This window comes from Vitis vinifera, chromosome 18 (genome assembly GCF_030704535.1).
Source record: "Vitis vinifera cultivar Pinot Noir 40024 chromosome 18, ASM3070453v1".
NCBI classification, from domain to species: Eukaryota; Viridiplantae; Streptophyta; class Magnoliopsida; order Vitales; family Vitaceae; genus Vitis; species Vitis vinifera.
Genome location: NC_081822.1, coordinates 14,016,590 through 14,120,999, shown reverse-complemented (window position 1 = coordinate 14,120,999; position 104,410 = coordinate 14,016,590). Strand labels below are relative to the sequence as shown.

Below are 104,410 nucleotides of genomic sequence, written 5' to 3'. Positions count from 1 at the left end.
TCTTCAAAGTCTTCCTTTTTAGGACTATTGTAGTAAAAACCTACCCTGTTGATATAATCATGAGGGATAGGGAATTCTGAGCTTGTAGGTTGTCTTAGGTTCTTAATATCCTTTTTATACTGCCCTATTTCTTCTTGAAGATCTTTAATAGTCAGGGTATTAAGGATAATATCTTGTTTATCACTATGATCCTTAAAAGGGTTTTGGATAGAAAGTTCTCTGGTTAACCTAATTAGTCCATTATCCTTTGCTTTTAGACTAATATCCCTTTTAACCAAAAGGATTCTCCTATGGGAAGGTAGAGGTGTTTCATGGATAACAAAAGTTTGAGGTGTTTCAGGGATAACAAGATTATCTTTAACCTTTTGGCTTATTCTATCAATGAAAGCTTGATCAATTTGAGGATTTTCCTAGAATTTCTTAGATAATTCAAAAGGCTTAAACAAAGGCTTATTATCATTCTTAATAAAAGGCTTCTTAAGGTGATCCTGAGTTTCGATAATCTCCTCAACTCTGTTGACTTGATTTCCAAGGGTTATGAGAAACATATTAGTATAATTGATTTGTTCCATAATCCTTCTAATATCGGTTGCACTAGCAGTTCTGGAAGTTACCCAAGGTGTCTAATCAAGAAATTTATAAGAAAGGAACCTTTAAGTTCTTCACAAATTATACCATCAAGACCTCTGAAATGTTAGTCAGCTTAGAACAAGACGACCAAGTTATAAGACTTCTGGATAACAGATCCATTGATAAGCATAAGAAAGATGGCTATAATTTCATACACTTTGGTATGATTCAAGTAGCTGCTAAGCCTTTGACAAGATTAGGTTTAAACACCTCTATTTGTCATGTGTTTAAGGGATAATAGGCATCTCGAATATCAAAATTCTATTATAGGCGCAGTCCAAGCTGGACTAAATGATGGCCTAGTTTATTTCCAGTGCTATCCTAACTTCATAGTTAGAATAAGAGATGCAGACATCTTAGATTCCGTTGTCCTGCATATTAAGACCCATGGCTTTAAGATCAAACTAGGAAACAATCCTATTTCAATCATAACCAGGTTTGCCTATAAGAGCATGAACACAAGCGTTGGATCTGGGGCTCTTTGCACCAGTCTTAAAGGTGAGACCACTTACTTTCACTCAGATATGCTAGATAAGTCAGATTTCATCATCCCCAAGAAAATCTTGTGGAAAGATGTTGAGTTTCCTGAAAATTGGCATTTTGCTAATGTTGTTCCAGTCATTGCACAACGTTCTGAAAGTATTGAACAAATTGTTCAATATCCTGATGGAGGAGGAGAACTGGTTTTCTCCAACTCTTTCAGACATTCTATCAACCCTAGAGTTTCTGTTTATGAACCCTCTAGATCTTCAAGCTCTTCCATCCCAGTTAGAACCACTAGGGAAGAAGAAGGATCCAGCTCAGGAAATCCTAAGAACATTAAGCTAATAGGCGTTAGAAGTCACACCAACGTGGCTAGACCATTTTACTCTGAGGAAAATGAGTCTACTCAGGAATCCCAACAGGATGAGTCCCCTGTTATGTCTCCTACCTATTCTCAGATGATTAACACAATAAGCCTAAGTGATGAGGACTTTGAGATCAACAAGGATCTCTTAAGAAAGGACTTCTATTATGAAGTCAATAAACAAAGAAATGATTAGTTCTTTAGTATTATCCCTAAGGTCATTAGAACCATTTACCAAGAAGAATGTTATGCCTACTTAAGACAAGAAAAGAAAAATATTAAGTTTTGGATTTGGTTTGAACTCTTCAAACAAGAGGAATATCCAGATTATCCTTGTAAGCGTATTAACAACACCTCTACAAAAGCTAAGATATGGAAAACCAGTGACAACATTGTTATATAATCCATTCATCCTCCTGAAACTAAGATAGAAAAGAATATTAATGGAACCATAATCACAACTTCACCTTTTGAAGAATGAATCCTTGCTTCTTCTTCTTCAACTTGTTGGCTCCATAGCATTTTATGGGGAGAAGGAGCTTGACTGGGTTGGGTTTTCTGGCTAGGAGCTTGGGCATTCTTTTTAGGGGCCATGGTCTCGTGAACCCTGCAAATTCCATGAGTTGAGTGATTAGGAATGAAACTTTCTCCTTTAATAATCTTGATTTGAAAATTAGGGTTTAAAATAATCCAATTAGTTAAATTATACTTAAAAGCTATATACTTAATTGTTTTCTCAGATGTGAAAACAACTTTTAAAATTCCTTGGTTCAAAATATATTTTCCTTTCATAAATGCTTTTTATTAACAAATATGATATATATTGTAAATTCAAATCTTAAAAAATAAACTTAAACTTTTAAAAAATTTGGGAGTTTAAGGCAATTAAAAAAAGGAAACTTGTGTTTTGATGGGGCCATTTGAAAAATATATGGTTTTCGAAACCCAACTTTATGAAATTTGAAAACCAGCTTTTATGTGGAAAGTTATATATTTTTCATGCACTCTAAGCTGACTGCATATTTTGTGTCGAGATTGTCCCCGAGTCTAGTGATTTTCCAAAATTATCCTTTTTGTTTTTTTTCCTCCTTTACCCACTATCCGCCTCTCCCTCTCTCCCTCCCCAATGAAACCGACCGACACTTTGACAACGTTATCACCGACCACCATTCACACCTCTCTCTAGTTGGCAATCTCCCCCTCTCTTCCTTTCCCTTCCTTTTTTCTCTCTCTTTTCTTCCATTTCGACATCACTAAGAGAGAGAAAGAGGGAAGGGAAAGGGAGACAGGGGGAGGTTGCCGGTCGGAAAAAGTTGTGAGCGATAATCGGTGATGAAGCCGACGAAGTGCCACCCGGTTTTGCCGTCGATGAAAGGCAGCAAGAGCAGTAGGTCGTTGGTAGTTGTGACGGCGACGATAGTGGAGAATTAGGGCACCTGCTGATCGCACACATTGCTGTTGTCGCAACCATTGTAGGAGCAACTCTTGCGATCATTGACGGCAGCGGCGGAGGCATTAGCGTAGGGAGAGACGTCGAGGAGGGACGAGAGGGAGGCCGACGAGGGCAAGCTCACTTCTGGGTAGAGGTTAATGGTGGAACTCAGTCGCGCCTTCTACCCTCCAACCCTGGTTATCCACCATCGCCACTGCCTGTTGTCGCCTCTGATCAACACTTTATCGGCTTCATCATTGGCTATCGCTCATAGCTTTCTCCACCTGGCAACCTCCCCCTTTCTCCATTTTCCTTCCCTCTTTCTTTCCTTTGGTGATTTCGAAAGGATGAGAAAGAGGGAACGGAAAGGGAGGGAGAAAGAGATTACCAACCGGAAAGAGGTGTGAGTGGTGGCCAATGAGAACATCGGCAAAGTGCTGACCGGTTTCATTGGGAAGGGAGGGAGATACGGATGGTGGGTACGGGAAAAAAAACAAAAATGATAATTTTGGAAAATCATTAGACCCGGGGGCAATCTCGACACAAAATATGCAGCTGGCTCATAGTGCGAAAAATATATAACTTTCCACATTAAAAGCTGATTTTCACATTTCATAAAGTTGGGTTCGAAAACCATATATTTCCCAAATGGCCCCATCAAAACACAAGTTTCCCATTAAAAAACCCTTCCTTTTTATCTCTTCATTTTTCAAAGTAATTTTGCGAAAAATTATATTATATATTGTTAAATTGAAGTCATTAAATCAATTCTAGAAACGAAAACATACCATAAATATTTTTACAAGTAGGAAATTATATTACATATTGATAAATCGACGTTATTAAACCAGATTTGGAAACAAAAACATACCATAAATATTTTTACCATGAAAAAGAGACTGGGGTCTTTTAACTTCCACGCGCCGGGCAGTAGGTTTCCACGTGCCGTTTAAAATGGGGGCAGAGTGGCGGGTGTTCCCAACTTCACTTTAGAATACTCAGGAAGCCAACGCCCTCGTTCACACGCGCCTTAGCTGATGCTTGTATGGGTGTGACCCGACCCTCGGCTGACGCAAATAATTTTGTATATTTTGATTGGGTATCTACGATTTAACGGAAGCCTGCGCTCCTTGTTTTCCAGCGGTTTTCTCGAGAAAGTGACAGATGAACTAGGGCTTTTTCATATTACTTTCTTTGCCTTTGCTCATTCCTTTTTACATTCCTTGTAAGGGGTTGTAATTAATGGTTATTTGATGTGTGCTGGTTTTTGAAGGGTTTTTCTCAAAACCCTAATAACTTCACTTTCTTGCTCCTTTTATTTCGGGAAAGGTTCAGCATTCGGTGAATTTCTTGTTGGTGGTCCATGAATCTTCATTAATTATGGTACGGATTCTTGTGGGAATATTTCGTTTTTTATTTTTTTTATTTTTATTTTATTTATTATTTTTATGGTCGGTTTGAATGCTTATTCGGTAGATTACTGTTAATTATTACATTTGTTATTCAGTAATTAGTGGAAATGTACGGACTGGGGATCGTGTGTGGTTGTGGTTTTTTGATGTCATGTTCTGTTTGGTTGATGAGAGAATGCAGAAACACATTGAGGATTTAAGTCGTCATTTGATGTATTTTTTAAGTTTAGGAAACCGGAATGCAAAAAAATAGTAGTTTGTAAAGAAGAATATAAACTGTATTTTTCATTTTTACTCGGTTTTCTTACTGGCCAAACAGGGGAGACGGTTGATGGACTAAAATATTTGTGCTTGCTTAAGCTTCTGGATTGGTGATTTTTTTGTCCAATAGGGTTTCGTTTGATGGAATAAAGTGGCTTTTTGCAACGTAACCACTCTATATTAATTAGATGTTCGAGTTTAACATCCTAACTACACACCTTACACAAGGGAATGTTCGCCTGTGTTGGCTCAAGGGGAGGAAAAAAGAGTTCAGTGAAGCATTTTGGAGCATTTTAGTTAGTGGTGGAGGCAACTCAAAATACCAATTGCCAATTGTGATTTTGTCATAGAGTCCTGCAAAGCATGTGCTGGCATAGGGATGCATAAGTAAGGTTGATGAGCAGGCAATAGTTTATATTCTGAAGACATTGTAGGCATGTGGTAAGTATTAGGATAGTGTCTTTTGTGCTTCCATTGATTGGCCTCTATGCAGAAATCATCACAATGATGGTTGATTTTCTTTTTTTTATTCTCGAGTGTCACATTATCAGCATGGCATAATTTCATGATGCAACATTTGCACATTCTTGGATTTGGCAATTTAACTGATCCAATGATGGCATATACAAGAATATTGTACAATTGAAAGTTCTTATATGTTTTGGATCAAATCACAGTTGGGTTTGGAAAAGGATCAATGGCGATACGAGCTTACAAGTATTATTCTTCTTATCAATTTTATGTAGGTATAGAAGTAGGCCATACCCCATTGTTTTCTTTTTGATCAGATGCCATACCCCATTGTTGTGATAGAGTCTTATACACAGGTAAAGAAAATGAAATGTAGGAGTCTTGTATTAGGATCATGTTCCAATAAAAAAAAAGGATCATGTTCATCCCTTCAACTATGTTATGAGGGTGGGTGTGTAGCCGTGGATTCTCAAACTAATCATAAGTCATAACAACCTTGTTCTGAAATCATTACTTCCTGATCCCTCTCTCAGTGATTGTATATTGCAGGTATATTGTTGCAAGAATGTTGAGTTCTTCAAACTGACACTTCTACTATGTTACCATGAGATTGTGATATGCTTCACAATGGACCAGATCATAATCTGGATCTGGTCTGACTACATTCTTGATTGATAGATTTTAACCAGATGTAAGGATGCAGATCTATGTGTCTTGATAGTTAACAGATTGAATTCAAAAATCATGACTTGTTCCTGTGATACTGCAAAATGAGCATTTTGTATGAAAAATTTATATCTATCCATCTATCTATCTATCTATCTATATATATACATATATGCATGTATGTATGCATATGTACTTATGCATGTACAAATAACAAAATCCTTTTTTCTTACTCTTAACTTGTTGTGTCTGGCTTCTTAAATCCTGGGATGGTGTATTTGTAGTCGGTATCTGATCCTGGTTACTATTTGTCGTATCTATAGCTTTGCTTGATATTAAATTATATGCCAGTATTTCTTTTCTTACTACTGCATTCCACATCTTTTCTGTTCATTACCTTGTTCTAGCAGCTCCTTCAATTTGAATTGTCATTCCTTGTCTGTAGTGCAGTATTGGTTTTGTTGCACATGGTTAAACCATCTTAATAAATTTTCTTTCACTTTCAATATGATCATCTCCATTTTTTTCCTTTCTTGTATCACCCCTTATCCATCCCAACATTCCATTGCTGTCACACTCATTATATTTTTTCCTATATTTAACTGGACAGCATAGGATTCTATAGAACAAATACAGTTAGTCTCATAGTTGTTTTGTAAAACTTTTCCTAAGGCATATGATGCTTATGTGTTAAATGGGTTCAAGTAAGGGTGTCAAGTTCAGGTACGTGTGTCAGGTGCAGGTGTGTTTTTAGGTGTTTGACCCTTCATATCCAAAATTTTATGATACAAGGACTTGTTGAAAAATGATCTTGAATGGCACCTCAATATGACTTGATAAAGAAAAAAAAAAAAAATTAAAAGCAAAAAATAATATATCATTGGAAAAAAAATCTCTCTTTTATCTTTTATCCTTATTTTTAATAAAGAAAAAAAAAGTAAACATCTAAAGCAAAATAGGAGTATATAAAACAAGTACACACGAAGTATATAATAAAAGCCCAAAAAAAGCTAGGTAGTAAGGGGACAAAAAAAAAAAAAAAAGTCATCCTCTTACCTAACAAACAACCAATCTACAAAATCAATCAAAGATAACGTGTGATCCTATTTATACTCCTTAGCCCAATTCACAAAAGTATATATGAAAATAGATTTAATTGCTTGGTTGAATCGCTTGACGTCATTGAAAGCTCTTCTAATCCTTTCATTCCAAATAGTCCACAATAAGCATAAAGGGGCAGTCCTCCGCGCTTTCTCCCATTTTTTACCCACGAAAGAGCTATGCCAACCTAACAGATTTCTTCTAATTGAGGAATGCATGACCCACTCCACACCAAAAAGGGAGTAAATCAAGTTCCACAACATTCTAGCCTTGTCACAGAATAGGAGTAAGTGATCTATAGTTTCCTCCTCTGTTTTGCATAAGTAACACCTATTCGGGATATTCCAACCCCTCCTTTTCAGTTGATCAAGAGTTAAAAGTCTGCTCCAAGACGCTTCCCAGGCAAAAAAACTGACCCTCACTGGAGCCCATGACCTCCAAATAATACTAAACGGAAAAGGATCTCTAGAAGCCCTAGTGTAGGAGTAATAAAGATATCTAACTGAAAATTTGCTGTTCTTGCTTTCTTTCTAGCTCAAAATGTCCTCCACTTCCTTTCTAACAACCAACAGTTGTAGCTTGTGAAACAAATTTTCCACTTTTCCCATCTCCCAATTGTTAAGATGTCTTGAAAAGTGAGGGCTCTGGCTACTTGAATCCCCACCTTACTCCCAAGCCTCTAATATCCAATTGTATTTGTTTATTGGCAACAAAAATAAGTTATGGAAAGCTTCTTTCAAAGTTTGGTCTTCGCATCACAAGTCTTTTCAGAACTTAACCTTTCTCACGTTCCCAACTATAAAGTGAGATCTGCTTCTTATACCCTCCCATTCATTTTTGATGACTTTCCACACCCCTACACCATAACCTCCTCTCACTCCTCTCGAACACCACCCTCCTTCCTCTTCTCCAAACTTCCTAATAATGATTTACTTCCATAGGGGCTCCCCTCTCATCAACAAATCTCCAACTCCACTTTTTGAGTAAGGCTTTGTTTAAGGCAAAAAGCCTACAAATTCCAAGGCCTCCCTCTTTCTTATTTACACGAACTAAATTCCCATTCACCAAATGAGGCTTTTTCTCTAAGGTTCTACTGCCCCATAAAAAATCCTTTTGGATATTTTCGAGTCTTGAACTCACCTTTCTAGGAATAATAAATAGAGACATGAAACGAATCGGGAGGCTTGAGAAGGTTCTCTTTACCAAAGTAAGCCTCTCACGCTTGGAAAGGTATTGCCTCTTTCACATTGTTAATGTTTTTCTAAATCTCTCTTTCACTACATCCCACACCCTGGAAGATTTAAAAGAGGCACCTAAAGGAAGACCCAAGTAGGAGGTGGAAAGCTTCCCAACTCTACACACTAACATTGAATCAACATCCTCCACTATCGTAACCCTCCTTACAGGAATGGCCTCATTTTTCTCCATATTCGCTTTTAACATAGAGATCAACTCAAACCACATTAACACCCCAACTTAGATATCTCAATTGATCACCATCAGCCTTGCAGAAGATTAGGGTGTTGTTGGTGAACAAAAGATAGGACATGTCCATCCCCTTTCCACTGCTTTAACCCACCTTAAACCAAGAGATGTGGCTACCACTTATGGCTTTGAACAACAATTGGTTAATAGCCTGCATGGCCAAAATGAATAGATAAGGGGATAACGGGTCACCTTGCCTCAAGCCCTTAGAGCTATGAGAAAATCTTGAAGGGATTCCGTTGATGGAGACAAAAAGGCTTGTTGTGGAAATGCACCATTTTATTTGACTTATCCACCTTTGCCCAAACCCCATTTTAGTCATGACTGTTAGTAGGAAATCCCAATTGACATGATCACAAACCTTCTCAATATCCATCTTTAAAAGGAGACTGGGAATGTCGCCCTTTAACCTAGAATCAATGGCCTCACTAGCAATGAACATTGCATTCAAAATTTGTTTACCTTGAATACAAGCATGTTGAGTATCTGAAACCACCTCTCCTAGTATTGTCTTAAGCCTGTTTGCCAAGACTTTGGAAAGCAACTTGTACAAGCCCCTTACCAAATTTATTGGTCTAAACTCTTTCAAATCTTTAGCTCCCCATTTTTCTTGGGATCAATACCAGGAAAGTGTAATTTAGGCTTCTTTGAAAGGTGCCATGAAGGAAGAACTCCCTAAAGAAAGCTATAATCTTTGACTTGACAAAATCCAAACAAAAATGCCAAAAAGTCATGGTAAAACCATTTGGGCCTAGAGCTTTATCTCCACAAAGACTACTCAAGGCTTCAAAAACTTCCTCCTTTAAAAATGACACCTCTAGGCTTTGAGACCTATCTTCCCCCAACACTTCGAAACATAAACCTCTTATGCTCGGTCTCCAATCCTTCATCTTCGAGAGAAGAGAATGATGAGTTCTATAGACCCCATTCTTAATTTCTTCATTAGCCGTCAAAGTAACCCCATTGACTTTGACTCTAGTTAACAAGTTTCTTCTAGCACAAGCATTGGCCATCTTGTGAAAAAACTTGGAGTTATCACCCTCACTTAACTAGATTTCCCTAGATTTTTGTTTCCATGAAGTTTCTTCCAATAAAGCCCACTTCTTGTAATCCTCCAAGGCCCCCTTTCTAGCATCTACCTCCTCAAGAGAAAGAGGAGCAACTCTCTCTCTTTAGTGTCCCAAAAGTATGAGCGGGAAAAGGCTTCTGATTTGTTTAAAGAGACATTTCCAGAAACTTCTTTGTTCCATACTTTAAGGTCCTTCTTGAGAGCCTTAACTTCTCAGCAAGGCAATGACGACTAGTACCATTAACAATATACCTAATCCACCAATTTCTCACGAGGTCTTTGAATCCTTTAGTCTTTAGCCACATGTTCTCAAATCTAAAAGGGCTTTTCCCTTTTTTGATCCCTCTACTCTCAAGAATAATGGGACAATGGCTAGAAGTGAGCGTAGGAAGAACAAATTGAAAGAGATCGGAAAAATGGTCCTCCCACTCATTAGAGACTAAAAAGAAGTCTAGTCTTGAAGTTGCTTAAGAGTTCAAACCTTCACACCACATAAACAGACCTCCAAAGAGAGAAAGGTCCTTTAATCTTAGTTCCTCTATAACATTTGAGAACCTCGTCATATATGCCGTGAATCTAGATTCATTCCTTCTTTCCCCTGGAAATCTAACAGAATTGAAATCCCCTTCTAGGCACCACGGATCATCCTACAAACCTTTGTCTTCAATTTCTTGAGAAAAACATGTTGGTGGTTTGTCCCGGAGGTAAGTGCTGGTTTGGTGTTGATTCAAAAACTTTTAAGGTTTCGATCAAGGAGACCAAAGGAAGGTGATTGGGAAGATTTGCGAAAGAGGTCCAAACTTCATGTCCTGGATTAGATTCGGTGGGAAAGGATTGGCTTTGCTAGTGGAAAGGGTTGAAACCTGTAGTGTGCTCAAGGATGGGGAACTTTTTAGAAAGGTTTGGGTGGGAGGTGATAGATGATACTTGTTGGAGTTGCATAGTAATAGAGCAGGGTGATTTATGTTTTTCATTGTTAGGGATGTGGAAGAAAAGAGGTTCTCCTTGGTATTTCCTAAAGAAAGAGGATTTGTAAGGGGATGGAAGATCCTGTCTAGCAAGTTAAGAAGCCTTGGTGTTTCTTTGATCCAAAGAAGAGTGGAAGAGTCTAAAGCTACCTCTAAGAAGGTGTTGGTCCCTAGTGGGACTGGCAACAAGAAAGAGGGCTCGATAGTAGAGGCGATGCCCTTTGGCTCTTTTGAACAATGTAATGCTATGTGGATTGAAATTGAAAAGGAGGTGATAAACAAAAATGAGGAAGCTTTTAATAGGAGTCTTGTGGGAAGATGGAGGGATTTTATGATCAACCCCCAAACTTCATCTGTTTGAGAAATTGGGTTCAGTTCAATTGGTAGTTGAACAAAAAGCTTCATTTGGCTTTGTTGGGAGGGTCCCTCATTCTTTTCTAGTTTGTGGATGTAGGTGAAGCTGAGAGGGTGCTTTGCCCGGAGGTGAAATGGTTCAATGGAAAAAACTTCTTTTTGGATTGGTTGAATCCCTCTATCGAGTGCCTTGAGGAGGAGAGGGGCGTTTGGGAAGCGTGGGTAAGGATTTTGGGTCTTTCCTTGCATCTTTGGGGAAAAGGTTTATTTAAAAGATTAGGGGAAACTTGTGGTAGGTTTGTGGCTGTGGATGACGAAATGGTGGAGCGTCAGAAACTACAGTCAGCCAGAGTTCTCATTGAGATCAAAGGGTGGAAGTTTCTTGGTTTTTTGCTAGTGGTGATGGGATTCTCTTGCTTTGCAATTCAATTGTGGTGGGAGATTCCACCATGGAGTAGCGAGGTGCAGTCATCTCTATTTTAAAGTGAAAGGAAGGTAGGAGAAGATAGTATGGTTAGGTCATGCACTAGAGAGAGTGAAAGGAGAGTTTTCTAATAAGGTGGTAGTCCATGTGTCATTTGAAGACTTGTGTTCTCTACAAAAGGGAGAGGTGGTATTGTTTTTGCTGAGATAAGGGCTAACGGCTCTGTAGAATCCCATCCCTCGCCTTTTGTCACTACAGGTAAGTCTTGTGGAAAGGATGATGAGGATTTGGGCCTATCTAATGGGCCTTGGGCCAAGTTGGGTCCTATGGAGGATTGAGGGAATAGGATGCCCCATTTTGGATAAAGCCTAAGGCCCTGTTTGGTAATTGTTTTTTGATGTTTTGTAGAACAAAAGTTTGTTTGAAAACCTGAAATGTTTTCAACTTGTTTTTAATATTTTTAAAAATAATTTTTATATCTAGTGTTTTATTTTTTATCATTCTACATGTTTGTATAATTATTTTTTAAAACAGTCCTCAAAAAACAAGTGAAAACAACTGAAAAATGTTCTTTGAAAACACCCTGCTTTCTATTTTTAATAACAAAAAACAAAAAATAGTTTTCTAGTTGCCAAACGTGTTTTCCTGTTTTTATGTTTTAAAGAACAAAAAATTGTTCTTGAAAACAGTTGCCAAATAAGCCCTAAGGTTCTTTAGAGGTGGGTCGATTGCACTTTAAGAGGGGAGTGGAGAAGAGTTTTGAGGCAAGTGCCTCCTTTAGATCTTTCCAGAAAAGTAAGAAGTCATCGGAGCCCTAGAAGATTGTTGATCGTACTAGAGAGCATAGAAGCTTTAAATCCTTGTGCGTCAAAGTTATCCTCCTTGGAGATGATGTCGATGTTTGTAGCTGATGAAGCTCTTAGGTTCCAAGGTACACTTTTTTGGGCTTCGCTTTCTTCAGGGGAAGGGCCTTCTTCCTCTTCTTCTACTCCTTTCTGGGTGGTGTAAAATTCTGATAAGGAAAGGGACAATAGAGAAACCTTAGGTATTGAGCGGGGAGGGGAAGGATTTCTTGAGCTTGGTGGGGGAGTGTCGGAAAGAGTGCTTGATGCTGTGAAGGGGCCTCTTATCAATGGTTCTTCACGATGAATCAACAATTGTCTTCCCAGAGAATTTCTTTCCCACCCAAGAGAGTGGTGTTTTGTTAGAGGGTAATGGTGGTTGACATCAGATCAGGTGGGGGCTCTGATTGTTTGGATAGAGAGGATCTGCTATTAGACAAGGATTTCACCAAGCTTGCAAATTTTAGTAGATTTTTAGGAATGCCAATTGAGGGTTTTGAAGCGGAAATCTGGACTTTGGTGAAGAAATTAAGGACAAAATCTAGATGTGGGACCCCAACTAGAGGGTGGAAGAAGAAACCTTAGTCCTCTTCTCATTTCGAAAGGGAGTTAAGGAGATTGGAATGTTAGGTCAGTTATGAAGGTTCTTCTCTTTCATTTAGAAGGAGTGACAAGGACAATTGGGAATTGGTTCTAGTTGATTGATGAAGATTAAAATCCTTTCTTGGAATGTGAGGGGGCTCAATGATGGTGAGAAAAGGAAGTTGATTTAGTTTGTGGTTAGGCCTTAGAAGGTCAATCTGGTTTGCCTTCTTGAGGCTAAGGTGTAAGAGATGTCATTACAAGTGGTAAGAAGCTTGGGTGTAGGAAGATTTTTGAACTGGGGTGCAGTTGATGCCAAAAGAGTGTTAGGAGGCATTTTCATTTTTTGGGACAATAGAGTTTTGGATTTGTTGGAGTTGGAGTGTGGAGGATTTTCCATTTCCTGTTGCTTTAGAAATTGTAGCTTGTCAATATATAGCCATTATTTGCCTTTATCACAAAAAAAAGCAAATAAAAAATGAGAATTTTGCACTTACACCCTTATTATGTTGGCATGGGTATGTTGGGTGCATTTGAAGAGTTTGGTATCAATGTTTGACATGATTGTTCAACACACCTTGAACACTCTTGTGCTTCAGCTAGCCTACCTCTTCTATCTTGATCTCTCTATATATAATTGATTCTAACTCAACTTTGTCCAACCATGTTCTGAAGATCGCATATACTGTTGGCAATACCATGAGATCTCTTCCTATATGTATCTAGTTAATTTATCCATCGCAGAACCAAAAAAGAGGGTTGTGATGCTTGCAATTGATCAAAGCTTACTATGATTGGAAATTTATATTTCTCCCCTTGGTTACTATTTTGGCCGTCATGGTTTCGTCATATTTTGCCTATCAAAAAATAAAGAAATAAATAATATCTCATATCAAAATAGGTATTTCAAACTCCTATATCTCTAAGGCCTACCATATTTTGTCTCAAGGGACCCTATCATATGTTTATGGAGGCTTTCTTCTTTACTCCAAACCTTGATATTTGCTTTCCTTCAGTCCAAACCTTTCTATTAGTCAATGAGGCAAGGATTCAACATTCCCTAGTAAATATCCATAGCATGAATCCAAATGGATTTTTCCAACACTCATGTTTTGTGGGCATGTGCTCCTTTGGGTTTGTTTTTATCTTGGAAAGTAATAGGGGAAGGTAAAAATAAAATGGAATCACAAATTCTTTTGTTTATCATGGAAAATATAGAGGTAAATGAACATGAAAGATATAGAGTTAAATGAACTGTAATAAAGATCCTTAAAACCTTATAGGCTTATATATTTTCAATTTCTTTATTTTTGATAGAGAAGGGGAATAAAATTTAAGAAGAATGAGAGGAAAATTTGTTGAATTCATTTTTTTTTTTTCATTTCTTCTTTCTTTTTCTGTTTTTTTTTTTTTTTTTCCTTTCTTTCATTCTTCCTCTCATAGGTTCTGTGAGCCTTATTCATGAAAAGGAAGTTGACTTAACTAAAGATGACCTTTATTATTTTCTAAAGTAAATAAAAGGTTCTCTAGATGGCTTATGTGGGGATAAGGCACCTACGCTAGATGGACGCACTTTGGCTTCTAGGCAATTGTTGGGATTTCATCAAAAGAAAAGTTTCAGGTATGTTGAGTGAATTCTTTAAGCTTGGGAACTTTGAGACAAGCCTTAATGCTAACTTCTTAGTGTTGAGTCATAAGAAAGGAGGAACCAAAGTTTCGAAGGATTTTAGGTCCATTATTTTGCCTAGGGGCTTATACAAAATTTCACATAGGCTTTGGCTAGTAGAATGAAGAAAGTAGTGAGGAAAATTTTGCCAAAGGCTTCAAATGCATCTGTCAAAAACCATAAAATTTTGGATCCTACATTGATAGCTAGTGAAGTCATTGATTTTAGATTGAAGAAATTGAGAAGTGGGGGTAGTTTGTAAGTTGGATATCGGAAAGACCTTTGATTGTTACCAAGTAAAAGTTTTGTTTTTGTTTTTGTTTTTTTTATGAGCAATAAAATTTATAGATACGGAAAAAAAAGCAATACATAGGTTTTATAGACAATTAAATTTATGATTATGTAAATTTGAATTTCTCTTTTTTCCTATCAATATGATGGGGTTTGGCCAAAAGTGAATTGACTGGATAAGATTTTTGGATATCATTTGTAAGGGTCTCTATTTTGGTGAATGACACTCCTTTTGATTTTTGGGTTGAGACAATAGGATCCTATATCTTATTTGTTGTTCTAGTACTGGAGGCTCTGAGCTATTTTGTTACTGGAATAGGGGAGGGAGGCTTCATTTTTTATTTTAAAATGGGGGTTAAAGGAAAGAGAATGAGGAGGTTATCATTTGCTTTTTGCTAATGATACACTGCTTTTTGGTGATGTTTCATCTAATTAAAGGTTCTATTTGAGATGAGCTCTTTCTTTGGTTTGCAGCTGTTTTAGGTTGAGTATAAACTTGAAGAAAAGTGAATTCTTTGCTAGGTTGCAAGGTGGGTAAGTTACAATCCACCTATCTTGGTCTTTTATGGGGTGCTTCCTTTCAAATGTTCTACCTTTTGGGATGTTGTGGAGGAGAATCTTTTCAAAAGGTTAATGTCATGGAAATGCCAGTTTTTGTCTATGGTGGCAGATTAATCCTTTCAAAGAGTACTTTATCGAGATTGCGCATCTACCATCTTTACATGTTCATTATTCCAAGGGAGGTTGGTACACATGAGATTGGAAAAGGTTTAACAGGACTTCACATGGGAAGACAGTTCTTTGGACAAGAAACCTTAGTTAATTGATCAACTGTGTGTTTAGATAAGAAAAAAAGTGGCTTAGCGATTAAAAATCATCTTTTACTCAACAAGGCATGTTTGTGTATATCGAGTTGGAGATTTGATATGTGTGGGGATAACTTTTGGAGACAGGTTATTTTGGGCAAATTCAGTGAGGAGGAGATATGGTGGTGTTCAGTGAGGGGGAGGAAGTATATGGATTTGGGCTATGTAAAGCAATTAGGAAAAGATGGGTAGTGTTTCAAGTAAGAACTAACTTTGAAGTAGGTGATGGTAGAAGTGTGAGGTTTTGGCATGGTTTGTGGTCCAGTGGAGTTGTTTTAAGGGAATCTTTCCCCATATTATTTTCCATTGCAAGTTTGAAAGATGCTGAGTGCACAATGATTGGGAGGATATGGGAGATGGTGGGCATTGGATTCCTTGTTTTTCAAGAATTTCCATGATAGGGAGTTTTATATCTTGGACTCTTTTCTTTTAGCAAATTCAAAAAGTGGTGGTGACTAGAGGATGTGAGGACAGATTGGTGTGAAAAGGTCCTGAGGATGAAAATTTCTGTCAAATAATTTTTTAGTTATTTTGAAGCAGTTTCTGTAGTTTCTTTCCTAGAAAAAGAAGAATGGTCTTTGAGGGATCCCTACAAATAATGTGACCTGTTATTGGTGCATCGAAGATGGCCTGGGATATTGACAGTAGAGAAGAAGATGGAGCCTCTTGCTAAGTGTTATTGCTTGTATAGAAGTGACGAGCAACCAATCAGCCATATCCTTCATCATAGTACAGCTGGAAATTTATGGCAATTGGTCTTTGAGTTTTTGTTTTTTTTGGAGACTTTCAGGTGTTTGGCAAGATCAATTAGAGAGCTTTTATTGGGGTAGCATGAGAGTTTTGTGAGGAAGAAAAGAAGTTACAAGAATGATCTCTCTATGTTTTGTTTTGGACTATTTAGCAAGAGTGGAGCGGTAGGACCATTGATGAGATGCAAGACACATTTGAGTCTTGTAAAGATTTTTTTAATTTGTTTCTTTTTTCTGTCTGGAGGTTGTTTTGGTGTAGATGGTCCCTCTTTGTTTCATTTTTTTTTCTGTATAGGTTACTGTTATTTATTTATTTATTTTTTCTAGCCTTTTGGCATCCTATGTATGCTTCATGTGAACTATGGGTGCAACCCCCTTTATTTTTGGATTAGCGCTTGTCAAATATATTCTCTCTATTTGCCTATTAAAACAAAGCCAAGGATATTATGATGATTTTGCAGACTAGTTTTTTACAAAGTTATTTGAGTCCTAATTTAGAAATTAGAAGTTAGAAAGTATTTTTCACTGGAAATCCCTTGGTATAAAACCCCTTGGTATAAAACTTCCTTTTGCTTAAGTTTCTATTTTCTTTTAATTTGGACAATTAGAATTTCAATCTTTGTTTTGCTTCCACTTTTTGGAAAGTTTAAGAGCTCCAGGGCAAGAAACAGAGGCCTAATAGACTACTATATCAGTTGGGTTTCTACCTTCTCTCCACCATCCTTCACCGTAGCAGAAGCAGCAGTGGTTGGAGACCTAAGAAATGGGCTAAGCTTTCGAAGGTGTGTGTCCCACTATTTTTTATTCCACTAGTGATTTTGGTCAGTAAGGAACTTTGGATAAACTAATGCGAATAGGTGTAAACCTTGCTGCTTGAAAGCACCCTTTGCTTCCACTTTTTGGAAAGTTTAGGAGCTCTAGGGCAAGAACCAGAGGCCTTATAGACAGTATTGGTTGGGTTTCATCCATTGATGGTTTTGTGAGTTTTAGAGTTCTAAAGCCTATAAGTAAGGCTTATTGCTCTAAGAGAAAAATTCATAAAGCGATACTAACTTTCATTTCTGATATTCCTGATGACGACTAAAGTGGAATTATGAAACCTTCTTATCTTCTTACACAGATTATAATGCTGACTAAAAAATTCCTCCCTCCCTCCCTATCTTCCTGACTGTCTCTCGTTTTCCTTCTCTTTGTCTCTCTCTCTCACTTACCATGCTGGAATGTACAAGTCCCTTTGTGCTCTTTGAAAAAAATTGGAATTTCATTTAGTTATAGTTTGTGACCCCAGTGCCAAGGTCTTTTTTGGCAGTGGTGGATCTATTTAGGGCCTTTGGTTTTTTTGGGGGGTAGGGGGGAGGTGGTTGTGGCCCCCTTCCCCCTTCTCCCTTCCCCCCTCCCTCTACAATAAAACTGTTGTTTTTTGACCTTGGCAGAAAATGTCTGTGGCTCCTCCACTGTTTTTGTTCGTGAAAGTCAACTTTGACATTTACAAATAAAACAAAATATGGGCCTGTGAAGTTGATATTTCATGTTAATAATGAAAATTTTTATGCACATCCTAATTGTTGGCCAACTGGGAAGATGCTTGGTATTTTGCCCTTAGTCATGTGGGAGTTACTGAATGCAAAAATATACTTTGATGTTTCTATGAATTGCAACTTTGTCTTGAACTAAATTTGGCAGGCTATCAGAGTTCTCCTTTGAGGATGCCACTTGTTGATAGTGCGATTCTGTGACAGATGGACTTAGTTGTTGGAGCAGATTCAGTTGATAAAAGTGTCTTGTGTATGGAACCCAACTATAATGAAGCACTGGGGGGTTTCGTTATAGGACTGTCAAAAACTATGCATTCTTCAGTTGTGGGCTGTTGATTCTTAAAGTAATATTCCTATGCTTAATCATGGACTAATATAGAACATCTTGTTGGTATAGGCGACTGTTTGTCAGAAGTGTGGTGACAGAGGCTACTATGAGGCTCTGACTTACTGTACCAAATGTCATACATCTGCTGAGCACCGGCAAGTTCCATCTCTGACCATCCTATTTTTTATGCTGGCAGAAAGTAATGTTGATTATGGTTATTGCCTTGTATGTATGGAAATAACCATATTCCATGGCACTAAAAGCTGATTTGTACTTATTGTTTCCCTTTCTGTACATGTATTATTTAAAAAGAGAAAAATTGGTACAATAACAATCATTTTTGGAATTCTATAATTAATCCCTTTCCTGCACTCAAATAAAATCATATAAAATGTTGTGAGAAATTATTAGCCTCAATTTTATGTAAAACAAAAATGTAATGACTTCATTTTATGATGTTGGCTAGGTCCTTTTTTGATGTATTATTGTAAATGGGTTATTGATAATCTTTGGTTCACTCCACTCTTTCAGCTACTGCTTAGATAAACTGCCAGAAAAGCTCGATGAAGTGGTGACGGATTGGATGTGTGAAGGCTGTGCACCTAGGATTTCAAAAGAATCTCCTCTCAGTACACCTAGTTCTGTTCCGGCCAGGACAGGTGACCGTTTGAGGTTAAAAAAAATTGTGCAAGTATCTCATTGTAGAACAAGATTGAGCTATAAAAATGAGATACCTGGCTCTGTGACTAAGACCGTGGTGCAGAGACGTGAACATTTAAGAAGTGCTCAAGCAACAGAATGTAGAAGTAGATTGAAGGAAAAAAAGAGCAAACCTAGCTTAGTGACTAAAGCAGAAGTGCAGAGTTCAGAACATAGCCTCTCACATCAACCTTGCGATGCACCTTGCAGTAAGATTCATGAAAAAGATCAGACACTTGGAAAGCATGGCCAGTCAGTATCAGATGATGCAGGCAACTTCATTGAAGAGGCTGAATTTGTTAAAACCAATGCCTCTGAAATAACTACAGGTGAACCATCAAATATGCTGGAAATTATTTGTTTTGAAAGTGAACAACCTATGGTTGATACCAATCTCAGGTAAGAATTTACCTCTCTCTCTCTTTCTCCCTCTCCCCCTCTCCTCCTCCTCTCTCTCTATTGGTGGGGAATTTTGTTTTCTTTTCCCTTACATTTTGAATCACATTGCAGTGAGACTTATGAGAAATATCAGGAGCTTGGAAAACAGAGGAAATTGGTACATGAAGATCAGGGAAACACCAGGGAGGAGGCTGAACCTGCTAAAGACACGGTTTCTGAATTAGCTATTATTGGTCCATCAAATACCCCAGAACTTGATCCATCTAACGTCCCAGAATTCAGTTGTTTTGTCCATGCACAACCAGTCGTTGATCCAATATGGAGGTAAGCACTTCATTCATCTCTGCCTCTGTATGTGTTTGTCTGAGCCTCTGGGGTGGGGATGTTCAAATTCTTTCAATTGCACATCTAATTCAAGGTATTAATCTGTCTTTTTGGTTGTATTGACAGAGGAAGTTTTAGCATCTGCAATGAAAACTTTGATTCTGTTAATGGACTTGCAGCTCATTTGTCTAGCAAAGCATGCTTAAAAGTGTGCCAGCAGGCAAGTTTGTTACCAGCATTGCTTTGCCCAACAATGCTTCCTAAGTTTGATGTGTGGCCTAAAAGTTTCCAGATCTCACAGCCAAGTGATGACAATATTGCGCTTTATTTTTTTCCAGAAAATGAGAGGTGTCAGTTTCAACAATTTACTCCATTTTCTGATCTTGTTTCCCCATTTGGTTCTTTTTGATATGTGTTATGTTTGTACAGAGATGAAAAAGTTTTTGATCGCCTGGTGCTTGACATGGTAAGCCACGAGCTAGCCATGCAAACTGTGGTTGAAAATGCAGAACTCTTGGTTTTTGCTTCTACTGAACTGCCACTTCGACACTGGAGTGAGTCTAAAACTCTCATTTGTTAAATAAGCTTCTTTGTTTGTATTTAATGATTTGTTAAGGTTGCGTAATTCTATGTTGCACAAAATCAGACCATTTCTTGAACAAATTGATTTTTGCAGGATTTCATGGGAAGTTGTATCTATGGGGTGTGTTTAGGGGAAAGCAAGTTTCCTCGACCTCCTGTCAAGTGGATGACCGGCACTTGATACCAAATAGCAGCAAGGAGAGTGTTACATCTTCAAACTTAGCAAATGATGCAGGGATCAGAAAGGAGAAAGACACTTCAATGGTCACCACCTGGGATTCTCGGAGTCCTCTAAGTCCCTTAAGCAACAGTGGTAGTCATGGGTCTGGCTCACTGTGATCTTGTCACTCAACATTTTTTATTTTCGTATCCCTTTTGAATTTTGGTCAGAATTTGTATCTTCTTGCCCATTCTTTAGATGTAGCCTGACAAGACTGAGAAATCAGGTGAACAAGAAGCTGACACAGAAAGGCTGACAATTGAGGGGGAAAAAAATGGAACTGCAGAAGCTTCCCCTGGGATCTTTCATCTTGAAGAATCATCAAACAGATCGATCCATGCCCACAATGTACATTGTTTTGATACACCAAAGCAGCCACTCTGAAGCCAAAGATACTTTGTGTTGCAACAAATGTGGAAGAAATGGTAGCCCTGGCCAGAGAACTAGTGACTGCCATCCTGAATGGCATGTCCTTGTCCTTGTCCTCCCTTCTCTGCAGGGGGATGAAAGTGGGAAACCTTGTCTGCAGAGGGATGAAAGTGGGAAAAAAAGAGCGGTTGTTGTATCGTTCGTTAATCCTACAGTTTTCACAGGAGGCACAGCCGTGTAGAATTTTACTTTTATATTCAATTCCATTTTTTTTAAAACATTTTGTCTCGTTTACTTTTCCTTGATATGGTCGGTGGTTACAGGGATAAAAGGAGAGAGATGGGGGGCATTCCGAGAATTGAACTCGGGACCTCTCGCACCCTAAGCGAGAATCATACCACTAGACCAAATGCCCGCTACTGCTCTTCTTTTCTTATCTAGATGATTTATACTTTTCAGCTAAGGCAGATTGTTGAGGGTTGGTCAGCCTAAAATCTCATCCACCTCGATGTTTGGTTTGATTACTTCAACCGTCACCGTGAATAGACTAAACCCAGTAAGCGGTTTTGAAAAGTTAAATGTGCAGCTTCATATTATCTTTATTAATAGATGATAACTTGCACGTCTCAATCTATTGGGTAAATCCAGGGCTGTGATGATATTTTTGAAATTCATGCCTCCCATATCAAGCTTTTGCTTTCGATAATTGCGTCAACAAATTAATATATTTGAGATTTGGTCTTTCATTGGCTAAGCTTTTTCTCACTCAACGTGCTCGTATGCAACCACTCCCATATAACTTCTGAATGAAATGATTGAGAAATGAGTCCCGACAAGCCAAACAAGTAAATATTATTCTATTCAATTTTAAGGACTTTTGTCACATGCCCATTGGCTTTTCTAGAAGGGTAAATCTCGCAGTCGGTGAAATTAGTAGACTTTTCATCTCAACACTTCAGCGGTTTTCTGTCTTTGGCTTTACTTGGAAGTAGTCCAAATCACAATTTCTAAAAGCAATGTTATTATAACAATTTTAGAATTTTAGTAAGTAGGAAAGAATTTCAAATTTTTTGAACAAAATTATCAAATAGGCATAAAAGATATTGAAATTTTTTTTAGAAAACCAATGGATTTTGTGGCTTTTAGTGGCATTCAGTCTTAAGTCTCATTCAAGAACTAGAGTTTACGCGAGTTGACTGCATTCAGCTCTACCATTTTCATTGTGTTGCATTGTTGAAACGAAGCAACTCCATTCTATTGGATTTTTACCACTTAGTAAAATTAAAATCCACTTTAATTATATTTGGTTAATCAAATAAGATATAACATGGATAAAATATGCATGTAATGGGATATTATTTTTAATAAGTTATAATATTTTTTTGATATTATATCAATAAAGGTATATTATGTCATATTTATATTTGATTTATTAAAAAATAAAAATAAAAGTAATAAAAAATATATTGCATTATATTGCATCCTAATATTTGTTATTAAGAAAATACAAAATTTTTCTCCTATTTACTATTATTTTGAAATCATTTCTACAATTTATGATATAGAAAGTAATTTTTATTTCCTTTATTAATAATATTCATTTTTAAAATATTTAAAATTTAAAAATTTAAAAATATTATATTATTTTTTAGAGTTTTTTTTAAAGCTGCAAATTTATCTTTTAATCATTTATTTATTTATTTATTATTTTTTATGAAATGAGTGATATAGAAATTGAAAAGAAAAAAAATGAAAAAATAGATGAAAAAAAAATTTATGGTTCATCCTATATCTCAACTTAGTTACGTGTATTGCACCATTTAACTTATCATATCTTTGCCAATTAAATATAGAATAAGATGTCTTTTATTGTATTTGATGTTATATTTAACGAACCAAATATGGTTTTAACATATATATTAAAAAAAAAATGGTCTCATTGGCTGAGGTCATGAACTTTTAAAATTTGTAAAGCATATAAAGTATGTGGAGCACGAGAGTTTGACTTGGTTTAAAATGCTATTAATGAAGTTCTTAGCAAGCTTTTTGACAAACTGCTAATTAATAATCATGATGGCTTGTTTCATTGTCATTCTATTAAAAATTGTAAGCTTTGTCTCAATATCCTCTTTCTAGGAAGTATCTCTTTCGTTCCTTCTTTCTTTTTTTTATTTGTCCGCTTTATTTTATTTTATTTCAATTGAAAACTACAATGGAAAATCATATATTTTCAAAATTTTCACTCTTTATATAAGAAAAAAAAGAGAAATAAAATTTAAAAAATGTAAAAATAACTTAATAAATTTAAATCTATCTTTCACCTTCTTCTACTTTTTTTTTTTCTCTTTTCTCTAATATTTTCTTCCCTTTTTATTTTTCTCAAACTTTCTAAAATTTGCATAGGACTTTCATCATATTTGATTCCTCAAAAGTTTTAAGAAAAAAAAAAGAGAAAAATGTGAAAAAAAATGATATTTTTTTTTAATGCTTAGATAATAAAGAAAAAAGGTAAGGTAAAAAAAAATGTTTAAGGAAAAGAGAGGTAAAAATTATGATGAAAAGTTTTTACCCTATTTTTTTTTTAGAAAATACCTAGGAAAGTTTGAGAAAGATGCATTCTCTATGTATGCATTCAAATAAGTCCTTTCCTTTTTTTAATTTGTCATTTTATTTTTCCTCTTATTATTATTATTATTATTATTATTTTTGCTTTTGAAATTTGTAAGTACTAAAAATAATGGGTGTTTGGTAAACCAACTTAATAACTTAAAGTGACTAAATAACTTGATTTAAGTCATTAAGTAAATTAAGCATGTTTGATAAAATAACTTAAATGATATGATTTAAAGTTAAAAACAACTTTAAGTAATTAGTAAAAACAATTAAATTATTTTTAATTTCACATATTCATTGTACCTTTTTATCTTCATTTGTCCTAATTACCTCTCCTTTGAAACTCCCAACCTTCACTGTTACTTGATCTTCTTTACTCTAGTTATAATTTATGATAATAAATATGTTAATTTGATTATTTACAATAAGTTTTAAGTTAATATTATCAAATAATCTTAATACTTAAAATAAAATTAATAAGTTTTAAGTTAACAATTTAAGTATACTTTAACTTAAAGTCAATTTAAGTCATTAAATAATAAATAATAAGTATTAAGTTTTACTAAATAATCTTAAAATTTTATTTTAAGAAATCTTATTTTATGAGATTTATTAGAAAAATTGTAAGCACGTCATCTTTAAATCAATAGACAATTGTAGGTTTGAAATGAATTTGGATATATGATTTTGATTGCACCTAATTTTATTAAAGCCGAATTACATATGATTGTCATTTGTAATATTAATTGATAAGTCTAAACTTTTGATGAACTCACATCTTACATGTAAGTTAGCTTTGTGTCACAAGATGTTTCAAATGACCTCCCCATGGGAGTTATATAGAGGGTAGGAAGCTTCTAGAGACTCCTACACTTAGCCATTGGTGGAAAGAGTGTAGAAGGTATAAGAGATGCCTAGAGATGTCAACATATCTCTACACTATGGTGGAAGTCATGAAAGGAGTTCAAGGCTTTCTAGAGAATTCTAGAGATCTCTTGTATATAGGCTTGTACATAGAATTGTATAGGGTGTTCTAGAATATTCTTGATTTGTAAGGAACTCTCCACGGTCTCAGAGAGTTCCAATGGTGCCTATAAATAGGTGAGGGCCTTATTTGGACAAAACACTAAGCAAGTGAGTTCCAAAGCACTTGTAAAGCTTCCATTCTTTAAGCATTGCCTACTACACCCTCTAAAACTTCTAAGTCGGGTGCATCTTAGGCTAACAAGCTAAGTATTGGGAGTAAGGTTGACTTAGCAAGATTAAGGGTCTTGACTTGTCTAAGTGTCGCACAAGTTTAGGAAAAGACTAAGTCTGTGACAGTTGGTATCAGAACACAACTATGAAGCGAACATAGTAAAGGGAGCATGTTGGGCTTCAACGTAGATAATATTAGTAAGCAAACCTGTAGGAGGGAGACCGAGCTTGTTGCATAGGGTAGGGGTAGAAAGGATAAATCTCATGATGCCGTTACCAACATGGAGGCAAGGTTAGCCAAGGTGGAGCTAGCCATGGCGGACACTCAGGAGGGGTTGGACTTGATCGAGCAAGGCATGGAGAAGGGTATGAAAGATCTTAGGCAACAAATCCAAGACCTTCTTCGTGAGAGGATGCTAGTCTCACAAGTTCAGCCAGTGTCGCACAAGGAGTTTGTGTCCTTCCAAGAAAAGGTCTTGAGCATGTTTGCTAGCATGGATTCAAGGATGAAGGCCTTGGTCACTTGAATGGAGTCCCGAGACCAGGAGGTTAGGCAGGAGTTGGCCATTTATAAGGCTGCTGTGTTGGCAAGGGTCATGGCCACACAGGAGGCATCTAGGGTGGGGGTGTCAAAGCCACAAGGGTTTAGTGGCAAACGGGATGCCAAGGAGTTGGACAACTTATGACATATGGAGCGATACTTCAAGGTTATCGCATTGACTGATGAGGCGACTAAGGTAAGGACCGCAACCTTTTACCTTACTAACACAACTACTTTATGATGGCATTAGAGGTTCGCCAATATGGAGAAAGACATTTGCACCATAGAGACGTGGGAAGACTTCAAGAGGGAGATCAAGAAGCAGTTCTACCCCAAGGACGTGGCTTACCTGGCTAGGAAAAATATGAGGCGTCTCAAGCACACATGCTTGATGTGCGACTATGTCAAGGAATTCTCTTCACTCATGCTTGAGATTCCTAACATGACTGGGGAGGAGTTGTTATTCAACTTCATAGATAACTTGCAAGGGTGGGCCGAGTAGGAATTAAGGTGCCAAGGCGTTCAAGACCTAACCATTGCTATGGCAATAGTAGAGTCTTTAATGGATTACAAGAGGAGAGACTCCTCCAAGGTTGAGTCTTTGGAGGATAGCCATGCCACAGGTAGGGGAGACAAGGTTTCAAGGGACCACAGTGCTCCTAGAATGGGATCAGGCAAGACGCCTAACGTCCAGGAAGGAAAGGGTAAGGCGAAAAGGAAGGAGTTTACATCTAAAATCAAATGCTTCCTGTGTGATGGTCCACATTGGGCACGAGATTATCCAAAGAGGAAGACACTTAGTGCCATGATCGAGGAGAAGGAACAAGAAGGCAAAGCACATATGAGCTCAATGCAGCTATTGAGTGCTTTCCAAGTCAACCTAAAGCCTAGTACGCCTAAGACCTCTTTACTATCAGGGGTGCAAATAAAGGAGGTAAAAGGGCAGCAAGCTAAGGTAGCCCACACACACATGGACAAGGTCACTAAGGAAAAGGTGAACTCGAAGGGCAAGAGGAAGCAACGCTCCAAGCATTGAAAGTGCAGGTGTCTGCATCCATATGAGACCTCACTAGGAGACAAGGGGTCCTTCCTGTGATAGAGTATCTAGTCCGATGGAAAGGACAACCTAAGAGGCAAGTAAGTTGGGAACATGTGGATGCCTTGAGAAGGTTTTGGAAACACATCGAGAGGTTTCAAAAAGAGGCAACGACAGGGACGTCGACGACATAGGTGGGGGAGAGTGTCAGATGATGCTTTAAATGACCCTCCCCATGGGGGTTATATAGAGGGCAAGAAGCTTCTAGAGACTCCTACACTTAGCCATTGGTGGGAAAAGTGTGGAAGGTTCTAGAGATGCCTAGAGATGCCTAGAGATGTTCACACATCTCTACACTATGATGGAAGACATGAGAGGAGTCCAAGGCTTTCTAGATAATTCTAGAGATCTCTTGTATATAGACTTGTACATAAAATTGTGTAGGGTGTTTTAAAATATTCCTGATTTGTAAGGAACCCTCCAAGGTTCCGGTGAGTTTCAATGGTGTCTATAAATAGGTGAGAGCCTCATTTGGCCAAGGCACCAAAGAAGTGAGTTTCAAAGCACTTGTAAAGCTTCCTTTGAGTAATAAAACTTCCATTATTTAAGTATTGCCTACTACGCTCTCTAAAGCTTCTAAGTCGGGTACATCTTAACCTAGCAAGTTAAGCATTGGGAGTAAGGCTAACTTAGCAAGATCAAGAGTCTTGGCTTGTCTAAGTGAGCTTAGGAAAAGACTAAGTTCGTGACATTTGGAACTCATTTGAAACACTTTGGACTTTGGTTGTTTTCTATTAAACTTGAATTAATCCATATAATTAATGTAATATGAATATACTTAGCAAAGGCAAAGTATATCAGAAAATACAGCAGTTAGATCACATCCTAATACATCAAATATTGCACTATTCTGAAGGGTCCTCTCTCCCTTCATATTGAAAGGGTTGCCATCAAAACACCTCTCTATTTGGACAGTGGTAGTGCTTTGTCTGCAACATTCCAAATTAAACTACACCAACCTTACCATTTCCTACATTTTACGTCAATTGATTAATGTGCCATTTGCCTTTAGTAGTGACAGCAAAACCTGTTTTATATATGCAAGCAGACAAAACTTTACAACTAATTCTCCACTTGTTCTTCTCATCATCCAGCCTGAAATAGAAATCAACATTAACAAACTGTCCAGCAAAATGGACATGTATTCAAACGGAGAATCCAAAGACTAAAACTTCAAACACAACCTACAATGTTTGGTGGTGGATCCGGTATATAAATAAAGGGGGTTCAAAAGGCATACAAGGGAACCCAGGGAACATGGAAGAATTAATGAATAAGAAAGGTCAAATATGTTGCAAATTACATATTCCAAAAGTGTTTGACAAAAAAAAAAATGGTATCGGAAACGATATTGAGATACACTTGAGCCGAGCTGCCCCCATCGCTGTATGGCCCCAGCAAGTTATTAAAACCCTTTAACTAGTCCCCTCCAACCCCCAACAACTTGCTTGCCCACTGCTCTCTAAATCAAAACTCAAATTTCCAATCTGGTCCCTTCTTTGTATCATCCACGCCATTTAAGATCATACACAGAAGCAGATAATCCAGATAACTCAGGCTTGTCCGTTGGATGGGTCAGAAATCTAGGAAATTATTGAAGAGGTCTAGAGATGCAGTTGGAGAAGGATTGTGAGGTGTTGAAAGAAAGGTTGAAGGGCTGGGCATGAAGCTACCTTCTATCAAGCTCTTGTTACCAAAAATTGAGGGACTAGGCATGAAGCTACCTTCTATGAAGCTCTTGTTACCAAAAATTGAGGGACTAGGCATGAAGCTACCTTCTATGTAATTCTTGTTGCCATGTACAGCAGGGCTGAAATCATGAAAAATGTTCAGAGAATATGGATCGAACCCAGGAGAGAAGAAATTCGGTGAGATTGCCGGTAAAGAAGACGGTCCAGGAGAGAGAATCCCTGGAAACCATCCGCTTCTCTCAACCCCACCACCTATCTCTATCCCTTCCACAACATCCACATCCCCACTGCTTTGCATCTTCTTCTTCTTCTCCTCCTCCGCCGACACCTTGGTCTTCTCTATGCTAGCAAACCTGGCAGCCGGGGACACTGCACCACTATCAAGAGGCGCTGAGGACGACGACGAAGAAGACAAGCCCGTGAGGCGCTGCACCAGTGTCATGAACTCACTGGGCTGTGTGTGAATTATCTTTGGAGAAACAGTGTATATTATGACTGGGGGAGGATGTTGAGCCTGCGGTTGTGGCACCACCGGGGGTTTCCTGATCTTGTGTGAGTCTTTACGGACTTTGAGTGGTGTCGGCCGGGGGCCTAGGAGCTCTCTCCTGGGCGACTTGCCGCCGGAGAAGTCCGCCGAGTCCATGGTAATTGAGATTGAAAATATGGTTCCAAAGGGAAGGAGAGGAGAGGAGAGGATCAGGCGAGAGAGATACTAAGAAAATGAAGATAATAATGAACTATAATTTTCTATTGTTAGCCAAACAAGATGAATATTTAAAGTTGGTGCAAGTCAATGAAACCCAGAGGTACTCTTGATTAAGGTACAAGAGAAAAAAAAAATGTAGTGACATGTTTGGATACATGTCTTTGACATTTTATAGGGTTAAGGGCCGGTATGATATTGTGGTTTGAACATGTCCAACTTTGATACTAGTGGTGGAGGGGGGGAATGAGTCATGCGCCCTGTCAGATTGAAGGTGATGACGTAGGCCCTGCCACATGGGATAGATAGAATTGACCATGACTGGACTCTGTCTTATTTGCATATTCTATCCTTATTTATGAGTCAGTTGGGGTTTCTTAGATTGACCCAAGAGTCTTTTTGTTGGGCCTAGGGTTTGGGCCAGTTGGTGATTAGTTTTGTGGGGAAAAAGTCTGCTGGACCCCTGGGCCTTCTTCCATCTTTTATTGGAAAAGGACCTCTCATAAATTTTGGGCAAAATTGTTTCTTTCCACCTCTCCAAATTTCAAATTTTAATTCTTTCGGAGATTGGAAACACATTCCATTCTTGAAATTTTAAGTAGGTTAAGATGGGATAATTCCATTCCCATGAACGAGGTTTAAATTATGGAATACTTTACTACCCCATGAATTTTTTTTGGGTGAATCATTTTTATAAGGTTAATACTATCTAATTTATCTTATTTGTTAAATGATAATTCTTAAATTAAATTAAATCCATATCGGGATGTTGAATGTCAAAGCTCCATGTAAGAGAATGAAATGATTTCATCTTTCGTTTAAGTAGACAAGTTAAAGCCTTAATCAAAATGACTATACTAGTTGAATTAAATTGAATTTTTTGTCCTTACGCAATCTTTCTATGAAAGTTTTATAGAAAGTTGAACTTGTATTATAATGATTTTATTTGAAGGAAGAGCAAAACTAAACCAAATTTTACCATTTGCCTTTTAGACACAAATTAAGCTTTGATCATTTAAAAAAAAAAACTAATCATTTAGGAAAAAATATTTTTACAATTAAATGAACTTTTTTTTCTCGTTGAAACTTGGTTTATATCTTGCAAAATTTAAAAGTCAAAGGAAGAAAAGATAAGGAAAGAAAGAACTTTAAAAATAAAAAAATAAGTATAAATTTAATAAAAAATTTTATTTTTATTTTAAAAATAATTTTTTTTATATAAAATATAAGAACTCTAATATAAAAAGTATAAAATTATTTTATCCTTTGTTCCATAGCTTTCAACAAAGTGATAGATTCGACACAACTAACATTTAATAGTAGGTTTAAATTCATAATAAAAAACCCGTAAATAGGTTCATAGATCTCTAACTTGTGTTTCAAATACAAGTAAAGTGGTTAAACGACCTGCTTTTGTTTTGTTTGTAACCTTTTTCAAAGAGAAGGAAATGTCAATAGAAAATATCGTTTAAAAAAGTCTCATAACTTGATGGTCGGTATAACAATAATTACATTTGTTGATATACCACTAATTCATTATAATTATCATAGAATATTGACTTGCCCTCGTCTTGTTTGATTGTTTAGTGTCTTTTTTTTAAGAGAAAGAGAATGTGAATAGAAAAAAAATACTGTATGAGAAAATCTCGTAAAAATATAAAAATTTACTAAAAATCATTTTTTACATTGAATTGTAGTATTTGTTTTTTTAAAAGAGTGGTTTTATATAAAATCCATTTTTTATTTTTTATTTTTAAATTGTTATAGTCCTGCAACCCCTCCCCCACGTTTGGAAATTCAAGCGCTTACCTTTTCCACCAATCACATCCTAATTCTCAAGTAAACCATATTAAATCATGATGCTTATTTATTGAGTTTTTAAATTGAGAAAATTTCTACAGTTGATTTTGTTGGAATTAATTTTTCTAGTTGGGTGGAGGTTTGGCCCACCGGGGAGGATTTAGAGTGGTAATTGCTGGTTGTGTGCACACAATTTCATTTACATCCATGTTTAACTTGTCCGGAACTAAATGAAGTTGATCGACTTCAATTAAATTAAAATTGATATACCACTAATTCATTATAATTATCATAGAATATTGACTTGCCCTCGTCTTGTTTGATTGTTTAGTGTCTTTTTTTAAGAGAAAGAGAATGTGAATAGAAAAAAATACTGTATGAGAAAATCTCACAATCCAATGATCGATATAACAATAATTACATTCATCGATATACATACACACACTTGCTCTTTAGAGTTTTCAAATGAATTCATGTTTATGATTTTCTTGGAAAAAATGTGTAGTTCCAATTTTGATTCAAATTGATTATGTTGAATTAAACTAATGTTACATTAAATTAGTTTTGATAAATTAATAAATTGATTGTTATATATTTTAATTTAATTAAAGTCGATCAATTTCATTTAGTTCCGGAAAAGTTAAACATGGATGTAAATGAAATTGTGTGCACACAACCAGCAATTACCACTCTAAATCCTCCCCGGTGGGCCAAACCTCCACCCAACTAGAAAAATTAATTCCAACGAAATCAACTGTAGAAATTTTCTCAATTTAAAAAGTCAATAAATAAGCATCATGATTTAATATGGTTTACTTGAGAATTAGGATGTGATTGGTGGAAAAGGTAAGCGCTTGAATTTCCAAACGTGGGGGAGGGGTTGCAGGACTATAACAATTTAAAAATAAAAAATAAAAAATGGATTTTATATAAAACCACTCTTTTTAAAAAAAATACTACAATTCTACGTAAAAAAATGATTTTTAGTAAATTTTTATATTTTTATATCTAGTCAAAAGTTAAAATGTTATATATATTTAAATAATCTTTTGAAAAAAAAAAATTGACAATTGTTGAAGTTTTGTGTCTACACGTGGGTCATAACTGAAATGCCTTGTGCTGCTAGGAAATGGCTAAGCCTTGAAAAAATAACTAGGCATATTGTCAAACCTGTTCTAAGTGACCCTCTTTGGAACTCATATAGGGAGTAGGAAAGCTTCTGGAACCTCTTGAAGACATCCACTAAGGTTTTGAAGAAGCTAGAGAGATGTCCAAGTGCCCTATATGAGCTTAGGAGAAATCTAAGTTGGTGATAGTATGCTATGATTTCTTTTTCTTTCTTACCATTAATTCAAGTTATGATTTAGCAGCATCACAGAATAAATAAATGAGATTAGCCCGCACAGTCCCTAGCCTGAAGTTGGAATGTATGAGAAAATTTTGGATGAAAAGATGAATATTATATTTGATTGAAAAGTCAAAGAGGCCATTCATGAACACTTCACTTTCAAGGTTTCTGGATAATTATGGTGGGACTGAGTCAGCCTAAAAGGGAACAAGTCCAAGTGTGTATTCAAGCCTTCGAGTTGGTCCTTTAGAGTCTAAACTGAGGTGTGGGCAAAGTCCATATGAGGTCTCACTCCGGACTTGGGTTGATCAAGTCTTCAAACATGTAACAAACCTTAGGCTTATGAGTTCTACTTGGTGAGAACATTGGAATTTATCTTACAAACCCCAGTTTCTAGATTCATGACTGTTACCTAACATTAATTTGAGTGATAACTGATAAACTTCTCTTCAGTGTTATTTAATTGAAGGGGCGTGGTCAACACTCCTCCTCCCTTTCATTTTGTTGTTAAGGGGCCATTTCAAAATTAAGTGCCTAGCTCACAGTTGAACATTTGCCTTGGGAATTCTGTGGAGAGTACCATTTCCCTGAGGTTAAGGATAACAAGTGAACCACCATAATCTCTATACATGTATCAGAATTGGTGATGGGAATTCATACTTAATCTTATTGATCTTATAGTTTTCAGGTATCAGCCACTGAATTAGGGGGAGACAATAGGTTTGGACAGTGCTGGCTGTGTCCAGCACTTGCTGGAAGGGGAAGATTTGACTTGCTTTCATGGCCCAGCATGGTAGGTTTTTGAGTGGGAAGCGACGGATACTAAAACAGAATTTGTAACAACAGCAAGTAATCTGATTCTAGGTGCAGTCCATTAAACTAGTAATGTAATGTTTCAATCCGGTAATGAGATTGATTGTCATCCCTTGCTCTAAGCTTAAAAATGTAGGAAGTTTACATTTTACATTGCATTCATGAATTAATGGAGTAGGATTTGGAGTGGACTTGTGCTGTCGTAGTGATGGAAACGAGTGTTTCTCACCAAGGTACATCCTTGATGAGTTGATTCAAGAGCCTGGCCACTAGTTCAGTCCTTGATGGGTCTATTTTCGCCAAAAGGGTATGTTTTTGAAGGCAAGGGCATGAGAGGCTGTCACTAACTATTTTGGTGTGTGAACTGTATGTTTCATTTCCTTGGCTGACTGTGACATGCCATGGAGAATTCAATGATTGAATGTACATTTTAGTAACAGGGACGATCTCTCCATTACTTTCCAGATCTTATATGGTACGGGAGGAGGGGGCTACTGCTGTTTGTCAAGCCACAATCAACACTTTTTCTCCTTTTATCTAGTTTGTATTTTCCAGTTTTCCCCTCTGCAATCTATCAGTCATGAATAATATACAGCGGCCACTTCATGATAATCACCATGGGAGATTACCAATTTGATAACTTTGATGGATTTGCATTTTCTCCATGGCCTCATCATACTTGTTGAATAAACTTTGTGACACTATAGTTACGTACCGTCTCAGCTGAGTATTTTATGGCAGGAAGGCAGGCAGGCAGGCAGGCAGGCAAGATTACTTGAACCTACTATATGCTGTGATCATTTGCGTATAAAATTAGGTGCACGTGCTACATATCTGAAGTCTGTTCTAATCACAGAAATAAAGCTTTTCAAATGTGCATTAAAATTTGCATTCCTCAACTCCAAGAGAGAGGCCGGTGACAGTCACACTGCAACACTTTCTGGAACTGCTCATCTTGGTCATTGATCAAGATGCCACAAGCCAAAGGACAAGGCCAAGTGGCGCATGATCATGCACTGCCCTAACATTTAGGGCACCGCCCAAGACAGTGGTCCTGTTTCTATTTTATCGACTAGGCATGCAACATCTATTACCAACTAGCTTACAATTGTGATAGTAGCCAGGCTTTATGGTAGTATACTCTGGCCTAATTTTTCCAAATCATGTCTTCAAAACTTCGCCCATCCAGCCTATGGAACTACTTTTCCACCAAAATTTGGCAGCAATTAAGTTTTGGGTCCTTCTACTGCAGCCTGGAAATTTCAAAAACATGGCTTTCTACTGCAGCTGGCCAGTTGACAAATGCAGAATAGTCAATCAAGTTTATCCACATAATCATTTCCCTGCTTCAGCATCTCCCCTATATATTATTTTGGACCACATGTCAGCTTCTGTTTTTCCATTCCATTGCACTTGGGCATGTCTACTTGATTATGAGGAATCAAAAGAAATGGAGTTATTCCTTTGTTTTACTTGAACTTTTGAAATAAAAGTTTATGTGGGTCCTATCATAATATGAGAAAACCCCTTCCTCAAAATTGAGGAAATTCATTCTCCCGGCCTCCTCCCTCACTCAAATTTGACACCATTAAAGTCAACCAATTTACTGGTCCCTTGAAGCCAGCTCCTCCATTGCTACACTCCAAGTCAGGCAACTTGTTAGAAAACACTCTCCACCACAGCTAACAAAGGCTATCTGGCATGATTCCCATGATAATAGGCAATATAAAAATGACAAACTAACACATAACTTCCACATACCCAAGTTTTTCTAAAAGAGTATCTCTCTACTCTTTTCTAATTCTGGCTTTGAATTACTTCTCTAACAAAACTAGTTTTCAATCTAGGGAGGGTCTGGCAAGGTGGCAGGTTGAACTTTTTGTCTCAGCAAGGAAAAAAAAAAAAAAAAAAAAAAAAAAAAAAGCAAAAATGCCTTTTCACTTTCCAGTGATTGCGAAAAAGCATGGAATGGATGGTCAGTTTTTCAAGGACAAAATTGGTAGCAGTAATGAAGTCATGTAAGTCACACACTCATAAAGTCCGGGGCCTATATAACCTTCTAGCATCGAACATTCTAATTCACTGGACTTCTTTCTTTCTTTCTTGGCACTTAAACTGCATCTCTGCTTTCAGACTCTGCATCCAAGTAATCTTCTTTCCATCTTTCTCTTGCCTCCATTTTTTTTTTCATTCATGCTTTTGTTATTACATGTCAAAGGATGATCTTTATGTCCCAATATGAATTCAGCACTTATTTTGTAACTTCATAAATAAATGAACTGTCATTGAATTTGGATAAACTAATTATTTTTGACAATTCCTTTATTTGTTGAATCAGCGGCTGCAAAAATAGAGGCGAAGAGAGAGCCTAGAATGGAGCACTCAGAGAATGTTTCTGGGATGTATGAAGCTGTATCCATGCCAAGGACTGGAAAGGATTCCATTTTCATACCAGGTAGAAAATCCAGCAGCAGAAGCTCAAGTGTGGTTCAACCTCAAGATGACAAAGATGAGGCTGGAATTAGGATACAAAAGAAGCGAAGCTTTAACAGGGAAAAGGAATTAGCAAGTGGAAAAGCTGTTCGCAAAACAAAGTCACTAAGTTCCCAATTCTTAGTTAATATAGATGAACTTTTTAATAATGTTGCTGGGAGCTTTGATGAAAAAGGTTCCATTCCTAGCAGGGCATCTAGCAATGGCTTAGGCTTCTCCACCCCACTAGCTGGATCCGTCTTGCCCTTGGATGACATTTCAGACGCCTCAAGACTGCAGATTCCCCGTCAGAGTAAGAAATTAGTCCTACTGCTAATGCTACCTCTAGAAAGGCCATTTTAACATTGCCCATCAGGGTCACTATAAAGGGGGGATTTTTTTCTTTTCTGTTTTAATTAAATACAATTTGCAAAGTTCTTTTTTTTTTCCATGATTGAATGGACACTTGCATCTAAGACTCTCTGCTGATTTAGTAAAAACCCTTTAAGAAGGACTTCTTGGTCGCTTGGGCTTGGAGAAGGTTTTTGAAGTTTCCAAATTCACTTTTCTTCCATCCATCTCCTCGGCAACTAATTAATGAAAATTTCTCATGAAGTGAGAAAATGGAACCAACATGTCCTTCTGCAGCCACTCATGAGGCTGGGATAAATTTGGAGACAAATTTGGACTAACCTACCTATCTCATATGCAGAAGATAGTGCAACAAGGCAGTCTCGGTCAGCTCATGAGAAGGATCAGGATTCTTGTGGGTGGAGGAAAACAAACAGCAAACCTACCTTACCAATATATCTCAAGGTAATTCTGTCTACTTGAGGCAAAACATTGCTCCTGCTAATTTTTTTACTAATTTTAGAAAGTTAAGATGTGATCAGTTCATATAATTCCCACTGCTTGTTTTGCAGTTTGAAGATGTCAAATACAAAGTGGTAACAAAGGGAGGAAAGAGCTCTGATGAGAAGCATATATTACATGGCATTACTGGTTCAGTAGATCCAGGGGAGGTCTTAGCACTTATGGGGCCATCTGGTGGTGGTAAAACAACATTACTCAATCTCCTCAGTGGAAAGGTCAAAACCAACAGTGGTAGGATCACTTATAATGATCAACCATATGCTAAAACACTCAAGCATAGGTACAGGGGTTATTCATTTATATGCACATAAAATGTACGTTCAGAAGCATTATATATGTCGTGTATAGACTGATATTAATGAGGATGAGCAGGATTGGATTCGTGCTGCAAGATGACATTGTGTTTCCCCACCTTACAGTCAAAGAAACTCTAACATATGCAGCTTTGCTTCGTCTTCCCAATACATTAACCAGACAGCAGAAAAAGGAAAGAGTCATGGATATTATCAGTGAGCTAGATCTTGAAAGGTACTTTCTTGATAATTTCATGTCCAATGCTGTATGAAAACTAACTACTAAATGTTTATTGGTCATTATGACCGATTATAACCTAGATTTCTTCGATTTTATTCTTTGGAAGGTCTTGACAAACAATCACAACTAATATCCCTCCACGGATTTCATCTGATAAAAGTAAACTTATAGTCTGCAAGGTCTTGTTACTTAGCATAGGTGCTCCACACATAGATGCTCCCCCTACTCAAAATTCCCTGTATTCATTCTCATTTAATGATGTGGCTCAACTTTTTACAAGTACAAGCATACCAATGAAATCATCAACTTGACCGGGCACATGAGAGTACCATTTATATCATTAATTTATATACTAAAGACAGATTGTCCATACCATATATAGAGGTTAGCTTCTATTTAGTAACCACTGGTTTAAAAGTAAAAACATTACTGTTTGGTTTTAGGTGCCAAAACACAATAATTGGTGGTGCATTAGTTAGAGGGATTTCTGGTGGTGAGAGAAAAAGAGTCTGTATCGGCAATGAAATCCTGCTCAACCCATCACTTCTCTTCCTTGATGAACCAACATCTGGTCTGGATTCAACAACTGCACTTCGGATTCTTCAGATGCTACAGAACACTGCAGAGGTAATGAAAATTTTCCCATGAACTCCAGCACTTTCTTTTCTTTTTTTTTTTTTTTTTCTCTCATTTCTGTACTTTAGGTATCTTATCTCCTGTTACAATGATCATTCTCTTGGGCTTGAAATCTGGTTGTGTTACCCAGGCTGGCAAGACAGTGGTGACTACAATTCATCAACCTTCAAGTAGACTATTCAGTATGTTTGACAAGTTAGTCCTCTTGGGTAAAGGAAACTCCTTGTACTTTGGAAAAGCCTCAGAAGCAATGCTATATTTCTCCTCAATAGGTTGTTCTCCACTTGAAGCCATGAACCCAGCAGAGTTTCTCATTGATCTTGCCAATGGAAACATAAGTAACAAATCAGTTCCATCAGAGTTGGAGGATAAGTACTCCCCCGGAAGACAAAATTTTGAAAATGAAGAGGGGAAGCCTTCTCCAGGAGAAGTCCATGAGGTCCATGACCAATACAGAACTTCCACCTTCTAATTGATAGAACTATAATGTGTTACAATCTTATCTTGAATGTTCTTTCTTGCAGTATCTTGTAGGGGCCTATGAAGAAAGAGTTGCAAACCTGGAGAAAATGAAGCTTCTAAGCCCAGTGCTGATAGACAGTGTGTCTGAGATGCAAAGGAGAGAAAATTCACCGGAATGGGGAGCAAATTGGTGGCAACAGTTTTCAATTCTTTTCAGAAGAGGCCTTAAGGAGAGACGCCATGAATATTTAAATGGTCTTCGTATAACCCAAGTTATATCCACTGCTGTAATCTTAGGATTGCTCTGGTGGCATTCTGATGCTTCATCTCCTAAGAAACTTCAAGATCAAGCAAGTGTTGCATTATCTGATTAGTACCCATTTCAGTTTTTGAATCTTTAAAAAGTGTCCCTGTATTAATTCTGGTTTAAATGATCTGCAGGCAGGGTTGCTGTTCTTCATTTCAGTCTTTTGGGGTTTCCTCCCTCTATTCACTGCTATTTTCACATTCCCTCAAGAACGAGCTATGCTGGTTAAAGAGAGATCTGTGGATATGTATAGACTCAGTGCATACTTTGTAGCAAGAAACACAAGTGATCTTCCTTTGGATCTCATCCTGCCCATATTGTTTATGTTGATAGTATATTTCATGGCAGGCTTAAAGCCTAGCTTTGCGGCATTTTCTCTAACTATGCTTACAGTTTTCCTCAGCATTTTGGCTTCCCAGGTATGAATTTATGTCATATCTTTTTATTAGCTACAAAGGGTAGTCTATTATATTTCTGCATACTAAAAAATGCCCTGAAAAGAAGAGTGATCTTCTAGACTAAAAGCCTCTGACCTTCAAAAATTTCAGGGTCTAGGAATGACCATAGGTGCAGCACTGATGGATGTGAAGAAAGCAACAACACTGGCTTCTATTACTCTGATGACCTTCATGTTATCTGGCGGATTTTTTATCCAGGTAAGACCGCCTAAAACCTATGCAAATCCTCTCATTGAAACAGAAACCAAGCAATATTAAGTGGGCAAATGGGTCAATCTTGGAAAGAGGTGAATCGCCTAGAAAATATTTTGGATTCTGCTAGGTAGCAAGACCCCTAAAAATTCCAGAAGTCAACTTTCTGAGTGATGATTGATGAGCCTGATATTACTTTCAGTATTAATGGTTGCAACTTTTGACAATGAGCGCAGGAGTTTCCATCTTTCATATCGTGGGCACGACACATCTCTTTCAACTACCATACATACAGGCTACTCCTGAAGATTCAGTATAGTTGCTCAAATTCAAATTATGAAGAAGGTCCCTGCAACTCTCCCTTCATCAGAGGACTAAAACTTAATAGGTCTGGAATGGAACTGGGAGCCATGGTAGCAATGTGTATTGGATATCGATTACTGGCCTACATATTCCTCAGGAGAATGAAACTCAGGACACTAACATAGATTACATATATTCAAAAATAAATTGAAGATATCAGCTTGATCAAGTTGATATCATAAAGAAGCCGAGTTTCTTTTGCAGCCTCATTTAGTATACCAGTTGGGATCTATGCCAGACCTCACTCCTTTTGGTATTTTCAAATAACAGAATGTATGATGGGATCTGCTTGTTATAGTGTTGAGGTAAATAAAAAGCAAGTAGTAGAATTGAATTGCCACCACTTTCAGGGAGGAAGAATTGCTACTCCACACACCATGAAAACCTTTTCACTTTACAAAAACAATGCATGGCAAGGTTTGGAATCTTAGGCAGGAGGAGGTGATTGAGTTGAGATGGCCAAAGGGTTAACCTAGTTGACTTGGTTGATTATAACAGGTGAATCAATACAAGAGTGGGATAAGGCAGGAATAAATGACTGATATTTGCCCTTTGCTTGCTGTCCTTTTCATTTGAAGTTATCCATTCCATATTGTCCATGAGAAAACATTGAAGAATCATTGACTCATGCCATGGCAACCGCCCTCTACTTGAAATTCAGTTACTAAAGATCAACATCCTTAACTGATAAGTTTTCTTAATTTGATAATACATGAAAAATCCAATAATTTGGTGCAACAATAAACCATGGCTGAACAAGTTCTAATATAGATTTCTTCTAAATTTCCAATGATCAGTCGTCAGATCCCTTTAACTGCACATAATGAAATTACTAATCCACATCTCCCCTAGTGAACACAATTAGATGGGCAAAATTTCATAGTGGACAATAGAGGATTAATGTCAACACCTTTTCTCAAACAACTTGGTGCCAAGGGCTCATGGGCAGGCATGGTGCATCCATGAGAACCTTGAGGGAGAGACAAGACATAGAATGATACAATTACAATGTGTGCAACCTAAGTGGTGTGAGGAGCAGCACTTGGGAAGGCATGAGTGGTTTCATACAACATAACGATGTGCTACAGCTAACATAGTAGCGTGCACAACATGCACAACAATGAGACAGTATGCACAACAACGTGCACAACAACAATATGGTATGCACAACAACATGCACAATAACAACACGGTGTGCATAGCAGCGTGCACAACAACAATATGATATGCACAGCAGCATGCCACTCAAGACACAACATTTTGACTCATAAGTATGTGGCACCAAGGCCTCATGAGACAACACCTTAATTTTATGAGTGGCCTATGATCAAGGCAAGATGAGATGGGGGCTAGTGAGGGGTAACACATGGCACGATCCTGACTTGGCCAAAATTCAAGTGGTGAATTTTGGTATGGTGGCTCTTTTCTTTTAAAGAGGAACCTTCAAGAAGGAGACTCCAAGTGGAAGGAGAATTTTATGAATTTTCTTGAATTAATTAAAATTTATTGTCCCCTCGAGCATGGGTGATGTCTTCTCTAGAAACTTCCTAAATGGTTAAAAATGCTCTTTAGGGGAGGGTGAGTGACTCAAGGGAGACAAGGTGACATGGGCGTGGCCACATCTAAGGGCCTCAGTGCAAGGCCTCAAATACAAGCAAGGCACATGGGCAAGCCTTATTACTAACCCACACATGAGCTCTACAACGTGTGGTGGTGTGCAACCTATGACCATAATGAAATGTGGTCCAAGGGCACAATGCCTCGTGCAATAAGACCATTTGGCACAAGGGTATAATGCCTTGTGCACAGAGATGAGAGAGGTCGACTTAGACGTAATGCCTAAGGCTTGACACAAGAGAGCAATGCCTTGTGTGTGGAGTTAAGGAGTCATGGGCTCAATGTCATAACTTGTTGCTGCACCAAAAAGAGGACTTGAGCATGGCATGATGTTGCAGCAGCAACAAGACATATGCTTACAATAGGTTGCTTAGAGACACAATAGCAAGTTGATTGGTTGCACAGATTGATTCAAGTGCATGAGTGGACTAACTCAAGACACTTGACTAGGCAAACTTGAGGTAGAACCGTAGAACATAAGAAAGACATCTTGACATTGGGGCAAGCCTAAGAAAGACGTGTTGCATCACGAACTAGGGACTTGAAGGGCGAATGTGTGGATTGATGCAAAAGGTCTACAAGAGGAGTTTCAAATGAATGAAGAATGGGGCGAAAATGTTTGAAATCTTAGAGTTTGATTCAAATTGTGATTGTTATTTGAGTTTGAATAGAAGCTTAGATTCTAATTGTAATTGTAGTTTAAGTAGGACTAGGATTGCTTACTTCTAGTCAAATAGGGAGTGGTTGGTGCCAAACCTGTAAAAAGCAGGATTGAAGTGCCTTAAAAAATTATTAGAGAGGGAGATAATAATATATGTATATTAGAAAAGGAGAGCCTTCTTAAAACATAGCATGAGAAAGCTTGAACTCATCACAGAGATCGTGAGAATCTTGTTGTTATATCTTGTATGATTATTTAGAAGAGATAAAATACAAGCTACGGATTGAGTCTTGTAACCTCATATGTCTTTATGAGTTTTCTTGATTACAATCTTATGTGGGTTTTGGTACGCTGGCTTAAAGGCTTTCTAAGCGTGCACGTAGAGACGTGAAAAACTAAAAACTAAAAACTTGTTTCGTGGATGTGACAGTTAGCATAAGAAAAAGGCATGCTTTGTTCTTTTTATCAGATGAGTGAACTCTTGTTGACCTTGTAACAATCATAGAGATGTAAAAAGGCTGCGTCTGTCATCTATCCTCGTCATCTTCCCTGGTTTTGTCCTTGTCCAAGGCCTATAAAACTGTCCCCTCCTTTTCTGATGGGAACGTGGGAACTCATTAATTGTTAGCATGCATGAGTATCCTCTATTTGATCACACTGGGAATAAGTCTATTACAGGTGATCGATTCACTGAGATTGAACGCCTAGTCAGAAGCAAGTAGCAGAACAGAAGTAACAAACTGGAAAATCAAAGCTTCTGAGTCAATTACACAGTTGATTTCTGTGAATCATAGACAACTCGCTTTAAACAACACCAACCAACATTCGACATATATTTTCAACACTACTATCTCATGACAACATAACTTAACCATCACTTTAAACAATGCAACACTACCTCACAAGTCACATATAAATCACACATGCAATATCATATATTCCAGCACTACTAGTCTGGAACTTCTGAGTACAAACCTAACCTGGAACCAAAGAACATCTTGGTTCGGGCATCAAGCATAACATGCCTTATTCGCAATATGATAGGACAATTTCTTCAACCCCAACTTATTCCATAACTTGATGAGATTTTATTCATCACGAATTCATTAAGTCAATTGTATCCTCCACGCCCGGTTGTATTGTAGGCAGCTTCAAGAACCCTTCGTCCTGCAAAATGAAAAATATAAGTGCATTTTATTGGAGTTTTCTGGTCACCATTTCTATAAATATATATATATATATATATATATATATATATATATATATATATATAGACATACATATATATATATATAGTATTGAGTGCTGGATCACAGGATTAAAATACAAAGGATATGTCAAAGATAATCAGTAGTCTCCATGTAGGTGGCCATCTAGCAACTAACCAAGTTTTAGTTGTGGTGTGGCAGTAGCAATCTCAGTGGAAATCAGAAGGACGATTGCTACAAAAATGGCCATTATCATGATTTGGGATGCCTCAATGAAAGCCATTTTTGCCATAGCTACTATGGAGGATAAAGGCAGCACCAGCACAATAAAATAAGAAGCAGCTGAGAAAGGTTGAGAATGAAAAGAGACCCTTGTGTTGAACTCATACTTATAGCCAAACATGAAGGGAAAACACAGAGACTTGGTCCCAAATCTGGTTGAGGGAACTTCCTCTACTCATGACGTGGCAAAAACTGATCAGAAATGATTTCATTTAAAAATTTCAGTAATATTATTTTAAAGTTAAAAAGGGGCCCTTTAATTTTTGTTTTTAAGCCAAATATATTGCATTAATTCACAAATTGACATTCAAGGTTGGTGGAGGTCTACTACCGGCATCTAGGATGCAGACTTGCAGCTAAGCAGCGTCCAATTCTGGGAGTTGTATAAAGGCAAACCTTTTCGTGAGGGTATAAGTTATTTATAGGTCCCGTTACATTAAAATAAAGGATCGAACTTTCTGTATAAATAAATTATACCACCAAGAAGAAAAAAATAAAATAAAAATCATCAGCTAGCTGAAGTTGGCCTGCTACTCGTGATTTACCCGGTCAAGATATGCTGGTCTTGATTTTCAAAGAAGGGGGAGAAGGAGAACCCTTCACTCAAGTTTGAAATAAAGGCATTGACCACAGTAACGAGTCCTTGTGTGCGAGCGTAATATAATGTAGTTTTAATATTTTATTACCATTTCTTCAAACAACTGCAGAACCATTCCACATAGGCCTCCGAAACATATATATATATATATATATATATATATAATAGAAGATTATTAATGATGCTTTTTATTTTGTTAAATCATCAGTGTTGAAAGAAATGTTCAATTTTTTCAATCTCACATCACTCAAATCCATTATTCTACAACTATGCAATACAACTCCCATTTGTAACATACAGCTTCGTAATAGAACTATGGTCTAAAACCATGATTCAAGCATCAAGTAAAAACATATATAACTTGTAATTAAGGATTAAAATAACGGTAGTTATGTATATCTATAATAAAATACATATGGATGGATATTTTGACACAAAATATTGGTGGACCCAAAATTGATAAAAACTTATAGAAACGTGTAAAAAAAAAAAAAAAAAAAACCACTATCTTAAAAATGAAATTAGAAGTATAATAGATATTTTAAAATTATTTTATTGAAGAAATTGATATATATATATATATATATATCGATAAAAAATATAAATTTTATAACTGTACATTGATTATTAAATTATATCAAATATTTTTTTATAATAATATTATGATATTTGATTATAATATGTCTATTTTTAAAATATATTTAATATTAAAATTATGATACATTTAATTCAATTGTATTAAATGATATAAAATAAATGATGATAAATTTATAATTTTTTAAATATTTAGTTAATATATTAATGATATTAAAAATACTATAAATAAAATTATCATAATATTTTTTATATTTTTGTTAATAAATTAAATGAAAAATTTTCATTTAATTATAATTAATTTATTCTTTAAAGTATTATTTTAATATTTTGTTTATATGATAACTTTTAATATATATATATATATACATATATTTGGTGCAAAAAATTTATTAAATGGTAAGTTTGCCTTAGTAGTGGGCTAAGGTTCATTCCAAACCTTTTGTTTGGGATTGGAGTCCCCTCAATTGCAAAAAAATTAGCTCATTTTTTAGCTTTCATTACGTTGTTTGCCGATATTTCTATGGTAAATATCAGGTCCACCAATACACAATATTTCAATGATATATTTTGACTCCCCTCAACTGCTGTCGATATACGATATTTCGATGATATATCAAATAGTTTTCAAATCCCCTCAATTGCAAAAATTTAGCTCATTTTTTAGCATTCACCGTGTTGATTGCCAATAGTTTTATGGTAAATATCGTTTCGATACACAATATTTCGACGATATCTCAAATAGTATCTTAATGAATCTCCTTATATTCAAATCTACAAAGGGATTTTCTTAGGGAAGTTGTGCTTTGGGCCTGTGATTTGGAAATTATATGGTTTTGAAATCCCAATAATAGAAAATATGATATTCCCCAGTTAATGGGGAAAATAATATTGTTCTTGTGCACTATGTGCTTATTGCATTTTTTGTTCCCAGATTGCCCCTCCATGTTAGCAGCAAGCCGTCTCCATGTCAGTTAGAAAGGTATGAAATTTAATAAAACACAAAAATTGAACTTCTCAAATCTAAAACATGAAGAACACTCGACCCGATAACCATATCAAATTTGGGGAATCTCCCTCTTTCTCTCACTTGTCATTTTTCCTAACCCCATCTCAAGAAATTCCCATTTTTGAACCTTATTTGAAATTCGAAGACGGGGCTAATTTCTCTCTTCACGTTCTGCCCAGCTGATGGATACCCATCTTCCCAAAGCCTTCTTCCTCTCATTTTGGCCTATCCCTAGTGTCTCTCTTCACAAGCTAACCACCCAAACCTAATACTCATTTTCTGAAAACCTTCAAGTAAACTGAACTGGACCCATATCTTCTTCTTTCATCATCAAAGGTGAAATTTTTTTAAGGTTTCTGGAAACCAAACTAGAGTTTTCCCTTGTTTTGGATTAATAAATCGCAGGTGAGTTTTCCATTTAAGGATTTATTTGATTGCTGAGAAAATCTTGGGGTGGAAGGTTTTCTATTTTAGGGTTTCTTGTATTTTGATTCATTTTCGCATGAATGAAATAGAGGAATTTTTTTTTTGGTTAAATATATGTTTATATTTGTAGATAACAATCTCTTTGAAAACAAAGTTTTCTTCTACTGCTGAGAAATTGTTGCATTCATCCATGTGGTAGTGGCATAATGGAATACTTCTTTTTGATTGGAAAATAACTAGTTTGAGATTTTGTTGCCATTCTGAGCATGCTTTTAAATACCCATTGGTATTCCAATATCTATATGTCATACAAACCTCACTCAGTTTTTATCCTAAAATTCCCATGTTTTTGGCCTTAATTTCACTTTTTTTTTTTAAAAAAAAAACAAAAATTAATACCTACATTTATGTAGATATCTCAATAATATTTTTGTACTTTCGAACCTTGATATGATGGACTATATTGATATTTTATTCTCTACTTCCAAGTGATGGCAGTTTATATCGCAAATTGTATAGTAAACATAGGATCCATTTTGACTGTCATATGATTTTACTTTATTGAAGTTTTCTGCATAATGTAGACTTAACCAATTGTGAGTTAGATATATATAACTTCTTATTTTGTTTCTTGAAAATTCTGTATTTCTATTTTTGGCTTTCTGGGCACAACTAAAAATGGTTTAAGAAGAGTCAAATATGAGAAGGTTATTGAAATTGTTGATGGGAATAATCATTGACATGCTAAAAGAGATAAATAAGAGAAGTTGTCATCTCAATAGAGTCCCTAGAAATATAGGTTTTAAAATGACATTAGATTTTTTTTATAAAGGAGATTTAAGTTTTTTTTTTAATTGGAAAATCGGATAGTTTTTTTTTTTTTTTTAAAAAAAAGTGAGAGATTAAATTTTAAATTTTAAATCGGAAAATCAGAAAATTTTTTAATATAGAGAGGATAAGTTTTAAATTTTGAAAAGGAATCTTGGAAGGTATAGATCACGGTTTGGGAGAGTTTAAGGAAAATTGGGGACTAGGAGATAAGGAGGCAATTGAAGACTACACGGCTTGTGGGGGAAGAGCAGGTTACACCATAGAGACTTCAGGGGATGATCACCATAGGGGGACAACTCAGTGGATTCTGCAGGGGCAATGTCCATATGAGGATCTCCATGAGGGCTGCATCCTTGAAGATCACACAACAAAATGATTCATGAAAAAAGCCACACACGTGATTCCAAGGACAACATGCAGCCTCATCATTAAAGCAAAAAAACCACACCATTGATTCCCTAAGGCCATCACGTTCCAAGAAGGTATTTTCTTTCATGCAGACTGCCATTTGGAGTCACCATTGAGGGGACTTCTTCAAGACCAATAGCCATACACATCCATGGGTTGTAATTGGAGGACCACATAGCAATATGCATGGAGAATAACCACATATAGGCCGCTTCCTACAAGATACACCCTGCATCTCACACATAGCCGCCTTTGGAGAATCCACTTGCACCACACAACCATAGAAGACGCAACCTATATCAATTGAAAGGGTTGTCACTTTCAACACATTATCATAAGAGATCTCCAAGGCCACAACCAATAGGAGACACACCATTTTTCCTTTTTGGTTGGAAAAGGTAAGTTATAATTTTTTCACTTTAGTTTTCATTAGATTTTGATTTAAAAAGTTTAAAGTTTTTGTTTAATCTAGTTTCAATTTTTTTATTGGGTTGAAAGTAGAGTTTTTACTTTTTTCGGTTGTTTTTTTTTTAGGATGAAAGTTAGAGCTTTTAATTATTTTAGTTTCGAGTTTGAATTAGGATTGAAAGTTAAAGTTTTTGTTTATTAGTTTTTATGTATTAAGTTTGGATTCTTTTTTTACTAGATTGGAAGTTAGATTTTTTCTTATTAGTTTTGATTCATAAATATTGGAATGAAGGTTAGGTTGCTTGTTAATTTTTAATTCTTAATTGATACAATTTCCATTTTGTGTTTTATTTTTTTTTTAGAAATTTTAATTAGTCTAGTTGACTCAAAGTTGTTTTGTTTACTTTTTAAATATGTTAACTTTGATTCTTGTTTGGTCCAATTTCAATTTGTGTTCTTTTTGAAGTTTTAGGTAATTAGTTTAATTGATCCTAAATTGTTATTTATTTTCATGTTCCAAGCCTATTAGTTTTAGTTCATGATTTATTCTATGTTGGTTTATTTGCTTTCAGATTCTAGTTAATTAGTTTAGTTGACCACAGGTTACTTTAGTCATGCCTCGAAATAGTTCATTTTAGTTTTTGACACTTTATTCAACTTATGTATTTTTAGGATTCCATGTTATTAGTTTCAAATTATTGTACTTATGTTCATGTGTTTGATTTATCTTATAATTAGGTCTTGTTTGATGTCTCATTATTTCGCTTGATCTAAAATGTTTAATTTGATTTTCTGAAGCCCTTGGAAAATAGTGAACATTGGCCTCTATTCTCATCACTTAGTTTGTTTGGTTGTCAAAAATTTTACTTTGCAAATTTGTTTTCTTTTTTTTTTTCTTGGTATTTTGTTTCTTATGTTTTGTTGCTTTCAAATTAATTTTTTTTCATTTTAAAAGGAAGAAAAAACATTTTCTAAAAAGATCCCTTTGAAAATCTATTTAAAAAATCCATTTAGAATCCTTACAGTCAAAATCTCTTTTTTCAAAAAATGTGCAACTATATCTCATTCAATTTGCACCCTTTTGTTTTCAATAAAAATCTGATTTTGAGTGGAACACGAATCCAAACTTGTGGTCCCAAATAAATGAGATAATTTTAGGTTAAATTTGTGTATATCAATTGCAGAATTGGTGGAACCCCTACATAAAAATCACTTTTAAAAAAAAAAAACCTTTTATTAATAGCTTGTTTATTTCATTCCGTCTCCAAAAAGAAAATTCAATTTGACTCACTTATGATAATCCAAAATTTTTTCCTAAGATTATATGATTTTTTAGACAAATAACTATGATGCAAAATACTAATATATATGACATATGTATAGCTAAGCAAGATTCCAAAGGAATATCATGTATCACCTAGGACATACATATGAACTCGGTGTTAAATTTAAACTAATGCTCAAGATAGCTATAAGTACCAACTTAGTAACTAAGACAAAAACATGTAGCAAGGGGTAGAACAATTGCATTCACTTGAAAAATCAAAAACAAATATCTAAAAACATCATTTTTTTCATGGAAGAAAATCAAATAACATCCTTATTATATCTACATTAGAGAATAAAAGCCAAAACCAAGTCAAGATATGCCAAACAACACTAGATTAAATAATAAAGCAATCATTGTACAGGAACTTCAGCATGCGGTTAGAATATGAAAGGTTCACAAAATAAATCATAATAAATATCTAGAATATGAATTTAATTACAAAATTTTTCAAAGAACCTTTTCTATTTGTCTGGATTATCACCAAAAGGTCAAACAATTTAATAAAACTCCAATTGATTCTAGTTTACAAAAACATCCCAAAAGATTCAAACTAGGGTAGAATTCAATAGCATGCATAAAATTATTTTTTTAAACTAACATAGAAGTGCTAAAAAATAATACAAAAAATCAAGAAACATTTTTAGATGTCTATTTTACAATAAAAATAAAGACAGAGTCAGAAGACACACGGATCAATTTTAAAAACAAGCAAACAACCCCTTTATTCAAAATTAGGGTAGTGCAGTGAGTGTGGAAAGGGAAAATTATAAATTTCAATTGGGAAAATTATTTGCAATATTTTATGTGTCTAGAATCAATTTCAAGAAGTTATAATTAAGGAAAAATATCAAATCAAATTTAGAAAGTCACCTAATGATTTATTTTTACAAAAACATTTCGGGTGTCCAAAATTGGGTGAAAACAGAACTCCTAAAAGACTCATTTATATCTTCCATTTCAAAATTGCTTTTTAACTCAAACAAGTCTAAATTCATATTCAAGCATGAATTGTTCTAACCCTATTTCATTACATGTATGCATGTTGTAAGTTATGCATGCTTTTAAGGTACGTCTTTCACACCTTTTATCCCTTTAATTATGCAAATATGCAAACTTTGAGTATGGAAATTCGAATATATGCTATTACTTTGTATGCTTTATTTATTACTTGATTATTTGAATGAGATAACATGCATGTTGAGTGTTATATTATTTGTTAAACTAACCTATAATGTTCTCATAATAGCGCTTAAGAAGCAGTCCAAGTACATACCCTAACTCTTCTTTATGATTGTGATTTGATTTCTTATTTAGCATGCTAGAGTTAGTAGAAATTTTGAAGTCACCTTAGCCTATGTAAGTATGTATAATCAACTGATTAATTGTCATATCATTGACACACTCCCAATGGACAAGAAAGAGGTCATCGTTGATATGGACTTCGGGGGTTTGCTCCAATTGGCATGCAAAGAGCTGCATTATGAACTCATCAATTAGATAATTTCCAACTACGATCTAGACTACCACTACTTACATATGGCGATAAAAGTTACTACCCAATTTAGTCCCAAATATGGTAGTGAGGTGCTAAGCATCCCAAACAATGGTATGGACATTGTTGTTTATAATAGGTGAGGTACGACTAACTACACATACAACATCCAATTGTTGGAAGATAACCTACATAATCTAACGGTTTGTGAAAAATTCAAGAAATCCTTCCTCATCTTTGCATGTGCCACTATCCTCATCCCTAACTCAAAACGTGAAGGGATACATGACTTGTGGGACACAGTTTGGGATGGTGATGTGGTTGTGCACGATCCATAAAAGTTTGGCAAATTTTGTGCTACAATTTGTGGATAATGAGATCAAGGGCTATCGTAATCGTCACCCAACATTCATTAGAGGTTGCATGTTGTTCCTTCAAGTACTGCATTATCACCATCTTTATAAGAATGTCATATGCATCCTACACATTAATTTTTAAAGTTGTTGATTTTTAAATGTCTCATGGAATTGACTTATATTTGATTCCGATTGTGTAACTTTTCTATATCACCAAGTTCTACATATCGTTCGTTAAAGTTGAAGTGTGAACCCTGCTATATGTTCCATGGATAGATGACCAAATAAAGCGATGATTAGCAACATAAATTCATACTTATGGAAAATATGGTCATATCAAGGTATGCACACATTCTACAACTCCTTAATTATAGTACCATACATCATTACTTTTTGTGTGGAACATAATCATAAACATTACAAGAAAAAAGGCCGTCGTTGACAGTTTTTTACCCTTAAGATAAGGTATATCTGTCAAGATAGGTTACTATTTGTATGTCATCTATGTCAGTGTCAAGAAAAGTCTAAAGCTAGCTTGACATATACATATGTCAAGATTTCTCTATTTCTACTAATGATGAAATCTTAATAATATGATATGTATCAATGTTTCTTTTACTTCTATCAATGTTGAATTTAATATATGACAAGATTACTTGATCTTATGTCAAGGTTAACTTACTCTTTTGTTAAGGTTACTCCAACAAGTGTCAAGGTCAGACGTCATATATGTCATGATTAATCCCACATATGTCAAGATTTCTAAATATATATGTCAATGTTAGATTTTATATATATCATAATTGCTTTATATATGTCAATGTTTGGTATCACATATGTCATAATTGCCAATGCACATGTCAATATTGGGCATGAGCCATATGTCAATATAACTTATGAAAAATTTAAGATTATTTTATTATAATTTTTATTTTTAATGGAAAATGAACATGTTATATACCATATGAAACCTATCTCAAAATTAAATTTGTTATATTTTTAATTATGATAATCACAATCAAGTCCCTAAAATAATTTAAATAAATTACTATTTAAGGAAAAAATTATTACATATACATTAAATATTAAGAACACAATTCCATAAATGTTTTTCAAGTACCTCTCTATTTTCTATATACAAAAAAAATCTAGCTAAAAACATTCAATTAAAATAATATACAAACTTAAATTGAAAAGTACAACATTATCTTCATAAGAGGTGATCTTTCTTTCTACATCATTGTCTTCTTCTTGATGTATTTTTAGATACCTAGTAGAATAAACACAAAATTATTATAAAATTAAGTAACAAATACCAAAAAATTAAAAGATTTTTTTTCATAGGACAGTAAATATACTAACCTTCAATATCACAAAGATAAAATAAATACACCTATTGACCTTTAATATCATCAATTGTAATTGAATTGATTTTGTGATTCTAGATTCAATTTAAAACACGGTGGATATTCAAACTCACATATCTTCCAAGATGAAGCCTCATCCATACTTATCTCTTGCTTGAAGCCCAATCAATGGTGAAGCATGACCTCAACAATCCTGAGGTTCAACAAAACTCCATGGCTCTCAAAGAACCAACCTGCTTATGTGTGCCTGATACTCTTATTATTGGGCTCAACCAAATGAAACACAAGGCCCAAGTAATAAAATATTATATCATCAAACCCATGCACCAAATATTTGAAGCCCAATCATAAAGCAAATGAGACCCAAGCCCATATAAAAATTAAATTAAAACTACCTCAACAAGTATTGTAGAGATCCAAGGAAACTTACCTACATCTCTTGAAGCCCTAAGATGAAGAATGAAGTGGCAACCACAGAGATGGTGGTGTTGATGTCAGTCCAACAAAATTCAATGGGTAGTGTAGGAGGTACCAAGGCTGTGGGCTACAACAATGGTGGCTATGATGGTGATGGAACATCAAGAATCGCATCAGGGCTATGGCGAAACAATTGCAACTGTGTCGAGACTGTGGTGAAACATCAGGAAACACGTTTGAGTTGTAGCGAACATGGGAACAATAGTCATGGGGGAATATAAAAATGGTGGCATGGTGGGTGTGGGACTCATGGAAGGTAACAACACGGGAGATGGAGGTGGTGGCGTAGGGGCTGCCATGAATATGAGGATGAGAGGATGAAAAAAAAAAAAGGGAAAAGAAGAGAAAAAGGAAGATGGGACGACTGTAAGTGGAAGGAAATGGAATAGAAAGGAAAAAAAAACTTATTTATTAATCTTTTTTTATGGCTTAGGCAAAAACATAAATGTAATGGGCCCAAACTAAATAAAACGAGCTTAAAATGTTTTAAAAGAAATGGGTCTATGGATTGATTTTGTGGGTCTACAGTTAGTTATAATACCTAAATACTAATTAAGTTATTCTTAGTATATTTAATGTCTAATTAAACACATAAACAATAATTTAATTACCTAATACTTGTGAGACCCCAACCCAAGTTAGTGGCAATATATTTTAATTCCAACAATTAGAAATATAGAGACATAACTTAGTGTCTTATCCAAAATATTAAAATAAGATTATAGGTATAGTTTTCAATATATTGATATTATTTTTAAATGGAAACATTATCTTATCCTTTTTAATCACAAATTTCTATTCAAAATAATAATGAATATGCTTGTAAAAACTATCAAAATTTGATAAAATTGCCTTAAATTAGGATTTTGTTTTTCAATAACTCAACCTTAATAAATTAAAATAAAATAGGCTTATTTTCACTTACAAATTATATGTTAAAGTGACGCTACCAAATATTCTAATCTTAAAATATTAATTTATTAAATATTTATTAACTTATAAATTTCTATTAAGGTTGTGTCATTATAAACCATATAAAAATTTAGCAAATGCATATACGTCATTATTACTTTTATTTAGGTAGAAAAGATTAACTATACTTTGACTAATGAATTTTTAGTCAAGATTGCATATCATTAAACCAGGAAAAAATTAGTATATATATATATGTCATTATTGCTTTCATTTTGGTACCTTGACATATGAACATATTAATTATAGATTGACTTATAAATTATTTGTCAAGGTTGCATCATCATAAGTCATGGAAAAATGCAATAACTATTATATATGTCATTGTTGATTTAACCTAAATTGTATATGTCATAATTGTTCATTTAAATAGACAATCTTCACATATATTATCTTAAGTCAAGATGATATATGTCAATGATGACCTTTTTTCTTGTAGTGAAGTTTCAGTGATGTGGCCTATCAATTTAGAAAATTGAATGTAAGGTTAGTACATTGTGAATTATGAAATCACCTTTTATAAGGAATTTTTAAATCAAGTGGAAGTGGTTATGCAATAATGGTTGGTAAATTCCAAAGTGTAAGAAAATTTGATATCTCATACAAATTAAAAATGGTCAAGTAGAAGGGTATAATACCTAAGGAACACCATTAAATGAGTTTGAATGTGTTGTCACTTAAATTGAAATTGAAATGTGCAGATAAGTAAATTATGTGAAATGATTTTATACACATGGTTATATATATCATTCATCGACAATTGTAAACAAGGGATAAGTGAGAGCCATGTATTGAAACCCGCAACAATCATTTGGTAAATATTATAGTCTAAGAGATGTGTTTGAGTGTACAAGACGTTATTGGGTTTTGGAAGATGAATTTTACTACCCGATGACGTTGTGTAATCGTTACAACGACCGCACATTGTAAACAATGATGACAGAAAGGGAACATTATGTTAATGAATCAGAAAATCTTGTTGACGATCTCTGAGTCCTTGGTGCACATATACCATGTTGTCATGTGAGAATGATGGACATGAACAAAACGATTCAATTAAGACATTGAACTGTATTCGAGAAGAGAACAGTAAAATGACTATTCAAAGAAATAAATATTTCATGTTAAAAGGGTTGTTCCATACTACAACAAAATGTGCAAAAAATATGGACCCAATCGAAGTTATTGAATTACTCGTGGCACCAGAGTACAAATCGGATACTGAAATGTTTGATGAAAATACCGACAGTGATTAAAGTGACTGAAAGTGATAAACTTAGAATGCATCATTTCATTGCAAATGAAAAGGACATGTTGTAATAGAAGTTTCAAATGAGGTAGAGTTTGCATTCATATGACATGCCACAATAACTCTAAACGTGTCATAAGTGTAATAACAATTTTTAATTTCATGCATTCAAGTAAAATGAACATGATTATGTTTATGAGTGAGGTACTTAATGATGGTTCAAACAAATAAAATTTGGTTGTTGGATCAGTAAATAACATAGAAAGTCCATGCTATTACAATGTCTATTGTGGAGTATATGCACACACACACACACTATCAAATTGGACACCATTCAAACACTTTGATACTTGCCTTGACAACCTTAGTCACACCACATTGAGTGACTCAACTACTACAATGGTTGAGGGTACCCACTTTATGTAGACCAACATAGCCGAATCTTTGTAAAAATAATAGATTCATACAATGAAGATTGCAATGAAAATGTGATGAGTCTTTTTAATAAATTCATTAACATGATTGTGTTATGCTACTCTGGTTGCGGGTTGCCACTTTATGTAGACAAAATGCAAAAATATGTGACATAGAATAAATTCTTGCAATGGTACCTCACACAAATAGTGAGTAGTCTTCTTAGTAATAAATCTCAAAATAATTCATAGCACATGGGTACTATGTTTCGAAACAGTGGTCATCACTTTATGTATACCAACATGACAAAATTGCAATAAAAACAATACCTTCTTGCACATAATACTGATAAAAATAGTACGTATTCTTTTCAATAGTAATTATATGTAGTGAATAACATGCAACTAAGTGAATGGAAGTAACAGAAGACAATCTATACGGTTAAAAATTGAGAAATAGACATTACAATTTATAATTGGCAATACTACTTTCATGATAAGACTAAGAATAAGGTCAAACATCAAAGATTTAGTTTGATGTCCAAGCTATCCAATAACATTATAGCTTACTTAGAGAAGTAATAAAAAAACAAAATAATAAATGGCACTAAGTGTAGAGTGAATAGCTGTATAGAACATGTTAGTCCATACATATAGTCTGTTGAAACTTCCTTGAAGACACTTAAATGATGGATGAAGAAGGACATAGGTCATATAGGAAAGTGGAATTCCATAGTTGTGAACATTAACAAACAAATTGTCTTAGGTTCCAAATGTCTAATGTCATTTCGTGAACTACAAAGTTGGTAATAATAATCACATAGTACCTATGACGTCTAAGAAAACCAAATTACTAGACATTCATATTCATAACACATGTGCACAACCTATGTTAAAGTAGATATTTCAATAAGAAAAATACATGCTACAAAAAAGCTAACAAAGAAATTGATTACATATGTATATGAAATATTTTGCAGGGAATGGTGATCATCAACTACATGTTCAGACTTTGGTTAGGCGGTTGTTGAACATTCATCATTTCTCTTCCATCTTGGTTCATAGAACACCCAAGCTTAGACAACTTCCTCTCTAGAAGTATATGCTTTGTAAACACTCCCCTTATAAAGGAGTACATTCTTTCGACATTCAACCTAAGAATCATACACTCCATGTTTGCGCCTAACAAACACTACATTGTATATTTGCATGTTCGACATCTGATGACATAATTGTTGTTGTTTAATTTCTGATAATAAATCATGTAATGACTATTGAAAAATTAATTACCTTTAGATTTCTGGTTAGGGTTAGGGAAAAATGAGATAGAATGACAAGAAGATGAGATATCTTGTTGAGGAAGCTAATATTTTGGATTTTAGTTTTTCGTTCAGGTTCGCTCTATTGTAGCAAAATCAAAATCATAGTTGCGCCTCTTGAAACTGTCTTCTAATTGGATGTTCTTAGGATGGAGTGCCTCATTTGGATGCTAAGAAAGTGGAGAAAAAAAATGCATGTTGGAGTTTTGGATTAAGGGTTTCATTTCTCAAATAAGAGAAATTGTGGGAAATTTTAGATGGGCCTTGGGATTGGTTGGGTGACGAAGCCAAGAGAGGGAGAGAAATGTTCTCAAAATTTGAGAGGAAGAAGTTTTGGATTTGGTAAATTTGAGATGGTTATCGAGTTGAGTGTTTTTTGTGTTTCAAATTTGAGAAGTTTCAAATTCTTGGAGAAGATATAAATATGCAGATTGAAGTTTTAAGGGTTTATTTTCTAATATGAGAGGAAGAAGTTTTGGTGCTTAGGAAATTTTTGGATAGTTCTTGGGTTCGGAAGTAAGGAGATGTAACCCAAATATTAGACATCATTTTTTTGTGTGTTTTTTTATTTTATTTAAAACCTTCCCTGCTGACATGGAGACAAGGTTGCCGCTAACATGGAAACATGGAGGGGCAATTTGGGAACAAAAATGTAATCAGCACATAGTGCACAAGAACAACATTATTTTCCTCATTAACAGGGGAATCTCATATTTACTTTTAATGGAATTTCTTTCCCAATTTTATTTGCATTCTATATGTAACTAATTATGGGTTTGTTGAAGGTAGCACAGGATATTAGGGGTGACAAAGTTTGATACAATTCATTAGCACATACAATTCAAATTCAACATGTTTTTCACAAGTTTGAGTTAAGTATAATCATATTTAGGTCAAATTATTGTCAATCTATATACCCATTTAATAAATAAGTTGATTTTTAGTCAACTTGCATAACACAAATTTAATCTTAATTAACATATCTAATAACCATATTGATTAATCTAATTATAATTCTAAACTATTTAATCCATGTTTTGAGATATTTTAATTTCACATTTAAATAAATAGGTCATTTGATGTATAATAAATATCAGGTTGTGACATTAATCATATAGACTAACATAAAACGTAATTTAATTTAATTATTAAATAGAATGATTTGATTATTAAATGGATTAAATAGGTTATATGGTATGTTATATGTTTAATAATTAGGTCATATTTAGATTTATATTTTAAATCTGATTATTATTTATACTGATTCTAGGTTAACCTATTTAGTAAAATGCTTGAACTTTGACACAACACAACTCAAGCATGATCACCCGATTCACCCCTGCTAGATGTGGTGGAGGATGCATGAGCACCATTTGGAGGAAGATGTGAACCTCTGCATGTGGAGCATGAACATATGGTGGAAAATATCCTCCAATTCTTACACAATATTCTTTCATGCTACGTTTGGTTTGTGGGATAGGATAATAATAATAATAATAATAATAATAATAATAAGATATGATTTCCAATGGGATATGATATTCTTGGATATACATATTCTATGGACATGATATAATAATAATAATAATAATAATATAAAATCATATAATTAAATTAATTATAATTAACTAGTTGAATATAATTATATGACATATAAATATAATTTGGTGTTTCTTAGTATAAAGTAATATGTTAGGAAATTAATTAATTATATCTTAACTCAAAGTATAATTATTTAAAAAAATATAATTAATTATTATTTGCATGAATTAATTAAATTAAACAGATTTTAGTTCTTAATTTGTTACTATCAATGATCATTAATCATAATATATACTTCTATAACTATTAAAATCCAAGATGCAGAAACTCACTAATTGCTAGAGAATCTTTCAAGTAACCATATAATTGATACTACAACTTTAAACCATGCTCCAAACACAACAAATAAGTGGATAGCTGGTGATTGAAAGTTTAATCAAACCCTTTACTCTAAGAAAATTAATCAAGAGAAGTTAATTTTCATCATATAACTCTAATATGAATAAACTTTTTCATCCAATCTCACACTTCATCTTTTTCTCTGATCATGATGAATAAAATAATAAATAACCACCAAAAACAAAAACAATAATAAAAAAAAAAACAAAAAACAAAAACAAAAACAAATACAAACCAAAGAAGAATAAAAAACATTGCTTAATTCCCTTCTCTAATCGCTACCCTTCTACCGTTGGATTGGTCTTCATTTATCTTCTCTTCTGTGTGAAAGTCATATTGCTTAGTTTCAATTGAAGAACTAGTTTTCAATCTATTTATGCCTATCCTCACACCTATAAGAAAATTTTCCGAAGCATGAGCTTGTATTTTCACACAAACGATAAAATATCAAGTAGACAATTATATATAAGATTAAACTTTCTTCAATGATATCATAAATCAATAATTCTATTAAAGTCAATTATGCTCTAATAAAAAGAATCTAGGGTTTCCAATTGTGAAGGCCGGCTTGAAAAAAAAAATACATATAATGCAAATAGAATTTCCATAGACTCACAATCAAAGACAGTAAAAGATTAATTTACTCCTACTCCTACAAGGATAATAATTCTAATATAATAAATAAATAACTCTAACAAATATATTGAAATTCATGCACAACCATCAAACTCAAAAAGATAAGAGGGCAAAGTGGATGATCCAAAGTGTGAAAATTGATTTGAGATTACATTACAGTTTTTTTAGGTTCACAAAAAGATTGGGTGATATCTTCATTCTAATATTCAGTATAAAGCAAAGTATGGTTGGCACAAGGGAAAAAAAAAACATTACCCCAGCGAGAGGTTTTCTACAGGCCAAGTTCTAGCTACAAAAATGAATGGTTGAGCAAGAAGGAAACAATTTTAGTTGAACTTAAGAGTAAAAAGAATGACAGATTTGAAAATTGGAACCCGTGGAGCGTGCGTGTGGGCCTCCACTTCCTCTACCCAAAGCCAAGAGTCATAGAAAGTAATATTACAGTCTTACACACCTACCATGTATTCTTCCAATCTTATGGAAGAAGTATTTTCTCTGCGTTTTCGGGAGCAGCCAAAGCATCATTTTAGAACGCTGGTTGGAGAAAAGTGGTAATGAAAATGATGGGACAAGTAAATTGTGCATAGACCATGCATATAAGACAAATCAATGAAAGCAAGGTTGCTACGGCGTCATTTGTCTCCAATAACTTGTATTTCAGAAGAACTAACCACTCGTTGAAATGGATCCATTTACTCAGTCACCCCATGTACACAGATTTCAAATTTTCTTCTGTTCTTTCTCAATCGCAATTGAAATACATGTTGAGCACTTTCATTGGGTCTATTCCACGTAGAACAAGCAATTCTACGCTGGCAATGCTATGGAAACTCAACTGATGACAATGTAGTTCTATCACCACATTTCTCCTAACTGTGCAGTGCATCCATATGTATTCTACGACATTACCATATTGCATGATATATACCCCATACAGAAACTCTCTACTCTGAATTAAATGAGCTCCAACAGTACTAGAAAGAGAATAAAGCAAGAATTGAAATACATCTCTTTTAAGACACTCATCAATCTTATACATCCAAATGCTGAGATCATCATTCAGATCTATTATTTTTCTGATAATCCCCTTACATAATTTTATTTGAATTTCTACATAACTATGGTTATGGGCCCTATGGCGGCGGGGGCTCAGCAAATCCTCCCATTCCTGTGCAATAGCGCGGAACTCCATAGTTGTCTGTACCACAGTCCATGCCAATTGGTACACCCAGAACCCTTCGTCCTGCGACAGATCAAAGTAGACACATGTCTTAAATATTAGTCGCCATTTCTCTACCTTATATACTTACATATATAAAAAGGATAATAAGACTTAATACATGGAGATGCCATCACTGGCATGTTTATCAGAAACATATATGAAATACATGCGTGGGCAGTCCCCTAAATATACTGACCAAATTTAAGTAGTGTTGCAGCTGTAGCGACCTCAGAGGACATGAGAAGGATGATTCCTACAAAGATGGCCATCAACATGACTTGAGAGGTCTTAAAGAAAGCCATCTTCACCATGCTAAGTATGGAGAACGATGATCTATAGCACTTGCTTGCTCCAATATTTATAGGCAAACCAAGAGAAGAAAAATCTACTGGGCCGTGTAATTAACGGTAAACCTTCTTCCAAGCCAAAATTATTTCTTAGTGATATTTACCCAATACAAACAGGCTGACTCTCAAGGGATCAAATCATAAGGTCTTTTTCTTGACTTGAAAGCACACCGTGTGGAAATGAAAGACCATGAATGCAGTTCAATTGTGACGGTCAACTCAAGCAGGTTTAATTAAGATTGTCATAAGGTCTAGTTCTTGACTTAAAGCACACCGTGTGGAAATGAAAGACCATGCATACAGTTCAATTGTGACGGTCAACTCAAGCAGTTGCCCTTTGTTGACTTTAATTAAGATTCAAGTACAGGTTGACTCAAGGAGATGACAGCTGTTACACTTTCATAAGATGAAAAGGCCAAGGAAAAAGAACGCTTTTTCTGATGATTTAGGAGAACCAGAGTTTCGGAGTCGCAGGTTTTTTCCATACACGACACCGTGTGGAAATAAAAGACCATGCATACAGTTCAATTGTGACGGTCAACTCAAGCAGTTGCCCTTTGTTGACTGTAATTAAGATTCAAGTACAGGTTGACTCAAGGAGATGACAGCTGTTACACTTTCATAAGATGAAAAGGCCAAGGAAAAAGAACGCTTTTTCTGATGATTTAGGAGAACCAGAGTTTCGGACTGGCAGGTTTTTTCCATACACGTGTTGAGATGAAAAATAATCGGATTAAAGATAAATTTAAATTTATTTTTTAAATTCAGGGTGATGACTGGTATTGTCCTGTCCTTTTTTTTTTAACATAAATAAAATAATAAAAAATTTGCTTTCAAAAAGAAATAACTTCTAAAAATTTATAATATTTATTTATTCACAAAATATGTTATTTTAATATAATTTAAAATTTTAAATATTAAAAAATATTAACAACATTTCAAATATTTATTGGGACAAAAATTGAAATAGATTTATATAAGGAGAATATTAAAAATTAATATAATTAAGATTAATTAAAAGTCTGTATATTTTTAAATTATTTTTTTATATAAAAACAAATAAATAAATAAAAATAATTTATTAACTTTTTTTTTTCTTCTCCAATTTTTTTGCCTTCAATTTTTCAAGAACCAAACATATTGATAGGAAAATTGGAGATGAAATTTTTTAGCATTTATATATATATATATATTAAAAAAAGTAAGGAAATAATTTTTTTTTCCCCTTTTCCTTGGCACTTTTGGGAATGATCTTAATATTTTCTCTTAAACCCATACACTTTAAAAAATTTCATGAATATTTTCCATGCATACCAACTACCAGGCGGGAAGGGAAAGACTCCCATGTCATAGAAAAAATGAGCTAGCCTTTGTGAAAAAACAGAACCTATCATCAGATGGCTGCATCCTCCCACTGCTATGATCATTCTGCATGATCCCATCCATGGCAACTTTATAAAATGCTTACAAGCATTTTTCTGACCCAAGGTCCTTCACTCATCACCTTCATTTTGAAAATGAAGAAGCTTCACCATCTCTCACTGTTCATCCTCCATTTCCAAATCATTCTATTCTCCAGCATGAACACGGTGGAAGCTCTAGATGCTAACCCCAACAAACAGGCGCTTTTGTCTTTCAAATCCACAGTCTCGGACCCTCAAAATGCTCTCTCAGATTGGAACTCCAGCTCATCTCACTGCACTTGGTTTGGTGTCACTTGCACCAGTAACAGAACCAGCGTCCAATCTCTCCACCTGCCTGGAGTTGGCCTCTCAGGTATTATACCTCCACACCTCTTCAACCTCACATCTCTTCAAGTTTTAGATCTTTCTAACAATTCCTTCCAAGGCCAGATCCCTGCTGGGCTCTCTCATTGTTATAATCTCAGAGAGATCAATTTACGGAGGAACCAACTTGTGGGTCCCCTTCCATCTCAATTAGGCCATCTGTCTAGACTGAAATTTATGGATGTGTATGCCAACAATCTTAGTGGTGCAATCCCTCCAACTTTTGGAAATCTCACCTCTCTTACCCATCTAAACCTAGGAAGAAACAATTTTCGTGACGAAATTCCAAAGGAGTTGGGTAATCTCCATAATCTAGTTCTTCTTCGCCTTTCAGAGAACCAATTATCTGGCCAGATACCTAATTCACTTTATAACATTTCTTCTTTATCTTTTCTGTCACTAACCCAAAATCATCTTGTTGGAAAACTACCAACTGATATGGGTCTTGCTCTCCCTAATCTCAGGCAACTCTTGTTGGCTGAGAACAGCTTTGAAGGATTGATACCCAGTTCTTTAAACAATGCTTCAGAAATTCAGTTTCTTGACCTCTCTTCAAATTTATTTCAAGGGTCAATTCCTTTCCTTGGGAACATGAATAAACTTATCATGCTAAATCTAGGAGTGAATAATCTCTCTTCCACCACAGAGCTGAATCTTCAGGTATTCGATTCCCTCACAAACTGTACCCTATTGGAAAGCCTCATTCTGAATTCCAACAAACTGGCCGGCAACCTTCCAAGTTCAGTTGCAAATCTGTCAGCCCATCTGCAACATTTTTGCATTGAAAGCAATCTCTTTACTGGGAAATTACCCAGAGGAATTGATAAGTTTCAGAGCCTCATATCCTTGACTTTGCAGCAAAATCTTTTCACAGGTGAGCTACCAAATTCCATAGGAAGACTCAACAAACTGCAGAGAATTTTTGTCCACGAAAACATGTTCTCAGGAGAAATTCCTAATGTCTTTGGGAATCTTACACAATTGTATATGCTCACACTGGGATACAATCAGTTTTCTGGTAGAATCCCTGTGAGTATTGGTGAATGCCAGCAATTAAACACCCTGGGTCTATCTTGGAACAGGCTAAATGGCAGCATACCAATAGAGATTTTCTCACTCTCTGGTCTCAGTAAACTATGGTTAGAAAAAAATTCTCTGCAGGGTTCTCTCCCCATTGAAGTGGGTAGCCTGAAGCAGCTCTCCTTATTGAATGTTTCTGACAACCAGTTGTCCGGAAACATCACAGAAACAATTGGCAACTGCTTAAGTTTGCAAACTCTTAGCATGGCAAGAAATGGAATAATGGGCTCAATACCGGATAAAGTGGGCAAACTAGTGGCATTGAAGAGCTTGGATCTTTCTTCCAACAATCTCTCTGGCCCAATCCCCGAATATTTGGGGAGTCTTAAGGATTTGCAAAGCTTAAATTTGTCTTTCAATGACTTGGAAGGAAAAGTTCCGAGGAGTGGGGTGTTCATGAATCTTAGCTGGGATTCTCTCCAAGGAAATGATATGCTTTGTGGAAGTGACCAAGAGGTTGCAGGGAAGCTGAGACTCCATACATGTAGTACAAAGAAGAAGCAAAGCAAGCATTTTGGACTCACCATCAGCATTGCAGTTGTGGGCTTCACTTTGTTAATGTGTGTAATCTTCTATTTCATTTGGGCATTGGTCTCCCGAAGAAGGAAAAAGAAGGGGACAAAGGAAAGCTTCTTTTCCCGTCCTTTCAAGGGGTTTCCTGAAAAGATGTCTTATTTTGAAATCCGGCTAGCAACAAACAGTTTTGCAGCCGAAAATTTGATAGGAGAAGGAGGCTTCGGGTCTGTTTATAAAGGAGTTCTCAGAACTGGTGAAGATGGAGCCGGCACCACCCTTGCTATAAAGGTCCTTGACCTGCAGCAGAGCAAAGCTTCTCAGAGTTTCTATGCAGAATGTGAAGCTCTGAGGAATATTCGGCATCGGAACCTTGTGAAGGTTATCACTTCATGCTCTAGCATTGATCACACAGGAGGTGAATTCAAGGCTTTGGTCATGGAGTTCATGTCTAACGGTAGTTTATACAATTGGTTGAACCCGGAAGACTCCCAATCTAGGTCGAGTCTGACCTTAATCCAGAGACTGAATATCGCCATAGACGTGGCTTCTGCCATGGATTACCTGCACCATGACTGTGACCCACCTATAGTCCATTGTGATTTGAAACCTGGAAATGTGCTTTTGGATGATGATATGGCTGCTCATGTGGGAGACTTTGGATTGGCAAGGTTTCTTTCTCAAAATCCATCACAGAGTGAAAGCAGCACAATAGGACTAAAGGGCTCAATTGGCTACATTGCTCCAGGTATTGATCAAAACTGAACTTGCAAAACGACTAGTTGTTTAGACTTGGTATTGATATTCTAATATGCTGTCAATTTGTTTTAATTAGAGTATGGTTTGGGTGGAAAAGCTTCAACAAATGGAGATGTCTACAGTTTTGGAATTCTGCTGCTTGAGATATTCACAGCAAGGAAGCCCACTGATGAGATCTTTCAGCAAGGTCTAAACCAGAAAAAATATGCATTGGCAGTGCAAGCAAATCAAGTTTCAGAAATTGTTGATCCTGGGATTTTCAGTCATACTAATTCTTCGGAGCTTAGCCCCTTTATCAGTTCCTCTGCATGCAGCAACCACAGCAGCACAAGCAGTACCATCAGCGTCGGGCGAAATAAAAATGAAGAGTGCTTGGCAGCCATAATAAGAGTTGGTTTGTGTTGTGCCGATCATTCCCCTAGTGACCGTTTAACTATAAGAGAAACTTTAACCAAGTTGCAAGAGATAAGAAAATTTCTTCTGGAGCTGTGAGGCTCTTCATCCCTCCCATTCTGTCTTTAATAATTATCTTGCAGACATAGTTTTATTACATATTTGTCTGTTGTTGTATGAATGCTCTAAGTTTCTTGAGCTACAATTTAATCTGATTGTGACTCTTTGATGGTACCAAAGTAAAATTTTTATAGCCATGCCAATTTTCCCATATACACATCCCAATTTAATGATTTTAAGGGATTAATGAGTTGTTCATCTCCTTCTTTCAAGGGGTTGCTACCAAAGATGCCCTACTCTGAAGTTCAGCTTCTACAAATGGTTTCAGAACAGGAAATTTAGCAGGAAGGTTTAAATCAAGGTAACCCACTTGAATCAAGCTTTCAGAGAATAGCACATTCCCTATTTCTCCTGGCAATATTGAGAGCAACAGCACTCTAGGTAAGCAGGGCAATTTAATTGCCAGAACAACCCACAATGTAGACCACTATAAATTCAAAATCATGACAAAATGATTATTATAACTATCAATTGGAGGATAGGAAAATGTACCTCTCAATGGGCCGAACTTTTCCAAGGCGCTTGTGAAGGAAGAAAATTTCTCTGCCATGTGCCTTTGACTTTCAAAGATACTATTCCATTAGCTCCATCAGGTTTTTAACTAGGGTTACAACTTACAACTTGGAAAGATTGAACCCCACAAGACCCTGACTGAGAAATCAAACTGCACTTTCATTTTCATTCTTTCCAACCTACCACTTACCTGAAAACATTGTCAGACAGATTGAACCCCATTCTGCTGCTTGCCAAAAATGGGGAGTAATGAAATCATATCTACCAAGAATTCTCGACATAATTACTCCATTGTAGAAGTGCAAATAACAAAAAGTAGGATTAGATGGTCGTCTCAATCCTTCAGCACCATGCAAAGAACCCTACTCTTCAAAATGTAGTTAACTATAGCTCCCTCAGTGACAAAGTTAACTCGACCTACTTTCTTTTCGGTTTGGTTACTGACTGCTGAAAGAGTAAACTTTTTGAATCTTTTCTCTTCTTGGCTCCCTAAGTAATCTCTACCAAAATGGAGAATTGAGAAACACTATTGTTACTAACAAAACTGCAGAATTTTTTCTTATTTTCTTCTTGTAACCTGTTGGCACAACCTATAGAGATTCAGAATCTTCAGATTTTGCACAGAAAATGGCATGGGGATTCTGTATGAACTCTAGCTAGAAGACCAGGAATAAATCAAGTACCGAAGGAACAGGAATACAAGGCATAATCAATCCAACACCATTTGAATGTTTTGTTGATTGAATTCAATTAACATGTTGGCAAGTTAGGGTTGCCCACCCTTTTCATTCTAATACTTGATAACTCAAATCAATTAATCATCATAGTGATGCAATCTAGTTTACAGAGAGATCCACCATGTATCATTCACTACAGCTTTTATTATGACATTTGATCCTTCTGTATTGAGATCAATCCATTTAGGCAGACACCTATTTTGGACAGATCTCAAATTAGTATTCTTACAGGAATTAGAAAGCATAATTTATTCTTCTTATAGCACTTGGACCGAGTACATTCTCCTTGGTATAATTTTAAGAAATAATGCTGTTGATATGAATCCATTGACCATTCAATCTAGCTAGAAACTTTCAGATTTGTTTTCTTTGACAGCATTTGGGTTTATTATAACATGTTCTTTTTTTTAAACATTGATCAGACATTCTCACAAAAAAAGTCAAAGGTCTATCAGTCTTGCTTGTCACCCTCTTTGTATACTAGTTCCAGTGGTATCTTCCACCTAATAATATCTGAAAGGGTAAACTATGCACAAGAGGTCATGTTCTCAAGTATACCCTGCATAGTAAGAAAAAAGGGAGCACAATCAACCAATTAATCAACAGATTTCTGTTTCTTTTGCAGAAATCAGAATGGGTCAAAAGATTTCAGCCATCCACTGCTGCTAAGCTCGACTCTCCCTCTTGATATTTAATACAGAAAAATGGCTTTTACCTCATCATGGAATCTAAGGATGAAGCATAAGACAAGCTAGTTCTGGTAAATAATTGTGTAAATTTAAGGTCATTTTCTTATCTTGTCAGATAGGATAACCTGGTTAGAGAAATGGTTAGGAGGAAGTTACATTGCTCTTAACAGGGACTGATTAATAAATAATTTGCCCTTGTTTGATAATTAAATTCAACTTTTCAATGGTTATCCTTCTACACACATCAGGCCTTAACATGTGCTGGCAGCTAAAATATAGACTGCAAATCTTCAATTCAATGACCATTCTTTCGAACATGAAGAAACATCTCCATTTCTCATTGCTCACCATCCTCCTCCTCTTTCAAATTATTCTATATTGCAGCATGAACAGGGTAGGAGCTGTTGATGCTGATACAGATACTCTTGCACTTCTATCTTTCAAGTCCGTAGTGTCTGACTCCCAAAATGTTCTTTCTGGGTGGAACCAGAATTCATCTCACTGTACTTGGTTTGGTGTCACTTGTGCCAACAAGGGAACTAGAGTTCAGTCACTTCGTCTTGCTGGTTATGGGCTCTCTGGTATGATACACCCTCACCTCTCCAACCTCACTTGCCTCCAATTGCTAGATCTTTACAACAATTCATTTTATGGCCAACTTTAACTGGATTTTAGCCATCTGTCACTCGTTCAGATTATTAACCTTGCAAGCAACTCCATTAATGGTACAATTCCAGTTGGTCTCTGTCATTGTTATAATCTTGAGGAGATTTATTTCAAGCACATCCAACTTATTGGGAACCTTCCATCTGAACTTGGAGATCTGTCGAGACTCAGAATTCTTGACGTTGCAGTGAATAACCTTACAGATGTAATCCCTCCAACATTTGGAAACCTATCCTCTCTTACTGTTCTCAGCCTAGCAAGAAACCAATTCTTTGCCAAAATCCCAAATGAGTTGGGTCATCTCCATAATCTTCAAAAACTTTAGCTCTCAGAGAATCAGTTTGAGGGAAAGATCCCTTATTCCATCTACAACATTTCTTCTTTGATTTACTTATCTGTATCACAAAATATGCTTGTTGGAGAAATACCAACTGATATGGGCCTTGCACTTCCAAACCTGTCAGAAGTCTACTTAGCACACAACCAGCCGGAAGGGCCAATACCCTATTCTTTGTCTAATGCTTTACAAATTCAATTCCTAGACTTTTCTTCAAACCACTTTCAAGGGTCAGTTCCTCTACTTGGTAACATGAATAATCTTAGACTCTTACATCTTGGCCTGGATAATCTCTTTTTCACCACCAAGCTTAATCTTCAGGCATTTAATTCACTAGCAAACTGTACCCAGTTAGAGCTTCTATATCTTAATGATAAACAGCTAGCTGGCAAACTTCCAACTTCAGTTGCAAATCTTTCTACTCATCTCCTTGAGTTTTGCATCAGCAGCAACAATTTTCTGACTGGTAGCATTACCCAAGGATTTGAAAGATTTCAAAATCTCTTGGCCTTAGACGTACACCAAAATAAATCTTTTCACAGGTAATGATACTAAGTGCCAGAATTTAAAGAAAAGGTCTAAAACAGAACAGGCTCAATGGTAGCATACCCAATGAGATTTTCAGACTTCCTGATATAATCGAGAAGTATTTGGCACATAACGAACTAAGTGGTTCTCTGCCCGCCCTAGTTGGAAGTTTGGAACGCCTTGAGGTCCTGGATGCTTCTAATAACCAGCTTTTAAGAAACATTTCAACAACAATTGGTTCTTGCCTAAGTTTGCTTACTTTCAATATTGCCACAAACAAACTCTCAGGCTTGATACCAGTTTCGATGGGTAAATTAATAGCATTGGAAAGCTTGGATCTTTCTTCCAACAGTCTGACTGGGGGAATCCCCGAAGAGTTAGAGGATCTTTTGTATTTGCAGATCTTGAATTTGTCTTTCAAGGACTTGGAAGGACCAGTTCCAAGAAAAGGTGTTTTCACGAACCTCACCTGGCTTTCTCATACAGGAAATAATAAGCTCAGTGGTAGTGACCCTGAGGCTGCAGGAAAGCTGAGAATCCCCACATGCATCACAAAAGTGAAGTCAAATAGGCATTTGATACTCAAGATTGTGATTCCAGTTGCCAGCTTTGCTCTGTTAATGTGTGCAGCCTGTATCACATGGACGCTGATCTCCCAAAACAAGAAATATAGGAGAGGAACAAGTTTTTCATCTCCTCTTTTCAATGTGTTGCTACCAAAGATATCATACTCTGACATCCAGCTTGCTACGAATGATTTCTCTGCAGAAAATTTGGTAGGAAAGGGAGGCTTTGGATCTGAATATGAAGGAGTTTTCAGAACCGGTGAAAATGGGGTTGTGGACCCGCATTTCTCACGTGTGCCCCCACTTGATCGGCGAGACTCGCTTTTATTTGTTGAAAATTTTGTTTTTAGAAAAGTCGGAGTCACCACTTATTTTATTTTATTTTAAAGGAAAAATAAAACCCTAAAACATGACTCCATAGTTTTTGGAAAAGCATGTCTTTGAAAAACCCGAGTCTAGGTCTGAGGATTAGGTTACTTATTGGGAAGGTACCTCTAGGAGGTAACACCCCTCTAAGCCCTACAAAGGTCTCTATTGACTACGTTGAAGGAAATGTGGCAATCAACTGATTAATTGAGGGTACCTAGGTAAGCTAAGGTGATCTCAAAACTAGCATGCCAAACAAGAAAAATCAATCACGCTCACAAAGGAGAGTTAGGATGCGTACCTGGACCACTTCTTAAGCACTATCATAAAACATCAATGGTTAGTTTAGATAATATATCTCTTAGCATGCGTTTTATCATGAATGATCAAACAATGTAGCAAATATCAAGACATCCTAAGCATTCTCAAACATAGGTATAATTCATAATGACAATCATATTTACAGAATTTAGAAGGTATGTGGCAGGAGACGTACTTGGATAGCATAGTGTAGACCCCCATTTTGGGGCTCGGTTTCATGCACTTTCATGCAGCTTGTCTTGCCAGGTGTCACAACCCCAGGAGGCCACATGGCGTCTTTTAATTGGCTGCCATGGAATCAGATAGTGCTTTTTGATGAGCAATCAAGAGGCGACACCTGTGGGAGGATATGCAGAAGAGGTACGTTTCTGTTACAGGGGAGAGGGGGAGGTGCTTTTTTGCCGGTGAGGATTTTTGGAGAAAGCAAGGAGCAAGCTGCTACGGAAGGGGTTTTTCAGAGAGACTTTGGAGGAGAAATCTTTTGGCTGAGAGAGCAAGCTGCAGAGGGAGGTTTTTCATGGCTTTTTAATAGAGATTTTGAGGCGTTTTAAGCTGAACAGAACCTTACCGGAGAAGGGCACTCTCAGGGATGAATGCAACAGGTATATTGTTTGATTTCGGATCCTTGCTATCCCTTTGCATTTCTTGTTGATATCTGGATATTCATTGATTTGCTTGGGGTGGATAATGAAGGCCACTTGTTGCTTGTTGAGATATAACCTTGCATTCATGTTTGGTATTGTTAATCTGAGCATGTCTTGTGTCTGTTGTGAAACGCCCAAGAATCATGCCAATATCTACATTCCATATTGTTTTTTTTCTCACCTAATCAGAGGACTCACGGATAACTCATGAAGTGAAGCCTCTGATGATCACTTTTACTCGTTTTCTTTTGTGCTCTGTTTTCTGTGGATTCTGCTTTGTTATGGCTCCTATTTGTTTCTAGATCTTGCTCAATGCAACGGCTGTGAGAAGGTATATCCAAGTCTGGCTGAACACTCTCACAGAGATCTATTACGGTTGAAAGGAACGTATTGGGTTTTAAGAGATATTTTACAGAGGTTGTTTTGACTGAAGAAGTAAATAAGCTGAAGACATCCAGAGAGGGAACTTGTTTGAGCTGAGAAGGGTTCTGGAGAATAGGCTTTGTCAGAGAAGGAAGAAGAACCCGAGACATGAAGAATTGCAGACGACTTGAGAAGAAGATCAGCTGGAGAATGTCCGGATGCATGGAGCTCTAATATGCTTGGCACATTCCTTCTGGGGATTTGGGATGACACAATGGTGCCAAAACTAGTGCCTGTTTTGTTCCCATGCTCACATACAATTGTTTCATCTCCTCAGATTTATGACAAATCTTCACGCACAAAAGCATCTTTAACAGTTTATGCTTGCACTTCCATGTTGAGTGTGAAAAGCCCTCCCTGTCTTAGTCATTAAGTAAGCCTTCAGCCTGGCAGAAAGTGAAGTGGTGACTCCCATTCCCTAGGATCCCATTACATGATTTGCCAGAAAGTCTAACAGATAGCATGTTCAAGGGAATCTACAATGGCAAGCAGTGCCACGGGTATGATATTGCAGTAGTGTTGAGCAAAGCTTTGAATGCTGGTGTTGATGGAATTATAAACCAGCGGTTTTTGACGTGGCGCCATCTGTCGTTGCATTGCTGCCAAGTGCCGTTGTCCTAGGAGAACTGCCAGGTGTTCCTCAGACGGTGCCAGCAATGAGTTAAAACATGTTTCCTCTTGGGGCATGCGCTCTTCAAATTCCTAGACAATGGCTTCAATTCTGTCATGTGGAAATGAGACCTTTCAAGCAGGAACCTGATTCATTTAGTGGTTCTGTGGCTTTCTCATCAGCAGTAACGAGCACAATGATGTCAATGGCATGGTTTCTGAGGCTAGTATCATAGGCGGCATCCACAAGGCTATGTTTGATAAAGATATCTCTTCACTTGGAATTGAACCTGATCTTGGGAAGGTTTCGTCACCTGGTTTGAACCAGGCTGTTCAGAGTTTGCTCATTGGTAAGTCATCTTTAATTGGAGGGAGGAACAGAACAAGGAGACTGACCTTATTCATATTATGGATGCCATGATGGACTTGTTCACCATTCCAATAGGAATCTTCATTTGGACTTCAACTCAGGTTTCAGCATGTCAACGTGGAAGCAATAGTGACTCGACAGGTGAGAAACAAAGTGAGAGGAATCTACAGTAGAATGGTTTTGTGGAAGTTAATGGAAATATCCCATTAGCCAAGTATGAGAACAAGGAGAAACCTTGAGATAGAGAAGGAGTTGGGCTCTTGATAAAAGGGATGCTGAAATATCCCAAAGGAACGTTTTGGAGATGGAAAAGAATAATGATGGGGTGTCCAAGTAATGAGACTTGCGAGACATAGTGAAAGCATGGTATCCAGAATGAAAATCTCTCGCCAGAAAGCTCATAGAAACCTTTGAGGAAATTCACTATATCCTTTTGTACCGACTTAGGGAATTTCAGTCCAGAAATCATCCATCCTTGCTTCTATACTCCTTTCATACCCACTTCCATGCTATCCTATTCTCCATACCACCCTCCTCATGCATTGCCATTATTCCTATTACTCTTCACACCCATCCCCATTACCCATTCCATTAATTCCATGCACATACCCATCCAATCCCACTGCTACAACCTCTTCTTTCCCTACATCCTCACACTCCACCATACTTATCACTCATCTATCCAACTCATCTCTCCATTCCGTATACCCGTCACCCACCATTCATCCCTCATAATTTCATTACCATATTCCAATGGTCACCAATTCAGCTCTCCTACCACCCGGTCCACTAAAGATGCCCATATCTTTGAAACCCATCATGCCTATATTTTTCACACCACGTAACCTTCATGAGGAACTCATGGAAGCTTCAGCTACTGGCACTGATGTGGGCCCGATTGTACAGATTGGTGTGGGATTCTATTCAACTTACTTGATGTTTGAGAAGTCTCCTATAGTGGCACCAAATGCTCCTTCGTCACCAGCTCTCAAGAAGCTTTAGGACGGTTTTCGGAGAAACTTTTGCTTCAGATTTTGACAGTTTGTCATCCTCTGTCGGTGCCTCTTCAGCGTGGGATCAGTGGCCTGATTTTGAGAGCATTGGGATCTACTCTCACTCAAACGAATCCTATCACCCTACAGGTTATCATGGGCTTTGCATTAGTTATTGCATGGGGATTTGGGAAGGAAATCTTCTAAAACGCATTGTGGTGAGTTTCCACAAAGCAGATAGAGGGTTCGATTGCATGCATGGCAACGATCATGCATCAGAGTTTCATTGAATGAGAATGTCCCAAGATGTCAATGCCATGGATAGGTGCACAGCAGAATAAAACCGAGCCTTCCCGTCTTCCTCCTACAACTATTGATGCAACTGTCAGGATTTGCTTTCACTGTCAGTAGATGGGCTCAATCTTATGGGCCCTGTTATGCCACGCCACTTATCATGCGTGGTGATGCGTGTAGACCCGTGACCTTGACTGATTTCTGGTCCACAATGGCTCAGAGTATGACTAAGCGTTCAATGACAGGAATGCTAATGGAGTCCAGTAATCACCATACCCATCTACCCGTTAATCCCAATCCATAATATCCATCTCTCGCTCCTTTATTATCCTTCAATACCCACTGTTCGTCCCCCCACCGACTCGATTCCTATGCTACCCAGCGGCTACACCCCCTACGATGCAGTTTCCCGGTGGTTTTGAAAGAGGAAAGCCCATATATGATGATGGTTCAGAAGCTTGTACTCTACGCTTCTATCGAAGAAGGGTTTCGGGCATGAACCTTGAACTAGTTGCCATCTGTTATCGCGTCTTCTCTCCCGAAGTCTTCTGCAAATTCTAAGCCCTCCATGAATCAATTCAACTTACCTTCGGATAGTAATCAGCATGTGAGTCCTCAGTTGGAATAAAGCTTGTGTTGAAGGTGACAGTAAAGATGAGACTCTTAATGAAGACCCGTGTCACACTTGCTTCCTATGTTCGGTGTAAAAACACAGGAAAACAAACTGGGAGATAGCACCCTTGCTGATGCATGTTTACTTGAAAGGGATACTCAGAAAATTGATCAGCCCGCTCTCACAGGAGAGTCATTCTCATTAACGAAACATTCTGGTGAGGGAATTCATTCCGGCTCAATGAGTACGCGAAGTCAAACTGAAGTAGTGGTTACTGCGACTGGAGTATCTGCCTCCTTTGGAAAGGCGACTCCTCATGTGGAAACAAGCACACATGTTGGGCATTATCAGCAGGTGTCTTGATATAAGTCACCGTTTTGGTTCTTATATTTAAGCACCTACAAGCGACGGCCACTTGATCATAGAGTTGAAGACGCATCAATAAGGCGCAGATAAAATCAGAGGGATGAGTTTCAGTATAAGCGGAGATGTAAATCCAATTGAAGATGTGGAACTAAGGAATGCTTATTTCAGTTATCCAACAATGACAGAACAACTACTTACCTGTAATGAGGTAGCATGATGAAGCATGGGTGTAGACTTCCACGTGGTACAGGCAGCTTTAATGTTGATGTTTGAACTCCCGTAGACGGTTGAAGGCTGTTTCAGTGCACAGTTTCCAACTGGAGCCATTGCTCTTGCTTCAGTTACAGCCGTACCCAATTCAGAAGGGTCCTCATTCTCATGTAATGGTATTCCACAAGCTACCACTGTTTCTGGAACCTTATAGCAGTTATGGCTCAGTGATAAGTGCAAATTCCTCCTAAGCGTGATATGAGATATCACAAGCAGTACCTCGAGTCGGGTTCAAAATCTCGGTCGAGACCGGTACGACTCGGCAGAGTCATATCCGCCTCGACCATGGCCGGTACCGGACCGATACCCGAGTTGGAGTAGAAATTGTGGAGAAGATCAGATGAGAGGATCAAAACCCACGAAAATGAAAAATACAGAGTTAGAATCCTGCATCTTGGAGTTGTCGGCGAGGTCGAAGAAGCACGCCTGCTTGTTCGGATCGCCCAAGTTCCTGCCGGAGATGGAACTGAGCAACATCAAGAGCAGAGTCGCTGGACTGCTGTTATCATCGATGTTCAGCAATGCCGCCACCGTCGCCCACCATTCTGGCCCAGCTTGGCCTTGCCGAACCCGTTCGCGGTGTTAGCGGCCTGGCGTCAGGCGTGACGCAGCCCCGCACCTCGTGCCCGCTCGCGCCCCAATCGCCTGCACCACCTGCGACTCACCCAGTCGCGCTAGGAGCTCAGCCATTGACGCCGCCCTCTCAATGAAATGGGTATCTTTGATGACCGAGGGTTATGGGTATCTGTGATGAGGATTTAGGTTTTAAATAATATGTTTTTATTTTTTAATTAGATTATGAGTATTTGGTGGGGATATGGGTATTAAATAATTTGATAAAAATTATAATGATAAATAATAAATAATAAATAATAGGCTTATATCAAATAAATAAGAAATACAAATTAAAATTAATGAATATATTTTATAAGAAAAATTATATTTATTTTTTTAAAGATGAATTATGGTTTTATTTTTTTTAATAATTGAAAATATTTTTTAAAAAATTCAAAATATTTAATTTAAATAATTTTTTATTAAAAAAATTTACTTTTTATTATTTTCATCTTCAATAAAAAATATTTATCATCAAGTGATTAAATTAAAATATTTTTAAAGATTTTTAATATTATTATAAATCATCCCAAAAATATGTTTTTATTATAATTTGAATAATTTTAATATAATAAAAGTTTATTTTATTAATTTTTTACTCTACTTATTTGTATTTAATTTTTTAATAATTTTTATAAATTTTTAAAATTATTTTGAGCTCTTAAATTAGAATTTTTTGCATATCACCCGATACCGATCCGAGATACCGATACCGATGTGCCTCCGGACCTCCCGAGTCAATGACCGATACCGCGACTTTGAACTATGACCTCGACACCATATTCAGCAGTCCATCAGATTCAAAATTGTAGCAGAAGCTCTTCATTGCCTCTAGAAATCCATGGAAATCTTGCTACATATCGCCAGCAGCTCATCATTCAGACTGTCTGCATAGATCCATCGAACTCCCCAGGGATTTAGGACACTAAGTGAGCTGAAGATCAAGCCTACATGGCTGAGATGTTGATGCAAGGGAAGAATGGTCGCTACAGTTTTCCAGCAATATTAGCAACAGATCGAGTTACTCATGTGTTCATGCTTGGGAAAGGGTATTAGGGACATACAGGAAATTACGAGAGATCCTCTTCACAGGCAGAGATGGAATAATATGTAGTCAGTGCTCCAGGTGCCCCAAGTTTACGCTTCTAGTCTGCATGGCTTGCTTAGTCACTCCTATGCCACATGTCACCTCCCATTCCATCAATCTTTTGGCTTAGAAAATAATTTTCTGACTCCTTTCTTGCAAATAACTTTTTAAACATCAATTTTCAAATAATTTCAATATTTTCCATCTTTCATCCTTAGGTATTCTTTAGGTTCCAAAATTGTGTTTTTAATAAAATTTGCTGCCATCTCTCTTCGGCATGCAACTTTCATAACTTCTCTGATTTTAAAACGTTTTAAAATAAGCCAAAAATCAAATTTCGTAATTCTCAGGTGATGGGATTTATGGAATTGATTCGTGCAAAATGAATGGGCTTTGGTGGGGGCTAACATCAAATAAATTTTCTTTAAAATAAAAATGAATTTTGAGTGAAGTGTCATGCGTGCCTTTGATGATTTTGTACTCGATTTAGTGACATGTGAGCTATGTTTATGCTCTTTATTTTGCACTAACCCTCTCTCTTGATAGCGCATAGTGGCTCACTGCTCAAGTATACACTCATTCCCACTCTGGTTAGTTTATATGCATTTTCTGACTCTCATATGTGCATGATTGATTCGAGTATTCATTGATTTCCTCATTGATTGCCATGTCAGCTTCATCTCATTAGTAGAGACCCGACCTTTAGGGACTTAGAGGGGTGCTACGGTCTTTATCGTACCTTCCCAATAAGTAACCTGACCCCCGAACTCGATCCGGTTTTTCGTAGATCACCTTTTCCAAAATAAGGAGTCGCACTTAGGGGTTTCTTTCTTATTTTGTTTATCCTTTTAAAATAAAACAAAAATAAGTGGTGACTCCAAGTCATTTTCAAATAATCAATAAAAATCAATTTTTCAAATAAAAATCGAGCTCGCCATCGAGTGGGAAACGCATGAGCTGAAATGCGGGGTCCACACATAGATAACTTGTAATGTGCTACCACAAGACATGAGAGGTTAGATAACAAACAATAAAATAAGAAGTCCTAGCATGCTTGTTATCTAATTAGCATAGAAAAAAATTATCACAGTATACGAAACCATCAATTATCACTTATATCTTCTATATAATTCCTAAAAAATAAATAGACATGAGTTCATCAAATAGGAAAAGGGGCAACAAAGATGAGTTTTGAAAAATTTCCTTATGTAGGGGTTTCACCAATTCCCCGATTGATATATACAAATCTAGCCTGGAATTATCCCATTTGTTTGAGACCACAAGCTTGTATTAATGTCTTACTCAAAACTATAATTTTATTTGAAATTTAAGAAAGATGTGAACCGATCAAAACATGGTTGCACATTATTTGAGAAAATGAGATTTTGATTCTAAAAACTCTAAATGAATTTTTGAAATGGATTTCTAAAGGGAATGAGATTTTGATTTTAAGAACCCTAAATGAATTTTTGAAATGGATTTTTAAAGGGATCTTTTGAGAATAGTGTTATGTTTTAAAAATAAAAGAAATTAATTTAAAAACAATAAAACATATGAATCAAAATACCAAGCAAAACAAAAGAGAACAAAATCACAAAGTAGAATTTTTGACAATCGAGAAAATTGAAGTGATGAGAATGGAGGCCAATCTTCACTATTTTTCGATGGCCTCTGACAAGTAAATTTTACCAAAGGCTACCAAAGCAATAAACTATTCAAACTTAGATCAAATAAACTAACGAGATACCCACCAAGAATTAATGACGAATATTCAAGAAACACATCCATTAAGAATAACAATCAAGAATTAGCATGAGATCAATTAAACACACAAACACATCTAGATTGATTAAAATGAACCAAACTAAATCAAAGCATGAACAATAATTTTCAAACATAGAATTAACTTTATTAATGAACTAATATTATATAAAATACCTAAATCGAATAGATGTGTGAAACTAAATCAGAGTAAACTAAAGGCATGAATTTTCAAATATAGAATTGATTTTATTAATGACCTAAAATTATACAAACTCCTAAAATAATTAAAATGAATCAATTTAAACGAAATGAAACTAAAACAAAATATGAATTCAGGGAATCTAATTTCGAAATAAACTTACATTATTAAAATGAAATCTAGGCTTAAAAATTTTTTTTTTTAACACTAATAAAGGCAAGTCTAAAATCAAATATTTAACATTTAATATTAATTATTTTAACAAACAAAAATTTTACAAGAGCACCTAAACCTGAAGTTAAACAAAAACACTAACCATAATATATTTTAAAACGAGATCTCTAACCTATAGAATTAATTTTATTGACATATGGATAAATAGACAACACATAAATAAATAATATAATTAATTAAAAAAAACATGAATTAATGGAATCAATTTTCTAAATAAACTTACGTTATAAAGATGAAATCTAAGGTTAAAATGAATTAAACACTAATTAAAGTCAATCTAAACTTAAATTTTTAACACACATGATCAATTATTTTAACAAACTAAAATTTTACCTTAACCACAAATTAAATTATAAAACTACTTGAGACTAAATTTCTAACCTATAAAATTAAACTCATAATCAAATGGATAAGTTGATGACACAGACAAATAAATATGAATAAAATAAAATATAAATGAACCGAAATACAAACTCAAGGAATTAAATAATTTTTTTTTAATAAACCTACGTTAGTAAAATAAATTTGAGCTTAACAAACATTTTTATCACTAATTAAGGCAAGTTTAAAATATAATACTTAACACATAAAAATAAATTATTTCAACAAACTATAATTTTAACTAAACCTAAAGCCAATTCAAACCATCTTTAATAGATTTTTTTATTTTTATTTTAAACTGAATTTTTAACCCATAGGTTCAATCTCATTAATAATTAAATAAGTAAATAAGTTACAAAGCATTAGATTAGTAGCAAATAAATAAATAAACAACTAATAATTAAATGAATCACAACTAAACTAAATAAAGATCAAACTATATTATTTTTTTTATTCTTCAAAAGTAAAATTACATGAATTTGTATTTTATGAATTTAATATAATATACCAAACTAAACCTAAACACAATTTTCATTCTGCCATATTAAAACAAAAAATGCATGCTGGAGTTAGTAAATAAAGTCAAACCACACAATATAATAATAATTCCACTAAAAAACCAATCAAACCTTCATTGTAACATGAAAACCATATATATAAAAGTTAAATGCTGCCATATTTAAAGAGATTCACACTAGAGCTAGTAATGTTAGTCAAACAACACACTATAATAATAATTCCACAAAAAAAAAAAAAAAATCGATCAAACTAATTAAAATTCTAAAAAAAATCAACTAAAACAGGATCAATCAAAACTAGAGTATATATTAGTTATTTATTTATTAAAACACGAATATATCAACACGAAACGAAATAAATTAACCAACTTAAATTCTAAAACTAAAAGGATGAATCATGAATTAAAATTAACAACCTTTGGATATGAAAAGAGTGGCATGGAATCAATTGAAATAATAAACTAAAATTTTAATAACATCTAAACTAAAAGATAAATTAAAACTAAATTAAATGAAATTATGAATTTCCTAATTGAGAAAAAAAATAAAAAAAATAGATAATGCTAATCAAAATTCTAAATTTTAAACCATCATCATGAATTTCCCAAACTCTTAAAAAATCCTAACCTTTCAATTATCAACAAAAATTGCCCAAACCAATATTTAAAAATCTAATTTGTCAAACTAAGAATAATAAATTGTAACTACGTTAAACAAAAATCATAATCTTCAAGCTAGAATAATGAATCAATAAAAATTTATTTATTTAGATAAGAAAAATTAATTAAATAAATAAATAAATAAATAATGTCTAGATTAAACATGAATTTATAATAAAATAAACTTTGAAAATGCATAGGTCAAATAGGAATAATTTAAAGCTAAATTTAGCAAATTGACATCATGAATGTAATGCTATTGGAAATAATTAAACCTAAACAATAGATAAAATCCTAAACAAAGTATGAATCGAATTGAATGTTTCATGGAGCAAAATTGAAATGGGATGAATTAGTTCACCTTTTTCAAAACGTGAAGGTCATTTTCCACTAGTAGGATTTTTTTAATAAAAAAAAAACAATTCCAATGATGCATAGTGTAGTGATACCCTTGCACAACAAATTCTCTAAATGCCTTTTCAAAACGTGGAGGCTACTTTCCACTAGTAGGGTTTTTTAATAAAAAATAAAATTCCAAGTGTGGTGGATACCTATGTACTGCAAATCCTCAAAGTGCTGCGTGTTAGTGGAGATGAATTTCCTTTGAAAATCTGGTGCAGCTGTGGTGTTTAGGTGGCGGGATTAACAAGCTGGTGCGGATCTCCAATGGTCATAAGATGTTGCCGGAGATGCTTGGGTACGGCGCAAAGTGTTGCGGCAGCACGGGCAATGGAGGATCACGCTTCGGAATCGATCTGTACCTATCAGGACGGAAGAATCTCTCCTTAAAATTCTGGTGCGACTATGGTGTCTCCGATGAGAGGGACTGGACCCAAAATTGTCTCCGGAAATCAGCTTTCTTTCCTTCCTTCACCGGTACGGCTGTTCCGGAAATTCCCTCAAGGGTGCGGCTTTACCTTGCACCTCCAATGGTGCGGCTGTACTGGAAAAATCTCTCCAGCATGCGGCTGTACTGGAAAAATCTCTCCAGGATGCGGCTGTTCCAGATCACCTTCCTCTTTCCCTCTGATGCGTCCTGAAAATCTCAAAATGGTGCGGCTGGTCCAACTTTGAGAGCTCCAGATTTCTGCGTGAAGTTTTTTTTTGTTAGACGACAGTGGGCTGAGCGTAATGCCAAAATCAAATCAGTAGCAGTCCCGTGCTCCTTTAAAAAAATCCTTAATTAGCAGTCGACCGATGACCCTCTGAAAATAAGAAAATCCTTCTCTCTCACGCTGTCCAACTCTTCTTTTCTTTCTTTCTTTCTTTTTTTTTTTTGCAGAACGGAAGCCTCCCTCTTTATTTTCCTGCACTTTCATTCCTTTTATCGCCCACTCTCCCATAATCGTCTTCTCCATTACGTTCAAAATTTTCTTTTTCATTCTGAATACAACCCTCCCCGTTGTCCACATACATGCTACACTTTCCATTTTCCATGCCAAACCGCTTTGGTAAGCTTCCTTCAATCCCACATTCAACTCCTTTCTCCGCAGTCCTGGAAGGAACAACAGCAAAGGTTTTCTTTCGCTGATCAAAATGAGCTTTCAACCTTCCCGTATTCATTCTCAATCTGCAGCATGATGATTGGACCACCTTGCCAAAAGAAAAGTCTTTCCTCCCTCTGAAATAGAAAGTAAATGGTAAAATAAAAAAAAAAATAAATAAATAAAATAAAACAAAAAATCATGTAGTTGAAAATTTCAAATTTAAGATTAAAATTATGCAATTAAAACTAAGATATCAAATACATTAAGTGAATTAAAATACGAAGCTTAAGCAATTTCCTACAATTAAAGTAAAGTAAATATATGAATATATATGAGATAACAATTCATGCAATAAAAAAACAAAAATCTCGATTCTCATGCAATTGTCCGAAAAAGTGAATAAGTAAATGAATAAAACTAATAAATGAATAAATAAATAAATAAGTAAAATAAGAAAATAAAGCACATGCTAACCATACCTAAATGAGCCTAGAAAAAGTCAAAGTGTGCCTAAATGAACCCAAATGTACCTAAGTGGGCCTAAAGTGGTGCCTAAGTGGGTCTAGGGTGGTGTCTAATGGGCCTAAGTGTATCTAAGGGAAATTAAGGTGCCTAAGTGGGCCTAAGGTGGTGCTCAAGTGTATCTAAGTGAACTTAAAGTGTTTAAGTGGGTCTAAGTGAACTTAAAGTGCCTTAATGGGCCTAAGTTTAAATCAGGGCTGCCAAAAGTTACAATACGGTTAAATGAATCCCTCAACCGAAGTCTCCGAGATGACTTAGAAAAGATAGGCTACGCGAGTATTAATGAGTCATCAGGGAATTGCTGTAAAGGACATGTGTTAGGAGGACAAAATGGAGGGTCTATAGGGGTCAACACCATTTTTGCAGTGAAGATTATCGACTTACAACAAGGTGAAGCTTCTGAGAATTTCAATGCAGAGTGTGAAGTGTTGAGGAACATTCGGCATCGAAACCTTGTGAAGGTTATCACTTCATGCTCAAGCATTGACAAAAGGAGGGTTGAATTCAAGGCCTTGGTTATGGAGTTCATGTCCAGCGGTAACCTGGAGAAATGGCTGTATCCAGAAGATACCGATTCTGGGTTAACTTCGACTCTGATCCAGAGACTAAATATTGCAATAGATGTAGCTTCAGCTTAGGATTATCTGCACCATGACTGATCCACCTGTTGTCCATTGTGATTTGAAACCTGCAAATGTACTTTTAGATGATAAAATGGGAGCCCATGTGGGAGATTTTGGACTGGCAAGGTTCCTTTGGAAGAATCCATCAGAGGATGAAAGCAGCACAATTGGACTAAAGGGCTCGATTGGTTACATTGCTCCAGGCACCACACACAACTTAAACTGTCCAAATCATTGTTTTCCCTTTATGATTAGTAGTACAATTTTTTGAGTGTGGGTCTTCATTACTCTAATGTGCTGTTATTTTGTTGTAGAGTGTGGTTTAGGTAGAAGGATTTCAACAAGTAGGGATGTCTACAGCTTTGGAATTTTGCTGCTTGAGATATTCACAGCAAAGAAACCCACAGATGAAATGTTTCAGGAAGGTTTAGATCAGCATAAGTTGGCATCCGCTCTGCTCATAAATCAATTTTTAGATATGGCTGACAAACGGCTTTTTAACAATGATGCTTGTACAGACTATAGCACCTTCACTAGTTCTTCTGGTGACTTTAACAGCATCATTAATAGCAGCAATACTTCGTCCCATTCGCAAATCAAAACTGAAGAGTGTACTACTGCCATAATACATGTTGGTTTGTCGTGTGCTGCTCATTCAACTACAGATCGTTTAATCATGAGAGAAGCATTGACAAAGTTGCATGATATTAAAGCTTTTCTACTGGATTTGTGAGCTATATTTTTTCATGATAGTGCAGGATTTTTATGTTCAACTTTATGTCCTATTAATTAAAGCTGCAAGTTCCTAATCTGCAGACTGAAAATATGGATGTTTCTATGGCTGATGTTTCTTGATACATTTTATCTGAACTGTTTGGAAATGTGTTAACAGCAAAACAAAAGCATCTTGGTCTATCTGCAAATGTAAAATTCTTAAATAAAAAAAAACATCAACCATGGGATTCACACAAAAGCAATATGGGAGTTCTTCACAACTTTCAATTAATAGGTTATTACCCAAGCATTTTATTCAGACAGTTGGTTTGAGCAATAGACTACAAACATACAACAGTTCTAAGCCACACTGTTATTTGTATAAACATAACATTCCAAAAGATAATCAACAGAAAATGTTTGACACAAACAAGAAAAGGAAAAGGGCCAGACAAATAAATGCAAAGAAGAAAAGAAATATAGATAAACAGAGTCAGATAATGCCAATGACATCCACCAATGTAGCAAACCACAACTTCAAAACCAAGAGGAAATTATTCATCAAAATTTCAATAGAGGAAGAAACATACCACCCCCTTACTGTAATATTTTGAAGAAATCATTTCCATAGGATCTTTCTCAGGCATTAAGTAAAGCATAAAGATTCAGCCTTTACCTCATCCAGTAACCAGGAAAACACCTCTTTCCTCATTCTTATGACTTATCCATTGGACACTCATTTGACTAGTCATTAGCCATATTCAATCAATGCATGGAAAGCCCTTGAATTGTCCTGAAAAGTACATGTGCATGGGGTTAAATACATAACTAATCGAACAAATTCCAAATGGAATGTTATTTTTTATTTGCGTAAAGTTCATATATCAAAGCAAAGCATCTGTTACCACGAATTAGAAGGCAATAGGGATTTAAAGCAAGCTGTTTTTGACAAGGATGAGATAGCTAATATTGGTATAAACTGAGAATTTACAACGAGAGATGGGGAATTGTAATTATAACCAGCAAATGGAGGATTAGGGAAATGTGATTCTCCATCTGCTGAACTTTTTCAAGGCTCAAGTAAAATGAGTAAGAAGGTCTTTCTGCAATATGACATCCGATTAATTAGCTCCATCAGGGTTTTAACTAGGGCTTCAACTTGGATTGGTCAAGCCCTACATAAGCAGCATCCAGTTGAGAAAAAAGGAGAGCTCAGACTGAGGAATTGCCAGTTTTCTCCTCTACTACTGAAACTTAGCCCAAAAATGGCTTCCATGCAGGTGGGTTTTTTTTTTTTTTTTCCTCATATTTGTCACTCTCCCAATCATCTCCTTCTTGCTGCCAATTAGAAGCAAAAACCCTAAACCCCTAAACGTAATGTGAGAAAGAGTTCCAACCACGTCGTTTTATGATATCCCTCTGTCCCTCTCCTTCAGAACCCCAAAATCACACCTACCCTTGAGAAAGCGCCACAAAACCCAGCAATTACCAACAAAATCACTATGTTTGAAAAGGCCAAGCAGCAGAATTAAATGGGTCTCTCAATATTTGTCTTAATCCTTCACTTTCTTTTGTAATACAGGTATCATGGATAATAGAGTTGACTGAACCTGCTCTCTTTTAGTTGGGCTGCTGGTTGCAGAAAAGAAACAAAATTTTCTTTTTCTCCATCACGTCATTGCACCTTTAATGCCGCCTCTCTGTGACATCCCTACTTGCAGTTTTAATCATGATCATGTCAAAAGCTCTACACCTCTTGTTCTCACAATTGAGAAATTGACCCAAGAGAATTGCACCAGCTGATCCCCAACTGATCCTACAAGGAAGAAACGAGGGTTATAAAATCCACCTTTAAAATACTTTTGCAATAACCCATTTTAAATTAGGTTCCGTCATTTTATTTGATTTTATTTTGGTTATTTTAGGTGTTTCTGAATAAGCAAAGTTTGGTAATTACTAAGATTTTATTTGATTTTATTTTGTAATTTATACTTTTATTTTTGTTGAGCCAATGACTCTTTGGTAAAAAGAGACTGGTTCCTTTTGGGTAGGGATTATGAGAAGATTATTTAATTAAAGTGATGACGGATGGGATTAGAACACAAAAAGTTCATCCATTGGAATATTCCGTAAAGCAATTGAAGGAGACCTCAAATCAACAATCGTTAGAACTGAAGGAGTTGGCCCGAATGATGATAGCGATGAACCTCAACATTGATCATCTAACAGAAAAATCGTTGGTTTCAATGGTTTCCATGGGGGTTTGTGGTTTAATTGCAATCAAGCCAAGAACGGGTTTCGCTTTTGGCATGAATCATACGCAAACCAAAATTTTTAAATTAAATTTTCTAGCTTTTGAGGGGGAAATCTTATGGGTTGGGCGTACAAGCGTGAGAGGTTTTTTAAGTATAACGAAATGTTGGAACAAGAGAAGGTTGAGATTGCCTCTATTCATTTGAAGGGCAAGACTCTACAATGGTTCAAGGGTTATGAAGCCTTTGTTAAGGAATTAAATTGGAAGACATTTGTTGCAAATATAATTATGCAACTTGGACCTGGAACGTATGACAATATGATGGGCTAGATTACTAAATTGAGGCAAACCTCATTGGTGTGAATTTATTAAGAGTAGTTTGAAGTGTTAATGGTAAGGACTAAAGGCTTAATAGAGGAATATGTTTCATAAGTGGTTTGAGAAATGCAATCAAGAATCAAATCGTGATGTTTTAACATACTACTCTTATTCAAGCTATAGGGTTGGCTTTACTACAAGAGAATACATGAAGGTGATGACTAAGGAAGTCGAGTCCTCATCATGAATTGCTGCTAGCCTGTTACAGCGCACACAAGAAGTTGAAAGAGGAACCCTTGGACAAATTCCCCTAAACAAGAAAATATCTCAAGCTGAGATGTAGGACAAGAGGGAAAAAAAACTTTGTTACTATTGTGACGAAAAATATGAACCGGGGCATAAGTATAAATGGAGACAAATTTATTTTTTAGAAGGAGAGGAGGATGGTGAAATGATTAGTGAAAATGATGAGCCCGAAGGATAGAAGAAGAAGCCTCTATTGTCAATCCAGGCTATTACAGGAGTCACCTCTCATCAAACTATGCGAATTAGAGGTAATGTCAAGAAAAAAGTTGTCGTCATTTTGATTTTGACTCTGGAAGTACCCACAATTTTCTTGATGTCACTGTGGCTAAGCACACGGGTTATGTATAGTACAAAAGACAAGTCTCGAATGGTAGCAGTGGTGAATAGAACTAAGATTGTTAGTACAACTACTTGTAAAAAATTAGCTTGGAGTATGCAAGATAAGGAATTTAAAGCATATATGAGGTTGATTCCTTAAGGGGTATGTGATATGGTGTCAAGGTTTGAAAAATCAGGATATTTCACCGAAATATCGATGAAGTATCAAATATCGAAGGTGCTTGAAACGAAATTGGCCATCAATTATTGATTGGGCAAAAAATCGCCAAAAAATCAAAAGAATCAGCGAAATATGGCCAATATTTCAATATTGGTTACATTTTTTGATGAAAAAATCGAAAGTGGTTGCATGCACATATGGGCAAGGATAACACACAAAAAAATCATCGCCAAAAATTCAATGATTTCTTAAAAAAATCACCGATTTTTGGCAACTTTTTTAAAAAACGCCTATTTTTTATTTTATAATATTTATCATTTTTTTGTTTTTTAATTATTCATTTCTAATTTATCTTTTATTTTAAATTTATATTACCCTTTAATTATATATTATCATTTTATGTTTAATTACTTTTCATATTTATCTCATTAATCCTATTTTAAAAAATCATTATCACTTCAATTTTAATTTTTTTTTATATTTATCCTTTTAATTTTATTTAATTTTAAATGCTTTTATTTTAAAATATTAAAAATATAATTTTATTCAAAAATTACTTAAACATAAAAGTAATTAATGAAGTTCTAATATTTTATGAGTTAAAATTAATTTGATAAGATAAATTATTAATATAATTTTAATTATTTAAATAAATTAATGTTAATAAAAAAAGTTGTCACCACAAATTTGTAATAAAATTTTAGAAACGAAATCTCAAATAAATTATTTTATATAAATTGATTTAATTTTTTATTTAAAATGTAATAAAGCATGTCTTAATAAAAGTAGTTTTAATTTTTAAAATAAATGAATATAAATATATTAAAGGAATTTAAGCAAATTTTTTTTTATAAAAAAATTTGATAAATATTATCTTTAATTATATTTATATCAATTACACTTACAAATAACTTTAACATATCTATTTTTACTTATTTTATCATTTTTTTTTTAAGTTTTCTTAGCATTTTCATGAATTTTGAACCATTTCTATTCGATTCAATATTTTTGTCAAAATATCCACCGATATGTCCGTGTTTATCGGTATTTCAAACCTTGTATGGTGTTAGGGATACAATGGCTAGCTTAGTTAGGGCCAATCTTGTGGGATTTTGAAAATTTTATGGATGGAGTTTAGGTGGGATGGGAGGAGAATGGTGTTACGCGGAACTATAGTGGGTCCCTTGAAGATAGTTTCAGCTACTCACATGGAAAAGGATCTTAAACATACACTAACAATTGCTGCTACCCATATTTTCTCGATGTAATTAGAGTCAGTTACTTATGAGTCACCCAAGGAGGTCGTAGTAGAGGAGATGCCAGAAAAGTTGCAAGAGCTACTAAAAAAATATGAAGGTATATTCCTTGAACCTAAGGGCTTGCCCACATCAAGAGCTCAAGATCACACATTTCATTGCTGCCTAGAAGTGTTTCCCCAAACATTATACCATATCAGTATCCTTATGTGCACTAATGAGAGATCGAAAAGTTGGTTAATGAGTTGTTTGTAGCCGGAAGCATCCAAAAGAGTGTTAGTCCTTTTTCTTTGTCGGTTTTACTTGTGAGGAAAAAAGACATGAGTTGGTGAATGCGTGTGGATTATCGGGCACTGAACAAGATCACAATCAAGGACAAGTTTCTCATCCTAGGGATCGACGAGATGTTCGATGAATTACATGGGGCTAAGTTCTTTTCAAAGTTGGATTTAAGATTAAGTTACCACCAGATTTGAGTACACCCTGATGATATCCATAAAAAGACTTTTTGAACTCACAAAGGACACTATGAGTTTTTGGTCACGCCCTTTTAGGGATGGCAACGGGGCGGGTTCGGGACGGGTCGCCCCCATCCCAACCCCGCCCCGTTTATTTAAAATAATTCCCATCCCCGTCCCATTTAAAAATTTAAACGGGGCGGGGCGGGCGGGACGGGTATGATAAATTCCCATACCCGCCCCGCTTAACTTTCCTCTTTGATTTTCTAAATATATACATAAACTCACTCTCCATTCTTTGAAATTGAATCGGGCCTTTGGGCATTTCGGCATTGCGTTTCGAAATGGAGAGAGAATCTTCCGACGATGAGGAGGATCGACAAAACCTAATCGACAAACATAAACGGAAGCTCCCTCATAAATCCGGCTTCCAGATCGAGGATTTCAAGTCTGGAATTTCTGCTCATCGTTTCTCCTTCAATAAGAGGTACCTCTTCGCCATCTTCCCCCCTTTCTTTTCCTCTGAGTTTCATGGTCGCTAGGTGTAGGAAGTAGGGCAAAGTGTAGATTTTTCTCAAGTTGTTGTTGTGGGTTTTCGGAAAACTGGTTTTCGCATTCCGGGCCTTTGTGGTTGAGGGAAATTTTGGGTGTGATTGTCAGATGCGTTTCCAAAACCCATCAATCATACCTCGAATCTAAGCTAGCCCTAATTAAATTTATGTGTGACAATATGCAAAATTTAGCACATTCAACCACAAAACTAGAAAATACCATTGTCAAAAACATCGTCCTCATTTATTTCACCACAGATGTTCGAAACTTATTTACCACCAGTATTTCCATCGTTAAAGCCGATTCTCCCACTGATCGTATGAGGGAATCCGAATTGTGAGCTTTGTATTTGTTGAGGCAGCAACAGTTGAGTCTCTTCTCTCTTTGGAACCATACTACATTTGTTGATTCTGCGCCTATTCCTTCTAATTCTTCCAATTCCACTCTTGATTTCTCTACACGACAGGATCTTCTCTCCTCTGTTGATTTTAAATCTGCTCTGTTGAAGCAGTTGAGGACCACCCCGAACCCGATTATGAGGGTATGAATGGATATGAGAGATGGGGGATGTGTAGAATATATATTATATGTTATAAACGGGGCGGGGCGGGGTGGGGCGAGTGGGGTGAGGCAATACTCGAACCCACCCCGAACCCGTCCCGGGTTTTAAAAAAATTTTCCAAACCCGTTCCAAACCCGGTTATTAAAATTGATCCCCGTCCCATTAGGGGCGGGGCGGGGCGGGTACCCGAAAAAACCCGCCCCATTGCCATCCCTACGCCCTTTGGTTTGACAAATGCTCCTTCAACATTCCAAGGTATCATGAATGAAATTTTTAGACCTTATTTGAGAAAGTTTGTGTTAGTATTTTTTTATGACATTTTGGTGAGTAAGGGTTGGGTTGAGGATTTGGAACATTTGGAAATTGTGTTGGAGGTCATGTTTCAAAACTAGTTATATGCTAAGAAATTAAAGTGTTCATTTGGTAAAGAACAATTAGAATATTTGGGATACTTAATTTCTGTGCAAGGGGTGGAAACTAATCCAGAACTTTGAAGTCTTTATGAGGATTTTTGGGACTCACAGGTTACTATAGAAGATTTATAAAAGATTACAAGAAGATTAGTTAACCCTTAATAGATTTACTTAAGAAGGATATATCTATATATATATATATATATATATATATATTTAGAGTAAGGAAGCGGAGGATGCATTCAAGAACTTGAAGACAACCATGTGTATGGCTCCTGTCTTAGCAATGTCTAATTTTCAAAAGGAATTTGGTGTGGCATTAAGAACTCCCAGCGATTAATTGAGTTTTGTGAACTAGTAATTTGGAGTGGGATTTGAGGTAGACTCCTCCCTAGAGTACTAGAGAGAATTACAATGGAACTAGGAGAAAAGCCCTTAATTTATAATTTCAACATAAGTGAAAAATAAAAATAAAAATCACAACATTTTTAGAGATTCTAACACCAAACTTTCTGTGCTTCTTTAAGGTACAAATGCTTCCTAGTAAAATCTACATCAGCCATAGAATAAAGTACATGAACCATATTATCACTCAGAAACAGAAAGAAATTCTAAGATTTATTTGGCAACCTTCTCAAAAACAACTCTTGGGAACCTAATTCTGAAGTGATTATGGACTTGTTGAGCTGTATCATCCCCCTCCTGTATCATACTGGTCTTCATAATCAACATGGACGGATAAACCTAGAGCCTTCCATCCTGCAACACAAAAATAATAAATGGTCAAGATCATAGATGAGTAGACCCTTCCGTTTGAAGGTTTCTCAGTTACAAATTCCATGGCTGGAGTTCAATAAAACCCCCAACTCATAGAAACTGAACAAATTTCACTCACAATCACAGAAATGAAAAAGGCAAAAGGCATGCAAAGTTGATAGCAAAAAGCAAAAGTATCTTGGCATTGAGAAACAAAAATAGAACAGTCCATATGATAATTTTCTACTCACCTAATTTAACTCCTATTGTTGTGTCCTGTAGAATTGCAGTAGTGGCCACAAAAGACATAAGCAATAGGATTGCTATAAATATAGCTGTCAGCATGACTTTGGAGGCTTGAGGAATAAATCTTTGCCATGCTAACTTTAGAGGATGAATACATTACAAGCTAAAGAAAACAAAAGGTAAGAATGGGATGATAATGAAGAATTTAGTCGAGGTTGAGTATTTATACTGAAAACATGAGGGATCGATTTAGAAACACTAACTATTTAATTACACATTAAGAAAATCTAGGTTGTCTGACTGTTTTGTTTTATCATGATTAGCTCACAAGACCAGTCAAATGTATTCCAGTTTTGGAAGAAGAGTAATCTGCCTCTTGTTGATAAGTCAAATCAATATTTTGAACAATACATGAAGAATCTTCTAAACTAAACCTTGAGAGATCTCTAATTTGTATCTTATAGTAATTGGGATGATTATAACTTGTTTTCTTTTATTACATTTGCATAGACCTTACTCCTTGCACATAATCTAAGGATAATTTTAAGTATTTTAAAGATGCGCTTCTAAATTTTTATTAGAACAATTCTTATTCTGATTTATTCTTTCTTTCTTTCTCACTTCCTTTTTCTTTTGGTGGTGGGGGGTGGGCGCAGAGCGGCTTTCTTGTTAGCCATCAAAAAAAAAAAAAAGTAACTCAAATACTAACTGAAAACCACACCCTTTTTGAGTTATAAAACAAAGGGACTAAGCTTAGAATGTCTGTTAGTCTGCTCAACTCACAAAATTTACTAGACTAAAAGTATGCTACTAGCACTAAATCCTGATTAGTTTTTCCTAGGAAATAATCCCCGTAGAGTTCTTTCTTCTATGTTTTGCATATGCATTATCTGTTCCACGTTCCATCTATGATACACGGAAGATAGCTCTTATAGAGTAGGCATATGGAACAAGGCTTCTACATAGTAGATAAATGAAAATGGCTAACAAAAATGATGTTGCCATTAACAAGTGTTGGACCAATATCATTATCTCAACTAATCGATAATTGTTGCAGAAGAAGAAAGATTAAAAATAAAATAAAATAAAATAAAAAACACAATAAAATGGTCTATGTTGACTTCTCTAGAAAGAGCTTACTGTGCCATCTTGAGATGAATCTGTTTACCAGGTCAACCATACAGATAGTCACCAACTTCCAATAATTGTTATGGAGTATATTTATTAATTTTTTCATAGCAATTGAATTATGTATATTCATACATATAATACCAACAAGTTTAAAAACTAGACCTTTGAGATGAATCAATTGACACAATATATAATGGCACTGAAGAGTACACTATATATACAATCCTGATAAATGAAGGGGTAAGGATAGCTACTACTACAAAAATACTAAATAATGACGCTTAATTTCTTGACCTTTTTAAAAAACGTCAATGAATTAAACCAATAATGGCGCTTTCTAAATGATGACACTTCCTTAATATTTACATTGGCACTTGAAGAAATTCAATTAACATTGGCGTTTTCGTATATAAAATAATGACGCTTTATTGAAGATGACGCTTGAAAACGTGTCATTGATAAATATGAACATCCTTGGCGCTTGTTGCAAGTGTCATTGTCTCCTGCATATACATAATGTCTTTTCTTAGCACTTTTTACAAGGGTCATTGTCTCTCGTTATATATACACAATCCATATTTTCCCTTCTCTAAAATAGCATTTCATCTTCACAAACACCATCTCAACCCGACAAACCCCCATTTGTATAGGAAAGCTACCTGTAGATGATTTCACCGACGAACACATGGGCGACCACTAGGAACCAACTGGTGACTACCAGTAAACGACTACAGACCACCAGCCATTAGTCAAAGACTTTATCGACAATATTTAGAAATGAAACCCTAATCCATTAGAGACTCCCGAAAATCCACCATCACTACCCTCGACCAAAACTATCTTCATTCCTGACAAGGAGTGCCAGAAGCTTAACCTCCTCACTACCAATTGCTTACAAAGGAATTCTCTTGAACACGAGCAACCTTCTCATCGACATAGCTGTTGTCGTCGATGAAGACTTCTTTCAAAAGTAACTCAATAGTCTCCTTTGTTCTATGATTCATTCTTTTTTCATGATGAAATGCTAAGTTTTGATTTTGTTCTGTTATTGATCCACTATTAACTGCATTTCTCATTATTTTATATTTGGGAGAATAAGAAAATTTTGAATCTCCATGTTTTGTGTTTTTTTATATTTTGGATCAGGTAGTGATTTTAGATACAGTTGAAGTGAGAATAATATGCTGATGGAGAATTGTTTTCGATGTGCTGCTGTTGCAATACGCCTGTGGAGTATTCATGTTCCTTCATCTGACTTTGTCTTGGAGTTTTTCTTACGTGTAGACTGCAGGGATGCTGAAGAACAGAAGAGGATGCTTTGTTCATTGTCCATCATCATACAGAAGGTTTGCCTGAGCCTAAGGGTTGTCACAGACAAAGAGCTGGAGGAAACTCCTTCCCTGGTTAGTGAACTGACAGTCCTCTCAGATGGTAGTCCCGCCAGGGATGAAACAGAGAAGCTGCAACATACACCCACTGAAAAATGTTCCCAAGAACAGTCATCCTGGACGGCCTGTCTCAAGGAAGCCCAACAGAGTAGCAGTATTACCCCGCCATTCCAAAAGGAAAAAGTGAGGGAGAGGTTGAGTGAGAGGTACCCCATTCCTCCTGTTTTCTGCACTGGTAGGCATGGAAAGGTCAGGCCCTCTAATTCCCTAGCGTTAAGTTTAAATTTGATGTAGAATTTTAACTCAATAAACAATAAACCATTATTGGGTTCAAACTCATTTGATTTTATGAACCCAGTGCATTTATTAGTTTGGAATAGGATAATGTTCATGGTTGTGTGGTGACATCTAAAGTGGTGGCGGTGAGTGTTATGTGGTTATATCAACTTGGTGGGGGTTGTGTTGGCGTCAGCTGGTGAGGATAGTTGGTGGATTGAAGGCAAAAGGTCTGCATTGGGTGTGGGAGCCACCTCACCTCCATATTGATTAAATCGGTTAGGCATCTTGCCACATTTGATCTACTTAAAAGTGAAGGGTTATCATGCATAATCCTCCCACTCTTTCTAATGTGGCAGAAATTATTAGCTTACTTGGTGTGGAGTTGTGACAGTTTCCGTAGTGATTTTAGATACAGTTGAAGTGAGAATAATATGCTATACTCTTGGGAAGAATAGGTTTTTGAGACTATAACAGACTCTTCCACATGATCCCTAGAAGAGTTCTAACTCTGATTTCCTTTATTGTTTAGTTGCTGAGAAAAGAAAGTTTTAAATCTTTGTGTTTCATATTTTTGTTCATGATTGAGTATTCCATAGAGTATTATATATAGCAGTTGGATGTTGAAAAATATGAGACTTGACATTTCATGGGGAATTTTTTAATCTATCGATCACTCTGCTACTTATTATTTATATTTGAATCTTTGTGTTTTATGTTTTGTGTGTGTGTGTTTTTTATATTTTATTTTATTTATTTATTTATTTTTTCATGTAGAGATTTGACAAATGATTGATTTTATTTTTATTAACTATATATATTTCTCATTGTTGTTATTGGTAGTGGTGGTGGCAATGTGTGTGTGTTTTTAAATTTTGAATTTTAAAAATTATTTCTATTTTAATTTTTTTTTTGTTGATCATGTAGTGGAATTGGAACAGTTGGAGTGAAAAATCTGGGACTAGAAATTTGATGGAGAATTCTATCTGATCTATTAATGGTTGTATATCTCGTTTTTTTCCTTTTAAAAGAAAATTTTGAATCTTTGTGTTTTGTGTTATTTGATTGATTTGAGTGACGTGGTAGTATTACAACAGTTGGAGTGAGAAATATGAGAATCAAGATTTGATGAAAGATTGTTTTTTATCCATTAATGACTGAATCCTTCATTGTGTTATTGTCTTTAAAATTAATGTTTAGATTACTTAGTGCATTTGGTTGCTGAAAAGAAAAAAGACAAGGAAATGAAGCTTTTGGATCTTTATGTCTTCTGCTTGTTTTATTAGTCTCAGTTGCAATGAAAAATCTGAGGAAGAAAAATTTTATTTATTTATTTTTCTTTTTTTCTCTCTAAATTTTCCTGGAGACAAACAGACTATTATGTCATGATTAATGTGTTTTGATGTTTGTTTTGTTTGGAAATATAAGATTTGGATGGAGTATATATAGATCTCTCAAAGTTATGATTTTCTTATAAGGCTCTATTTTGATTGTTGAGAAATATATGCAAAGGAGTGAAATCAAAATCTTTAATTGAGTTTAATATATACACCATACACATACTTGGCTTAGTTGGATTGATATTTCCATTTGATTGAATTTGAAAAAACAGAATTTGTGAGAATCCATTTTGTTTTTTGTTTTTTTTTTATCCTCTATTTTCTTAGCAACCAAACAATGGGTAAAAAAGTAGAAAAAAGAAAAACAATATAAGTCTTAACTTAATGACTTGAATAATTATTTTTTAAAGCCAATGTGTTGGATTGTTGAAGTGCTTAATAATTTCAGCTTTTTGACATCTCTTAAGCTTATTATTCAAGTTGGGACAAAGTATTAATCTATTACACCAATCCAACCAAGAACAGAACTTGAAATTGTTATGAACCATAATAGCATGAGGAATCAATCAAGTGGACCAACCACAACGTACCATAGAAGAAATGTTTAACATGAGACTCACTGCCATAAAAACAGAATTTATTTCTTCTATGTTGTTGAATAAAAAATCAAACTTTTTAAAAAAATTTAAGTACATTTTTTTTCCTTATTTTGGGGAAAGCATAATATGGTAGTTGAAATTGTAGTTCAGGGTATTTTGTTGATAGAGTACAAATTTATTTATTTAGTTTCAACTCATTGGTCTCCTTAATGAAATGTTTTGTATGTCTAGTTTTACTTTGATGAATTCTTTTATGAGGTCTTTTTTGAAGAGCTTTTTAGAGATGACAATGGAGAGCTTTTTATCTACATTAGAATAATCTGTTATATTTTATTTCAAAAACACTTCATAATATAATTTTTTTTTTCGTATAATGAATTGAAAGGAGCACAATCCATGTATGTAAGAGGCTAAGGGGATTCATGTAAGCAAACTTGATAACCTAAATTAATTTTGTGAAGGTTATTATTTCATTTATGCTTATTATTTATTGTATGTATAAATAATTTAGACTTTTTATACTCTTCCTTATTTTTATTTACAGGTTGCAAAGGAAACTTGTTTGCTAAAAGAAGAAAAACCATTGTGTTAAAGAAGATGAAGTCAAAAACCATGAAGATTACATCAGTGAACTCATTAGGAGGTTGAACTATGCTTTTAAAGATTATGGTTTATTTTAGTAGTCTTAGTACCAATGTTTGTTATTATGTTAGAATTAGAAATTCTTATTGAAATATTTTGATATAATTAACAAGTTTATGTGTAATTAATATATATAGGTGGTTACGTTAATTGTTTAAACTAGGTTCACGTGTATCAATATTTGGATATTTGATTTTATTTTATTGGTTGTAATTGTTTTTTTAATTTAATTATATAAGAAATCAATTGTTTATATAACATAATCAAAATATTATTTTTTAATAGAAACTGTTCAAAGATGATGCTTTTATAAGCGTCATTGTTAACATGAAACAAAGAAGACATTTTTAAAAGTGTCATTAATAAGATTAAATCAAAGATGGCGTTCGCAAAAGTGTCAAGAGTGGTAATTTTATAAAAATTATTTCAATTAAAATGTTCAAAGATGACACTTTCACAAGTGTCATTGTTGACATTATTAAAGGATAACACTTCTTAAAGCGCCATTGAAAGCATTAATAAAAGATGGCGCTTCTTGGAAATGTCATTGTTAATTGTAACATTTAATGACAGGGGCGGAGATGACGCTTCGGGGAAGTGTCATCTTTTACCTTTCTTGACGCTTAAAAAACGTCATTATTTCACTTTTTTCTTGTAGTGGCTCTTACTAACTTAGAAATAGAAACAAGGCTTTTGAACTGGAGATGGGGAAGACGGCTAAGAACATGAAGTTGCAACTAAGTGGTAAACCAGTCAAAGTCAACTTTTAAATTCTGTCACAGAATAAAAAAGAATATTTTTTGTGAAGAAAATAAGTTATGAAGATGATGTCACAAGCAAATGAGTGACCAATCATGCACACACAACAGTTACAAAATCTCAAAGAAGAAAAAGAAAAAATCTGTATTAACTTCTTATCAAGAAAGACCGGCTGTCCAATCTTAGGATAACTCGATAATTCACATGCCTATGTGGACAATTTCCAACTTAGTAATTTTTATAACAATTGGATAGAGTGCATTTGTTTATTTTATTGCACTTCATATTGTCGAGAAGATTAAGCATTAGGATTCAAGATGAATCCATAGACTTTATGATTGCATTGGGATGCGTACATATTCATTCAAAGGGAAAACTAAGCACAAGCTTAAACTGTCATGCTCCCTGGATCAAAGACTAAATAGAACCCATATTCATTCAGACGATTCATGGCCATATGCCCTGTATACCAGACTCACCAATTGGTCAAAGGAGACGAGCTTCCTTTGCATAAAACAGGGTTAGTCTTATGACTGTGGCAATTCAGTACTGTCACTACCATTAGATTTTATTTTGTTTTGTTTTTTCATAAAAGGAATCTTTGAATGTGTACAAATATTGGCAAATGTGTAGTATGTAGGGTGAGAGTTGTGCATGAAGACTTGTATATACGAGTTGTAAATTGGTAAATATTCATATATTTGACAGAATAATATTAAAGTTGTTTATTATAAATGAAGTGTATAACAGCAGAAGAAATTACGCTAGCTAACTAGTACGTATAAATATAAGTCCGAATACTAAAGTCTAATGAAATATTGTTCTTAAAAGCAGACAACATAAGAAGTGAAATCCAGATCAAATCAATTATCATTGATATAATATGGAAGAGATTATGAAAGTCTAGAAAGAAATATGGAGATTCAGGAGATATACCACAATGTATCGAGGACATTTCACGAATTTCACTAAAACAAGAAGAGAAATTAACAATCTCCAAAATATTAATTATGTCACGGAACTATTGGAAATATTACAAGAGGATGATATAACCTTATATTTTTATTTGAGTACCATAGAAGAATGGAAAAATTGAATTGTTTTGATTTCTTTAAATCATCTTCAAGCCTTAACTTAGGGTGATAACTACGTGTATAAACCGTTGACAACCATACATCTAGGGCAAGCCCTACAGTCCATGACCTTGATTTAAAAAGATGAAAGAGCATCTCCAGATTGCATGACTCACCTTCCTTCAGTTTCAAATTATTCTACCTTGTAGCATGAACAAGCTAGGAGCTCTTGATGCTAACACCGATATATATGCACTTCTATCTTTGAAATCCACAGCCTCTGACCTTCATGCTGCTTTGTTAGTTTGGAACCTAAATTCATCGCCTATACTTGGTACGGTGTCTCTTGCACCAATAAAGGAACTCAAGAATGGAACCTCAATTCATCTCACTGTACTCAGTTGGCTTGGTTCACTTAACTTGGTTCGTATACTTGGGATCTCTGGCATCATATCCCCTCAAACTCTCCAACTTCAACTCATTTTATGGCCAATTCTTCTAGATGGCCAACCCTCATTTGTTCAGCATATTAACCTTGCACAAAATTCCATAAATGGAACAATTCTTGTCGGTCCCTCTAATTTTAATTTATTCTAACCTTAAGGAGATTCATTTATAGTACATCCACTACTAAAAAGCTTCATTTTGAGCTTAGCCATTTGCCATGACTTAAAGTACTCAATGTTGTGTTAGACCAAGGTTTGGTTAATGTTGTGTTTTAATGATAACAAAACAAGGTTTGAATTTAATGATTATGTATAAGTGTGATCCGTAAAAAGAGTTCCTTGGAACCATTAAGAAAAAGATACCCTATTCCACTTGTTGTCAATCTATTCAATTAGCTTGGTAGGGCAAAATACTTCACAAAGTTGGACTTGAGGTCGGGCTACTACTAAGGATTATGGAGGGGGATGATCCAAAGACAACGTGTGTGACTTGGTATGGCTCCTATGAGTTCTTAGTGATGCCCTTCAAACTCACTGATGCTCTAGCCACGTTCTAAATGCTTATGAACAAGATCTTTCATCCATTCTTGGACAAGTTTGTAGTGGTATACTTGGATGACATTGTTGTCTATAGCAACACCTTGGAGGAGCATATGCAACATCTAAGAAAGGTTTATGAGATCCTAAGGCAGAACGAGTTGTATGTAAGGAAGGAGAAATGCTCATTCACTAAGGGAAAAGTGAGCTTCCTAGGGCATTGCATCAAGGATGACAAGCTAATTGATGGATGATACTAAGGTCAAGGCCATCCAAGAATGGGATCTGCCTACCAAGGTACCTCAATTAAGATATTTTCTTGGTCTAGTCAATTAGTACTAATGGTTTATCAAAGGCTACTCATCTAAGGCAACTCCACTTATTGATCTTATCAATAAGAATAAGGCATAGGAATGGGATGAAAAGTGATAGCAAGCCTTTGAGGATTTGAAGAAGATTGTGACAAATGAACCGGTGTTGGCACTACTCCACCACACCAAGGTATTCGAGGTGCACACAGATGCTTTCGACTTTTCTATTGAAAGAGTTTTAATGTGAGACATACATCTTATCGCCTTTGAGAGTCCCAGGCTTAATGACACCTAGTGGTGGTATACAGTGCAAGAGAATGAGATGACAACTATAATTCATTGCTTACTCACCTGTAGACACTATCCATTGGGGTCTCATTTCGTAATAAAGACTAATAACGTTGCCATTAGCTACTTCCATACACAGAAGAAGCAAAGTCATAAGAAAGCACAATGGCAAGACTTATTGGCCGAGTTTGACTACATGATGGAGTATAAGTCAAGGAGTGTAAATTAGGTGGTCGACACCCTAAGCTATAAGGTGAAGCTAGCATCCATGACTAGCTATCCCTAAGGAGAGTTGGTGGATCTTTTAAAGGAAGGGCTATAAAATGATTTGTGGTTAAGAGTCTCATCACTTTAGCCCATGAGGGGAAAACTAAGCAATCTAGGTGGAAGACAACCTACTTGACACCAAAGGGAGATGACTCTACATGCCTAAATAGGAAAACATGAGAAGAAACTTGATTAAGGAGTGCCATTATATTAAATGGGTTGGGCACCCTAGGCAACGACGCATGAGAGCATTACTTGAGTTTGCATAATATTGGCCTCAGATGCGAGATGAAGTTGAGGCTTACATGAAGACTTTTCTTGTGAGCCAACAAGACAGGGTAGAGCAACAACAACTAAAATGCATGTTGGAGCCATTACCTTTCATGGAGCATCCATAGAAGAGTGTCACCATGGACATCATCATTGGGTTACAAAAGTTAGAAGGACATGGCTTAATCATTGTGGAGGTGGACAGGTTCTTTAAATACACTACAATATTCCTAGTAGCCCCTTCAGATTATACCGTAGATAAGAAGATGAGGCTATTCCTGATGCATGTTTTCAAGTATTGGGGATTGCCTAAACACATCATTAATGATCGTCACCTGCACTTCACTAGAAAGTTTTAAACGAAGCTCTTCAAGTTGATGGGATCAGAGTTTCACTTCTCTACTAGCTTTCACCTACAAAAGGATGGGCAAACAAAAAAGGTGAACGCTTTGTTGGAGTTATGCTTGAGTCACTTTATGAGTGACAATCAATGAGGTTAGGTTAAGTTGTTGAATGTGGCCCAATGCTCTTACAACTTGCAAAGAAGTGAGGTCACTAATAAGAGCCCATTTGAGCTAGCTACGATGTAGTAGTCTTTGGTTCCCCACACACTAGTGATAGGAGCTTTCAAGTTTGATAAGGGATGACAAGAGTAAGCTGACATAGCTCGCTCATACTTAGACAAAGCCACTAAGAAGATGAAAAAATGATCTGACAAGAAGAGACAACACATGGAGCATCAAGTTGGAGACTTGGCATTTGTTGAGCTCCTTTCTCAATAGTTTAAGTCCCTAAGGCCTGTGCACAAAGGCCTTGTGAAGAGATATGAAAGCCTCTTTCTTGTGTTAGGACTCGTCAGCAAGGTCTCCCATAGGGTCAAGTTGCCTTTGAGGTTGAAGATTCATCCTATCTTCCATCTAGCTACTTGAAGCCTTACCATAGACAAGGTTGATACAAGCCAAGGGTTATAAAAAAGGGTGCCTACAATCGTTGTAACCTCTTATGACAAAGAGGCACATCATTTCATCATAGATTAAGTCATCAAAAGATGATGTGTACCTTTTATGACAGAATTCTTAGTTAAGTGGAAGGGACTACAAGAGAATGAGGCTAGTTGGGAGCTTAGGAACGCACTATGGTAGTTCTAAGAGTAGATCGAGTGATTCCGGCCAAAAAGAGTGACAAGGAATTCTGTGGCATAGGTGAGAGAGAGTGTCAGAACTTGCTTAAATGACCTTTCTTTGAGCTTTTATAGGATAGTAGGAAGTTTCTAATAAAATATATTTACTATAAGAGTTATTTGAGTGGAGATCTTATTATATTGATAGTAATGATTATTTTAAATATTCTAGAGCAATAATTGTAACATTTAGGTTTTTACTTCTTATTTTAACCATCAACTAATAGTTTAACCGTCTAAAGCGATTGATTAAAGTGAGATGGGGCGTGGATTTGGAAAAGATTTGGAGCAATTGATTTAAGATCTGGATTATGGGTTTTGTCCATGTATTCTACTCAAATAAAAAATAAAAAATAAATAAAAGGAAAAAGAGTTTTTAAGTAACCATGCAAAAGGAAGGTTGATGGACCACACCTTTACATAATGAATATCATGTGAACCTCTTCATCTCTTCCCATTTGCATGAATACCAAAACCGATAAGGTAAATGCTAACTACTATATATATATATATTTGTCTTCAAGAATTTGTCTTCTATTAACTCCATTTAAAACTAAAACATCCCAAGAGACAAACTAATCTTAATTTATAAAACTAAAACGTCCCAAGAATTTTTTTTTTTTTTTAAAGAAAACTATATTCAATTCATCAAACTTTAAAAAAAAAAAAAAAAAAATCCTAAGCATTTTTAAAAACACATCCTAAAATAAATTTATCAAACTAAAAACATCCCCAACATCTTTTTACGAAGCACACTAACATCAATTACCAAACGAGAAACTCTCAAGAATTTTTAAAGGCAAACTAATATAATTTCATCAAACTTAAGCAACCCGAGGACTTTTTTTATAGCAGACTGACATCAATTACCAAACCAAAAACATCCTAAGCATTTTTTTTAAAGCAAACCGAACACATGAACTTCCAAACGCCTAATAAATTTTATTAATAAACTAAAGCTATATATATATATCATCTACAACTAAATAGATGAACCAAACTAAATTAAAATAAACTAAAACAAACATGAATAGTAAAACATCTCATCAATTTTATTAATGAGCTAAAACTATAAAAGTATTTAAAATAAATAGATGAATTCAACTAAACTAAAACAAGATGAATTTGATCACATGGAATTTATTAAACTAAGGAACTAAAATTGTGAAGACACCTAAAGTAAACATATGGATTAGTACTAAATTTAAAACAACACTAAAGATATGAGCTTGATCACATATATTCACTAAACCAAAAAAATAAATCTATAGAACTATAGCCAAGCAAGATGAATTAAAACTAGGTCAAACAAAATTAAAAGATGAACTTTATCACTCAAAAACCATTAGATAAATAAACTAAAATAATAAAAATACCTAATCCAAAAAAAATGAACTCAAACTTCAATTATATAACTTAAAAAAAAAAAAAAGGAAGCTCGATCATATGAAATTAATTGAAGTAAAGAGCTAAAACTATAAAACTATAACTAAACAAGATAGGTTAAAACTAAACAAAATCGTATTTTTCCAAACCAACATCATGAATCAAAATTAAATTAAGTAAAATCCAAACTTTTTGGATTAGCACAATAGATCAAAATGAAACCAAATACAATTCCAACTTTTAAGCTAAAACCGTGAATCTCAACTAAACAAAGTTTTAATTTTTCAAACGAACATGATGCTAACCTATCAATGGAGCGCCCATGGCCTGTGCGTACGTGTAAGTTGCTCAACCATAAAAATCAAACCGTGTGCTGCTATCCCTCACCCAGAAGTGCTACCCGTGGAGTCTCTATCGGTGCGTGTATGGGCTGTGCAATGGAGTTTCTGGAGACAAAAAATAAATAAATAAATAAATATCCAAAAGTGGCTGCTGCCTCCTCCCATATGGCTGCGTGATGGCTGCCTTATTGTGTGGCCCACTATCAGTGGAGGAAAGAAGGTGGCTATGATGCGTCAACCCTCCTCATGCAGTCCATGCGGCTGCCACTTAATAACAGAAAAGGCCGCCTAGAGAACTCCCTCACCATGCGTGATGTAACGTGTGTGTACGTCCATCTCACATAGTGCAGCTGCACCTCTTCCGAATCCCCATCTGCAGCCTACTTATGCCTTTTTATCTCTAAAATTCGTGTGTGGCCTGTATGGGTATCATAGTATCGCTCTATGAAATCTGGTAGTGGTGTTCTTAAGGATGGCGTCCTCCTCTCCTCCTTCCCGCCGCGATCTCCTTCTGGTCGTCTGTATGTCCCTTTCTTGACCTCTTTCCAAAATAGGCAGCCCCAATATGGAGAGAAATTTCCTCCTTCTCAAGGTATGTACGACCCTCTTCTTTATATGAACGCATGGTGAAGACTTTTCCTGCTCGTGCTGTGAGAATCCCTCCTCCCCAAATTGCAGCCGTGTGGATCTTCCCGATTAAAGATGTGAATTCCCCTTTCAAAAAGGCGTCCTTCCCAAAGAAGCCAAACTCTCCATTGATAAATCTTCCTATAAAATTCCAAAGTTACATTAATATAAATAAAAAAAACGTCTTTCAGAAAATGAGTAAAATTTTTTGGATTGACAAGGAAATATATATTTCGTAAAATTATTTGATAAAATAAAAGTATTTTACAAAATTATTAGATTAAATAAAAGTGTTTAAAAAATGATTAAAAATATTAAAAAAGAAAATAAACAAAGCAATAAGCAAAAAGGCTAAACAGATGATAATAAAAAAGGAAAGTGATGCAAGCTAGTAAAAAAAGTGAGTCATGCAAACCACGCAAAGAAAAACTTGGAACCTAAAAGGTGGCTTAGGTTGAGCTAAGTAAACCTACATAGACCAAGGTGTACTTAGGTGGGCCAAGGTGTACCTAAGTGGGCTAGGTGTGCCTAGTTGAGTTAGGTGTGCATATATGGGCCTAAGTGAACTTAAGTGGGCTTAGATGAATCTAAGTAGGCTAGATGGTGCCTAAATGGACTTAAGGGTGTCTAAATGGGCCTAGGGTGATACCTAATAGATCGAACTTGACTAAATTGGTTCTAGTGTGCTCTAGATGGGTTTGGGGTGTATCTAAGTAACTTAGGGTGTATCTAAGTGTCTTAAAAGTGAACCTAAATATGCCTAAGCAAACTGTCTTAAAGGTACACCTAAAAGAGTCATCCTGAAAATAGAAAAAAAAAAATCTTAAATCTAACTCAAGGTTGTCAATGGTCACAATGGGCGGCCAAATAAATCCCTCAACCAGAGCCTCCAATATGGCTAAAAAAAATAAGTTGTATGAGTAGCAATGAATCATCAAGGTATTTGTTAACCCAAGGGTTCTCCTAATCGGGTTTTGATGATAACAAACCATGGTTAAGTGACTAATTATTTTAAATGGTAAAGAATCTTAGGTATAATTTTGGAAATTCATCCAAGGACCAAATGGATACAAGACTGAGATTATTGGAAGTCCCTTGATCATAAGAAATGAATGTAAGATGAATGCATAGGTGCACTTAAGGTTTTCATTCCATTTCATGCATCTTTGAAAAACTTGGTTTATTCTTTAAACTTTCAAATTCACTCAAACCCGAGTTTTATCAAATGTACCTTAGGCAAAATGTTTTAAAACTGACATATTTATTCACCTAAAGATCTTGCCTAAGTAGTAGAAAAGAAAGGAATCTCAAAAGGAAGGTTTTCGGGGCCAAAAAG

General features: G+C 35.5%; 4 protein-coding genes, 1 non-coding gene and 1 pseudogene across 12 annotated transcripts; 4 read left to right on the top strand and 2 right to left on the bottom strand.

Annotated features, from left to right (window-relative positions):
* Window positions 1-3,826: 3,826 nt before the first annotated feature.
* On the top strand, window positions 3,827-20,850 carry LOC104882625 (uncharacterized). Of its 8 annotated transcripts, XM_059734667.1 has the most exons (9): window positions 3,835-4,292; window positions 16,812-16,898; window positions 18,049-18,134; window positions 18,511-19,077; window positions 19,189-19,401; window positions 19,528-19,749; window positions 19,831-19,955; window positions 20,078-20,306; window positions 20,430-20,850. In XM_059734667.1, exons 1-9 carry the CDS (start codon window positions 4,290-4,292, stop codon window positions 20,431-20,433), a joined length of 1,536 nt encoding a protein of 511 aa, XP_059590650.1. In that variant the 5' UTR covers window positions 3,835-4,289; the 3' UTR covers window positions 20,434-20,850. The 8 variants fall into 8 exon arrangements, with proteins under 8 accessions (XP_059590653.1, XP_059590652.1, XP_059590650.1 ...); XM_019216797.2 differs by having other exon boundaries at window positions 3,836-4,292; window positions 20,078-20,850; XM_059734668.1 differs by lacking the exon at window positions 16,812-16,898 and having other exon boundaries at window positions 3,841-4,292.
* A 65-nt stretch (window positions 20,851-20,915) lies between these two features.
* TRNAP-AGG (transfer RNA proline (anticodon AGG)) lies at window positions 20,916-20,987 on the bottom strand. Its single transcript has one exon. It is a non-coding gene; the product is annotated as a tRNA-Pro (tRNA).
* Window positions 20,988-27,034: 6,047 nt separating this feature from the next.
* LOC100854780 (protein MKS1) lies at window positions 27,035-28,620 on the bottom strand. The gene has a single exon (XM_010666668.3). It carries the CDS (start codon window positions 28,351-28,353, stop codon window positions 27,595-27,597), a length of 759 nt encoding a protein of 252 aa, XP_010664970.1. The 5' UTR covers window positions 28,354-28,620; the 3' UTR covers window positions 27,035-27,594.
* Window positions 28,621-34,385: 5,765 nt separating this feature from the next.
* LOC100256491 (ABC transporter G family member 22) lies at window positions 34,386-39,270 on the top strand. Its single transcript, XM_059734968.1, has 11 exons — window positions 34,386-34,520; window positions 34,713-35,159; window positions 35,559-35,662; window positions 35,770-35,999; window positions 36,092-36,247; window positions 36,697-36,880; window positions 37,020-37,328; window positions 37,414-37,705; window positions 37,797-38,077; window positions 38,207-38,314; window positions 38,545-39,270. Exons 2-11 carry the CDS (start codon window positions 34,748-34,750, stop codon window positions 38,794-38,796), a joined length of 2,328 nt encoding a protein of 775 aa, XP_059590951.1. The 5' UTR covers window positions 34,386-34,520; window positions 34,713-34,747; the 3' UTR covers window positions 38,797-39,270.
* A 21,873-nt stretch (window positions 39,271-61,143) lies between these two features.
* On the top strand, window positions 61,144-64,592 carry LOC100854714 (probable LRR receptor-like serine/threonine-protein kinase At3g47570). Its single transcript, XM_010666666.3, has 2 exons — window positions 61,144-63,962; window positions 64,050-64,592. The coding sequence occupies exons 1-2, from the start codon at window positions 61,295-61,297 to the stop codon at window positions 64,463-64,465; spliced, it is 3,084 nt and encodes a 1,027-aa protein (XP_010664968.2). The 5' UTR covers window positions 61,144-61,294; the 3' UTR covers window positions 64,466-64,592.
* Window positions 64,593-75,356: 10,764 nt separating this feature from the next.
* LOC100266781 (probable LRR receptor-like serine/threonine-protein kinase At3g47570) lies at window positions 75,357-82,612 on the top strand (annotated as a pseudogene).
* The last annotated feature ends 21,798 nt before the right edge of the window (window positions 82,613-104,410 follow it).

Excerpts from the sequence above, each read along its gene's own strand:
- LOC104882625 (XM_019216797.2), top strand. Across the intron at positions 16,899-18,048 it reads AATGGGCTAAGCTTTCGAAG|GCGACTGTTTGTCAGAAGTG; the intron begins GTGTGTGTCCCA and ends TTGTTGGTATAG. Across the intron at positions 19,078-19,188 it reads ATGGTTGATACCAATCTCAG|TGAGACTTATGAGAAATATC; the intron begins GTAAGAATTTAC and ends ATCACATTGCAG.
- LOC100854780 (XM_010666668.3), bottom strand. The coding sequence starts at position 28,353 with ATGGACTCGGCGGACTTCTCCGGCGGCAAGTCGCCCAGGAGAGAGCTC.
- LOC100256491 (XM_059734968.1), top strand. The coding sequence starts at position 34,748 with ATGGAGCACTCAGAGAATGTTTCTGGGATGTATGAAGCTGTATCCATG. Across the intron at positions 37,329-37,413 it reads CTCCAGGAGAAGTCCATGAG|TATCTTGTAGGGGCCTATGA; the intron begins GTCCATGACCAA and ends TCTTTCTTGCAG. Across the intron at positions 38,078-38,206 it reads TCAGCATTTTGGCTTCCCAG|GGTCTAGGAATGACCATAGG; the intron begins GTATGAATTTAT and ends CAAAAATTTCAG.
- LOC100854714 (XM_010666666.3), top strand. The coding sequence starts at position 61,295 with ATGCTTACAAGCATTTTTCTGACCCAAGGTCCTTCACTCATCACCTTC. Across the intron at positions 63,963-64,049 it reads AATTGGCTACATTGCTCCAG|AGTATGGTTTGGGTGGAAAA; the intron begins GTATTGATCAAA and ends TGTTTTAATTAG.